Source organism: Ixodes scapularis, unplaced genomic scaffold, assembly GCF_016920785.2.
Source record: "Ixodes scapularis isolate PalLabHiFi unplaced genomic scaffold, ASM1692078v2 PGA_scaffold11__112_contigs__length_91849675, whole genome shotgun sequence".
NCBI lineage: Eukaryota > Metazoa > Arthropoda > Arachnida > Ixodida > Ixodidae > Ixodes > Ixodes scapularis.
The window spans coordinates 71,441,195-71,585,373 of record NW_024609837.1 but is presented as its reverse complement, the minus strand read 5'-3'; the positions used below and the strand labels follow the sequence as shown (position 1 = coordinate 71,585,373).

Here is a 144,179-nt window from a genome sequence, read left to right as displayed (position 1 = left end):
CAGCGCCGATGCTTATCGACGCTTAAGAGAAGGAAAGAGAAGGAAAGGCGCACGCTCGCCTGCCCGTCCTGCACGTCACCGCACGACGTCACTTGGCACGATATCACACCGCCGGCTTGTCGCTGGTCCTGCGCGTCACCGCACGACGTCACTTGGCACGATATCACAATTTGTTTCAAAACAAAATGCGACTTGGAGTTTTAAAAACTAGCTGCCGAAAAGACCAAATTCTAGGATTTTCTGTCTTTAACCGAAACTCTATGCGCTCGATCGAGAGTCTCAAGAACATTGTGTGATAGCTAAAGAAGTAAAAAGATGCGAGTCACGTGAGCTAACTTACGATCTCTACCTTCAGATTGTCCGAGTCAACGCAACACCTGCTCTAAGTTCTGGAGGTGATCCTCTGGTGTTTTTCCTGTTATCGAAGTGTCATCTAGATAACATATCACAACATTAAAACCTTTGAGCATGTTGTGCATTACCTTCTGAAAAATGGCAGGTTATGATGCTACCCCCAGCGCCAGACGTTTGACTGTGTTGAGTCCTCGGTGCGTGATTCAGCTCCCAACCCCCCCCCCCCCCTCCCTCCGGAAGAAAAAGAAAATGGCACAAATCTGCTCCAAGGTTTGCTCGTTAGCGCTAAACCTGAAAAAAAGTCAAGTTCCAGAATCGCCACAGCCACCCTTATGTGTCATGTTCAATTGGCGATGCGTACGAAATCCCACTAACATGTGGTATAAGCTATATGGGCCAAACTGGCCAATGTTTCAATGATCGCCTTCTGGAGCATGATTGTTCACTGAAATCAACGGTGGGCGGTCATCTTCCCGTACAAAGCAATTCCTGCTCGTGTTCATCAATCCTGAAAGGCACAAAAATATTTTGACAATATGGAGACAACAGGACTCGCGAAATCTTGGAAACTCATTACATTAATAACTTGGTGGACTGCTACATTAGCAACCCATCAGCAAAACTATGCTGGTTACTTAAAAAATGCATTGGATTACAATCACAAATTACCGAGCCTCAAATGAAATGGATTACCATTACAAATTACTTTCGCTGAAAAGTAACGAATTACTTCACTTGTTACGTTTCAAATTACTTTCACGTTACTTTTTTTCCGTACACTTATCCAAAAAAGAACAATAGAATTGTTTTTCTGATATTCTTCAAAATGTTTTGCAACACTACCTTTCATTTCTCATGGGCCCGCATTATGGTAGTCCTTGTAAAACTAAAATATTGTATTTAAGAGAAACAGTGTAGGTGCACTCTATTCACCTGTAAGTTGACAAGGCACTCAATGCTGCAACCACACCCGCCATCCCGTTAGCTTACGGCCTCCGAAAATGATCCCTAGAATTCTGCAGACAAAGCTAGCGGGGCGTATGCTCAGTAGCAACGTCTACCTCCGCTACGAGATATGGAGCCAAAGATGCAATCTACGACATTTTTCTATTGACTCGGGTGTTTCGCTCGTTACTCACAAGAAAAGAAAAATCTTGGTTCTAACGTTGCAATGTATAGCAAATGCAAAATGCAGGTGCCCCAGCTTACCTTGATGTGTTCCCGTAGATTATAGTTTGTTGTTCTTGCTGATGATAATCTGTGATCTTATGGCAAGCAAAGTAGGCACTGAAACTCTAGGTTTCCGTTCTCCTTAATGCTCTAAATTTCGAACATCCCAGTAACATATGGCCATGGAGACGGCGAACACTCCATGAACGAATCTTCCACCAGTCAGAGAAAAAGTTGCGGTTACGGGTTATCGATCATTCATCGTTTCTCACTTTCATACCAATAATCGTGGAGGCCAGGGAAGGGGAGGGCAGAGAGAGCGAGAGACGTGGTGGCCATCGGTCTCACAAAACGATAGAGGATCACACCAATCTCACGTGTTCTCTCTCTTTCTCCTTGTCAGCACTCCTTAGAAGTCCTAACCCCCACCCCTTTATGTTGACATTTGACTGTCCAGTGAGGAGTGGACTCGACTACCATGTCCAGTGAAAAGAAACAAAAAAAAAGTATCGTCCGTACCTTTTATTTTCAGCTTTACAGCCGTGCCTCAAAAGCATGCTAGAATACAGTAGCGCACGTTAAAGACAAAGAGATCTCGACTCCCTCGCGCGAGGCTACATCGTCTCTTACGCGAGTTGTGAACCCGCGAATCGAAAGGGTACGGACTCGCGTTTGATTTCTGTGCGGGTGGCGGGTGACGTCGAAGAAGGTGGAAAGGATGAAACGGTGTAAAATACAGAAGCAAATAAATACGAAGATCTTTCTCCTCCCCGGTAGAAGAAGGCCAACACTATGGGATGCGACAGAGACCCCACTTTGCGTTGCCTTACTTGATCTTTGTCTTTCGTATATTTGTACAGGACTTGCCCTTTTTCTGGATTTTATAGTTACCGGTCATACCAAAAATTATTTCTTGTTTTCGGCTATTCTCCCCTTCCTAATGTTTTCTATTTTATTGAACTTGCTCTCTTTATGCTTCTGAATATTCTGCTCGTATTGCTTTAGTTACTGTATTATCCTCATATTGTTTTTTAAAGTAACAATTAATTACAGTAATTTGCTACCAATACTTTGTATTGAAATTACATCCCAAATTACTTTAAAAAAAGTAACGCGGCAATTGCAAAATTACTTAAAAAAGTAACGAATAACAAGTAATTCGTTACTTTTAAGGGATTACTTTTTAAGTCTGCCCATCAGTGACACTGCTTCATACAAAAACCTCGTTTTTAGATATGACTATGGGGCAAAGAAATTGTAGTTAAATGGTGTTGTATCGCGTGTACCACTGTTGTGACCGAGGGGTTCCCGAGGCAGCCTCAGACAGGGCCAGGCGAAGACAGGGATCGCAAACTGACTCCAGGCAGGAACATCAGCAGGTGACGGGAGGGTCTCTCACGATTAACTCTCTTTAATTACATATGTACAGAAGTTACTACATCGTCGGAGAGCACTGAATGGACAGCGAATAGGTCCTTATATAATAATATCGGTGTTCTGGAGCTGCCGTGCCATTGGTTGGTTCGTGCCGAATTCCAAAGTTGGCCACGACGTCAGCCTCCTCCTCTCGGCCCCTATGTTCGGTCGTTGTTCTTCTCCGAATTGAGGGCGGCTAGGAAGGTCTCGCGTACGGTAGACTCAACAGACTGTTCATCTGTTCAGGGTCAGATCCTGTCTGGCGTTCTCGTAGAGTGCAGACGCCTCCGTGGAATGCAGACGCCGTAGACAGAACAAACCGACGGCAACGTTCTCGGGGAAGGCATACGCAAGGCAGGCGCCGTAGACAAAGTACACCGACGGGAACGTCGGTTCTGATGCCCTTGAGCGGAGACCCAAGAGAAACGATTCTCCAGTTTCGGTCGAACGTGCGAAAAGGGTTCGGATCGCACGCCAGCCGTCTCGACGTTCGCTTGGTCGTCGTCCGCACCGGAATGCAAGGTCGATCGCAACAACACCTCCGCCGCCGCATGAGGTCATCAGGAGGGCAGCAGTCCCACACTGCTGCGCTGACTCCATGAGTGCCTTGCTTTCTTGGGGAAGGGTTCAGTGCTCGTCACCTGCCTTGCGACGTAGGCGAGGGCCGGGTCCAAAATCTCTGGAGTGGGGAATCTCAACTCGGGTCACAAGAGGAAGGCATTGGCGAGACAAACATAGCAAATCACGATCCCAGCACCGACAAGCGCCTCGCTTTCGTCCCCCGATCCGCCAGACCAAACAAAATTAAAGACAACCCTCCACCTACATATGATCTCTCTCACTCGACACTCAAGCTCAGGCTGTCAGCAAGCTCTTTAAAGTAAAACATGCCTTAAACGAGGCCAACACAAACAAGTTACGGTAGCGTGCTTTGAAATAAAAACACAATCACAAAATCAAAATAATAATTTCCAAGGATTGGAAACAACCAAAACTTTACAAACCTGTACCATCCGATCATAGAGCTCGTTCACGTCTTAGAAGCCCCGGCTTAGGCCATCAGCGTTCCCATTTAGCTTCCCCTTTTTGTACTTCACCTCAAACGCGTGCTGCTGCAGAGCGAGACTCCAGCGGAGGAGGCGGCCGTTTTTGTGGGACCTATTTTGCAACCAAGAAAGAGGACAGTGGTCCGTTTCCACGGTAAATTTAGTCCCGGCCAGGTACCAAGACAGCTTCTGTACGGCCCAGAAAAGGCAGGCGCACTCTTTCTCTGAGGTGCTGTACGCCTCCTCGCGAACAGTCAGCTTTCGGCTAATGTAGAGAATGGGTCGCTCGTTTCCCTGCTCGTCTACCTGAGACAAAACTGCACCAATTCCCCTCTCACTCGCGTCACACTGCACGACAAACGGCTGGTCACAATCAGGGGCCTTTAGCACCGGCGTTTGAACTAACGCACTTTTTAAGGCCTGAAAGGCTCTTTCTTTCGCGTCGTCCCAGATTAGGTTTTGCGGCTCGTTCTTACGAAGAGCGTCGGTCAAAGGACTGGCTATGTCTGAAAAGTTATGGATATAGTGCTGGTAATAACCAGCTAGACCCAGAAATGCCCGAATGTCCCTCTTTGTCGTCGGTTGTCGGAACTCCACCACGGCCGCAACTTTGACTTCGGAAGGGCGCAGAAGTCCCTGGCCAATCACGTGCCCCAAGTAGTGAACCTCCGCCTTTCCAAGTTGACATTTTTCTGTTCTGACCGTGAGTCCGGCCTCTCCTAACCTTGTCAACACCCGTCGCAGCTGGTCGAGATGCTCTCCCCAAGTTCCTGAAAATACTGCAATATCGTCCCAATAAGGGAGGGCGAAGTCGCTCAGTCCAGCAAGGACACGATCCATGAGTCCCGAAAAACAGAAAGGAGCGTTCTTTAAGCCGAAGCTCAGAACGGTGGGGATAAATGTTCCCTGGGGTGAAATAAAGGCTGCATACCAACGAGCTCTTTCAGAAAGAGGCACTTGCCAATAGCCTCTTACCAGGTCGAGAGTAGAAATGAATCTCGCCCCACTCACTATTTCCACTCTTTCTTCAATATTTGGAATGGGGTAAGTCTGATCACGCGTAATAGCGTTCAATTTCCGGTAATCTACACAAGGTCGGGGGTCTTTACCTGGTACCTCCACGAGTATGAGAGGGGAGGTGTAATCGCTTTCGCCTCTCGATGACTCCGATTTCGATCATTCGCTCAATTACGAGGTTCATGATTTCCCTTTGTCGCGGAGAGACCCGGTACGGCCTTGCATGAATAGGCTGATCGCATGTCAGCTCGATGTCGTGCGTGGTTAGGGTTGTCCTCCCTGGTCTATCGGAGAAAACGTCCTGGAACTCTCCAATCAGTCCCTCCAGCTCCGAAACCTGCCAGGATTCCAGGTCCTCTGTTCCTTTGGTTTTCTTTAGCAGCTGCTCGGCCGTCAGATTGGTGTCAGCACCCAGAGAGGGAATTTTTGGAGGAATCTCCTCGGGTGCGTTCAGTGTTAGATTCACAACCAGGGTGTCGAACCGGAACTGAACCGAACCGAAAACCGGAACCGAACCGTTATTTTGAGCCGAACCGGAACTGAACCGAACCGAAATCTTTGCCGCCATCTTGGAACTGAACCGGAACTGAACCGGAAAAAAATATAACGGTAACCGGTTCAAAACGGTTCACGGTATTTTTTTTTGTTAGTATTACAAATTTGATATTTGGGAATAAAAATTGGCACATGCATTCCTCTACGTATTGATCAAATCGTCATATACAGAATTGCAATGTATAAAATCCTGGGTTTTTGCGGCGCTTTCTTATTGGCACTATGAGCCATGTGTCACGTCGTCACGTGACTTCATGATGTCAAGACATGCTGTCGAGTAATGCCACATCACGTGAACCCGTGACGTCACGTGACTCACCGCGTTAAGTCAATTCAAATTGAGGACGTCGCTAGATCTATTAACATTGTTGATACCGTGACGTCACATGACATCAGAACTTCGCACTGAGAGTCACGTGACACCATTATGTACCCGGTTGTCATGATCCCGAGTCGAATTCTCTGGTTCATGACAACCAGAATCGCCAAACATTCGGGTAACGGCTCGTGTTCAACTCAAAGATCATAATCGGCCCGAGTCCCACTAGAGCTAGAAACAGAAACAAACGACAGCGACAACCTCAGACACATGCAGCATGCTCGCGGTGGTACCTTTATACGGCTTTGAGTTGTTCGGTGCTCGCGAAGTTAGCACGTGTGTTTACAAGCCTGCAAATGGTACGCTCGTGTGCATGATGCTCGTGTTTGAGCATAGCCTTACTTTATTCTACAAAGGCTGTCAAATTGCCAAAGACTCTGGTTTAAGGCTTTCCGCTGTCGTTTGTTTCTGTTCGTCGCTTTAGTGGGGCTCGGGCATTATAGCCCAACTAAAACTATGTCTGAAGATCAGCCCATGCTCTATGCTTTGCCAACCCTGCGTATGACTATGATGAACACTGACGGTGTATATATTAGCATCAAATCACGTGGCTGATAGTTCTAATTGCGAGTTGAGGAGGGAAATCTGTTTCATTTCATTCTTTTGACTGCGTCTCCCATTTCGCGGAGAGGAAAACTAATGGATGTTTTTGCGAGTTATCAACGTCAAGGATTACATCTTAGCGGTATCTACTGAACTTAAGGTGAAAAACAATGCTGTACAACCCATTTTACATGTATACACACCATTGAGGCTCTTAAACATGTTTTCGTTGTTGCTGAACTGCCTCAGAAAGTTGTCCCGAGAATGGAAGTGTTGAAAGGCATAAATGTGACATATTAGTCCGACGTTACATAAAACTCTTAGTGTGTACGGGAGGGATACCTGAAAAGAAAGATCCTAGTGGCCTCAGGGGGATAGCCGAACTAAGTCTCACAGGAGTGTCGTTCTCATGTTCTCCAAGATTCGACCGCCCTGTATTTTGTTTAAACTTCACAGTTTGGTGCAAAGTAAAAGCAAGGAAGTATTACTGTTAGCAAGTGACACAAATATAATTGTCGAATGAACACCACTCAATACGGAGCAGGCAATCCCTGAGGAGAAAAAGTATCTTGAAGAGCAACTAAAAAAGAAAAAGGAGTTTTAAAGCATACTGTGTCGTAAAGGTTCCTCTGCCCCGCATTTTCGGCGCAGACCAGAAAGCGTGGCCTGGAAGCGATAGTGACAGATGGGTAGTTGGTACAACTTTTATTTGTAAAACCACTCCTGCCAGAAAGGACGTTTTCGTCGCGCCAGATACTCCCGCCGTGCCTAACGGCGATGCACCAACAAGAAAAATGTGTGCCTCTCAAATACATAGCTTGCACTCAGCGCGAACCTTTTGCAGCGTGCATTTCGCCCCACTGGATTTGATTTTCTCAGCAAGAACAACTCGCAAGGACCACCAGCATTTAGTGCGATTACGTCACGTGCAAACCATGTTAAACACTTCAGCTTTCTGGTGAAGTGCGACGTCCGCAACACTAGCAGTAAACGTCCAAGGTGTAAAGTTGTGTAGTATTTATAGCAGTCTCGCGATGATATACGGCAGCCTAATGAAATGTTGGAGCACATGACTGATAAAGAACAGAGTCATGAAGTAAGGTCTCAAAACAAGTGCACGTAAAACCTACGATAACATTAGCCTCCCGAGGCAGTATCTTGCGACGTTTCGAGTTGAGGTAAGCTGATGCCCAAAAGCGATTTATATTAGGATTCTATGAATCTTCATTTGCCCTGCGCGCAATTTATGTTTAATTAGGAATGTCATTTTATGCATTTCTATGCATCTCTTTTTGCAGTAAAGCGTTGTGTAAGAAATTATTTAGAAAAATTACCTGTCATCTCCTTATTTCTGCACATTTCGTGCATTTGCTTTTTGATATATCATGTGACCACAGTCTTTTTTGGCATACCCTGCAACCCAGTATTTTCAGGGCCGGCCTTAGAGCAGCAAGCGCCCTGGGCAAACTGCAGCCGTGGCGCCCCCCCTCCGCCCCCCCCCCCCCCCCCCCCACTATTTTCGCACCCAACACCACGTTGTTTGCAAACATGCCACAGTGACCCAGCGCGAATGGTCGCGATTTTGTCTTTGTCAGTCGAAAACCACATCCTAAAAACGAACGACGTTCGCAAGCATTGAGAGTTTGTCGGCACCGGGTTCAAAGGTTCAAGAATCAATTATTTCTTAGAATAACCAAACTTCAGCTGTGGGTCTCTCATAGGAAGCTAACGTCTGATGGACAGAGAAAACAAAAGCACAAGTTAACCGTGTCAAATACACTAGAAGGCAACCTTCCAAGCCTTCAACATCGCAAATTGGTCTGCGTCTTGCGTCATATCCATGCTAGGCGCTATCCTGTTTTCAATGGACAAAATTGACAGTGACGATATGCTGCCATCTGCCAGGGCTGATCTTAGGTATGCTTTAATTAGCTTTAATTTTGAGAAACTACTCTCAGCGGTGGCCACTGACACTGGCAAAGTGAGGAGGATCCTCAGTGACATCCACGTAAACAGGAATTTGTCACATAGATTGTTGTCCAGAATGAACTGGAGGACGTCCTGGCGAGCCCTGCATCCAGTGGGCAGCAGGCTGCATAGTTAGATCAGCTCCTCGCAGACATCTGTACCGTGGATGCCTGCACTTTCTATGTGTTTCAGACTCTCAGTGGATGGTCAAGGCCTTTCCAAAGTTTAAGAAGTCATGCTTTATCGGGAAGTCGGGTGAGGCCGTAAAGGAACCCCCAGAAGCTCACGTGCTGCTCCATCTGCGTGAAGCGTTCTTCAATCGAAATCTTACGGTGTCAATCATCTCGTAGAAGAACTTTCGCTTGAATTTTGTCTCGATATCATTAACCTCGTCTTGGCACTCATTACAGAATTGACGCTTTTTCCGCCGCAGTTGGGGGGCCGGTTTCATCACAATGTCAACACCCATGTTCTAGGGAAGACCGTTCGCAGTTTCCAGTTGAAGTTTCGTACCCGACATCGCGATAATTGTCGATGTAATCGCTGCATGCTTCCATCAGCTGGGCGGTTGCTACGACGTCCTTTGTTTTGCATTGCATGTTCTTGCTTACAACATTAACTTGAAAAAATAAATGTCGTACCATACAACAATGTAAACGAGAAACTTAAGGTCCGTGAGCTGCACTGCAAGAGTTCGTTCTTCATGTCGGACGCAACGGTCTGCCTGCTGTGATTCGGCCATTCTTGCGCAACATTATAAATTTAGTTGTTTTTAGCGGTTTTCAGGATTCTTGCGGCGGGTTTCTGAATATTGAGTTGGCAACACTGGTCGGCATTGCGAGTCCAGAGTCGACGCTGGTCGCTCACACACACACAAAAAAGAAAGAGCTGCGGATCCAAAAGTTCTTTACACATATTATTTTCAGTCGGTTTGAAGCCTCTGGGCACAGAGACTCACCGGATGCCCAGGGGGCATTAATTCGTTTAGCTTATTGCTAGAGACTCCAGATCGAGCGTTACCCAAAGGGCAGCTCGAATTCCGGGAGGAATCGGATTCCTTTTACCCCCGGTCAGACCTCCTGAGCGAAGGCATTCTTCGGCTCAGAATAACTTGGCAAAGGGCGAAGCCTACATTTCCTGCCAGTCAATCAGGGACTCTGACCGAAGCACGTAATAACTAAGAGCAAAAATCTGTCCCAATAGTATTTTGGCCCGTGACTCGCTCCGACACACTGATTTGCTCGCCGATGAGTTTGGCGCCACCGTTTGGTAACTTGCGCTAAGAGTGCGGCATGCTGGCTCCATCACTTTTTGCGAGTAGGTTTTAGTCCGCTCGTAATTCGAGAGCTGTGCGGAGGTGATCGCTTGCCTAGTCGTTCATGATTCATTCCATGGCGCTTTGAATCTCACGGAGGAGAGGTTCTTTATAGTGAAACATCCGCAGGTGGCTGAGAGTTGATGGATGTAAGTTTTAACAAGAACGTAGTCGTTGGTTTTGCGGCCGAAATGCCAAACGGCGAGCGACACCAACTTCTTCTACAGGGGAAAGGGGGGGGGGGGGGGGGGGCGCCCTTCGCGATGCGGTCGTTTTTTTGTTTTTTATTGTATCCCCTCGGAGGTTTGAGCCCTGCATGACCAGGCGGCCCTTTCGGCGCCCCCCTATGAATGGCGCCCTGTGCGGCTGCACAGGTCGCCCACCCAAAGGCCGGCCCTGAGTATTTTACACTGCAAAACAGCTAACAAAAACACGTTCCCGAAGACTCAACAGCTGGCGCATTTTCGAGTATCGTCCTTCCGTGTCGGCCTCGGGCGGTTATGGGAACTTCATAAAGTCAGATTTATCGATGATAATAAAAATATGCTTAATTCCTGTCTGAAGATTTGGCAGCATAAATAGAAGATCCTCATCTCAAAGATATATAAGTAAATGCACCTTCAAATTATCTGAAAGATGTTCTGCCAATATTTTTCGGCGCTTTTATTCTCTATAGACACGTTATAGGTGATTTGGGAAAGCTTTAATTAATTTTCTTCATTTTGAAGCTAGTTTAAATAACTATGTGTTCCTCAAGCATATATAACTTCTAAAATATATAGAAGTTTATTATCGCGTTTTTTATGTGGTGAACAGAACTTTTACGTGTCTGTGGGTCGGACCAAAACAAAATACACTGGGACGAATTGTGGAACTATGACGATTACACACGCAAACTGTCAGAAAGTGTCCAATTAAGTAGCTTCCCAATCGAGTAGAGCATGAAATACCACTTTGTTCTTTTTAACAAAAAACATCAATTAGCGAGGGTGATGCTTATTTGCAAATTAAATTCACCGGCACCTTGTCAAGAACAAACCTCAACATCCTGGCTCTGCCAGTTTATCCAATATAAGAAAATGTTCTCATGGGTAAGCACTGTTTTAGGCCAAATTATATCTCAGTACGAAGGTGCTCATAGATTAGAGTGAACAATTTCAGTCGGGTGGTTATCATTTGAGCCCGTTCTCGTTTCGCCCTTCTCAATTGGCCCTTCTCAAAACAACCATTCTCAAAAAGATCTTCTCTCATGGACCTGTCGCATTTGGCCCTTTCCCGTTTCGTCCTTCACATTTCAACCCTCCTCATTTGAGTCCGTTCTCGTTTCGCCCTTCTTACTTGGCCCTTCTTGAAACAACCATTCTCAAAGAGATCTTCTCGTTTGGGCCCATCGCATTTGGCCCTTTCCCGTGTCCTCTTTCGCATTCCAACTCTCCTTATTTGGGCCCGTTCTCGCTTTGCCCCTGTCACCTGGCCCTTTTCAAAACAGCCATTCTCAAAAATATCTCGCTTTGACCCGTACGCACTTGACTCTTTTCATAGCAAAATCATTTTTAGGGTAATATTAATAAATACATCGATACATTTTGTGCGTGTGTGTGTGTGTGTGCCACGCTACAGGCATACTTTCTCTGCTAAGGATTTTAGCAGTACGTCGAGGTCGTCGTGAAAAGTTAATAGCTGACAATAAATCAGACCAACTATTTATCACAGCCAGATCATACTCCGAAATGTCACGTTGTTTGAGGTCTCTCGACTTGGGACAATGCCACCACTTCTATAATTATGTGGTTCTCAAATGAGGGTCTGCGAAGGCATCCTGGGGGTCCGCAAAGCCCTGTCTCAACAGTCAAGCACGACAATATTAGTTGTCTTTCTTCACGTTGAGAAGAAACGTTCCAATTTTCGGGTGGGTACTCTCGTGTGTATGTCAATGGGATAAGTCTACTTCACACTAGCAATTAGTTATATCCATTTATTAAATCATTATCATGATAGCCTATACCTTTCTATTCCCCACACCCCGAACGGGGTCCTTCATCATCTCCGCCTTTCTACAAGGGGTCCGCGAAACATCAATGGTTGAGAACCATGTATGCTATTTCTGTTCAAACAAAGTTTCCAAATTAAATGTTCATCACTTTTTTTTTTCTTGTTTGTTTAGAGGAAGGAAAGCAGGCGTCATTGTACGATTCTCAGTGCGTACCTCTACGCATAACATATATCTGATGGTATGTTGGGGGCCCAAGCAAGGTAAGGGCTCATCAACAAAACCGCGAAGGCATAACGACGTTAAAAGCATGCCAAACTAGTGCCATTCGGTCGTAGCGCGAATGGGCGAAATGAGAATGGATCCAGTTGCGAAAAATACAATTTGGATCTTATGAGAAGGTTCAAACAAGGCCGACCAAATGAGAATGGGACGAAATGTGCAAGGTTCAAATGCGAATGGGACGTTTTGAGATACATCCTTTCAGTCACTCCTTTTTGCATGATTCGTCGCCCGCATCACGGTGCTGAGAGCAAACAATGCTGGTTAGAAAAACAAGCATTGCGATTGTCGCTCAGTGTTTCTATGAAATATAGACTGGAAGGGCTTGTCCTGTGACTTTCGTGACATTTTGAAAATTATATTGCTTTAAACTCAGTCGTCTCGTCATCATATATATACTGTGAAACGTATTCCGTAAAACACATTTCATGATATATACGGCGACGAGGTGCCCATTTCATGATTTTATTCACTGTAATTAATTCCTTAGTTCAAAGGCAAAACCACGATTCAACCTCTAATACTGCGATGCAAAGTTGTACCAATCACGGGCATTTAGGCAACCTACTTCACTTCGTAGGTATGTGACTCTGGCAAACGAGGGGATTTTGAGTCGTATAAACACGACGTTTTGTATGTTAATGTAGATTTTCTTTTCTTGTTGTGTAGAAATAAATAACATAATTTTATAATTTTGGTACCTGAAAATAAAACTGGATTGAACAAACGATAGAAAAAAGCTATATACTGTAAACGACTTATTTTTCGTGGGCTCAATATTTCGCGATTTACGTCAAAGCTGAAGTTTTGGAATAATTCGAGGGTTGAAATTTTCTCCACGCGGTGGAATCTCAATATAAATTCCAATGTGTTTACATTTTACCGAAATTGTTTGCGGGCCCCATTTTTCGTGAATTGTAGGCGATTCGCGAAATTCTCAAAAATAAGGTCCTCGTAAAAATCAGGTCTAAATAGTGCCTATTGACAGAACAACGAGAAAAATATATTCTCAATTTAGCGGTTCAAACCGGTTCGAACCGGTTCGAACCGGTTTGAACCGTTATTTTTTGCGCCCCGGAACTGAACCGGAACTGAACCGAAATCCATGAACCCGAACCCGAACCGAACCGATAAAAATATCGGTTCGACACTCTGTTCACAACAGCTTCCCGTTCCCTGTACGGTTCCATGAGGTTGCAGTGATACACCTTCACAGCCCGTCTCTTACCCTCTAACTTCACCACATAGTTCAAATCTGATAGTTTCTGCACGGCGACCGCTGGGCCCTCCCACTGAACGTCGAGTTTGTTTTTCTTTGAAGTTGTCAATAACATGACTCTGTCATTAGACATGAGGAAGAAACACAGAAAGGGGGGACGGACAACGAAGACTTCCAACTAGCGACAACATTTATTGACCCGAAGTTTGCATATATGATATATGCAAACTTCGGGTCAATAAATGTTGTCGCTAGTTGGAAGTCTTCGTTGTCCGTCCCCCCTTTCTGTGTTTCTTCCTCATGTCTAATTACAGTTACCAACACGCTCGTTTTATACTTAATGACTCTGTCGTTCACCTGAAATGATCTCGGCTTGGAGGACATATCGTAATATGTTTTTAGTTCTCCTGTGCCCTCTTCATAGCTTTACCGACAACGGTCTTTACCTCACTTAGTCGCTGCAAGAGATCCAAAACGTACTGTACGACGGTTGGGTCTTCGCTCTGGTCTTCTAGTGATTCGCGTAGGAGTCGCAGAGGAGACCGCAGCGTTCGTCCGTACACAAGCTCCGCAGGACTGAAGCCAGTGGACTCGTGAGGAGCCGAACGGAGCGCGAACATAGTAGCCGGAATACATGCTTCCCAGTCCCTTTGGTGCTCAAAACACAAAGCTCTCAACACTCTCTTCAGCACCCCGTGCATCCTTTCTACACTGTTAGATTGTGGATGGCAAATTGAGCTGTGAATCAATTTGATTCCGCACTTTTCCAAAAACGTCGTAGTTAGAGCGCTTCTGAAGACGCTTCCATTATCGCACTGAATCTCGAGGGGATATCCGACGCGGGAAAAAATGGAAAGGAGCGCGTCGACTACGCTCGTGGAGTTCAACTCCTTGAGAGGGATGGCCTCGGGGAACTTCGTAGCCGGGCATACCGCTGTCAAGATGTAGCGATATCCCGACTGCGTGGCGGGAAGCGGGCCGACGACGTCGATTACTAGCCTCCGAAACGGCTCTGTGATGATGGGGACCAAGCGCATCGGAGCCTTGTGCTTGTCGGATGACTTCCCTACGCGCTGGCAGACATCACACGATCGCACGAACTCTTCAACATCCTTCCAGCATCCGGGCCAGTAGTATTCTTGCATCAGCCTTGCCTTGGTCTTTCGAATTCCCAAATGCCCTGACCAACAGTTCCCGTGAGCCAGCCAGAGAAGATCCTTTCTATATCTAAGCGGAATGACCAACTGGTCAAAGTCCCGGCCCTTCCTGTCTCGGTATGTTCGGCATAGTAGACCTGACCTTGTGTAAATGAAATATTCTTGCGTGCCACCCCTTCCTTGTAACCGTCCGGCAATGCCTTAAGCGTGGCATCACTTTTTTGCTCTGCGATCAGTGTAGGTCGATCGAGGGCGCAGAGCGTGTCCAGACTTGGAGATAATGGCGAAAGAAAACCCTGCCCTTTTTCTTGGTCCTCTAGAATCTGCTGCTGGTCTGGTGGGGCACTCCTCGCGGCATCCTCCGACCGCAAGCCCTCTTGATTTGCCGCGTCTGCAGGTCCTCCGTTGACCGGCTCTTCGCGCGCCGCGGACCGACCCTCCTCCCCGTTAGGTTCGTATCTTAACCTCGATGAGAGCTTTCTCGCTTGGGACCGCGTCAGTGCCATTACTGTCTCCTCCGCGAAACTCTTTACTTGCTCGCGAAGCAGCAGCGCGGACTTGTTTGAGAACAAGTACGGATAGTGTTGAGGCCAGTTCTTCGAAACTGCCGCCTCAGTGATGAGTTTGCCAAAAGGCCCCTCGATACAGATTTTCGCAATGGGAAGGCAGACGCTGTGTTCCTCTACGACTTGCCTTATCCAGGCACACTCGCCGGTGTAGTCACCCGACTCGACGTAAGACGGGTGCACTACATTCATTGTAGCTGCCGAGTCGCGAAGCACCATGCAAGCTTTGCCGTTCACTAGCATTTCTTTCGTGTACGGGGCCAGTAAAGCGCTGTTGTCGGCGCCCTCTGCAACCTACGAGAACACAACCTTCTCGGGGCAGTTGGCCACGATGTGCCCTTGCTTCTGACACCTGAAACACCGAACTGGCCTCTTCGCTTCGAAGGCTCGCGCGTTATTTCCAGGCATTTCCTCCTTTACTTTACCGACTGCTCCCCCTTCCTTCTGCGACTCTTTAACATCTGGAACATTTCTCATGTTTCCCCTCCTAAGAAATCCTTTTCCCGAGTCCGCCTTTAACGACTGAAACTCTTTTTGGCCATCTCGCCATGAGCGCGTTTGTCCCGATTTGTCTTTGTCTAGACCCCTGCGCATAGAGTACTCCTCCGCGAGATCTGCCACCTTCTGGAGGTTCATCTCTGGGTCCCTATCTTGGACCCAGAACCTGACATTCTCCGGAATACCTCGTAACAACTGCTCTACCGCAAGGCACTCGATCACCTTATCGTGATCCCCGTACACTTCTGAGCTCTTCAACCATTCTACCAGGTTAGCCTTTAGGGTGTACGCAAAATCGGGAAAGGACTCCGTTCCCTTCTTAGTCGCCGTGCGGAACCGCTGTCGGAACACCTCTGTCGAAAGACGGTACTTCTTAAGAAGTGCGGCCTTCGAGCTTTCGTAGCTCTCGGCCTCCTCTCCGCTTAACCTTGCAACCGCGTCGGCCGCCTCACAGGGCAACAGCGTCAACAAATACTGAGGCCAGTCTTCGCGTGCGAAACCTACTCGCTCGCAGCTTCTCCCGAAGTTGACCAGGAAAAGACCAATGTCTTCTCCTAGTTTGTACGGCTGCATTAAGTCCTTAATCTTGACTCTCTCCGCTAGCCGCACACCCGATCCAGGACTTGAACGCTCAGCCTCAATTTTCGCTATCTCCAGCCTTTTGAGTTCTAATTCATGAGCCCGCTTCTCGCATTCTCGCTCGCGTTCGCGTTCCTCCTTCGCTTTTTCGTCCCGCTCCTGCTTTTCAGCCTTCGCTCTTTCGTCCCGCTCCCGAATCAGCTCCCAAGCCTCCTGAAGCTCTACGTCGGACACTTCCTTTTCGCGAAGTAGCTTCATGATCGGCTTTCTTCGCCTTGCCTGCCCCACGCTTATGCCAAGCTCCTCGCATACCGCCACCAACTCAGGAATGCGTAGCTTACTGACTTCCATGATCCCGAGTGTCGCAATCTCCCGCCCCTATCTAACTCAGTCAGCTTGAACTTCGCTTTTTCTGAGCCGAAAGGGCAGCCTTCCACTCGCGTACCTAACACTGAGCAAAAGGTCTGGCATATCAAGGGAAAATTGCAAAGCACTCACCCGTACCAGGAACCATGAGTGGGCACGTCATCCCACCGCTGCCACCAGTTGTTGTGACCGAGGGGTTTCCGAGGCAGCCTCAGACAGGGCCAGGCGAAGACAGGGATCGCAAACTGACTCCAGGCAGGAACATCAGCAGGTGACGGGAGGGTCTCTCACGATTAACTCTCTTGAATTACATATATACAGAAGTTACTACATCGTCGGAGAGCACCGAATGGACAGCGAATAGGTCCTTATATAATAACATCGGTGTTCTGGAGCTGCCGTGCCATTGGTTCGTTCGTGCCGAATTCCAAAGTTGGCCACGACGTCAGCCTCCTCCTCTCGGCCCCTATGTTCGATCGTTGTTCTTCTCCGAATTGAGGGCGGCTAGGAGGGTCTCGCGTACGGTAGACTCAACAGACTGTTCATCTGTTCAGGGTCGGATCCTGTCTGGCGTTCTCGTAGAGTGCAGACGCCTCCGTGGAATGCAGACGCCGTAGACAGAACAAACCGACGGCAACGTTCTCGGGGAAGGCATACGCAAGGCAGGCGCCGTAGACAAAGCACACCGACGGGAACGTCGGTTCTGATGCCCTTGAGCGGAGACCCAAGAGAAACGCTTCTCCAGTTTTGGTCGAACGTGCGAAAAGGGTTCGGATCGCACGCCAACCGTCTCGACGTTCGCTTGGTCGTCGTCCGGACCGGATGCAAGGTCGATCGCAACACCACGCACTGCGAGCACTGCGTGACTTTCAGCACGTCGTCTTCATCGTCCTCTTGTGTACAAAATCAGTTGCGTGTCCGCGCTTGTGTGCTCTGCATGATCCTTCTCTATGTCGTTGTCTTTTTGTGAGCTATTCTGTTCACTATGTCACCCTCGTGACCACCACTTTATGGTGGTACGGTCAAAGCGCACACGGTTTTCTTGTTTGTTTCTTTCCTCATTCCTCATTTTTGAGAAAGATTCTATTCTAACAAGCCACTGCAACTCTTGTTATAAAAGAGGCGTCGTTCTCGAAAGTTTTGACATGGCTTTGAAGTAACTGTGGCGCCCTCATTTCGGGTAGTACAAGCTCACCTGAATGGGCCTCGCACTACTTATGGCACCCTTGTCAAATTTCATCTCTTTGTGTAGAGCTGAAGAACGAAAAAAAGGCCTTTCGCCGTCCGAAATTGGCTAGACTCAATGCCTCAAGAGAATCGAAAGTACCAGATTCATGGCACCTTCGCTAGGGTACGTGCTCCGCACCAGAGCAGGTAAGCTTCTACATGTGTGGCACTAACAGGCACCTTTTTGCAGCGCCGCCTAGGCAAAGCAGGATGGCTATATGCCGGGTCGTTAAAGAAAATTACGCGCGACTTCTTGACTATTTTAAATGAACTATGCGAACCGGAAAGCTTGAACTGCGTGTGAATTTTACATTAACGGAGGCGATAGGGCGTAAAAGTGTCGGAACATGACGTTACCTGGTCAAAAGATAAAATAAAAAGCAAAATGTCTCCGTGAGGCAACGTGCACCATAGGGGTTATTCACTAGACGCTATATTTGAGGGCGATATTTAGAGCGCATGCTCAGAACGAGCTCACATTACTACCCAGGCAGCACACCATTGATGGACCCCTGTCGGCCCAATGTTGGCAAAAAATGGTTGCAATATTGGTTTGACGTTGGCATTTTCGAAAACGCCACTTGATCCAATGGTGTTACAACAATGGTGCCAATGTTGGACCACTGGTTTGCCAACGTTCTAGCCCCCGTTGGACCAACGTGGTTTGCGCTTTTTGTATCCAATATTGGCATAGAGGTTTCACCGTTGGCTGAATTAACATTGGCATCCAGCGCCTTACACACTGGCTCTTCCAACATTGGCTTAAATATTGGCTATTTAAATATTGGCATCCAGTCTAATACACAGGCTAATTTTGCGTCCATTGTCTATGCCATTATTGGATGCCATTTTTCAGCCCGTGTTCTAACCAGCGTCATAAAAACAGTGTAGAGAACCAAGCAATTCCCTTGCCCTTTTTCCTCAAGCACTGTTTTCTTTCTTACACTAAAATCTAATAAATGCAGCAATTTTACCATATTTGGACACTTTAGAAATCATTAAACATGCAAATGAATTGTTCATGACGTTTGAAAGTTCATAATTTATTTAAATCGAATAAAAATATTTAAAACATTGTGCAACCAGGAAAGCCTGGGCACACTCGGCGGCAGGGTCGGCGGCAGGCTCGTTAGTGGACAAACCAGAGGGCTGGGCGAAGGGCTGGGCAAAGGGATTCCACGCAGGGGCCTGGCCACAGGATTCTGAAAGAGACACAAGTGGGGGTTTGGATTCGGGTGAAGGGTTTCAGAGGCTCTCAGTTCTCTCTTACGCTTGTCAATAATGAATATCAAAATAAAACATAGCTTCATTATTAATCGCCGCCCTTTAATCAACTATTTGATTAATCGGCTCAGTTGCTCTTCACGTATAAAATTTCGGAAAGGCCTACCGACTTTTTTATGTTTACTTTTCCATATTATAAAGTTTCTTTTCCAGTAAATTATGTTTCGTTTTTTTTTTTTGTATGTAAAAGACTTAGTACAGCCTTCTAAAATAAATAAATCCGCAGGTAAGACACCTGAGCCGGCTTGCTGTAATCAGCGTCTCAGCTGAGACTGGGTGAAACAAAGCACTGTAAAGGCTGGGACGCGCGAGCTTCTTGAGTCGATGTTTGAGTCCCGTTCAGCTCGTACGCTGGCTTTGACAGTGCTTTCTTTCGCCCAATCTCAGCTGAGACGCTGTTTCTAGCAAGACGGCAAAAGCGTTTACAATTGTTTTGTTCGTCCGACTTGTCCTTACTCAGAGCTCGATCGATCTAGATTAAAATATATATAGTGATTTTAAAAATTAATCATATAGTAGGAAGGTTATTTCATAAATTGCTTACCTCTACTGTTGCAACATCATGGCGTCCCTCAACCTTTCATCTAGCTTTAGTAAGTCTTAAGAATTACAATCTCGCCATTTAAGTTCACACTGATGTTTCTACGTTTACTTGAAAAAAATTTTTTTTTTTAAAGATTTGCGGTTTTTGCGGCACGGAAATATGTAGTTAGAAATGTACCCAGATTGCCTCCATAATATTTACAATTTATAAATCCAACCGCTGTCCTCCCTCTTCAGCTCACCAGTGTCAAACACACTACTAAATTAACAGTTCAATAAATACCCCGTTATACGTAAGAACATGACAGTTCAACAGAACTCGAGGCTTGCATCAATCAAGAATGTAAAGTAAATCACGCACATAAAATAGCTTATCGTGTAAAGACGATTACTGGCAATTACACTCGCAGAGCGCGGTGACATAACTGACACTCCAATCGCACCCAACAAGCCGAACCTTGACAAAAAGAGACTATTCAACGCTCTGTGGTATTCGGCTTTGGACGCCGTATTGGAGCGCAGCTCTTGAGGAGGAGTAGGGAAGGGTACTGAGGGGGGGTCACGGGATCTCGGGGCGAGGGGGGTCACGTGACCTCGAGGGGAGGGGTTCACGTGACCCCTCTCAGGGTCACGTGACCTCGGAGTGGTCACGTGACCTTGGGGGGTCACGTGACCTCGATGGGGGTCACGTGACTTTGGGTGTCACGTGACCTTGTGGGCCACGTAACCCTAGGGGAGGGGTCACGTGACCTCTGGGGGGTCACGTGACCTTGGGGTGACCTTGGGAGTCACGTGACATTGGTGTGACCTTGGGGGTCACGTGACCTTGTGGTGATCTTGGGGATCACGTGACCTTGGGATGACCTGGGGGGTCACGTGACCTTGGGGTGACCTTGGTTACGCCGACGCCGACGGCGACGGCGACGCCGCTCAAGCCGGGAACGGGCCCCTAAGAGCTGCGCTCTAAAATGGCTTCGAACACAGAAATAACCAATCAGAACGTCTCTCACGGTCTGTTGAAATGAAAAGCACTTACAAATAGCGCTGTAAACGGCCTTACGGGCCGATCGCTGTGGATTACACGTTAAACCCGTCGCAGATTCCTGGCACAGAGTTCGACACGGTTCAAACTCATCGGATAGTGACAAAACGTACATTGCGTAGCAAGAATACGTATCCCCAATGGTCAGGAGGACCTCTCCTTGTCCCTCGTATGGAAGAGAAGGCGGTCCGTGGTGCCTTCGGTCCGTCGAAGCTAGTGGTCACATGTATTCCCACAACAGAGGAAGATTACTGGTGCGTAGGCGCTGCCGAAAGGATATCCATGTTCTTGGCGATCCGCATGTTGAAGATTGCACTTGGCCTTAATACGAAAGGCGCTGCTGGTGATCGGAACTCTAGAACCACCGTTCTTGCCGGTCCCAGTATAGGGTAGCGTGGATCCCGGAGATGCAAAACCGCTTCGCCCAATAAAAACAGTCTGCTAAGCAATCAAACGCGCTCAGACAAGTTAAAAACGGACACCTCGGTGTCCTGATATCCGCATGATTATCTTGCCATTCTTGTTCGTAGGAGAAAATAGCTATTTCTGCCACAAAAAAAGAAACATGCATAAATTGCGAAGCGTATCTGCCCACTTGCAGTTTGCGGATGCGCGTGTTGGAAATTGAGGAGACCGCCCCCACCCCCACCGTCTTCCAGTCGCTAACTTATCGTGTGGCCTTGGTGCACGCGACCCCACTTTTTGTGTGCGTGGGTGTGCGTGTGTGCGTGTTTCGCGGGCTAGACTCCATCGCCCCTAAGGTGAGAGTGTAGAGGAAGCTAAGAAGCTCGGTGAACCAATCGCAGGTCTATCTTTCATCACGTTATCATGCCCTAGCCCGTAATCACGCGCAGAGAGCGGTGCAGTTGATGACTGGTCCGGCCGGCGCGTAGCTCCACCTGAACTGTCAGCTTAATAATGCACAGTGTCCTCCTCCCTCAAAGACACCAAATCTTCTTCGCTCACAAAGGAGAGATTTGGAGAGATTAGTGACGGCGTCGGGAAAACGGAAGGGGAACTGTTCTCCCAATACCCTTTCTCGCCCTTTCTGAAGCCGTTCCGAGGCCGTCGGCGCGACCCTCCCTTGCTCACTTCTCTCTCTCGAATTTTTTCGTTTGTCTCTGCTGGTATTTGCTATCCGGGTTTCCAAGAAACAATGCAATAGAGATTGCTTAGACATAATAACTCTACACCAAGAGGACGAAAAAGGACTGACAGACACGAAGCTCCGAATCAGCTCGGGGCCTAATGTCAAAATTAAAAAGAGACAATGATAAATCAAATGCGGAAAAAAGGGGCTAAGTCTAAATCAAGACCAACATTGTCGTCTGCTATCAGTGTCTTCTGGCACCAGTAGTGCCTTAAAGTCATAGAGCCGTCATTGTATAACCACATCTCAGAATAGTGTCTTGTTCGAGTCAATAACAAAAAAGTTCTTCACCTCACACGAGGTGCAGTCCACGAGCGCGTAGTTAGGGCACGAAGCTTTTCTCTTAAGATCATAGAGTCAACATAATAATCTATTATGTTGGCTATATAACGCAAACATCGTGTTTTTTTCCCAGTTGGCAGTTTTGATAAGCCCATATCGTTGGCGACTCCTTAATATGCACGGTGAAGGAGCCAAACATCACCATTAAGGTCTCTACCTTGTTATTTTCTTGTTTACTGTTCTGAAAAGCACCTGAATCGCGCTTTGACAAAATAACATAAAATTGACAAGCGCTCGAGCAATTTCAACTTGTTGAGGTAAAATGAACACGCCTAAACCAGCCTATTCCAACATGCCTCAACTATTAAGCCAATGGTATTGTCAGACTAACACACACTGACCATTATATGTCACCGTGTTCTTGAAATGACGATGAGCCAATGGTACTAAAAAAACAGTAACTATTATAAGCTCGTGTTTATCCAACATTGGCAAGCCAATGCTACAGACAAGCCAACAGTGTCCATTTTATGCCAGTCCCCATCAAATATTGGTATGTCAATGGCACGGTCAGGCTAACGTCGACCATTTTATTCCAGTGTGCATCTAATGTTAGTGAGCCAAGGGTACTCAAAGGTCAACATTGTCCGGTCTACGCCAGTATTCATCCAATATTCGCAAGCCAATGGAACTAACAGGCCAAGATTGCCCATTTTATACCAGTGTTCATCCAATATTCGCAAGCCAATGGAACTGACAGGCCAACATTGTCCGGTTTACTCCAGTATTCATCCAATATTCGCAAGCCATTGGAGTTGACAGGCCAAGATTGCCCATTTTATTCCAGTGTTCATTCAATATTCGCAAGCCACTGGAACTGACAGGCGAACAATGTCCAGTTTACGCCAGTATTCATCCAATATTCGCCAGCCAATGAAGTTGAAAGGCCAAGATTACCCATTTTATGCCAGTGTTCATCTAATATTCGCAAGCCAATGGAACTGACAGGCCAACATTGTCCGGTTTACGCCAGTATTCAACTAATATTCGCAAGCCAATGGAGTTGACAGGCCAAGATTGTCCATTTTATGCCAATGTGCTTCCAATATTGGTTGATCATTCGAGAAACTGGGCCACCGCTGAAGATTCTATATAATGGCTTAGACAATAGTGGGAGCAGATTGGCTAAAGTGGACCATCATTGAACCTTTTGTTTTTCAATGTTCTTCCAATAATGGCCCAACGCCTTGTCCTGTGTGGGAAGTGTCCAGCTCAAAAGTGATTCTAAACGGAGCAAGTTTGAAGACACTATGTTTTACGTCGTACAACCCACATTATTATTTAGAATGAAGAACTTGGCGCGACTATTTTTTGCGCACAATGTGCACAAATAAATAAATAAATATACATAACTATGTATATATCTAGTTTGTATCAATATATTTAAAATTATTTGTACATTTTCAGGTTCGCGTTTTTAAACTTCAAAAATTTTCTCGACCGAGTTACACGCAAAAGACACCACGGACAGCACATCGTCCGACTTTCAACACACTATGAATCGCCGACGCTTGCAGACAGAAGGTTGCGATGCTGCGCGAACGGTTTCTGAAAGATGCTCCGTGGGGTATACGCCGGGCGCAACGGCTTCGCGGCCGTTCGAAGGGCAAAGGATTCGCGACGACAAAGTAGCGTCTTGTAACTTTAGTAAGCTAACGGGGCTCGAGAGTCCCACGCTCACATTTCCGCAGAACGAGCGCGGCCGGCCAGATCGAGGCGCAGTATGCTCTCGCGTCACGATTGCTACGTCGTTGCTATGCCTACACTGATGAGATGTGCACTGGCAGTTGAAGCAGCCCTCTCGAGACTTCATTCGAGTCCAATAGACGACTTTATAGCGCCATAGACTCTCGTAAAACTGAAAGAAGTCATTTCGGTTGCGGCGTAAGCGGCGGCTTTATGTTTGTTGACACCTGTGTCGACCATGACGAAATATGCACAGAAACATTAAATATAAAAAATGCACCACGCAGAAAGACTTACAAACATGGCAGGGGCACGGAAAAAGTAGAAGGCGTTAACGCTACGTAATGCATATACATACAAACTACACTGGAAATGACAAAAATAATTAAACCTAAAAACGGAATTAAGTTGTCAACGCCGAGGCAAGGCAATGCGAAGGGAGAGCAGCCGGCAAAAAAACCTGCAATAGTCATATAGACAGGTAAGGATGTATTTGTGATCGCGGTTAGAAAGCACCGGCGACGTACGCCACATGAAGTTGGCTAAATAAAATTCTCGCCCCCAGCGAGCGCATGAATGACTCTTTTCCACTTTCCTACCTCTGCAATGCAAAATGAGGGTCGCGGGTCTATATCCTAGCCGACACAAATATCGATAAGCCATTGGCTATGGCAGTACAATATTGACCAGCCTATACCAAGACATCACCAATATTGGAAAACTCTTGGCTTTGACAGTTTAACATTAACCAGCTTAGGCCAGCGTATATTCAGTATTGAAAAGCCATTGGCTCTGACAGTCCAATATTGTACAGGTTATTCCGGCGTAAATCCAATATCGGAAAGCTATTGGCTTTGACAGTCCAATATTGGACAGCTTATGCTGGCGTATAGCCAATATCAGAAAGCCAGTGGCTTCGACAGTCCAATATTGGACAACTTATGCCGGCGTATATCCAATATTTGAAAGCTATTGGCTTCGACAGGCCAATGTTGACCAGCCTATGCCAACGTATCAGCAATATTGGAAAAACCATTGGCTTTGATAGTCCATTATTGTCCAATGTGGTTCCAATATTGGGAAACTAATGGCTCAGTTGGGCCATTGTTGGGCCATTATTTGCCACATCAAGTCCAATGTTGGCCCAATACTGTGGGCTGCCTGGGTCGCGCTCAAAGTCGAATATGCAAAATCAAAGCACATCTTCCGTGTATTGGCGCATCTGCGTGACATTCGCACTGTTTACTAGGAAGCGATGGCGCCTAGGCCAGAACGGGGCAGCAAAGTTCGTGTTTGAAAAGGAAGTATCACTGAACTTTTCCTCTAGAAGTGTTATTCTGCGGCAACAAATGTTGCCCATCATTTGTAGATAATGGATAATTAAAAATACAAAAAACACTAGATGGCTTGCCCTCTGCTACCAGAAAGAACAAAAGAGATGCAAGGGGAAGCGAAACCATGCTTCGGAAAACAAGTTTTTTACCCTGTACAGTTCGACTTTGAGTGCCACTTGATAGCATTTTCTTTACGATAACATTTGATTCTTGCATTACTTTACTGTCATTCATGCAACGCCTTTCCGACTGGTGCGTTCATCGCGTCGTAAAAACTGGTCCCTCAATATTTGGCTGACGAAGGCCTGAGGAAAATCATGTTGTCACCGTCCGCCATCCTAGTGTTGTCACAGCACTAGTGATGGATGTGTCAGAAGCCCGCCCCGCTGTAGGTGTCGCTATACCTTCAGAGGCAACGGAAGCTTCAACAGTCAGGTGTTGCGACTCCGTGACCACAGCGACACTCGCGTTTGCTCGTATTTTGTCCCGGAACATCTAGACCCAACCGCAAGGATCGCCAAATCTGACATCAGTACAGGTAGGCTTCGGGGACATCGCTTGTTGCAGCAGTTGGGCCGCTTGTAAAGTATAGGCGGGATAGAGCGGTGAGCACATCAGCCTAAAACGAGTTCCAGGCGTCAAATGAATGCTGAAATCAGTAATGAAATATATCTCTCAACGTTCGTAGATGGGAGAAAATATGGCCAAGGATTTCTGCTATCGGGAATCACGCGTTTGTGATTTGAACGGATCACTATATTTTTTATTTCAAACGGCGGATACATGAGAACGGCCAGAAAGCGGTCATCGGAAAATCATGTACGTCTCAAGAGATCCGACGACTCCAGCGCAACAAAGCGTGAATTTCAGTCAGTTGTTTCGACATATTAAAGTGAAAGCATAGCGCAGGAGAAAGAAGACAAGAAGAGGTACATATTTAAGCTCACTTGGGTATAACAGGCGGACGGTAGGTTCTCCATCCTCCCGACGCACATGCACTTCGAAACACCGCGAAGTCTGAAAGTAGACGTTCGTTACACTCCCTAGGCGTGGTGCTTGCAAGTGCACGTGCTACTAGGTGCTGGGAGGATGAAAAAAAAACAGGACCCATGTGTTATATAGAAGTGTGATTAAAGGTGTACACAGACACAGCTGTTACACTTTTAAAAAGAGGGGGTGTAGTACTTACTCCCCTTACAAACTTTTTTACTCAATTTCATTTGAAAGTTTATGGAGTCTACTCATTATATCTTTTCGAGTCTCAATAGAAATGCAAATGAGTTTTCTAACGAATCCGTAAGGAGTTTACGAAAACTATCGGCCACCGCGTTCCAATGAAAGTTTCGACGTGCTACCGCATAAAGTTTCTAATGTATTTCATATGAATATATTTTTAAAGTCTATTGACACCGCTTCGAGTCTGTGTTGAAAAACAATTGATTTTTTGTAACGAGTCCCTAAGGAGTATACAAAAACTATTGGCCACCACGTTTCAATTAAGGTTTTGCCGTGCCACCTCATAAGAATTTCTAATACATTTCATTTGAAAGTCTAGATACACTGCTTTGAGTCTCTGTTGAAAATCAAATGTTTTTTTCTACCGCGTTATACTTGAGGCTTTGACGTGCCATCTCATTCGGTATATTCCGACGAGTCGGAACATATCTAATGCGATGGCCCATCAACACCTGAATTGCAACGCAGTAGGTAAAAAACATTTGATTTTCAACAGAGACTCAAAGCAGTGTATCTAGACTTTCAAATGAAATGTATTAGAAATTATACTCCTAGTAAGGAAAGACGGCAATAGGTTGCATGACATGTGGTCCGGTTGTAACCGCTGTTTTGAGGGAAGGGGAAAGTGAGTGCAAGTGTCACTTATATGTATGCCTATATACGCATGCAGGGTTCAGAAAATGCTTGCATAAAACTGCGAGAAGGAGTAATAACTGGTTAATTAAAAATGCCAAATTCGAGTATACGGTACACTGCCTTCGTATCCATGGGGGATCTTGTACTGCCTTCGTGTCCATGGGAGACCTTGTACTGCCTTTGTGTCCATGGGAGACCTTGTACTGGTAACCTATAAAGAAAAAAGATACACACCCTTACAAAAATGAACAATGAGTTTCAATTGAGCTTCCAATATGTTTTTATAGAGTCAAATGAAACTCATAAGAAACTCATCATTAAATGAGTTTTATCATTACCCACTCCATATCTATTCTTTTCAATTTACTCATTACAAATTCAAGTGAGGTTTATCGTTACCCAATCAATAGCAATTCTTATGAGTTTACTCATTACACATTGAAATGAGTGTTATAAAAAAAAAATCAATAAATCTACTCCCTACTGCATTGCACCCGAAACAAATAGCGCGTCCGTGCTAGTTCTGATATACAGATTTATTTCCTGTGCTTAAAATAATAACTGTATTCACCCTCTTTTACTCCTAAAGGCTTATTCACACGATGTATCTCTTCAACGCGCCAGTCTAGCGAAAGCAAGATTTTGCGAAATCGGCCTGTTTACACGTGCAGTTTGACGCGCGAAACCTGTGACGTAATGACTCACGAGAATTTCGCCAAACCTTGTCATCTGCCCCGGGGATACCAAGCGTTTCGCATCAAAATGATATGAAGTACGCACAGTGTGAAGAGACAGCCTGTTTTATTAATGCCACTCAATGAATTTCGTCAGATTCGGCTCACTGGGTTTACTAGTCCTGTCAAACCCGCGAAAAACCGCGAGATGATCTCGAAGCATTTCGGATATTTTTACACCGCTGATAAAGAACGTTATCCCCAGTCATCATGTTTATATACGGTGCTTGCACCCGCCGCGACTGTTGACGAATCTGCACCGCGTCCCCAATCCGTACTGTAGGCGCCGTTCACACACCTGCAACCGAGTAGGACCAAGACTTTGTCGCCCGTACGCACCGCTTTTCCGCTTGTCGCTCGCCATGTTTGTTTGTTTTCTTTCGGCTTCGGCTCGGATAAGGGATCGGCCGAAAATCAGACTCCTCCAAAAGCTCGCTCCTCCTCGAAGCTCAGACGTCATAGCGAAGTCGAGCGGCCATTGGCAGCGTCCGCGTTTCTCCTTCGGTGATTGACGGACGTCGGTGAGGTTTCAGCGAAAAATTGCTGCAGAAGCGAGAAACACGCGCCACTTTTTTGGGGGGCGCGCCACATTTTCGGTCGAGTTCAGACGGGGAATCTGTTTCCCGAAACCTAGTTTTGCGACACAAGATTCGCCAACACGATGCATCATGTGAACGGACCTATTTACGGCGCCCCTCTACCGCGATTTGGTCAGTTTCGGTTTCAGTATTGTAACTTTTACTGGTTTCGGTTTCATATTTTAAGGATCGCGTCTTCGACGCCCCATCGGTAGCAACACCAGTTCACTGTTTTTTTTTCTATTTCCGCCATGGTTTCGTCAGTTTTGTGACCGTTGGGTGTGTCGCGGTATGGAAATGCATTTAGACATGGAAATGTGCTAATTTAATCAAGTTTATCTATCTGTGAAGTTTTCTCTTGTGATGATTATGTTCAAGAAGAGCGCGGAAGACCGACGACGCGACAGAACGAGCAACTCAACGCAGTTGGTAAGCATACTTCTTCGTTTGCATTGTACGCGTTGAACGAGAAGTGAACATTAGGCAGTCTTAGAGTAATCTCGTGGCTGCTGTGCATGCGCAGACCCAAAACAAGCTTCGGACTCGAGCTTTGGGGCCCGTTATTTCTCGATAATTAGCGTGGGTACCGCAAAAGGCGGCGCCCACGACATCTCCGTTGATCGCGTCTTCGATGCCGTCGCCCGCTCGGGAACTGCGTGAGTCGCACTCGGCGCCTGCGGTCGAAATGGTTGAAGCGTTTTCAAAACGCCACGGATCGCTGGATTCACAGCTCAGACCTATCGAAGCGCAACGCTATCGAGGCGCGTGTACTTGCGATCGTGGCAGACATGTAAGCATGCCTGGGTAGTGGATCGTCTGGGCTTCATAAGTACAACCAAAGTCCTTCAATGCTCTGGTACAACAGAGCAGCTTGGCAGTGACAAAAACAAAACATGCGGCATTGAGTATAAAACAACTATAAAGATGTTACTCTGGACAAAAAGCTTGTTTAATTTTCAAGATTAAACGTTCTAACTTCCAAATAAAAGCTGTGGAGACATCTTGGTGGCGTTTTAAGCCCGAGATGCTTGCGTTTTGGGGGGTCCCCGGCAGAGAAACGCTATTCTAAAACTCTTCGCCGCAATCCTTGCTATTTTGCCGACCGTAACGCGCGGTAAAGTAGCGCCCGATATTCTAAAACTCCCTATTTTCTCGGCACACGTTTTCTCGTTAAGCTAGAATTTGTTTTTTTCTTTTTTTAACTAGTTGGGTTTGCTCTATTCGTCCTAATGTTTGGATCTATGTCTAGCGTTATGAAAAGTTGCCACTCATTCTGTGTATGGTCCAAGAAATTGTAGTTAATGTCAACAGAGTACGTATTGAATTCCTAATGCTACTTTCAGTTTGTTGCTTTAGAAAATGTCTTATTGGTCTAGCAGTGTACTGATGTCGTTCAACTATAGATTGATTACATTGATAATACTTCATTACATTTCAGAAGTTAGACTTCCTTGGAATTCGCTTCATGCAGAGCCAATATTCCTTTTCAGTCAAAATGGTTGAAGAGGATATCCATCTTTTGTTTTGAAGTTATGGAAGTGGACTGGATTGTACTGTTAGGACAAACTTCGGTGCCCTGGCTTTCTAGAATTTAACTGGGTTTACATTTGTCGGTTAGATTAATAAAGCAGTTGTTCCCTTCGCCTTTTTTTTCTCATTCATTTTGCAATTGTGATGTGATAAAGCCGAGGGCCGCAGGTGTTCCCAAATGAAGCAGCAGCAGTGTGTTCCCAGCTTCCGTCACTTCGATTCATTTCAAGGCATGCCACGAAATGAATGCCTTTATCCATGCACAGTTGGAATTGGGACTGACTTCAAAATGCAGTTTGACACAGCGTTTAAGTGGTATGGGACGCGTGTTGAATGACCCATGCGGTTGTCACAGGTTCGTGGTTGGTCAACCCGAAACGCTCCAAGTCCCACTTCCTTCTTGTCTTCCTCTTCCCATTGGTTTGAAGCTCGGCCGGCATTATACTCTGTTTCATACTTAGCGTGCCACGCTGTCAAAGCTACTGGCGCGAGTGCTTGGCTTCATCTACGGTTTTGCTTGCGCGAGAAGGCGTGCAACTGATCAACGAGATCAAGCCCCACGCTCGCGCCAGTAGCTTTGACACCGTTGCACCCTAAGTATGAAAGGGAGTATAGACTCATCCGAGCTCATGCCTTTGGCGCTCAGGTAAACATGTGCGAGAATCGCAATTGACCCTCCCCCAAACACCCTTAAACAGAACAAGACGACAAAAAAGACAAAATTTGTGACAGCGGTGTTCGAGAGAAACTGCAGACGTTTAATTACTCTGCCTGAAGCTTTCCAAACATTTCAGTGTGGTTGCAGCTGTGAGGGTGAGGTGGATCCAATATGAAAACTGGACCCTGAAGCGACGCCTTCAGGATGCCGAAAATAATTATGGTAAGTAAGAAATTATCCCACTAGTATCCTTCCTAAATATTTGGGCCGGGTGTCGATTAAAAAATTTTAACCCAGTTAATTTGTCACAAATTTTCAGGCATAATATCTTGAAAAGAATGAAACTGCAGATGTTCAAAACTGGCTGAGGTAAAGCAGCCTTGCAGTGCACCAAGGTTTACACTGAACATACTTTTGTGCATTGTCCACGAGGTGTAGCTCTTGCATTGAAGTTTTATGAGTTAGTTTCTTCAATGTTTGAACTTTCAGCGTGCCAGCTCTGTAGTATGCAATTGTTTTTCTTTATAGCGCAAGCAATATCTTAATCCTGGCGGCAGGAAGTTTCGGCTAGCAGTTGACATGGTTGGACAACGGTGTGCATGCTGGCTTTCTCTGAAGCAGCCAATGAAGCGAAATAACAGCATGTGCGGATTGTCCATGCATTTAATTTTTTGTTTGTTGTTTGTTTCAGACTACATGTGCTCCCAGTACAAGGGGGTGGCCCTCCAGGCACTGACGGCCAGCATGTCGTCTCTGCTGTGCTGTCGAGGGAAATTTAAAGGGTAAATATTACGGCTGCAGTTTTTTATATTCTGTCCCTGCTACACTTCCTGCGAATTTCTGTGCATACTTGGTCTTTTTGTTTTCATGGTACTGTAAACTTTTGTTATAGTCCGTCGCAACTATAGAATAGCACAAGCCCCTCCCACAATTCCCTTTGCTCGCCATGATTGGCGGTGTCCTCTTGGCTCTCCCCCTCTCTAGTGTTTGCTTATTAAAAAGAGTGAAGGGCTTTGTGGGAGGGGCTTTGCTATTCTAGGGTGGCAACAGAGTATAGCATGACCTCATTTAATCTAATCATTTCGAAGAGTCCTAGCGGGCACCCATGCATTCTTATGGGAAGGACTCTGCGTCATATTTTGGACCGAGAAAATGACCCCACAAACGGGAAAGCGCGGGCCTTCTGCTACAAAATTAGCTGAACCAAACTTTGTTTTCAGAATCAGACCGGAAAGAGTCGACTCCTGTCTTATAAACGGCGAGTAACAGAAATCCTGTGCTAGTCTCGTTACGTTGGGAAGCTAATGCTATGACCCCCATCTTGATTTCTTTAATGCTTGTTATGGCTGTTTTCACATCTGGTATTTTCACTGTTCTTTGGCCAAAAGTGAGTGGCAGGTCACCATAGGTTTCCAGAAGAAAGCGGTCGCATATGCAGAAATTTCTAGCAAGTTCGTAGCGCAGTGGCGCTTCGTCGCAACCGAGGAAAAACTATGGTATTGTTGGTGCAAAACATTAAGCCTCACAGCACCAACTTAATCGTGGATATACTGCACCATATGGCGTTTATTTGAGCTCTACTCCACACAAAATATTACAGGGGCACTTAGGTATCCCTTTGTGGATTGAATGCGAAAGCATTGCCATTCCTAACGACACTTCCTTTTTTTTTCCTCTATTGTTAGGAATGGCAGTGCTTTCGCATTCAATCCACGTAGGGATACCTAAGTGCCCCTCTAATCTTTGTTTTACATTACATCATACGGCGTCACACAACATGGTACGTCATGTCGTCACGTGGAGTGTGAGGTCATCGAACCGAGGACATATTTTTATGACCATCTTTCGGGCACATCAACTCCGATGCCGTCAAACATGATGAAAAAACAGCCTCAGATAAACAGGGACGAAGAACGGGTAAAGACATGCCGTCTTTTGCTGTAATGGGACAAGCTTCTTTTTGAGGGGAGAGTAATGTCGCATCCCGAAGCGGCTGAGATAGCACAGCACCTAGCATGCCCGGCTCTGACACAGCAGCACTGGGTTCAAATCTCAGCCGTGGAAGCGCATTTTATTCTTTCTTTTATTCCTCTTTTGACGTTTGGTACAACTCGGATTTTCCGCTCCATGGACATATAATGCTTTCGCATTAAAAAGGCACATCCAGTCAGGAATGTGCCTTTTCGTGTGGTAGAGTCGCACAGCTGCTCACCACTTTGAAAATCACTACTGAAGTACGAGAGGGCGCTAGTGATCACCAAATCAGGTTCACGCCATTCATAGGTGAAGGATACTTTTGAATGCACTGTAGATTTGTGTGGCATTTTCTTTCGTTGATTCATTGGCGCATCTCGCCGTTGATCGCAGTCCTGCACCTCGTTAGCGCTAACGGGCAGGATGGACAGCTCGGCAGACTCGTCGGCTGAATCTTCCTTGTGTAGTTTAGCATTGTCCTTAGGCTGCTTCAAGTAGGGATGCATGTGAACAGTGCGCAAAACACATGCCTCTTGCCCACGCTTCTATATTCATTGCTGGTCGCGGCGAAATAGCCAAGTGATGTGTGGCCATGTTTGCCCTAAAAAGTTTGTGAGACTCTTTGGATAATGTCGTAATATTTCGTTGTAAATCACACAAACGTTGCGACAATTTTGTTTTGTTAATAAGGATTTCTTCTCGGGTTTTGTCATTCGCAATTTTTTATCGTAAGTTTGCTTTTTGAATTCGGCCTCTGATGTCTCGATCCTCCCAATAATTCAAACTTAGTGTGGCAAATCCAGACCTCCGTTTTGGTGTGGGCGAAAAATTTTTAAGGATACTATTCTCCCATTGATGTGCCCGAAAAATGGTCATAAAAAATATGTCCTCGGTTCGATGACATCGCACTTTAGGTGACGCCATATGACGTAACGTAAAAAAAATATTAGAGGGACACTTAGGTATCCCTACCTGCATTGAATGCGAAAGAATTGCCATTCCTAACAATAGAGGGAAAAAAAAAGGAAGTGTCGTTAGGAATGGCAATGCTTTCGCATTCAATCCACAAAGGGATACCTAAGTGCCCCTGTAATATTTTGTGTGGGGTAGAGCTCAAATAAACGCCGTATGGTGGAGTATTTCCAAAATTAAGTTGCTGCTAGTCGTGAGGCTTAATGTTTTGCACCAACAATACCGTAGAGTTTTTCCTCGGTTGCGACGAAGCGCCACTGCGCTACGAACTTGCTAGAAATTTCTGCATATGCGACCGCTTTCTTCTGGAAACCTATGGCGACCTGCCACTCACTTTTGGCCAAAGAACAGTGAAAATACCAGATGTGAAAACAGCCATAACAAGCATTAAAGAAATCAAGATGGGGGTCATAGCATTAGCTTCCCAACGTGGCGAGACTAGCACAGGATTTCTGTTACTCGCCGTTTATAAGACAGGAGTCGACTTTTTCCGGTCTGATCTTGAAAACAAAGTTTGGTCCGGTTAATTTTGTAGCAGAAGGCCCATGCTTTCCCGTTCGTGGGGTAATTTTCTCGGTTCAAAATATGATGCAGAGTCCTTCCCATAAAAATGCATAGGTGCCCGCTAGGACTCTTCGAAATGATTAAATTAACTGAGGTCGCGCTATACTATGTTGCAACTCTAGAATAGCAGAAGCCCCTCCCACAAAGCCCTTCAAACACCAGAGAGGAGGAGAGCCGAGAGGACAACGCCAATCATGGCGAGCAAAGGAAATTGTGGGAGGGCTTGTGCTATTCTATAGTTGCAACGGATTATAACAAAACTTTACAGTACCATGAAAACAGAAATACCAAGCATGCAGAGAAATTTGCAGGAAGTGTAGCAGGGACAGAATTGAGAAAACTGCAGCTGCAATATTTGCCCTTTAAATTTCCCTCGACAGCACAGCAGAGACGACGTGCTGGTCGTCAGCGCCTGGAGGGCGGCGCTCTTGTACGGGGAGCACAATTAGTCTGAAACAAACAAGAAACAAAAAATAAAATGCACGGACAATCCGCACATGCCGTTATTTCGCTTCATTGGCCGCTTCAGAGAAAGCAAGCATGCATACCGTTGTCGAACCGTGTCAATGGCTAGACGAAACTTCCTGCCGCCAGGATTAAGATATTGCTTGCGCTATAAAACAATTAATTACACACTACCCAGCTGGCATGCTGAAAGTTCAAACATTGAAGAATCTAACTCATAAAACTTAAATGTGAGAGCTACACCTTGTGGGAGCTACACAAAAGAATGTTCAGTCTAAACCTTGGTGCACTGCAAGGCTGCTTTACGTCAGCCAGTTTGGGACTTCTGCAGTTTCATTCTTTTCAAGATATTATGCCTGAAAATTAATGTGACAAATTTACTTGGTTAAAATTTTTTTAATCGACACCCGGCCCAAATATTTAGGAAGTATACTAGTGGGTTAATTTCTGACTTACCATAATTATTTTCGGCATCCTGAAGGCGTCGCTTCACGATCCAGTTTTTATATTGGATCCGCCTCACCCTGACAGCTGCAGCCACACGGAAATGGTTGTAAGGTTTGAGGCAGGGTAATTAAAAGTCGACAGTTTCTCTCGAACACCTCTGTCACAAATTTTGTCTTTTTTGTCCTTTTGTTCTATCTAAGGGTGGTTTGGGGGGAGGGGGGGAGTTCAATTGCAATCCTCGCACATATATACCTGAGCGCCAAAGGTGTGAGCTCGGATGAGACTCTACTTCCTTTCATACTTAGAGTGCAACGCTGTCAAAACTACTGGCGCGAGCGTGGGGCTTGATCTCGTTGATCAGTTGCACGCCTTCTCGCGCAAGCAAAACCGTAGATGAAGCCACGCACTCACGCCAGTAGCTTTGACAGCGTTGCACGCTAAGTATGAAACAGAGTATAATGCCGGCCGAGCTTCAAACCAATGGGAAGAGGAAGACAAGAAGGAAGTGGGACTTGGAGCGTTTCGGGTTGACCAACCACGAACCTGTGACAACCGCATAGGTCATTCAACACACGTCCCATACCGCCTAAACACTGTGTCGAACTGCATTTTGAAGTCAGTTCCAATTCCAACAGTGTATGAATAGGGGCATTTAATTCGTGGCATGCCTTGAAATGAATCAAAGTGACGCAAGCTGGGAACACACTGCTGTGCTTCATTTGGGAATAACTGCGGCCCTCGGCTTGATCACATCACAATTGCAAAATGAAAGAGAGAGAGAGAAAAAAAAAAAAGAAGAGGCGAAAGTAACAACTGCTTTATCAGAAATTCTAACCGACAAATGTAAACCCAGTTCAATTCTAGAAAGCCAGGGGACCGAAAATTGTCCTAACAGTACAATCCAGTCCACTTCCATAACTTCAAAACAAAAGATGGATATCCTTTTCAACCATTTTGACTGAAAAGGAATATTGGCTCTGCATGAACCGAATTCCAAGCAAGTCTAACTTCTGAAATGTAATGAAGTATTATCAATGTAATCAATTTATAGTTGAAAGACAGTAGTACACTGCTAGACCAATAAGACATTTTCTAAAGCAACGGTCTGAAAGTAGCATTAGGAATTCAATACGTCCTCTGTTGACATAAGGTACACTTTCTCGGACCATACACAGAATGAGTGGCAACTTTTCATTGCGCTACACATAGATCCAAACATTAGGACAGATAAAGCAAACCCAACTAGTTAAAAAAAAAGAAAAAAAAAAAACATTCTAGCTTAACGAGAAAACGTGTGCCGAGAAAATAGAGAGCTTTAGAATATCAGGCGCTACTTTACCGCGCGTTACGGACGGCAAAATCGCGAGGATTGCGGCGAAGAGTTTTAGAATAGCGTTTCTCTGCCGGGGACCCCCCAAAACGCAAGCATCTCGCGCTTAAAACGCCGCCAAGATGTCGCGACAGCTTTTATTTGAAAGTTAGAACGTTTTATCTTGAACATTAAACAAGCTTTTTGTCCAGAGTAACATTTTTATAGTTGTTTTATACTCAATGCCGCATGTTTTGTTTTTGTCGCTGCCAAGCTGCTCTGTTGTACTTACGAAACCCAGACGACCCACTACCCAGGCATGCTTACATGTCTGCCGCGATCGTAAGTACACGCGCCTCGATAGCTTTGCGCCTCGATAGCTTTGAGTTTTCAATACGCTTCGACCATACCGACCGCGGTCGCCGAGTTCGACTCACGCAGTTCCCGAGCGGCCCGGCGACGGCGTCGAAGACGCGATCAACAGAGATGTCGTGGGCGCCGCCTTTTGCGGTACCCACGCTATTATCGAGAAATAATGGGCCCCAAAGCTCGAGTCCGAAGCTTGTTTTGGGTCTGCGCATGCACAGGAGCCACGAGATTATTCTAAAGCTCCATAATGTTCACTTCTGGTTCAACGCGTACAATGCAAACAAAGAAGTATGCTTACCAACTGCGTTGAGTTGCACGTTCTGTCGCGTCGTCGGCCTTCCTTGCTCTTCTTGAACATAATCATCACAAGCGAAAACTTCACAGATAGATAAACTTAATTAAATTAGCACATTTCCATGTCTAAAGGCATTTCCATCCCGCGACAAACCTAACGGTCGCAAAACTGGCGAAACCATGCCGGAAAAAGAAAAAAAAAACAGTGAACTGGTGTCGCTACCGATGGGCGTCGAAGACGCGATCCTTAAAATATGAAACCGAAACCAGTAAAAGTTACAATACTGAAACTGAAACTGACCAAATCGCGGTGTAGGGACGCCGTAAATAGGTATGTTCACATTATGCATCTTGTTGGCGAATCTTGTGTCGCGAAACTAGGTTTCAGGAAACAGATTCCTCGTCTGAACGCGACCGAAAAAGTGGCGCGCCTCCGAAAAAAGTGGCGCGTGTTTCTCGCTTCTGGAGCAATTTTTCGCTGAAAAATCACTGACGCCCGTCAATCACCCGAAGGAGAAACGCGGACGCTGCCAATGGCCGCTCGATTTCGCTATGACGTCTGACCTTCGAGGAGGAGCGAGCTTTTGGAGAAGTCTGATTTTTGGCCTTTTTGGCCGATTTCGTATCCGAGCCGAAGCCGAAAGAAAACAAACAAACATGGCGAGCGACATAAGGAGCGACAAGCCCCTATGCATCCTTGCCCCTATGCGACAAGCGGAGAAGCGGTGCGTACGGGGGACGAGTCTTGGTCCTACTCGGTTGCAGGTGTGTGAACGGCGCCTTGAGTACGGATTGGGGACGCGGTGCAGATTCGTCAACAGTCGCGGCGGGTGCAAGCACCATATATAAACATGGTGACTGGGGATAACGTTCTTTATTAGCGGTGCAAAAATGTCCGAAATCCTTCGAGATCATCTCGAGGTTTTTCCCGGGTTTGGCAGAAGTAGTAAACCCGTTGAGCCGAATCTGACGAAATTCATTGAGTGGCATTAATAAAACAGGCTGTCTCTTCACGCTGTGCGTACTTCATATCATTATGATGCGAAAAGCTTGGTATTCCCGGGGCAGATGACAAGGTTTGGCGAAATTCTCGTGAGTCAATACGTCACAGGTTTCGCGCGTCAAACTCCACGTGTGAACAGGCCGATTTTGCGAAATCTTGGTTTCGCTAAACTGTGGCGCGTTGAAGACATACATCGTGTGAATAAGCCTTTAAAAGTAAAAGAGGGTGAATACAGTTATTATTTTAAAGGGACACTGACAGGGTATTTATGCTCGCCGAGGTTTTTAGTTGTACGTGACATATGAGAGCTCAACTACCCAGAACAGAATTTGCGACTCGAAATTCGGTTTCTTTCCGCCCGAAAACCGCCGATCAAGAACTGGCCGGTTCGAGTCTCGCTCACTCTCTTTTTCCGCGGTCACGGGCCGTTTTCTAAGGTATCGATGCGACCACCAAATTTAATCAAAGTCGTGGGTCACGAAAGGCACACACTCAATATTAAAAATAGAAAAAAATATGAAACCCATTTTTTGTGGCTTCTAAAAAGCTCTAAATACGTTGATTGAAAAAAAAAAGTTCCACAGACAACCGGAAGCATTCCGTGCGTTCGTCGTTTCGCGTATCGTGGGACTCGCGGAGACGGCGATGGTAGCGGACGACGGGCGTGGGACCTCTTTTTCAGAACTGTCGTTCGCGGTACAGTCGAATTCTGTCTACCGTTAAAAGAGAAATTTGGAACTGATCAAAAGAATTGGTATTCATCCCGTACGACATGCCCGGCCACCAAGCCGATTTGCACGAAGACGTCGCCGAGCCGTCGCTCCGTTCTCGTGGCCGAAGACATCGCTCGCGCAAACGTCAAGCACGACGTGTCTACTTCGAGTTGAATATGCACGCGTACGATTTCTTTACTAAGTGCGAATGCCCCCAAAGCGTGGTGCTTCCCAACTTCAACCCGGGAACCTTTTTTTTTTTTTTTTTTTCTTTTTAAACCTTTTCCGATGTTGACATATCTTTTTCTTTTTTTTTTTACAATCATCACTGAAGAAACAAAAAAAAATAACAAACAAATGTGGACGATACTTCGCTGAATTAAATGGTATGGGATTTACGTTTTGGTACCTGCGAACTCAATGTAATCACTTTCCACAAAATGCAAGGAGCATATATGTCATGTAGCGTCCGCTTTCCGAGGTGCCCGTATATGTTCTACAGGAATTGCAGCCAGCCATTGGGCCCGATCCCGTTGATCTTTCGAAAACTCTGTCGCACAATGCCACTTCTTCTCGGATGGAGGACATGTGAGCCAGCTCTTCACGCAACATCTTAGGTGTATAATGAAAAAACAGTTAATGAAAAAACAGTAAGGGCGCAGGCGAGCTGATGTAAGTTAACCATTTTTTACCACCTGAGACTGGGTGGAAGAAACACGACGACGTTTTGAGACGTCGTCGTGTTTCTTCCACCCAGTCTCAGGTGGTAAAAAATGGTAATCTTGGGTGTATTCTTTTCGGAGCCGATCATGGAAATTCACCACGGGCACTCACTACTCATCTCCAACTCCTCAATGTATAAAACAACTCATCTTGGAGTACAGAACAACGAGCGGAACAAACATAACTGCAAAAGAATCGCACGACGAGCAGTTCCCGCACGCCGCATGTCGTGTCGTCTGCTATGGAGAGGAGAAAACAAAAACAAAAAAACGCACGGTCGGGTGTAGCCACGTGACTTCCGCCACTCACTCTCTTCTCTCCACTTCTCCGACCTCCGTCGGGTTTCGGTTTCGGTTTCGAGCAGTTGCGTCTTTTGACTTTATTAAAAAAAATACGCCACTCTGTTGCAAAATATTAATTGGGTAGTCCTCCGACACCATAATGAAGCGCCTGGCAAAAAAAAAAAAATTTTTTTTGAGGGTGTCAGTGTTCCTTAACTAGCACCGACGCGCTATTTGCTTCGGGTGCAATGCAGTAGGGAGTAGAATTAATGATTTTTTTTATAACACTCATTTCAATGTGTAATGAGTAAACTCAAAAGAATTGATATTGATTGGGTAACGATAAACCTCACTTGAATTTGTAATGAGTAAACTCAAAAGAATTGATATTGATTGGGTAACGATAAACCTCACTTGAATTTGTAATGAATAAATTGAAAAGAATAGATATGGAGTGGGTAATGATAAAATTCATTTAAAGATGAGTTTCTTATGAGTTTCACTTGACTCTATAAAAACAGATTAGAAGCCCAATTGAAACTCATTGTTCATTTTTGTAAGGGAAAGCCGACCCGCATGTGAGCGATTTAGCGTGCGACGAGACGAGCGACGGCGACAACGACGAGAGTCAGCGACGAAGAGTTCTCACTGTCGCCTGTTGCATCGCTCGGTTTTTTTGGGTTTCTAGAAAACGTCGCGCATCGTCTTGGTCGCTTGCTCCCGTCGCTTCCATGCGGTGTGCCTCGTCGCGCGACTGCCCGAGTGACAGCGAAGCGGGTCACCGTCGCGTGTCTCGTTGCTCGCCGAATCGCTTGCATGCCGTTTATACTTAATATCAAGGCGCCAATGCTTCAGTGCTTTGTTGCTTGGAAATTAATTGAGCATCAACCGCATGTAAGCGATTTGGCGAGCGACCAGATAGGCGACGGCGACCCGCTTTGCTGTCGCTCAGTCAGTCGAGCGACGAGGCAAACCGCATAGAAGCGACGGAGCAAGCGACCAAGACGGTGAACGGCGTTTTCTAGAAATCCCAAAACCGAGCAATGCGACGGGCGACAGTGAGAAATCTCCGTTGCTCGTTTAGTCGCCCGCTAAATCGCTTACATGCGGGTCGGCTTTACAGAAACGAGTGCGCACATGTAGCGAGAAGCACGACTGTGATAGTCGTACTGCGTCAGTTGCAATTTACATATGTCGCAATAGTGTTGATTGCCCTTTATTAACGACTACAACGTAAAAATTTGATGAACTTACATGGTAATTGAAGCCTCATAATCTTGTATAGTCGACCCATTCGCTGCCCGATTCCATTCCATAAATAAGAAAATACGAGAGCTATGTCGAAATATAAATATCAAATGATTAAGTGAAAATCCTTAATATAGAAAAGACCTATAGAAAATACAAGATTTCAACTCGGAACGTAAAAAAAAAACAGGAAAACGAGGCTCCGGTAGTGGCCTGTGCAGCACACTACGGGGAGCAACGGCGAGAAACTGAAGGTCAGCAATGGCGGCCCGGAAGATGGATGGATGGATGAATACAGCTGAGCCATTTGGATCGGGCGGCACCTTACGCCACCTAGCCATTTTTTTTTACCATTTAAGCTTAGAATATTTAGAATATTTGAATATTTAGAATATTTGAAATCTATATTCACTCCGCAGTGCAAAGAAAGTGAGGCTATGAAACCCCCTTGCCATCAGTGAATAAGAAAATACCTAGTTTTCTCTCGATTTCTGCCACCATTCACTTAGTCTTTGCTTGGTAATCTCTACAGTCTTGAAATCCACTCTCCCTTCGCTGTCTCTAAAACCCAATGACTTTATTAAATCTATGTTGTCTTCGGTAGGCATAGGCAGAAGCCCTTTACAGTAGAGTATCAAGTGCTCAGCCGTCTCGTCCTCCTCTCCACAAGCAGTGCACACTGTGTCCATTTCCTGGTACTTCACTCTGTATGTTCTGGTTCGCAGAACACCCGTCCTCACCTCAAACAGCAATGAGCTTCCCCTAGAATTGTCATAAATGCTTTCTTTGGCAATAACTGTTTTGTTTAATCTATAGCTTTCAGAGCCGTCTTTGCCTGCATTCCCTCTAGCCACCGATCTCTTTCTGTGGCCTTAACTTTCTTCTTAACTGAGACTTGCTCTTCCGTATCTTCGCTATAGCCCAAAAACTTCCCTCTTAATTTCCTAGTGCGCTGTCTCCACTTTGTGTCTACACTCTTCATGTATAAATAGCTGAAAACCTTTCCTGCCCATTGCTCCCCATCCATTTGCCTCAACCTATCCTCAAATTCTATCTTGCTCACCGCTTCCCTGCTCTCAAATGACGCCCATCCCATGTCTCCATGTACTCCCTGGTTTGGCGTTTTGCAATGTGCCCCCAAAGCCAGTCTACCTACTCCGCGCTGTTTTATTTCTAGTCTCGCATGCACTTCGGATTTCATGCATAGCACTGCGTTTCCAAAAGTCAATCCAAGCACCATGACCCCTTTCCAAATCTCTCTCACCACCTCATACCTGTTGTAATTCCAAAGTGCTCTATTTTTCATTACAGCTGCATTTCTGTTGCCCTTACCTATTATATACTTTTCATGGTCTCTGAGATATTCTGCACCATCACATATCCATACTCCTAGATACTTGTATTTACTAGCTCTCTCAACTGTAATATTCTGTATCTTCAGCCTCTCAACTTCATCCTCGTTAAAAATCATGACTGCTGATTTTTGACTACTGAATTCTAAACCTAATTCCTCTCCTTCCCTACCACAGATGCTCATTAATTCCTGCAACTCTGTCCTGTTGTTAGCCATTAGTACGATATCATCCGCATACATCAATCCCGGTAAGGATTGCTGAATATTTTGGCCTAGCTTACTGCAAGAAAGGTCGAATCCAAGCCCACTCTTCTCTAGTCTATCCTCCAATCCTCTCAGATACAACATAAACAGCAAAGGCGATGAAGGGTACCCCTGCCTAAGGCCTCGTCTTATCTCTATTTTCCTTGTCGCCTTTCCTTCCCATGTTATAATCACCTTGTTATCTTTGTAAACGTTCCTTAATAGTGCTGTTAGTCCTTCATCTAGGTTTAAGCTCTCCATTATGTCCCACAGGTTCCTTTGGTTCACATTGTCATAGGCACCCTTGATATCGAGAAATGCCAGCCAGAGCTGTCTGTTTTCTTTTTGCGCTATTTCTATACACTGTGTTAGAGAAAATAAATTATCATCCAACCTTCTTTGTTTCCGAAACCCGTTCTGAAACTCGCCCAGTATGCCCTCGCAATCTACCCATTCCTCCAGTCTGTTCTTTATAATCTGCATTACCAACCTGCAAATAACCGGTGTCACGCTTATGGGACGATAATTCCTAATATCAGACTTATATCCCTCTCCCTTATATATCATACTCATCCTACTAAGCCCCATTCATCTGGAATATTTCCTTTTGTTATAATGGTACTCACTACCTCCCTTAGTTTTGCCTTAGATTTAGGACCCAAATTCTTCACCAGCTTGATAGGGATACCATCTGTGCCTGTTGACGTGCCACTAGGGTCTCTTCGTTCCGCCTTTTCCCATTCTCTTTGTCCAAAATCCGCGATGTCACAAACTGGACTGCTACTTCCTTCGGTTCTCCTATCTTCCACATGTACCCGTTCCCGAAATTTCTCCTCCATCACTGCTCCTATATATTGTATCGCATCATCTCCCTCTAATTGATCTCCCTGATGCGAGATTATGAACCTCTGTCTAGCTTGCGTCGTTTCACCGAGTGAGTTCAAGTGCTCCCAAAACTTCTTGGCAGCGTTTTTATCTTTCTTACTTACATTACTCATCCATTCCTCACCCTTTCTCTGAATTTTCGCATTGATCAAACTGGATGCCTCTCGGCGACATGTTATAAAATTGTCCCATTTTCTTTTTACTTCCGTTTCGGACTCCCCACTACGCTTGGAATACCTGTGTTCTCTAGAGGCTTCCTGACGTTTTTGTATCGCTTGCTTCACTTCTTTGTCCCATCAGGTTTTTTATCTATGTCCTTGCTTCCCCATTCTTTACCCTAAACTTTGTCTAGTTCTAGAGCAAAAAGCCTAGTTAGGCTCTCATAGGTCCAACCTGTATACCGTTGCCCTGAAACTGCTGCCTCTATTCTTTCAATAACTATTTCCAACTTTTTGTCGCTGCAGAAAGTTTTTTTTTTTGAATTATGTTGTCTAGTTTCAGCATTTACTTCTCTGTCAAAATTCAGCTTAATACGTTTGTGATCACTACCAAGACTTTTGGAACCTTCTTCATCTATTTTTATTACTTGTAACTTACCATATATATTGTGTGACATGGGTACGTAATCTATAGTTGAATGCAGATTGCCAGTTTCCCAAGTCATGTGCGCGTCAAACTTCTGACCGGTATTACATAAAACTAAGTCATGTTTTTCCACCAGTTCTAGTAATATGCTTCCAGTTGAGTCCGTATACCCATCCAGACCCTCAATATGGGCATTCATGTCTCCCATAATAATCATTTCGGATCCTTCCCCTAGTTCATTAATGTCTCTTGATATGCAATCAATCATTTTTCTGTTTTCCTCTTTAGCACCTGTCCCCTCCATAAGTAAACAACTCCAAGAACTGTTGATTCCCCAGCAACTTTTCCTTTCAGCCACAAATGTTCGGCGCACTCCTTTCTGCTCCTTTGAAAGTTCATATTCTTCTTAATAAATGCTCCAATTCCACCTCCCTTCCTCGTTCCCTCCATTCTGTTGCATTCTTCCCACACATAGTCAGGGTTGCAAGGTGGCTGCTCCATGTCTCTGAGATATGTTTCCACAAACCCATACACCATTAAATCCTCCTTTCTTAGTTGCTCCTCTACCTCTTCCCATTTTAACCTATTTCTACCACCCTGCATGTTAATATATCCAATGTCTGATTGTGCTGTTTTTTTTATACCTGTTCTTACGTTTTCTCCTCTTTTTAACCCTGGGTGCCTCTCCTGACTTTGTTGGGTTTTCAGTTACTTCAGTGCCCCCAGGGCCCTCGGTCCCCCCAAAAAAGCAGTCGCCGTGCGGCCCATCCTATCCCCCACCCTGTAACCCGTGGCCTCACTGTAGTGAATGCCATCTGCAAAAGGGCGGGAGCCAGCCTCGTACACTTCTCTGTTTACTTGCATTACGTCGTACCGAAGCTGTCGACTCATACCCTTAATTACTCCGTTGGCTTCGACAGCCCTCCTCTCCGTAACCCGGACTGCCCCCGAACTTCTGGAATCGTGCACACAGCCACATGCACATTCTCAGACACGTCCCTCAGCTTACGTATTCCCACGCTTAGCTGCTTTCCGAGGTTCTGGCTCCTACCCTTGAGCACATCATTAAGCCCCGCATGAACTATTACTAGGTTCCTTCCCTCCCGGTTATCCCACACCCCCTCACGTGCTGCGCCACCATACACTCCCCTGGCTGGACCTCTACGGTTACCCTCTGGTCTCCCTTCACCCTGTTATGTACACCCCTTCTAACTCGTGCTACGTTAGAGCTCCCCACTACCAGTACCCTAGATCCCCCTGGTGCCTGCACGGATTTGTCCTGCGACTTATCTCCTGTCACCTGGCTGCCCGACGCCTGCTGCTCGAAGGCGCCATTGAGCTGAGTGTCACTCAGCTCTCCAGCGTCGTCGAGCCCGCCAGCCAACAGGCCGGACTCCCGACCACCAAAGACCCCAGCCTGCAGACTGGTGGTTCGTCCCGCTAGAACTGACACTTCCTCCTTTCTTCCCTCGGTACTCTCACTCGCTCGAATTACCACTTTCAGGCGCTCTACCCTATTGTCACACTCCCTCTTACGCTCCTCTAAACCCGCCTTCCATACTTCCCCCAGCTCTTCCGCCTACTTTTCGAGGCCGACCCGCTGCTCCCTCTCATGATTAAGCTGCCTAGTCAGCTCCTCTACCTGGGCCTCGAGACCCACCCGCTTCTCTCCTTCTGCCTTAAGCTGGGCCTCAATCTCCCGAACTCTACCCTCCCATTCCCGAGTTACCTGCTGAAGCTTCACACAAAGCCGACACTCGAAACTCATCCCCGCCGCCTCCTCCAGGCTCCCCAAACCCGTCTCCTCTAGGTAACACCACCTCCCAAACCCCTCGCACTGCACCAACCCGTCCCCACCCTTGTCATGCCGACCCAAATCTAGACCCATGTCTAGACCGGGAACAAACCGTCCCTTCCCGCCAAAAATTCAAACAGAGCCTACTTTGCGAAACTAACGTTAACTGCTGCTGTTCAAACCTAATACTGCTACCGCATAGTCACTTCCAATCAACTCTCAAAAAAAGAAAGAGAAAAGAAGAAAAACTGGCACTTAGCTTCGGATGCTCGAGGAGAACCAGGAAATACGTCCGCTCACCGCAACTGCCGCCGTAAATCGTGCCGCGTGGAAGGACGAAACTGGAACTGTCTTGCTGCCTAATTTGGCTAATTCTTCATTCTAAAGCGCGCGAAGGGCGCGCCGACTGGTGGCAGCTCGAGTAACTGACTCGCTGAAAGCGTCTATAGCACTCGTGCGCCTTCGGTCAATCCGTCTCGATCAGCCGCGATCGGTCGAGCGGTCGAGCTGAGGGCACCCTCTGGCTTTGACCAGTATGATCGGGAAAAGACATCAATTCACTTCGTTTAAATGCATTTTCTTTAAAACGTCGCGGGCGAATACAGGGGACAACATATATAAATAAACCACTCACGGGCACATCGGCACACACGTTTGTGGAGAGACCCCAGGGAATATATACACTCGCGAGATTTCTCCAAATGATCGCGAGCACATCCACGGCCAAGCGTTCGGGAGCACAAGATTTCACCACCAACGAAATCACACCACCACCTGTCAACAATGTCAAACCTCGGAGGGGCGCATCCCCGGTGCGGCGTCTGCTTTCGATGCGATTTGCGCTGCTTTCCCCCGGTGCTGCTCTTTCGTAAAACTTTCGCCGGGTCTTCAAAGATGGAGCTACCGTTCACGTCGGGTTTCAAGAATCTGCTTCGTCGAACAACTTCAGTCAAGCACGGAATATCACCCACGCAACGAGGTAGAGGGCCTTAGAGCGATAAACCGGGGTTCCGGTCTGCACTCGAAAGTGACCCCCATAAGGAGGCTGCCATTCTACGCAAATTTGACCACACGTCACATGACCAAACCAAATACGTGACGTCACAGGAAAGATGGCAGCGCCCATGCAGCGGCTGGCCCCAGCTGGGCCGGAGCTTGTCGGATGCTTTGTTGGTTGTCGTTCGTCTCGGCGAGTTGATTTCAGACACGGAAGCCGTCATATGAGGCCGGTCGAAAGCGAGTTCAGAGTTCAGCGTGGTGTTTGACGTAGGTATAACGTGAAAATACGGAGAAACGGTGTGCATTTCGCTGGTGACCGACCGGGATATTGCCACGGAAGAGACAATCTGACCTACGTTGCTCGGACCTCGGATTGGTTCGGATACCGCTAGGATAAAATTTAAGGCGACGTTTCTGTGCTCTCGTTGACCATCGGAATCTTCGAGGTTTGCAGTGAAGCGTGTGCAATATATTTGGATACACAGTTTAGCGACGGAAATTGCGTGAGTCGTGCTTGGCGGTGTGCAATCGTGGTGCAGCTTCGATCAAATGACCGAGGGCTCACTTCGGTTGTGCGGCGCACCGGAAGGCTGCCTTGAAGCTGGTAGTTCCCGTGCCGTGCTGAATGATACTGTGCTGCTTACAAATTGTTCCGGCGTAGAAGTGCACTTTCACGGAGCACAGGTGTGCGGCGCACCGAAGAGCTGCCTTCAAGCTGGTAGTTCCCGTGCCATGCTTTAGGTGATGCTGTGCTGCTTCCGAAATTGTTCCGGCGTAGACGTGCACTTTCACGGAGCACAGGTGTTGCAGCTGGCGTTGATCCCGCTGGTCTGTCGCACGTTTCGTCAATACAAACGTTTCATCCACACTCGTTACGCGAATTGCAAGCTGTCCAGACATTTCACCGAGCGTGTTACGTACCCAGCTCACGCCGCTTTGTGGCAACAGTCTGCAGTGGCTCATTACCAGAAAAGTGGTCCCACATCCATTTCAGTTCAGTTCGTCCACGGCAGTCGCCAAACCCTGAAGGAGAGGATTTATTCAGACAGAATGCCACTAAAGCAATGCAGCTTCTTCAGTGGTCAGGATAGATTCTCTTCTGCTAGTTTTGTTATACTGTCACGGATTCTTGTTCCAGTCCTATCTTCTATCAATATTCACTATTCTGGGACACTGCAGGTCATGCTCAGCTGTAATCGTATGTTCAGGTGGAGGTGCTGGGCACTTTACCCGTAGCCCTTCACTCTGTGTGAACCCGGCGGCTCTTCAGCCGAGTTACCCGATAATGGGACACGGCTGGCGGACTATTCTGCGTCTTATACCCCTGTCGAGCCGTAGGCAAAGTCCTGACCCGAGCCTGGCAGAACAACCGCAAGACGACCGAGTACCACAAGGAGCAACCTCGGAAATACACCACGAAGCACCTGAAATCCGAGCCAGTTGCTGCTACGAGGAAAAACCACCGGAATTCGGTCTCCTGTCAGAAAATCCGAAGCTGACTAAGCCAACAATGACAAACCTGTAGCAGCAAACCGTGTCCCCTCCCACCATTGTTTGCATGCCCGTCGCAAATCACACTCCGACGCTTTTTCACGCAAGCTGTATGAAGACGTCGAGGACTGGATTGAACAATATGACAGTGTCGCCCGCCACAATGGGTGGACAGACAACCAGCTCCTGCAGAACCTATACTTCTCGTGGAAGCAACTGCCGGCGCTGGTCTGAGAACCATGGATCCTCCTTAACGTCATGGGAAGTTTGCAAGATCAAGCTGAAGCGCGCATCCGTCAGCCAACATCAACAAAAGAGAGCCGCATTCTTGATTCTGTCCAGGACACTGCCCCAATGAGAGCACCACCGCACTCGTGGAGGATGTTTTGCGCTTGATCGAGCGCCCACGCCCACGCCGACCTTGATGCTACAGAAGACAAGAACCTAAGAATCCCATGCGCCTCACGTGAGGGACAACACCTTCGGCAGCCTTGTCCGCAACCCCCCAACAACAGTCGAAGTGTTCATATCACTGAGGCTTCCTACATGAAATGTGCACTGCATGCCCGAGCCTGCCACTATGAACAACTTCCCGGCGTCTCGACACTCGAGGTGTCCAGCTACTACTTCGACGCCAGCCTCCCAGGCATCCACGACATCACCCATGACGTTGTCTGGGAGGAGATCAGGAAGCTACTTCCTGCCATCAGTTGCCCGGCTTTTATTTTGATTGCCGAGATTGTTTCGGAACAAGTTTGACAGGTATTTCAACCGAGACTTCTGCTAGCGAAGCGGCATCTGACAAACCAAGGGCAACTTACGCCACAATGGCACGACGACCGCCACCGGCTGCCCCTTAGTATTCAATACCAATTCAATGAGACACTCTAACGCCGAAGCATTCCCGACATCGTGTGTAGGACTGTGCTCAACAAAGTACACCGAGGAAAACGTAGGTGATCCGAATGTGCGACCGAAAACCACTTGGCTACCACTGCATGAAGCCGACCATGTCTACCAAAGCAGCCCGTACCAATGAATTGGTCGGCGAGGGTTCGTGCCAAACGACCCTCAATTATGTCTCGAGGAGCGACCACGGGAGATTAAGGATTACCTTCGGCGACCTTTGTCCCTGACGCCGAAGGTGCTGAATCGAAGATTTTGAATCCCTGATTACCCCAAAGCTCCTCATGTCCATCACCTCAACAAGAGGTAAGCACGACAAAGCAGGTGAGCGGCGATGCAGTGACAGTGGATTTGGTGTCGGTTGTCGTCCAAGGACAATACCTAAAAATTTGCTGACACCAATTTTCTGTGTCCACTCCACGAAGCTCACAATTTCCAACTTTGAGGGAGAATGCCCCTGAGTGACTTGAAGGAATAGAATGGTTGGTTGCTCTCAAAAGTGAACTGCAAGCATCACCAGACTTGGATAGCAAACAAAAATTGTTGCCAGCTTTCAAGTCAACGGTACAGCAAAAGGCACAGCCACGTAAGCAATACATGCCCGAGCTTGCTACATTGATGCCGAAAACTACCAGGAAAATTTTCGGATTAGAAGCCAGCCCTGCAGCTTCAGTGCACATGACGTATGATTACAAGACAGCATCAGTTGGTCAAAGTTGCCACTCGACCAAACTGAACACCGACGTGCCAGGAGCGTCATCCGACAACAAGGTCCACAGGTACTACGACTGAACGCCCGACACGAGACTGTCGCAGAAAGAACTCGTTATGGAACCATTTACTAAGAATCAATAATTATGTAATCAAGTGGAAATAAACATATTTGATACACTAACCAGATAAACATATTTCCGCTTGCCTTCATGCCTTGAGAGTCTACACACCAAGAATTGTGTCCATTGCACGCTCTGGACCTTACAAGGACACTCGCTTCTCTGACCCTTCAATATTAATTAAGGGGTCATACCAGACTGGCTGACTTCTTGCAAGGGGCTGCACTCGTTCAACCTTTCCTGAACATGTGGTGCATCCGAAAACCAACTCCAGTGATGTGAAAATGTTATTTATTAATTTATTCCTTCCAGGGGCCTTCGTAGGCATTGCAGAGAGGATACTTATAACTATACACATGATAATAGCATTAAAGCACACTGCTGTAACTTGTTAATTGGAAAAACAAACACACCTCTGAGCATATAGTTTAATAGTATGTGTTGATGCATTGTTATATAGCATGACACTTCCTATATGTATGACAGAATAGACCCTTTGCAGAACCTTATCAAGCAACACAACCGTCACCATTTTTTTCGGCGCAAAGCACACGAATGGGCCCAAGTTCACGTCGAACGCCAATGCAGCATTCGAGTCCAATAGGTGCTGAGCCGAATTCACAGCGATGGCGGACATAACATTCTTGTCGAACAAACGCCCAAAGTATGAAAGCCTGGGGTAATTACAGTAGTAGCTACTGTAATTTGTTTCATCAGAATTTGGCAGACGGCAAAGGCTACGGTCTCGGTGAGTCAATACACACATTGGAGAGAGGCACATGACAGCATATCACCAGAGTGCTCGTCTGCACAGATTTGTCACACACCTTCGCTCCGTCTCTCTGATTGGCTCGAGGGGGCTGTGGCGGTTGGCCTTTTCCAAGTTACGGTGAAGTATAGACAGCCCACACTTTTAAAAAGAGTCTATTGAAGAGACCGAAAGGAATGGTAGTCAACATTTTTCAACAAGACTGCTCTCCAGGCAAGGGATGAACACAAATATGAATCATCTTATCCAGGTAATTAGAACAATTAAATAATTGACCGACTAATACAATGCACTCTTGATGGAAAAGAGTATAGCTGCAATAAATCCTACAAAACAGAAAAAAATGCGCAGTTAATCTATGCATGCACCAAAACAGTTGTTCTTACAGCAAGTCGAATAGCTTTGAAGCAGGTGCCTGCAACGATTCATTCTTCCCCATACTCAATAAAACGCCAACCTCGTAGCTGAAAATAAGGGTGCACTTCGCACTCACACACACACACACAAAAAAAAAAGGAAGAAAAGCGATCGAATGTAGAATCGTGGATTAGCACAAAAGGTTAAAATCGCAGGAGCTTCCTCGCTAAAAGTTGCTATGGTTGTTCGGTGACGGAGGGCTGAAACAACTTCCCTTGGGCCCTAACGCGGCGTATACATTTCGCGTAGATTTTCAGATATTTCAACGTTCAAACAAAGCTAAGAGAATGCGAACATTTCATGTTAAAAGCACTCAAAGTTCTATCGATCCTCGGACACATCCCGGAATCCAAGCACCGGTACGGCGATGCAGAGCTGATGCTCTCTCACAGGCGTTAATATCCAGATGATCCAGAGCGATCTTGCGCAAAAACGGTATAAAGTCTCATTCCTTCATATTTTCACATTATACCTGCGTCAGCGAGCACGAAGAAGCCGAAGTCGTCGGAAAGCAGCTGCACATCACGGCTACCGCGCACCGAACAAACTCGCATCCGCCAGCTCTGGGCGCTGCCATCTTACCTGTGACGTCACGGCTCTTGGGAGGTCACGTGACGAGTGGTCACATTTGCGTAAAATATGGCGGCAACCGGGGGGGTGCCACTTCCGAACTCCCGGTTTATCACTCTAAGCCCCTCTACCTCGTTGCACCCACGGTACAGTGTACTAGATCCACGGCTATTCTTATGGCAGCCTGCCGCCATTGCACTGTCCGCCATATTACTATGATGGCTGGAGATAATATAACTCTACCAAAAAGTTGGCGGACCGCGGCGGCATTCCCGTTCATAGGCGGAGCTGGTCAAACGCGATCCAGCAAAAGGACATACAGATCAGTGGCACTGACGCAGCAGTTAAAAAATGCAAGAGTAAAAAAAGCTTGAATTAATAATATGAGTAGGAAGAATGTAAATCACGTTGGGGGGTGGTTGATCAAGTAAAACACCGTAATTATATTTAAACAAATATACGCTAAAATTCAACATAAACTAAGAACTTCCATCCCCCGTAAAGGAATATATCAAATAATAAAACAAGTTTACACACAGGAAATTAGTGCAAATTATTAGTGGAGAACTGAAAAAGGGGGCTTAGCGGGCAGGAGTCGACGTTTCGGCAGTGCTACTCTCACCGTTTTACTTGTTCACCTACTTCGTGCTTTACTTTCTTCCTGTTCGTATTATCAAATAAACTTTTTTCCCATCTTTTAACTGCGGCGTCTGTGCACTCTCCCTCGTACCCGTATGACCTCGGCACCGTTTTGTATTTGACCTTTATTTTTAAAAGTTGGTTTCCCGATATGCCCCGAAGGTTCCCCCAGACAAAGAAATGCTAGTCAACAGCTTGGAAAAGTTTTGGTATGAGTCCTTTTTGTTTCGTCAGAACACGTTTTGTGAAAACAACTTTTGTTGACACCTTTTTATCGACACATATTTCGTCAATACTGTGGCGTTTCGTGGACATACGCTCCTGCGACGTTTCATCAACAACATATATAATTTTAGAAACTGCAACTCAATGAAGCTTGTTTACATAAATATCGCCCCTCCTCACCTTCCCCTCTCTCCATCCGTAATCAGGGAAGACGAAAGAAAATGCTAAGGAAAACAGGAAGTCTCTGTTCGGCTAAATGGATGTAACGAAGGTAGCAAGCCTTTCGACGCAACAAACTGTGGATGAAACTTCACAATATCGACAAAACTATCTGTCAATAAAACGCCGGACCAAATAGGATGCGTTATCTGCGGCCACAACATCTCTTGTACCGGAAGTAAAGGTCTTCCTCCGGTTCCGACCCATTTGTGCCTGCCATTTTTCATTTTGCCTGAGGAAACGTTTTTTCCATCTGCAACCTTGGTCAGACGCTTATGGTGAATTGTGCTTGCAAATTTGGAGCGTGCCAAAAGTGCCCCTTTTGGAGCGCGCATCTTTCGCTCGCAGATACGGCTGAATTTGGTCATCCGCTCGTAGATTTGTGCAGGCGTCAGCCCCTTGGAGCGCTTCCAACCACGCCGAAGTGGCTTCACAGAAATCAACGGAGCTTGCCGGAGTTTGGCAGAATCACGGTAGTTGATTCTTCACTCGGTGGGATGTATCACTGGGTCGCGGTTAACACGGGCCCTAGTGATGCACATCGCAGTCCACCACTGTTGCAGAGCTGCCACTCCGGAATAATATGCTTCGCTGGGTTTCGAAAGACCCGCTCATTCAGGAATAATATGCGAAGGGTGGCGCGAGGGGGAGGACTTTCGCGGTCTCTTGGGGCACGAGGCTCGTGGGCCCCCATTGTAGGTGTATTCGCACGAGCGATCTTTATCCCCGGAGAAAGCCGAGTACGTCTAAGAGCTGAGAGAAGGAAACGGCACTAGAAGGAGGAGGCAGTGCAGAAAATCCAAGCGAGCATTCGCACGACGTTGTCGCATGTAGTTGAGTCGCCGGAGTTTTTCTTTTCGCAAACCTGCTGGCGACTTTCGGGGGCTCGTCGAACAAAAAGGCAGAAAAAATAAAGAAAAGTCACCCCACACTTCAAAGCTATTCATCATTATCCCTCCCCAAAGGCAGGGGGACAAGAGAGGGGGCCCGGTTGCTCCGGCGGATACCGACGGAACGGCGGATATTCTGTAGACCTGTCGCAGATTCTCCTCGGGTCCCCGCGAGCACACCGCGAGCTCGGCGGATCAGCGAACATCCGTGACGCGGAGCACGTGACCTCAAAACTTGATGACGTTTACTCTTCTCCTCGGGAAGAAACTCCGTCGTGCGGAGTTTCTTCCCGAGGAGACTCCGCACGACGGAGAACCATTAAGCTCGTGTAGGCTACTTACTGTTAAATTTGTCACCAAAACGTTCGACGTTCGGGGTGCCTTTTCAGGATCGGATAGAAATCGGGAGGCCAAACATTCTTCAGAGAGTTTAATCGGCCGCCGCCAGGGCCTGTCAGAAACCGCTAATAATGCGGCGATGCAGGCGAGTTGGTTATGCATGTTGAAAGTAGTGAAAGCGCAAAATAAAGACGAATACGAAGACGGAGAGGCACTCCCGGAAAAGAAAAAGGCGAAGATAAGCGGCCATGCACAGTGAAGCACGTAAACAAATACGTGATATGTGCGGTGGGCGTGATCTATAAAATTTCATTGGGTTGCGGCAAGGTTTACATAGGACAGACCGGAAGGTGCTCGAATGAACGGTTGTGTGAACATGCTTTATCACTGCGTTCAACCAACAGGAGCCCATTTACACATACATTGCAGAGATTGCCGCTGCATTCCCAACTTTCAAGGCACTACAATCGTTGGGAGAGGTAACGAAAAGGTGGCGAGAAAGGTACTGGGAGGCTTACATGATAAAGAAGGAATGTCCTGATAAGTGTATCAGTCAGCCCTCACTTTTCCTTCGCAAAAAGGAAGTGAACTTTATTGACACGTGTGGTGGCCGAGTCATTGATGACTAGTCACATTTGTAGTATTTGTGGCTTTTGCTGGTTTTATTTTGCTGTTTCTATTTTTTCCAATAAAAAATTCAGTTGATAGTCAGCGCTCGTCCTGTTTGCCTCTCCGTCTTCGTATTTGTGTTTATTGTGCGCTTTCACTACTTTCAACAGAAACTGCAAGTGCCGTGTCGGCGTTAAGTATGAGGCACACTGTATATCCTTGCTGTTAAGGAATATTCCTCAAGGACAGAAAACGCAAACATAGGCATATAAAAAAAAGCCGACGGCCGTCAGCGTGCTTGTTCCGAGTTGTCGAAATCAGGGGGAGCCCAGAGGCGAAGCCGCGACCAGAGCATACCGACTCTGCGGCACCGGTCGCCGTGACGTCAATCGCCCAAAGCAGCCTAGAGCCCTAAAAGCCGCTGGAATTTTTTTTTTTTTTGTGTTTGTGCACTTTTGAAACGCAGCATGTGGCCCTTTTTTCGAGTACTTTAGACCGTTTTTCGTTCTTCCTTCTCTTCAACTCAGCAGGTGCATGCTGCCGTCATGATGTCACCGTACGTGCCGGCTGCTCGACTTCACATGTGGGTACCGTACTTTGGTACTGTTTCTGGGTGCCAGTATGACAGCTTATATTTTGTAAAAGGGTGTATGCAATAAAAAGTCAAGACCACAAAACAAAATTAAGCATATATTTGTTTTGCCGTTCACGTTTCTGCGAAACGGATTTTCATGAACTTTTTTAAGATACAAATTCCGTCCAGTTTAATACACTTTTTTTTTGACTGAAAGGTGCGGACTTTACTTTTTCATAACCCGTTTGAAGCGTTTCGGAGTCGGCGTATTGAATTCATCACTGAACCGGAACCAAACCGGAATGAAATGCGAAGCCACTCAACCCCAACGTGAACCGAACCGAAATAATAACCGGTTGGACTTCCTGGTCCTGGGCCATCTTTAGGATCCATTTCTCTAAGCGTAAGGCGTGGATGCTCCTTCTTGCCTGTTGGATGGCTCATGGTTGTGACCGATAATGCTTCCAAGCCTTCTACTCCACGCCTCACACCAGTGTGTCAAAATGCATTCCGTTTTCTTTTTTTATTTTATTTTTTTGTAACAGAATTAAAAATAAAAATGCAACCCTTCAATCTAGAATGAAATTATTTATGCTTGGGGGGAAAGTTGCGTTTATAAATCCCATTTCAAAGTGGGTTTCGATGAAAACGTATATATATATATATATATATATATATATATATATATATATATATATATATATATATATATATATATATATATATATATATATATATATTGCCGCGCGCAGGGTCACGGACTTCTAGAACTTTCTCGTTTATTCTTGCTCCGGACATAACTTCTGTCGTTTATCCCTGCTTATGTTGTTCTAGAAAGTGCGTGTTCATTCTCGCCGCGAGCGCGCTACGCTCGAACCTTCTCCGCCGAATCTTCGAGATAGTGACTCACTCTAGATAAGACGCCGCTCGCGACCTTGTCGAGTCAGTCTCGCCTCTGCGCTCGATCCTGCGGTTTCGCCGATATCGACGCCCGCGACGCTCTGCTGTTTTCTTTTGTACCCTTTTATTTTTGGCACAAGTTCGCCGCATTAAACGTTTATTTCTTCTTGTTCATTTTCTGTTTTCTTTTGGTCACCACCCGTGACAATATATATATATATTCTTTTTTTTGTTGGACTGTTTTATTTTACTTGCCGCTTGGAACCATTTTTTTTTCGGTGTGGTTTTTCCGGGGCCGTTTATTCCGTGGAAATTTTAGTGGGTACATTTATCTCGCTAACCACTACACAGCCCTGGCAAAGAAACGCATTGATCCGATTGTTCTCACGTAGCGTGTCTTGGAAAGTTTTATGTGCCCTAAATTGAAAAGGCGGAACGACTGTGAAACGCTTAGCGACCACGAAAAGTGTTTGCTATTCCATCCAACCTCGTTAAGGAAGGCATAAGAAGGAGCGGACACGACAGCGCAACCTTTCCTGAAAAATCGACTCTCGGATATTCATGGTCTTGAGACCCGCTAAGCACTTCCGCCATCGGTCACACTCGCGAGGCTGTCTTCACTCCTTGAGCCACCAGACAAACACCAGACTACAGGGGGTCTTTGTCGCAAGATCATCTGTACCTCTTTCGCCCAGCTACGCCGAGATGTGAGGGCAAGACTCGGCGGAAGGCAGACGTGGACAACAGTGCCCCCAGAACATTCCACTGACAAAAAAGGCGAGTATGGCCGTGTTTAAAAAAAAAAAATATATGAATGCTTCTTTAAGATGTGATTTTGTCACTTGGGTTTTTTCAGTGACCCAGTTGCACAAGAGACAAGTCTCCTGGAGCCTTCAGAGTGCCCTAGAAGATAGCCGTCGCTTTAGAGGCGTAGCTTTTAAGCTTAGCTTACATGGTTAGCTTCGTGATACCGCTCAGCGACTGAGTACAGAGGATTAGGTTAGATACTTCAAGTTCAATGTCAAGTTTAATTACTCTCAAGAACATGTGAATGATGTATTACATGATAAGTTCAAATAGTTAATGAATTATCTTAGTGTACAATAAATGTTTGGATAGCAGCACAATGTAGGTAGTTAACAGTAAACATGGAAAACACGAGAGACATGGGAACACAAGTGGTCACATTTCCAAAAAATATTTTGCCCTTTAAAGAAAATAGAAGTGCGTCCTTAACAGTTACGATGTTATTAGGATGTGAGTTCCAGTCTTTGATGCAGAGTGAAAACGGAGAATATTTATGTCGATTAGTCCGTAATTCTGATAGTTCAATTTTGAGTACACGGTCGCACCGTTGACACCTGTATAAGGAGAATAACCGTATATAGAGTTTAGGTATGGAAGGTTGTAGTACATATTATAAAGAAGCACTACCGAGGTAGTTTTTTCGTGCTGACAAAGGCGAAATATTAGATTCTGACTTGAGTTGTGAAACACTCGCCACGGGGGAGTATTTGGGATGGAAGAATCGGGCCGATTAATTTTGTCTGACTAGTTTTGGTGAGGGATCCATATGATGCTTCCACATTCTAATCGTGAGCTGTCGAGAATTTGATATGTAATGAGTGTAGTTTAGTAAGAAGCTTGGAAAAAACAACAAGAACAAAAACACAACCTCGAGTTTGTGCTGCATATTTTAGAACGGTTTCGATATGCAAAATCTACGTTAGGGCTTCGGTAATTGTTATTCCTAAATTATTTTAAGAAGGCACCTGTACTATGCTGGTTGAGTTCAGTGTATAGTTTGCTCTGTAAAATTTAGTTTTATGATTACTCGTGATCATCTTTGCTTTAGAGCGCAGCTCTTAGGTGCCCGTTCAAGGCTTGAGCGGCGTCGCCGTCGCCGTTACTGTCGGTGTAACTGCGCGTTGCATTATGTTAAGCTCCTATAATTATGTCGCAGATGACGTGACGTGTGACCTCCCCCTATTACGTCACACGGCGCCTATTTTTAGAGGAAATACTTTCCTATAAATTTAGCGGAAAAAATTCCTTGCTATATTTAGCGGGGTAATTTTCTCGCAAAATTTAGCGGAACATTACCTCGCTAAATTTAGCGGAAAAATGTCCCCGCTAAATTCAGCGGAAAAAATTCCCGCTAAATTTTGCGGAAACATTTTTCCGCTAAATTTAGCAGAAGAATGCCCTGCTAAATTTAGCGGAAACATCTCCCTGCTAAATCTAGCGCGAAACGTCTCCACTAAATTTAGAGGAAAGACTTCCCCGCTGAATCTACCAGAAAAAAATTCCTTACAAAATTTAGTGGAACACTCCTCCCAGCTAAATTTAGCAGGAGAATGTTCACGGTAAATTTGGCGGAAAAAATTTACATTAAATTTAGCGAACAAATTCCCGGCTAAGTTTAGCGAAACTAATTGCACCATAAATTTAGCAGAAAAGTTTTTAGCTGAGAAAATTTCCCGCTAAATTTAGCCAAGAAATTGAGTGAAAATGTCCCGCAAAATGGGAGGGGAGCTGAAGAAGAGGACGGGCCTAACCTTCCGTCCGTACCCTCCCCTTCTCCTCCTCAAGACCTTGATAAGGTTCCTCGCTTCAGCGAGAAGCCTTATCAAGGTCGAAATTGAAAGAGAGGCATATCGTCAAAATTCATAACAGGGCGGCAAATGACGCAGTAATCCGCAAACAGGCGAATATATGAAGTAACAGAACATTGTAGATCGTTTACGTACAGTGCTAATCACACTTGTCTATAACGCGCGAGCGTGCGGCTTTCCCCGGGGAGCGCAGGACTGGTGGCATTCGCGGAAACTAAGCTAGTCACGTGGCGCAACATAGAACGGCCCGCTCGATGTGTCTCCTGCCCACTCTATCAGCTTGATAAGCGATAAAAGTAAAGTGCTTTATGATATATTTTTGTTTTTTGATGACGACATCGTCGATACGCCTTCATGCTTTAGCTTTTTTATTGTTCGAGCAATGATGTATGTAAAAAGCGTGCAAGCAGCCTTCCGCGTTCGTCGCCAGCTGATAGAGTGGGCAGGACGACACCCCTCGAGCGGGCCGTTCCATGTTGCGCCACGTGACTAGCTTAGTTTCCGCGAATGCCACCAGTCCTGCGCTCGCCGGGGAAAGCCGCACGCTCGAGCGTTATGGACAAGTGTGATTACCACTGTACGTTAGAAAGAGTAAGGGATCTAGAACACTTTCCTGTGGTACCCCTGATTGAACTGGAAGAGGTGACCAGTTAAATTCGTTAATATGTGCAGATTGCTCACGGTTCAAGAGAAATGAGGCAATCCATAATATTACTTTTTCATCAATATTAAGCGGCGAGAGTTTCTGAAGTAAACGCTGGTGAGGAGCCCTATCACAAGCCTTGGCCAAGTCTATAGAAATGACATGAGTAGAAGTTGACACGTTGAAATTTTTCGTGGAGGTAAGAACCGAAGCCGAAAAGTTGAAATTCGCAGGAGTGGTGTTTGCAGAAACGAGGTAATTAATTACTTGAGAGTAGATTAGGTGCTTCATAAGTTTACAAGCTATGCTGGTGATTGATATGGGCTTGTAGTGTGAATCAAGATTATGGCTACCAGATCTAAAGATTGGAATAATGTTAGCAATTTTTCAATCATGTGGAATGTCTGATTTTATTATCGAAGACTGAAACAAGCGTGCCAGGATTACCGTAATGGTATTTTTGGTGATGATCAAAAAGCCGGATGAAACGCCGACACTGCCTGGGGCTGAGTTATGACGTAAACGGTCAATAGCTTTGGGAACCCCGGAGGGATTAAAGTTGTATTGTTGTATTCGCGCAGCTAGAGATTGAAGGGAGAGGAAATGTTTTGTGTGTAAACTGAACAAAAATACTCATTCAAAATAAATTATGCTTTATCACCGGCTAGCTCCCTCCCACCATCGTAAGATAGTTTTGGTAACTTCGATGAACTTTTGGGTGCTGTAGTTTGCCAATCAGTTTTGGGATTATCTCTTAATATATTCAAAATATCGCGTTAAAAAAAAAACTTGCCTTAAATTACTTCACCTCGCTTTTATATACCTTGGCACATTAAATATAATAATTCTATAACTCAGGTGAATGCATGACCTTGTACGTGAATACTGCTTTTTAAAATTATCCTGTTGAATTTAACGGAAGTGTCAAAATTACCGAGAAAATCAGTTTCAAATGTGTGAAAGTCTGACAAAATTTTCTGTGAAGCTGCCTTATGATAGTTGTGGCAGCTTTTTTTTTTATCCTCATCCTTCGTGGCGATACAGCAATTCACACAAAAAAAGTTTTATGATCACAACGCGGTTCCAGTGTACTGCATGAAACGATACAAGTAGAATCGCTTACAAAGAAAAGATAAAGAATAGCATTGGATCGTGTTGGGTCAGACACAAACTGAGAAAGATCTGACAATTCTATTACAACTAGATATTTCCTGCAATTAGTGACATCGCGGCGGGAAGAGCCAGTGGAGCAGTCGGTGCAGTTGGTACCTGGATAATTGAAGTCACCGCCAATTATTGTAGGACTATTAGGATGACGACCCTTAAGGAAATCTACACATTCTACAAACATATCAGCCGAACCACTTGTAACGCACGGTGGTCGATAGTATACAGCTAGGATCAATGAGGAATACTCCAGTTGTACTATAACCCAAAGCACCTCTAGGCTACTTATAAAATCTATAATTTCTCAGTAAATTATGTTTTTGACTGCTCTCATCACACTGTCACCTTTGCAGTGGCATCTGTCTTTACAATAAATTGCGAGTCGATGAAGTGAAATTGGATCATAGCGCAGGCAGCTTTGACTTGGTCTGTGATTAGAATGTACAAAACAAAAAAGGGTAGACAGTTGGTCCAGTTGGTGCTAAATTATTGAATACGTTAAGACAACGCATAAAAACGAGCACAATAAATAATTCTAATCCTTGTTTATTTTATTTTCCTCTTTTGCCCGCTTTTTTAGCGAATTTTTACCAAAACGGTCAATGTTAACTGTCTAATTTTAATAAGAACAATCCCTGTACTTCTAATTCTACATTGACTAGCATAGGGTGATTGAAGATAGAGTGAGTAGGCAGGCGAGTTGGTTGATGATGCACATTTTTGAACAAGCGGAGACGGGACGGACGAAAAAGGGGACAACACAAAACAACGTTTTGTGTGTTGTCCCATTTTTCTTCCGTCGTTTTAGGTTTTTCAAAAATAGTATAGACCTTTCCAGCGACAGTCTCGAACGACGCGATTTACAGCGCGCGTCCCTGGTTTTGAGAGGGCACGTCAGTGTTGCCTGACTACGCTGGGCTGTGGGTATCCTCGTCAATAGGCTGTGGCAGCCTGCGTAGGCGCACTTCCGGACGCTGGTGGCGGCAAAATTGCCTCGTTTATTTTCGTTTTGTGCTCTATGGTGAAGTTAACTTCTCGGAGTTTTTAGAAAGCATTGCACAATTTTCGGGACCAAAAACAAACAAACAAAAGCTATTTTCGGCGAGTTTGTGCGCCGCGAAACAAATTCAACTGAAATGTCTATTCAATTTTATATTGATCGTTTTTAATGGCACTATACACTCAGCCGTGTCAATCTACAAAGGTCTTAACTGCCCAGTATATTTGACCACACCACAGGATAGCTGACACGCGTGAGTATTCCCCCGCTCACAACATGAAATTCAATAAGCCTCATCAATCGAACAACATATTTTGTACGTACCCGACAGTCCGCGTTATCCAAACAGGATTTGAGAAAGGTTTCAAATAATACAGCATATCTAATATACAGTGTCGACGATAGTCACGTCAAAACAATCGAACGGAATCCGGCTTGTCTTGGCGTACGTTTTGAAGAGTGATGCTTTTTTACACAACACTAAAGCAAATGAAGGCACATGTAAATTCAGTCCACATACCGCGGACCCTATTAGCTACTCCTCGCCAAGACCGGGAACATAGCCGCGGAGGCTTTTTTGGAGATTATCGCAACGAAAATAATCTTCGAAGAACGTCGAAAGGCCCGCGTCACAGGCTGCTTGACGTTCGCTTTCTTCGTTCGTTTCCTGCGAAAGAGGAGCAGGCTGCGAGCCCTGGTGATTTCTGGTTCTCATGGTGGAAGATGACACAAACACGCAAGCATCCTGAACAGGCAAATAAAGCAAAAACTTCCAAGGAAAGCCGGCGAAATTCAAATGCAGAATGCAGGTGGGGAGCCGCGCTGACCGGGTTTCTTCAGCTCAGGCGGGTGGCAGACATGTTTGGCTGATAGGGGTCACTCGAGTCGCAAAATGGCGATGGCCAGAGAGCTCTTTTTGCAAATGTCTATAGGGTGATTGAAATAACAAGGCTCTACATAAAATATTCCGTAAAACTTGGCGCCTGCACGTAGCAATCTGCACTTTTCGTCAAAGGTGTATTTCACGGGTCCGTTTTGTCTTGTAAAATTACAAGGTGTAGCCTTCTCTTTCTGTAAAAAGATAGGGCCAAAAAACCTGCCATGGTCAACGGCAGACGGCGGCGGGGACGACCGAGTCGATTGGCGTGGCGCGTTCGGGGCACATATTGATAGATTGCGCTACTTCTTATCGAGACTGCTCACGACGACCGTGGCCTATTAAAATGGACGTAATTTTTTTGTAAAGTACATTTGGTTTAAACATAAATGTCAATAATAAAAACTAAACTAAAATAAAAAACAAACACGGTTGCATAACGACGGCGCTTTTGCTGCCGATGGATCTTGTGTGCGTGTCGTCTGCTTTCTTTCGCTGGTCGGCTACACCTCCCAACGCTGCTCCCGACGCCATCCATCGATTCGTGCGCCAATAACGCCAAGTCACCCGAGTCGGTCATCTGCGTTGAAGTCCGTCGTTGACTCTGGTTAATCTTTTCGGTTTTTACAGTAAAGTAGCTACGCTTTATTACTTTACAAGATAAAACCGACCTGTGAACTACGCCTTTGACGCAAAGTTAAGATTGCTACGTGCAGGTGCCGATTTCTACGGCCCATTTTAGACCGAGCCTGGATGTGTCAGAGACTCTTTATATGAGTTTATCCAAGCGAGTGAAAGTTTTAGTATGTGACCACATATTAACATTCTCCTATCTTTGCTTTGAAGGTAATGTTCGTTTCAACTTATGATAAACTAGAGCGGACGTTACGAGTCATCCCAGTCAATAGATCGCTGAATACAAATCACGTGACGGCACGCTCCACGCCTGGCTGTTCTCCTCCCGAAGGTCACCGGACACTGACACGGCTTTGGGTTGGCTTCGAAACTTTGTAGCATCCTCATCAGTCTACCGAATTGTGAAACAGAGTATTTAGTGAAGATTTTCGGCCTCTGCCAGTCCCAGTGTAGATCCAGCAAATGAACTAGGCTTTAGAGTGACGACTTTCAGCTATCTTGGAGCCTAAATTTACTGCTACTACTTTCCTGAAACTTAATCTCAAATCGAAGGGAACTTTTTTTCCGCTTTCGCGAAACGTTAAAGTAGGTTGCGAATGAGGAAGACGATGTCGCCTTAGCTTCTTGACACCACATCGAAAACTCACAAAGTCGCATTTTCGAATCTGAACATTTGACAATGGAGGCTTAGCCTAAAGGGACGCAGAAAATTGTTACACCGGTGTAAGGAACGAATAAACAAGCATGAACCGTTAAAATAATGTGTCACTTTTTTATGACATCGTTGAAAAGCATACAAGAGGAAACAGGAGGACGTCATAGGAAGAAGCGAAAGGGAAGAGGGAAAATAACTGTGTGAGCAGCTCTTGAGAGAAGGAACGTCTACAAGAAGCCCCGGGCAAGTTTACTGTGGGAGGCCCAGTATCTTCGCACAGTCCATAATAACACCCCGACACGCAGATACCAGAAACGTGAGGGAGATGTGACACCTGTCCTCAACGAATATAAAAAAAAACTGGTCAACATTGGATATCAGCAAGCTGAAAAAGTGACGTGATAGTGCCCGATATGCCTTCAACGTGGTTTCACACATTATTGGAAACATCTGAACTAGTAACTTGAGTTACGCCTGTCAATACTTCTTTTGTGAACTTTTTGAACCTTGACGTTAAATGCATTAATATGGGGTAGTACAATTCCATGAGAATTGCTAGTGTATACGAGTACCGTTTGCTATGTTCTTATTTAAATAATAATTGGGTTGTGTGTGTGTTTATACAGCCTAGAACTTGGTCTGCCTCACAGGGGCGACGAGTCTCCCAGCTGTAGATGAGCAATTTAGCCAGTGCGGTACAGCCGCTAGCCTGGGGTCTTTAACGTGCACCATGCAGTAGTGATACGCGACCGCACGCCGGTACGATGCTCATCCAGATCGAAACGGGCAGGGGTGGGGCTCGAACCCAGGATCCCTGGGTTCTGCAGCGCGAGGTTTCGCTTCACGTGCTTCGAGCTGGTGTGTGCTAAACCACTCGGCCACCGATCCCCCTATGTTCTTATTCATTTTCAACTGAAGAATTTATTTCTTTTTTTTTTGTCTAATTTATCCCACCTGACAAAACGCGAATATTCTATCCGTATCCGACGGAGAGAGTTCTGGAATATGTCCTATCTTTGTACCCATTGCGCACTGCACTCAGTTGCTCCTAGCCTGCTTAGATTACTTAAGGTTTATTATAAACCTCATTGACATTCACCGTTTAACAAACAAAAAATGTACTCGCATTTCTTGTTGAGACAAATTATATTGTGTAGTCTTTTTTTTATTACCATGCCCTGTAAGTTCAGGGGCACCAGACCCAGTCAAGCTACTTTGTGGAAGCTTTTTTTTTTCTGGTGCCCTCAGCACAATAGTGCTGAGATGAACAACTTCAAGTTCAAGTTCAAGTTACCGACTGCTTGACGGTGTGCATTGAATGCTGAGGAAGCTCAAGTCACCACAAACAATGAGACAGCGCGAAATACTTTTGTTCTTTTGCTGCCTGCTTGACTTGATAATCGCACAACATGTGACATCAACGGATTGAGAATCGCAGGGTTGATGGTGAACTTGAACTTAAACTTTTTTTTTCAGCGCTATTGTGCTGAGGGCACCAGACAAAAATCTTCGACAAGGTGGACATGGTGAAAAATCTTCGACAAGGTGGTGCAAAACACTATACAATACAATCTGTCAGAACGAAACATGGGCGTACATATTTTTTTAAACAGTGTATATCAATGCGGTTTATAATAAACTTGTTAACTTTATTATAGTGCGTAATTGGTACGAAAACGAGACACATTCCAGATTTTTGTGCGTCGGATATAGGTGGAAGAGTCATGCTTTATCAGTCTGGACACATTGGTAAGGTTAATTTGCCGTTTTCTTAATATCTATTCTTAATTACAAGATAATAACTACCGTGCTACGAAAAGTGTAAAACGTAGGTATTTAAAAGAAATTTCTTTAGCTCAGGTAACTAAAAAAAAACGCGTTTAGGAGACGGGGCGGGTGCCCTAGTGATATTTGCCATTTTTCTGGAATGCATTTTTTTCATTTCTTTTCATACCTTTTTAACAAATAGTGTTTTAGTTTTTGAGTGTCGAATTTGTATGAGGTTTTTATCGTAAACCCAAGAATTACATCGTACAGGTAATGCATTTCTGATGCCGTTAATGGCTATGTAGAGAGACACGTGTTCTTGCGTCCCATCACTTACCGTTTCCGATGCTACAGTTACGGTTAGTTTGGCCAGTTGGCTGAATATTGTTCAAAACAAAAAAAAAAAGAAAAGAAAAGAAATGACGCTTCACCTATGTACATCTTATACTTGTATCTGTCATGAGTGTTGGTACTGTTTCCTTATAAGCGCATTTGATTTTTTCTGAATTTTTTTTCCAGGACCTGCCACCTGCATTTTGCAAAAAGATCTACGAATACTGAAGGGTAAAACCCAACAAGAGGCAAAGTTTAAATAACTTCATTGAGTGAAACAACTCTTTCATCGAAAGGCTTGGATAAAGGCAAAACATGTGCCTCGATAGCTTATATTTTGTATACCAAAGTGCTACTGAATTTCCGAGGCAAAAGCAACACTAACAATCTAACAACCATTGCCGAGGATAACACAAAGGACAGCACGACCAACCAGTGAAGTGGACATCGATATTCTTCCCTGTGAAACGAGCTCCTGCATCGCTTTCCAAGAAACTGAGCTGCGGTTGGATGAGGTGTCTTCAAGTGTCATATGAAAGACCGCTCATATCCTGACACGTTTTTGTCACGTTGGTGCTGATTTTCAGACAGGACAGTAAACGGCGCTATGGGACCTGAGTGACGAAAAACGCGTTGGAAATACACTCTGCATCAAGAGGTGCTTTTCTCAGAAGCGCTTTCCATACAATACAGGACATAGATCTAAAGGCATTGGGGTGTACGCATGGACATTATAAGTAGAAATCTTGACTTCTGCCTTAAGCTCTTTCTATAGATGTGCAGAACAAACATTTTATAAAACCATACTGGCTAAATATATTTTAATCGTTGCTTGTTCGCCGCTCCCCCCATCTCCCTCCGCCCACCCCCTATCCGTCCTCCCCCCCCTGCCAAAGTTTGGGCTACCAGGGATATATGAACTGTGCGTGAATCCGCGTAGGCGGCTAGATCACATCAGATAATCGAACCCTTAGTCACGACACCTACGAAATTTAGCCAATGCCTTTGGCTTTGCGTCCAAAGTTCGAGAACTCAAAACCGTGACACCGCGCCAAGGTATTCTCGTCCTCATCTTTGTTTTTATTGGTTTTCTGAACGTCATTAGGCTATCATATGACATCAGTTCAGATGATTTTTCCGTGATTTTACCGTAAAGTGCACCTTTACTGACATTATGATATCTTCTTTGTTCATACATGTTATGATGATGCTCGCTCATGCCCTCACATTCACGTGCGCTGGCGAATGCACTTTTTGGAAGAAAATCGTTGAAAATCCAGGATTCCGTCGCCACGTCTTGGCCACAGCAAGAATGGCTCGTCTGGATATTGGACTCCCACCCGAGTTTGGGTCTGAAGAAACCCATTTCCTAACTAACTTCCTGAAAGAAGCCCCGATCTCTGTCAGAATATTCAGCGAGAGACATGGCTTCTGCACTAAGCGCGGTTGCGAACGCGTGCGAAACGACCGCAGCGCTGTGCTCCTTATGTATTGCAGAACAACCGTCTGGACAGTGCATCGCCTTAGCCTTGCCAACCCCTACGTCATTTACTTGCACGCCATTTCTGCCAACGTGAGCGACGACGATAAACCGCCCGATGAACGTATTGTGGGAGGTAGTGGTGTTTACATCTTTACGGTTCGTGGTCGTTGGGTCGTGGTTATCGAGAATGACCAGGCACGTATATTGACCCATGAAGACGGGTCTCCAGATGGAGCTGCAACTGCTCTGATTAAAGACTTGCCGCTCAAAGGACGGCACATTAGAGTGTTGTGTCTATATCCGTATTTCTGCAAATCCCCTTTGTTCGCAGCGCTCCCGGAAATATTTGTCGAAGCGAACGCATCATTCGAAGCCGTCCCAGTAAAAACTGACGTGGATTTAAAATCTGGCTTCATAGAAGTTTTCAACGAATCAACAACAATGTTACATTTTCATAGTTTCTTTACCGTCAACCTTTTGTTCCCGGCGACCACCGTTCCTTGCCATTATGACCGCTTAAACTTCTACCACTACGTCAAAGGACTGGTGCCCATGGCGAAAGAAGCGGTGCTCTTGTTGCCTTTTGAAATGCATGTTTGGGTGGCCTTCTTGATTTCTTTTGTTCTGTGCGTTCTATGTAGTTTCCTTGTCACTATGTTTGAAAACCAAAGACCCATACAAATCCAAACACTGACAGTCCTCTTAGGCGCATCGTTGCTGCGTCAGAGTTTCTCTATACCTAGGGCGTCGTCCCGTAGTCAATCCTTCAGGATAATTTTCGGCGTATGGTCTCTGACGGCGATGGTAATGTCAACAGCGTTTCAGGCTGTTCTGGTCTCCCTCTTATGGAAGGTTCCCCTTGATGGCGTGCTCCCAGACGTCGCTTTCGTTGCGTATCAAGATAGACATGATTTTAGGGTGTGCCTACTAACGTTCCCGCTTGATCAAATAGTGAAAGATTTGCCAAAGGTAAACGAGCCCTTCAAATCCCGCAGGGGCGGAGATATGACCTTGAGGTACTGCCTTGATCGTTCAGATAGAATTCAGTACGAAAACGAGGCAAAAACTGTGTTCTTGATCTTCGGTTCCGGCTTTCCTAGACCGGAAAAACTGAAGAAGGAACTTGTTATTAGAGGATACGTATTCTTGGCGAAGGACTTTCTCCCTGTTGTAAGCGGTCCAGAGCTAAGGACCGCCTCACCGCACCGAAGAGCCATGACTAAACTTTTGAAGGCAGCCTTAGAGTCGGGCGTGTTTGAACACGCTGCTCGTGTTGCGCGGTTGAAGGGTAGCGACTACCGCGGGCCCCCGCCTGATACCAATGCCTTGGGTTACGCAGCGATGAAGCTCAGCGACCTCCGTCCTTGCTTTGTTGTCTTACTCATAGGAACCACTTTCAGTTCCTTTGTGTTCACACTCACGGTTGTGATCTACCGGATTCAGCTGGGAATGACTAGATTAACTCCTGAATGACGTAAAACGTGAGCTTGAGGATCTCTGTACCTTATGTTATCCAGAAGCAAATAGAACAACGCCGTACAATCAGAGGTGCATGTAGAATAGAGTTACCGCTATTTCATCTTATCTAATGGTTCTGACGGCTTATAAGTAACTATCATCTATACTTTTATTTCTCTCTGCGGAAGAGCACCAGATACTCTTGGTATTTTTAAAGCGAACTGCAGACACTGTCATTATCTCGGATGTCTTGGGAGGGTGGTTTTATTTGAAATGGTTTAAACCTATCTGGGGAGGGGGGTTTACTTTAGAATAAATGTTTTAACGCAGAATGTGGCTATGGACCTAATTTTATAGAGACGTCTAGAGCTGGAGTGTGGGGGAATAGTGTTACACTATGGCGAGAGCACAAAAAAGGATGCATAGACCGTAGCGGGCAATGCGTACCCTTCCAAAGCATAGATAATGAATAACTACGCATAACAATTTATACATGCTAAAAACTAGGAACAAGCAATCGAGACCAAAGTGTCACCAAGAAGATTAGCGGGAATCGAACACCGGTTCACGCAATTCGCAGTGGCCATCTTTGCCAGGCGCCACAAGCAGAACATGATGAAGAGCGCAAGCAACTGGACCAAGTATGACTTGCCACCAACAGTCTATTGGGGTGACACGCGACTGTCTGTGTCCAGTGATACTTATTCTAGCATACTGAGAGTTCGTGACAGTTCGCTGAAAGTCATACTTAGTCCATCATACTTAGACTAACATAGTTATACTTGAATCCTAGTGCAGCCAATGGAACACTTTTGAAAATATTACCTCAGCCCCGCTGTGTTTTTAGACCCTCTAATCCCATCAAACACCTCATCCTTTCACACTCCTTCAACCCTCCAAACCCTTCAGCCCTTTAAAGCCCTTCAGTACTTCAGACCCTTCGGTCTTCTAGACTCCCTCAGCCCTTTAACCGTTTAGACTAAAAATGACTGTGAACAATAAACAAAAATCGCAGTTTAAGACGTCATTGGAAGTTTATTTCAAATATTGCGTTTTACATGCAAGTTACATCTTAAAAAGACGATAAGAACTAATATGTAATCAAAGCCGGACGCAATTAGCTGTAGACAAGAGTGATCAAAACAAATAGAGAGAACCACGTTTTTTCTCTCAAAATATATCTATCGACACAATGCCGGTGAGTAAAGTCCTGAGATGTCAGGTAGTTCAACTAATAAAACAAAACAGGGGCACCACACGCACACATACACTTTGAGTTGCACGTTTAGCGAAAACCACGAACACGAAACCAACGTCGGCCGCCGTTGAGAAATTCTGAGCACGGTCACGGTGTCGTCCGTGGTGCCGTCGCGGTGGTGTACCCGGCGTCTTCTTGCTCGATGGATGAGCTTTTAAAGGTGGACGGACGAAGAGGCGAAGAATTCGGACGAAGAACTCGTCGAGGGCTAATTTTTCAAATCCGTTTTCTTTGGAGCAAGTTAGGAGTGGGGGGGTATACTCGATGGGCACATGAAGGCTCCCTGGGCAGAACCGAAGTCTTTCCGTGTACGTATTCTGGCTATTTCTCGAGCAGTTCTGCCAATTTTGACGCGCAAGTTTGCCGGCAATGTCGTCTACAAAAAAACAAAACAAAAAACAACAACAACAACAACAACGATTTAGTCGGACGGGATAGTGTTGTCGTTAGCTGTAAAAAAAAAACAGAAAGCGTGTGCGGCAACAGTGTGCTCAGCCCATGCTGTACGGCAGCAGCATTGAGGCTGTGGCATGTTTCTGCGTTTCCCCTCGATCGAGGCCTTCGTCGGAAATAATCAGTGAATTTAATTCAAAACGACTTCTTGCCTGCAAGCTGCAGCCGCGTGCTTTCTGGGCATTTTAATCACGGCGAATGAACCGCGCAGAATCGGTGCCCATGGTACACCTTGAATACGCTCGACATTAAAGTCACCTTATCTTACCGGTTCTATCAATGCATGTGTAATCGGCGTATCTCCCTTTTTTTTTTGGGGGGGGGGGGACGTTTTACGCTTAGGTGGTAATTACGAAACGACGAGTACTTCGGAACCTTACCAGACCGCCGCAAACTAGACAGTTCATAACTTGAACTTATGGATTTCTTTTTCCCAATAACGGTTCCGCTTTCGCTGGTCCTACAAAAAGACCAGACAACGGGGCCAACATCGACGCTAAGATATCACCTTTAACGACCCAATCTCTTCAAGTATGCCCCCATCCTTTACAGCCTAGCGCCGAAAAATGAAAGGGTCAAAGAGATTCGAAATTATTTGCGCAGAGAGAGGTGAAGAACGCGTTCGAAGTTGCTGTATACGTGCTGTTTGTCGCTGTGCTGTTTTGACGCCGCGCTGTTTTGGCACGTGCTCTTTTGTTGCTATGCCGTTTTGAAGCTGTGCTGTTTTGACGCAAGCTGTTTTGACCATGCTGTTTTGTCGCGTGCTGTTTTGTCGTGTGCTGTTTTGTCGTGTGCTGTTCTGTCACGTTCCCGTGAAATCCTGGGGCCATTACTGTCTTTGACATAGATTTATGGTATTGTTTTTGTTGTTGCCCAAAGTGTGAGCATCCGTTTATTCAATGATGGCTGTGCGTTGTTTGAAGAAGCAACGTGTCCAAGGGATCAATTGCACTGAATTTGAGTTTAAAGTTTACACAGGATCGGTGCGATCATTGCAAGATGAGCCTGAATCTTGAGAAAGCTATTTTTAGAATCACAAACAACAACAATACTTTTCCTTTCAGTGGAAAATAGCGGATTATAACGTTTCTGAGGTAGATTATTATAAGTATCCTGGACTGACATTAAACAAACATCTGAGCTGGTCTAAACATGTAGACAACATAACATCTGCTGTTCTTAGGACGCTTGAATTGATTAAGCACAAACTACAGAATACGTCCTCTAATGTAAAATGACTGGCGTACAACTCACTTGCAAGACCTAAACTTGAATACGCCAACATTGTATGAAACCAATTTGCCAAAAAAGATATGTATAAAGAAAAAAAAAAGAACGAATGAGGTCAAAGGTGGGCAGTCAGATATATCTGCAATGAATCTAAACGATCCGACTCTCGATCCCTCCTCACTAATGCTGATAAGCGAAATTGACTTGTTACATTAAAAAAGGAAAAAAGAGCCAGGCTCAAGTGCTTGGTTTTCTTGCAAATGATAGGATTTCTATTTACCGCCACTCATATCTCCAACCCGTCACTACGAGACAGACCAGATCAGCCACCCTTACTGACTGCTTTCTTTGCTCGCACCAATCGCTTTAATTTTCTTTTTCACAAAACAATCATTGATTAGAGTTATCTTGCCACTGCGTTAGCCGTTTCCTCCCAGTTCATGACTGCACAGGTACTCACTGCTACATTACCTTCTGCTGCTCGTAGCGTTTATGTTCTGTATAAACGTTTTTTATTTGTGTTTTCTGTCGAAGGTACTGCTGGTATATTGCCGTGTACTGAGTGTGATTTACTCTCTCGCATCCACTTCTGGGCCAACGCCTCAGTAACAAGTTTGGGAGGGGGGGGGGGGGTGCAGTCGACTGCATGCTTGACACGGTTGACGAGGTGGAATGCTCTCACACCGTTGACAGATTTCGCTAGTACTACAATGCTGTAGCCGAAAAGTGGAGTCGTTCTGTGCAACGAAATATTGCGGATGACCTGAAATACACCAAAGAGTGATTTTGATATCGAGTGCGGATCGTTAACCCGAAAGTGAAAGCAGAACTGCCTCGAACGTTCAATACGCATGAGCATTTGTTTGCTCTCGTCGCGCAACACGGGCATGACCTTACCCAGTTAGAAACAGACTTGTGTTCTTATCAGGCCTACGATGTGATGGAAATCGTTTAACCGCAAGTGTTCTAAAGAATGCATGCAAAAGAGTGGCCCATCATTTCACGCTGTGCGTAGTATATGAACCATGTTGAATTAACCTGAGACTGGGGTGGAGAAGAAACATCAAAACGTAGAAGGGACAGAAAATATACAGGACGACGTCTCAAACTCAGCTAACTCATTTATTTAGTCCACCTCCTTATATAGTCTCAATCTCAAGGTCATCTCCACCAACACAAAAGGACGAAGTTATGCAGATCAAGCGCCACAGCCTTCATCACACCATGCAATAACGTTGACAACGTATACCGGTCGACGCGATAAGGCAAGATCCATCCACACTCAAACTTGAACAACTTTTGTTGAAGTTTGAGGGTGGATGGATGTTGCCTTAAGGGTGGATGGATGTTGGCTTATCGTGTCGACCTGTTAACGTTGTCAACGTTATTGCATGGTGTGATGAAGGCTGTGGCGCTTGATCTGTATAACTTCGTCCTTTTGTGTTGGTGGAGATGACCTTTAGATTAAGACTATATAAGGAGGTGGACTAAATAATTGTGTTAGCTGAGTTTGAGACGTCGTCCTGTCTATTTTCTGTCCCTTCTACGTTTTGATGTTTCTTCTCTACCCTAGTCTCAGGTTACTTCAACATGGTTAATATTCACCAGCTCGCCTGCACCCTTACGATTTTTTCTACGATTTTTTGTAGTATACGAACTGGGATTTCCCATATCCACTGCGAATGTGGAAAGAGCATCGGCCATGTTTCCGGTCTGGTTGCACAAGTAGAGAGGCACATGTTTATTTATTTTGTTTATTCGCTCTCACCCAAAAACTGAAACTAAAACTGTCAGTTGAAAAGAGCGTTCGTGAGTTAATGCAACATAGGAAAATATGTCGATATTTACTACGAGAACTTCTAAAATGTCACAAGAGCCACTGCAAATGGTGAAAATATTGACTACGTAATAAAAGTGCATCTGTAGCTATCTAGTATTTCTGTACTTCAACATTATCTTTATAACGGGTGAATGTCACGACGATATTCTGAAAAACTGAATGCCTTTTACAATAAATTATCAATAAACAAACACTAAAATAAGTTTGAATTTTGCGTGCCATAAAGAAACGACCCGAAAAACCACGAATTAACAAAAAAATATGAAGTCCGGAACACCCTCGGAATTTGTCCAGAAATAAACTCCGAAAACGCATAACCCTACCTATCATTTATTAAATCCATTATAGAACCTTGAAGGTAGAAGTCTCTGCCATTTTTTTTATTGTTGTTGCTTCAAATATATTATAGAGAAGATACCTCCTTAATTTAATCTTTTTAATGCAGTGCTAAAGATAAAATGTCAAGGTGAGGAGCCGAATGAATATAATAGAAACACTTTATTTCGAAGACTTCTCATGCCATGAGAGCTTGCAAAGTTGCCAGCTTCTTGAGAAAATAGGACACATTAATTTGACCACAGTATTACTGCCGCAAAGGCCGAAGCGCGCAATACATATTATTTTGGTTTGTCTATGCAGCTTGTTGAGTTTGAAAACACCTTTATAGATGTAGGTTTATAGGTTCTGGTTAACTAAAATATATATCTAAAATATTCTAAACCTACTTTATCATATTGAACTTTATTTTCAAAAAAAACTTCGTCAACACTAATTCGTCTTGTGTACATCTGTTTTCGCAAGAGCCAACTCGATTTTGGCATCGCTTAATTTGCTGTTCTAAACTTTTCTGTAGGTACATCACTTTTAGTTTTTATCAATTGCTGGATAGTTTTTTGTCAATTTTAATAAATTGTTCGTTTCCGGTACCTGCACACCGGAGACAGAAACTCTTGAGGTAAAATATAAAATGCGTAAATTATAATTTTAGTGCGTTTTCACGTCTGTCAAAGCTCATTGCTTGTAATTTTTATGTGACCAGGTACTCACTTTCTATTAAAACATGAGCAGATCAATCGCTCGCAATATTTATGGCGCATTTGAAAACCAATTTATGAAGCACCTTTCGCTTCGGATGTTTTTTTTCTGAGAGGTTAGTTTGCTCGTGACTCTTTAGAGTAAGATTCACAGGTCAACTTTTATGATTGTTTATGACTAAGATAACACCTCTAAGACATAAACTAGTCGCTCTGCCTCTTTTCGCGCAGAGTTTATTGTGCGTGATATGCAGATTGAATCTGTCTTTTTTACGTACACTGTTATATTTGATTTCAGAATTCAGCGGCATTTTCATGCTCGCTCTTAGCATACGATTGTTTGCTCATCGTGTTGCTTACACACGAGATTTAAGTTAGTACACCACAATAACTTTTAGAGCATGAAATGCTTTTTTTTTTTTTGTTTTAACCCTGCTTCTAATCCCAAAAGTCTTTGTGCTTGTCCGTGCATTTTCTACTAAATTTAAAGGGAACATTGATATCATGAGGCTTATACACGAATTCAGTTTCTCAGTTACATTTAGGGAGAAAATTGATGGCACGTGTACGTGCCATCAATTGGTGTACGTGACCTGTACTATACACCAATGCAGTTTCCACGCTAAATTTGGCGGAGAAGTGGGGTCACGTGACGCTCTCTGCCGTAACGTGACGTAACACATTGAGAAAATTGATGGCACGTGACCTATACGTTAACTTAGTTTCCCCAGATATACTTAGCGGGAAATTTCACGTCTCTTGGCCAAAACATCTATTCAGTCTGCCCCTAAATTCTGCAGGAAATGGAAGTCATCTTAACTATACACCAATTCAGTTAGCCGCTAAATCTAGCGGGAAAATTCACGTCACGTGACACACCGATTCCCTCGGCAATAGACCATATGCAAAAAGAACCGCTATCTAGATTTATTGCACTCATGATCAATATCAAACTTCCGCTATATTGGAGGGTTCCCGTACCGATAGCTTCGCCCGCGAAACAATGGTCTCGGAAAAGCGGGAGCGGTGGAAGTGAAATCTGATCATCTGCTGCAAGTCCGGTGTGAACCCTTCCCGGTATGAACCCTTCATCGAAGACCCAGAAGGTCTTCGATGAAGTCCGTTCACGGACCTGGACGGCCCAGTTCACTGCTTCAGTGACGAGTCTTGCGACCTCGCCGCTGACATTTCCGTTTCTGAAATTTCATGGCCGTCTTTCTTTTTTTTTTTTGAACCGAAACTGAAGAGCAACCCGTCGGGTGCACAAATAAATTGTCCTAGTGTCATGAAAACCGACTTAAATGCAGATGCCGCTCACCCACAACTTGAAGACGTGAAGAAACAACAGTATGGCGGCCCCTTATGGCTGGATGATGATAGCTGGCAAGCTTTTTGCACATGGTCTATTTCCTGTAATGCATTTCATCATCATAGGACTTGGAAAGTAAAGGTCGCTGCCAACTATTTATTTACACTGTTTCCGACAGCTGTTTCTCAAAAAATCTGTCGGAACAAAAGTGTGCAAATGATGCTTTTACACTTGCGGATTTACGGGGGGATTAGCGTTGCCGGCGAACGGTTTCTGGAGCCGGGGGGCGAAACCCCCTCATCGCTGGCTGAAAATCTACTTCAGTCCGAGACCCATATCCAGATTTTCCCCCAGCAACGAGTGGATTTCAACACCGGGCACCAAAATCTTCTCACCGCCGGCGCGGATCCGGCCGCGAATCCGCAAAAATAAGCTCACCATGACTGCACTATTCACGATACTAACTGATTCCTTAACTCAAGATGTTGATCGGGTAACTTAATCTTAATCGCATACCGTGGTTTGATTTATTCACGTTACCAATTCCTTATATGTCTGCGAAGGGTCCGAAACACAATCGACCGTTGTCAATCTGCTATTAACACACTCAAACGTGGTCATCAAGAGTCATAATAATTGTTTGTTGTTTATAACATCCTTCACACGTTTGAAGACGTTGTATTACACAAGCAGAGAGATTCCGTCTATCAGGAATATAGCAGAAGTCATAATTTTTTACTTATTTTGCCTTCATCACGGTGTGCCGGGTTACCAGAGAAAGGACTCCCATGTTGCCTAAATTTGTTTTCCGATCATGCTTCTTTGTACATATATATTATGTGCATATCTAGATTTTTATTACACTTCTTGCAATTGTAGTTTGCACTGGAAGAATAAAAAAACACTGATATGAACGAAGAACAAAAATGCACTGTTTTTTCAACGAGCAACGACACATATGTATGATGCCCATCGCACTACGAACACCCGTTTGTTCACAAAGGAATTGGAGGAATATTAAATACTAGAAAAATATACCAAAAAAGATAAAGATAAAATTGCTAAATTTATCTCCCTGAAAATGAAGAACCAAATTAAAGGATGCCTTTTTTTGGGATAACTCTGTCGCAAGGAATTCTAGCTCGTTTTTTCAATATCCGCTAAGAAGGCTCTGAAACATGGTCTGAAGCATTCTCCATCTTAAATGCTTTAATAATTTCCCGCCCATACTTGTCCTTCTGTGAGCCACGCACTGTAGTGTTTGAATAGCTAGGGGTGCGATTATAATAGGTGCGGGCGTGCACAACAATTGAATGGTAAGAGTCAGAGGACACCCTGCTGACTTTTAAAAACGGTTCCCTAAGGTGAATGTTCAGGCATCGTCCTGTGTGGCCGATGTATTGGCAGCCGCAGAAAATTTAACATATTTCTTGAAGTGCTTGATCGTGCATTCTGGTAGACGACTATCATTACTCACTCTTTGCCACATTTGTTTTAACGTCATCCTCATGTGAACACCACTTCCGGGTCCAACCAAGCAGCGAAACTCTTCAGGCGGTAGGCGGTGATAAGCACTTACCGAATGAAGGCCGGACGTGTGTTGTTAGATGAAAGACGTTTGGAGGCTGTGATGAGACGCTGAAGGGTAGTACGGAGGAGGTACGATGGGCACCCGACTTGGAGCAGTCGGTCATGGTGACGTTTGACGCTTGCTGATGAGAGGTGGGGACAGGGTTTTGAACGAGAAGAGGCGAACCGGGATCGGATATTCCCAAACATCAACGACTCAGAGTGGCTGCTGCAGAAAAGGAGAACCGGTTTCTTGCATCGTTGTTGGAAACTGCAGCACAGATCTTGAGTTTGAAGATGAAGTCTTAGATCCAGATATTTTAGTCCCACAACTTTTGGCTTTTTGCTAGTAAACTCAAAACCCGACGAGAGTCCTTGTCCTTGTGCGAGGCTCACACGAGAAGAAGTATGGGCGAAACATTATTGACGCATTTAAGATCAAGAATGCTACACTATTATAGAGCCCTTGTTGTCGTTATCTACAAAAGAGCTAGAATTCCTCGCCCCAGAGTTATCGCAGAAAAAGCATACTTTGATTCGCTTTGTCTTTTTCAGAGAGTTAAATTTAGCAATCTATAATGTTTATATTATCTTCGCTTTTCTTGACTTCATCTGTGACCAAATCGGTGTGCCTAGTGCGATGGTCGTCACATAAATGTCTGTCTGTGGTTGGAATGACTTTCCTTAAAGTGTGACAGGCGTTGCTGCACATGATTGTTTCGCTAGAGCGATAGACGCTTGTGTAGATAAGTAAACATCCACGAAGGAATCGACATTTGTGTATAGTTTAGTATGCGACATTTTGTACTCTATATATTTACAATGTCTCTCCGGCAACTGTACATGCAGCCATGCCTTGGCCCGCAGGAGTGGGCCGCAAGCACTCCTGAAATAAAGAAATAAATAGATACAAATGTGTCGTTATTAATTGTAAGAATTGTGGATTTCTGTCAGTTGTCAATATCAGTGTTTTCCATTCTTTCTGCATGAACATAGCTTACCCAAAGCGATCTGGTACGTGTACTTAATTTTCAATTTTATTCCGAATTCCTTCCAAGGCCTGTGTACAGCCAGGGTACTTGCACACCCAAATACTCTAAAAAAACAACAACAACAACAACAACAACAACAACAGATGGTTATTTATTAAATCCGTCTGTCTTCAAGTGTTTCATAGATTCGAGTAATTAACGCCTCCATTGAGAATTTAAAAAAAAATGCCAATATCCAGAAGCACTAAACAGTCTAGAAAATGTTCTAATCGAGATTTTTATGGTGCCTCCGGGCTTGGCTCGTTGAGGAGCTTCCGCACTTAGTTTTCCCGGTGACTCAGGGGAGACACGCTTTCTCGGCGGGGTCGTGACACTGGGGACGCTGAACGTCGTGGCGATGGGGAGCGGGCTTCACGGCGAGGAGACGACACTGGGGAGGGCGAGCGTCGGAGGTACTCCTCGATGTCGCGAGGGCGTTCGCCGTACCTTGGGCGTGGATCGTTCGGGTGGAACCCACGCAGGCCCATTTGCTGGTAAAGACAACGACGGTAGATATGGTCGGCCTCCCCGAAGTGGTAGCAGATGGGTCGTCAATCCGCTGTCCTCCACACGTCGGTTTTTTCTTGGCGCCGGCTGTTCTCGGCAGTCGCACTCACGTACTTCGTCGTTGAATCGGGGGTACGCCTGCGTTGGTGGGTCTCGTCGTGGCGCCACCGGGTAATGTTGAGCAGTTGGCGGCGGTCGTCGGGCCACCGCGGCGTAGGTCACTTTCGGTTCATCGGCTGCGGCCACGCTGGCAGGAGTCTCCGGTTGAATTGCCCGCTGAACTTCTTTGCGTACCACTTCGGCTATCGACAGCGAAGCCGGCTGGTTGGCAGCAGGCAGCAACTTCCTGAGCTCTTCCCCGACGATGTCGCGGACAATTGCACGAAGAGTGTCAGCGCTGATGCCGCCCTCGTCGAATCGGGAAGACGTCAGCGTCGAAGCAGCAGGCGTGCCGGCGAGTCGGTTGTAGTGGGTGGCTCGGATTGACAGGGCCCGCTCGATTTTAGATGCCTCGGCGACAAATTCATCGACAGTAGTTGGTGGGTTGCGAACAAGGCCACCGAAGATGTCACTCCTCACTCCTCTCATCAGGACGCGCAGCTTCTTCTCCTCGGTCGACTGAGGGTCGGCGCGGCTGCTCAGGCGGAGGACGTCTTCAACGAAGCTGGTGACCGTTTCGTTGGGCCCTTGAGTTCGTACTTGAAGGAGGTCTTCCGCTCGCTGTCGTCGTGTCTGGTTCGTGAATGTCTCCTTCAGGCCAGCGATACAGGTGTCCCACGACGTAAGGGACGCCTCGTGGTTCTCGAACCACTGCCTCGCGGTACCCTCCAAGGAGAAGTAGAGGTTTTGGAGGCGCAGCTCAGTGGTCCATCCATTATGGCGTGCTACACGTTCGTAGTGCAGAAGTCAGTCCACTACGTCTTCGTGGGTCTCGCCATGAAAGGTCGTCGGGGTTCGCTGGGCAAGAGGCAGGTAGACGACGGCGGCGGCGGTCGGGGACTGCGATTGCTGGTCCTCCATCGTCGGCCTGGTTGGCTGCCTGGTCCTGGGTGGCAGAAGTCCGTATTCCGGGTGTAGACCTTGGGTGCGGCGACTGGTCCGAATTTCAGGTTCCGCGTTGAGTGGTCTTCTCACAGGGCTTGGAATCGGGCATGCACTGCGGGCCCTGGGAGGGGAACGCTGCACGGGCATGCGGTACCCCGCACCTCCACCAAAATGTCACGGGTGGTGACCAAAAAACAATAAATAAACAGGAAGAAATAAACGTTTAATGTGGCGAACTTGTGCCAAAAATAAAAGGGTACAAAAGATAATAACAGAGCGTCGCGGGCGTCGAAGTCGGCGTAACACCAGAGTCGACCACTGGGGCGAGACTGACTCCGCTCGCCTTGCGGAATCCCTTATGTACTCTCGTGGGTTTCTGGATCGTTCGACTTAGAAGGTTCGGCGCGTAGAACATTCTGACTTCGAACAAGCCCAACATGATTCTCGAATTTACCAGAACATCACTTTACAGAGTCAACAAAAATGTGCCTCCGTGGCCAGGAATCGAACCCTGGCTTTCAGCGTGGAAAGCACGCGCGATAACCATTACACCACGAGCGCGCTCGAGGCAATATGTTGACGTTTCTGTGAGAATGACGGTGTTTCCTAGTTGCAATCTTGACTTTTAGCCGCGAGAACGAACGCAAGCGTCGCTGCGGTCGCCGCGCCCAATTGGCCGCTTGCGCGGGCCCCTCGCTTCCCAACCCCGGTTTCCTGGTTTGGCCGTTGTGTCATAGAGTAATATAGTAACCGTAAAGAGAGGACACAGGAGCCGATTCGCGGCCCAGATAGTGCGTTTCATACCCTCTGCTACGTGGCGCTTTTCTAAAATTTGGTTAGGGTGAAGACATCCATTGTTGTCCGGAATGTGCCAGCGCGTGACGCTCTCGCGAACTCGGTGCGTGACTTGGGCGTTAAGATGGCGTCTATGCATCAGCCAAAGCTACGCGCTCGAGCTGAGTGACACCGGATTGCGCGCACTTCAAAATGCATAAAAAAACGATTGGGGGGAAAAATGGCTGAGGTGTCACCACTCAAGCAAAAGCGCGCGTGTGTATGAAGGCACTCTAATTTGGTTAAAATTAATTGATACTCTTTCTGTGAAAAGTATTTATTTTTTAAATGGCAATGCTTTAAAATTGTTTAAAGTACTTAAAACGACTAAATAGATTAAATCAAATACGTCACAAAAACCACGTGATGAATGGCGCCTGCCATGGCCTGCCTGCCTGCACGCCGTCGCCTCTGCATCATTCTGCATGGCCTCTGCTCGTCCCTCCGTCGTTCGTCTGTGGCGTGCGTGCCGTCCATCTGTGCTTTCTGCTTCATCATGTTCGGTCGACTTTGCATCAATCAAGGTGACGCATGACCGCCCGCGTGCTCGCATGCTCGGCGTGAATTCGTGGAGCCGATCGGTTCAAGCTTCTCGCGCTGTTGTTTCTGCCGTGCTGTCTGGCTGCACTTGAACGTGTGTGCATGTTGATTTTCGATGAGATTGTTTTAAAAAAAGAATTTAATTAACGACCCTGCAAACGACATTGTCCATGGGTTTACAGATGACGGTATTGAACGAACCTCTAACATTGCAGATAGAGCCTTGGTTGTTATGCTGTCTGAAATTTCCAGGAGGTGCGTTTGCACACACTGTTGTGCACACTCCAACAACGTCTTCTGTTTAACGCAGTCTTTTCATTTCTCTCATTCGGGAGCTTAAAGGGGCGGTGCAATAATATTCAATTGGAATGTTTTTCACTTTACACGAGCTTACTGGCACTAGTGGGACTCAAGGATACTCGCACGCAACGCCACTGAAAAAGAAACTCCTCTGTTGCACTGTATTTTCGAGGACAAAACCCAGTGTTTTTATTCGATCTCTCCTTCGAAAAACCTGATGACATAGCTGGACGATAGCAGTACCGCCCAGTGACGATATTTGAATACGGCTCATAGATTGGACCCGAGCATGGCGTGGACACTCGAGTTGGGCTCGTGATAATCGATAGCTTGAGAAACATTCGGGTAGTGTCCTGTGTCAAATCGCTGCAATGACGACAACAGCCGAACCATAACAATGTCTGGAACTCAGCGCGTGTCCCGTGCCTTGCCAACCCCAGCGCATGACTATGATGAACATTGGCGGCATATAATCGGCTCCAGATCACGGGGCCGCTTGTTTTGGCTGCGAGTTGAGGGGGTGAACTCTGCTCCTTTTTCTTTATTTTCTTCTGCGACTTCGATTTCGTGTGGTGAAAACGAACGGGTATATTTTACAAATCATTAACGTCAGGGATTCGTTCTAAGCGGTATTTGCGCAAAAAACAAATATCAGTGCATCGCCCCTTTAAGACTGTTGGCTTCACAGTAAAGGCTGTGGTCTGTGGTTAGGGGGCTTCAAACGTAAGCTTGGTGTGTGTGGTGATAAGCCATTTTTTTAAGTTGACAACGAACACGTTTACTTTGTCTTTGATGTTCCGCACCTTCCCAAAACAACCAAGACCAATCATCGAAGCCCACAAACTTTGCATCGGAAATGAGGTCATGGTCTTCTATTGTTGAACTTCATTGTTCTATCCATGAGATTAGCTTGCAATTGACTCCAAAACTTACTGAGAGGCACATTTATTCAAAAACTTTTCTGTAACATGGAAGAAAATTGTGCCCCACAGGTACTGAGTGCCTCAATCTTTCTTGTAATCATATCTCTTGTTTATGCAAAGGAACTTCCTGAGGCAGCCATGGCTACCGCCTATTTCTGTGATAGGATGTGCATACTTTTTGATTGTCTAAATAGCTAAAAAATTCAAGAAGACAGGACAGAAGTTGCGTCATGCCATTCTGAAGGGAGAATCTCAAATACTTGGTTTTTCTCCACCAGTAACTCGGATGGATTTCAGCATGGCAGTTCCAAAGTAGAAGGCAGCCATAAGCCATCATTGGGTGGCAAGTTACTATAAAAAGTGTCCTCATGCTCTGGGATGAGCTTTCAAGCAGCCATGACTTTAAGTTCTTACTTACATGACGCCTGCAGCAAGACACTCTTGAGAACATTTTTGGAGCTATATACGATAAATGCTGGGCTGCAACACAAACCCAAATGTGCATCAGTTCACCTCAGGACTAAAACACCTCTGGATAAAGAAACTGTTCAAACTGTCGGACAATGAAAACGTAGAAGATGACAAGGCTGACCTCTCAAAGGAGTTGCAAATATCTTCGCACCATGAAAGTTTAAATTCAGACATTGTGGAATGTCTTCCAATTGATAACTTCCCGCTACTATAGGATATTTCTGAGCTGGCATCAGACATCAGGTCTTACATAATTGATGACTCGTCCACGTTTTTATTACGTTTGGGGCTATTTGATAAAGCTTTTGCTTGAACAGACAACTTACAGCTGCGGCTGTTCTCAGCTGCTATCGGATGAGTCTAATAACTTGACCAGGCCTCACCAGTACTGTCTTGTTCCTAAAGCATACCACGTGCCTGGGAAATTCTTCGGGAACTTAGTAGTACCATCACAGGCTGCCTTTCATTTCATTCAATAACTAGAAAATCACTTTGTTCCCATAATAGAGAGTGTGACACATGTTCGAGGAGTGTGTGCCGCCTTGTATAGCATACTTTGAGGTCTGGGTGGTTTTCGCCTTTGCCCAGAGGAGTACCACAAAGGGTTTTTAAAATTGTTTTGCAGAATACGCTCGTGTTGACATGTTTGATTTCTTAACCGGAATTCGGACAAAGTTCGGTTGCACTCTTCAGTGGCTAGTAAGAACGAGACAGGTTTAACTGTTAATAGCGTATTAACAGAGGCGGTTGCCAAACCAAAAACAAAAAGTGATTAAGTGGGCGGTGCAGCTTGCTCTCCAAATATTTGTTTCCCCTTTTTCCAGCGAATGTGTATCACGGCTCCCTAACAAAAATATTTGTCCACTTTCTAATAAAATTCGATAGAAAATAGTGTATAGAGGCTAACAATATCTGAAAGAAAATGTATCCACTTTTGTATCCACTGTCCACAGTTTTTTCGCCGCTTTTTTCTGAAGCCATATTTCTTTTCTGAACAATTTCGGGGAATATTTAGGGACGTTGAATCTTGTCAGATTTCGAATAGAGTTCTCATTGTTTGGTAATGGCTCGCCCGCAGTGAGTTTGAGGCTACGCAAATTGGTGTTTTTTTATATTTGCCGGAAATCGGGAATTTGTACTATCCGGCGTGTGCTTCGCGCTGTTATTATACTGTTATGGCTGGTTACGATAGCGATGTCTTATTTATTTTTGCACTTACTTCCCGTATCCGAGTCGGCGTGAAAGTGAATGTATCATACAGCATGTTCTCCGTGGAAGGGTTTTGGTAACTTGGTTCCGCTAAGAATCTATTACGAAGTGTACGAATGCCGAAGTCCTTCATATTCATTTATTTTTGTGAGTATCGATCTCTTTCGTATAAAACATACAGAGCTTCTGAAGTAAATCATGTCTACATGAATGTGGTCCAATAAAATGTATTCGAACCACTTACTGTTATTGACCCCAAAATGCTCCACCAGCCAGGAGTCAATGCGGTGATTGTGTAACTTCAATGCTTTACAATATAAAAAGAACAAAAAATATATATACTTCTGCTGTGTGAAGTGAGTTGAAATATTGTTTGACACATTTTGCACGGACTCCATCGTAAAAAATAAAGCAAAGGTGTGTCAGTATTAAAAAAAAAAAAAAGAAAAAGAAAAACAGCGGCTTTGGGAGTTAAGGTGCTCCCGAGAGATGAGCGAGGCGGGGAGGAAGGAGAGAGAGAAGGGTATTAGAGAACGGGAGCAAAAACGCCCAAACCGAAACCGAAACTAACTTGACCGGAAACGGAATCAGATTATACTTAATACCGCTTGCTAGGAGCGCTACCTGTCACTGGTCTATCTGGGCCGCTGGGGCCTATGGCGGTGTCCGCTCTTTACCTTGTGTATATTACTCTATGGTTGTGTGCCGGCGGCACTTCCAGGAGCAGGGTCTCGTTCACCCGGTGTACAAGACGCTCGGTTAGGACGATACCGACGTGTTTCCGTACCTTTTATAAGCGTGTTCTTCGCTTTTACCTCCGCTATGACCCTTAGGGTCATAGCAGAGAGGGTAAAAAGAGAAAAAAAAAGCCCCCTCTCCCTCTCACCCGCATCTCCTCTGCTCCACCCAGTGAGCTGTACCTAGTATCCGGCTGGCGTACAAACCCTGTTTAAAATCGCGTCATTTTGGAAATTTCAAGCGCAGATTCGCAGATTTCGGTATGCCAGTTATCGTGTAATACTATGCTAGGTAAAAATATTAACAGGGTCCAATTGCGATGTTACCTGCGTGCAAATAAAAAAAAAGGGAAAAACTGTGTCAGATTGGCCAGTCTCCGGCGAAAAGTAAATGCGGTTGCTGTACCTTTTTTACTTAACAAAGTTTGTACTGGTGTAGGCCTTTAGTGACCATGAGTGGAAGTCTGAAATAATAAATAAAAACGTGCTCTCCTGCCGCAATACACGCAGTAGTTAAGGGTAGTACTGCCGGCTGACTCAATTGCTATTTAAGTAACGGAAAAGATATGCTAGTTGATCATTTACCGAAATAGAACAACAGAGAGCTCTAGGCTGATTTTGGAGTAGCCATAACTATTCTAAGAACGCGAACCACTTCACAATGGCAGCCACGAGCGAGAGTTCGATGTTCCGTACAGCCCGCCGGTGCAGCCAAAAGACGGAGGATGGCAACCTCCCGGTTTGTCGTCTGCTAGCGGAGTCGGGTGCGTGCCCTCTCTCTCGCCGAACCCGCTGAATCTCCCGGATGTATGGAGAGGGCGCTGCTGTCAAACAAAATGGTTCCGGCCAGAGAGCGCTAAATGGAATGGTCTATATTTGGGTTACAAATCCTGAAAGCTGTCGGCGAAGGCTATTCCGCCGATTAACCTTTTTCACGATCCACACGTCACAAGGCAATCGTGCGGGGGTCGGTAAATCGGCGGCGGAAGTGTTTTAGACGCTAGAGTTCTGTCCCTTGCATGTTCAGGATTTAAGAAAATATTACAGCCGCTTTGCAGACATCTCAAATGGCATTTATATCAAAGGCCTTTGGGTGGTCGGCAAATTAGCTGGCGACGCCGACTGCGCGTGCCACTCTGCATGCGCTGGTTCGCGGATGCTTTAAAGGCCCTGGGTCTGAAGGCCTTTGAAGTGCTCGTGGTATAGGGTTGTGTTCCATAAAAATGGCTCCTTTGTTAAATAATTACATAATTCGTACACGTATGCAGATATGCTTTATTCTTTAGAATATTCACGGTTACTGGAAATTAGTTTGTATGGTAGCAGAAAAAACGGCCGAAAGGGCCCTAGTTGCCTGCATGAGGTGTATTAAACTACCAAAAATATACGCAACAACGCTACCGTAATTTGGAATGTATGTACTTTTTCCTGTCATTCTTCCTTTATTCCAGCGTTGTGTATTCGGAAAATACGCCATTTAGTTTGAATTGTCATTTCCAATAAAAAGAGACACAGCTGCAGGTGCCCAAAAGCTTCCTCAGCCTAAAAACTTCGCACAGCTGGACTCTGACAACAGAGGAAAACAGGAGGAACAGCAAGCATTCGAACGGCTGTCCAGTTGTAGATGCTGCACTAATAGCCGAGAATGTGAAACATGCAAAGGGTAACAGTTTGCATAAGAAAAGCTTCTGGTATTTTCGCTTCAAGACAATTTGCTTTGAATGAAATCTAAACATTAGAGTATAAGGGACTAATAACGGGCTAGACACCTTCGATTACGTTTGTTGTGCATTACTTGAGGGTTGATATAAGCAAGTCCTCAGACACCATCAGTGGAGTCCATTGGAATACTACTCGAATCCACGAAAGGTCAAATGGCGAGCAACGTACATAAATAAATGTTCATTGTTTCTCTACTTTGCCCCTGTACTTGGGTTGTCTCACTTGTTATTCTCTCTATCTAGCCCAGACAATATTTAACATGTTGCTCGAACAGCAAGCAGCTTTTCTGCTTCAACATTAAAAAAATGGTATACATAACCTGCTAATTTATTCACACCATCAACAGCATTCATTGTGTTAGATGTAAATCTATAATGATGCTCCCGCAATTGTGGCCATATTTCTTCATTTTCATATACCAGGTGCGATTCTTGCGTTGCGGATCTTGTTAAGCTTAAGTGATAATATCGAAGCTTAATACTTAAGCTTAGCAACGAATCTTGAATTAAAGAGGGCGAACATGATCTGTCACCCTTTCAATCCTTCCGCAAGGTTGTTGACGCCGTGTGAACAAGAAGGGGACAGGCTTAGCATCTCTAAACATCTTGATACGCATTTAAACCCCAAATTATTTTCTGCTGCTATGATTCAGTGTATTAAAGACAAAAGGCATCCATGGCGAATTAGGTATTTTATTTTTTCTGAAGGAATTACAGCCCAACTTTGTGCTGTAATTTAGCAGGAAATTATTCTTACATCGCACGAATGATCTATTTTTACAGTTTTCTTGTTTATTATAGAAAACCACCTTATCGCGTAATGCCTCGTGATCGTTTTAGAGCGCAGCTCTTAGGCGTCCGTTTCCGGCATGAGCGACGTCGGCGAAACCCCCCCCCCCCCCCCCCTTTTTTATTTTTTTTTGCAACGATCGGGGGTCACCAGTGTGCTTTCCTGAATCGCTGTCATACTGATGAAAACCCGTCTCGGGTCAAAACGTCTAAGTGAAGGATTTAATTTTTTGAAGTGGCCCTTTATTCTATACAAACTCTCGGCAGCCAAGCCCCGAACTTCGTACTATATATATAACGGGCATGGTGGCGGGCGGCCGAAGGCGTGGGTATATAACTGAGAAGTAAAAACCCTTTGCTGTTTTCACTAGGGGTTTCTTATTCTTAGTTATGTATATATATATATATATTCCGTGCGGGAACTATCAAAATTAGAGAGTTCCGCGCCAGGACGAGCATGTACGCCAACTCTTTTTTTGTTAAAACGATACCAGAGTGGAATGGGCTGTCGGAGCTGCAAGTGTGCTGTGAAAAAGAAAGATGTGTTTTTTTCAGCATTGTAATCCCCCTGCTGTAACACCCTCGGGCGCTGCGGGGTAATCTCTGAACAAAAAAACAAAAAAAAAAAAAGGCGGCGCTTTGAAAAACGCGCGTAGCGCCGCTAGCGGAGGTTTCTGGCGTTTGACAGTGAGGTGCATTCAGCAACTTGCGCCGCCATTTCGCATGCGAAGCTGTGGCGGCAGAAGCGCGCAAGGACGGAATTTTTGCTTTTGGGCCGATACGTTGAGGGTGACGTTGCATGAGAGCTGAGGCAGACCTAAGAAGGGAATCTAGTTGTTCTCCGCTTCATATATTGAGTTTGAGTCGTTAATAGGGATCATTTCTCTAGTTGCGGTCGAAAAAGGGGTTGGACTGATTTTCCCAAAAGCAAGATTGCCGCCACTATAACTGGTCTCAGCGGAAAATTTGTTTGGCTCGTCGCTGTAAACGTAGGACTACTGGGACGATGATATTTAGAGGCGAGTGAAATGTTCATTAAAGGAAAGTGTGTTCACTACTGTCTCAGTAGGAATTTTTTTTTTGCACTCGTCGCTTCAACAGTGGGACTGCTTGCACGATGATATTTGCAGGCGAGTGAGATGTTCCCAAAGTTTGTGCACTAAGGTTGCCAAGTTTCATTAGGACAGCAGGTGTGAAAGTTGTGTTTCTAACGAATAAAGGAATAAAACTGTACGGCATATCAAATATTAGACCCAAAACGTTGTGTTATAACCGGGCTGTGCGAAGTGCAGATTTAGTCACACAGGTTCTTGAACATGACCGTAACTTGACACAACACTTATTATACAAAAAATAGGTGGAATAGGGAAACCTGGTGGATATTTGGCTTGGGCGGCGTAACTGAATTGGAACTGGTTTTGACCGTGAAAGGGCTGTAAAGAGAATACCACTCGCCGTGGGAGTTGGATACTTTACAGGTAGAAAAGGACCAGTAGACTGTACTTCCGATAGAAACAACTTTACGAAAAGTGGTTAAAAATCCGAGAAAACAAAGATGTCGGCCAACACACGGTTTGGCCGTCAAAGGCCTTTGCGGTCAGGTGTTGACCCGCATGGTTGTGCGAGGTGCCGATTTTCGGCACACGGGTACTTGGACATGACCGTAACGTGACACAACACTTATTATACTAAAAGAGGTAACACAACGAAACCAGGTAGAAATTTAGTTTGGGTGCCGTAACTGCATGGGAACCGGTTTTGACCGTCAAAGGCTGTCAAGAGACTACCACTCGTCTTGAGAGGTGCACACTTTACAGGTATACGAAGGGACCAGTGGACGGCACATTCAATTCAAACTTTACAATAGGTGGCTCCAAAGCCGAGAAAACAAATTGTCGTCTACAGGACTCGGGGTATCGGCATTTCCACATCCAAAAATTAGCTGATCAAAAAAAAAAAAAAAAAACAACACTACATAAACTTTTATAAGGGAGGAATGTAGGAACGCCGCTGTTTCATTTTTCATTGCTGGAACTGAAATAGGAACTTGTTACATTTTTACAGGAACGGTAAAAGGACCGGCGTTCTTTTTTTGTCCAGTGAGTTAATTTTTACAATATTTCTTAGAGGAAAATTCTAAAAGTATAAAAAACAATACCTCTACAAAGAGCACAATCTCGTTCACGTTTTGGTTACTTATCTCAGGTTTATTTTGCGTGGTCGTCGCTTGGTAGTAGTCGGGTACAGGAGACCTAGTGGAAATTTTTTTTTTATTGCGCAAGGCTACGGTGCAAAAGCCAAAACCTTTAGTTAAATGAAATGACAAAGAAAAAAGGAACGTTTCAAACTCAGCTACTTTCCTTGCTTCCAGGAATCCTCATACACCCAGAAATGTAAAGCCGACTACAGCCATCACTGAAGTTCCACAAAGAGACCTACAGTTACAACCAAAGAACAGTTTACAGACGTTGAACGCACCCTTTAGCCCCGAAGTTTGGTCACTTAAAATAGACATAAAACTTAATTTTTGTTATTTCTCCCTTTGTCCCCCACCTTCAAAATGAACAACGAATGCCTGGAGCTGAGCCTGTTGGTATGAAGTGCTTCTGCACCTTGTCAAACCAACAACGAATCCACTTCCCAAAGACTTGAAGTTTTCAAGACTGCCCAGGCAGCACACCAATGTCGGTCCGACATTGGCCTAACATAGGCAAAGATCGGCCTCAATATTGGACAATATTGGAAGCGCTACCCTTTCCAACGTTGGCCCAATGATTGGTGCCAATGTTGGGCCACTGTTCAGCCATCGTTCCAGCCAATGTCGGCCCCATCATTGGTGCCAATGTTGGTCCATTGCTAAACCATGGTTCCAGCCAAGGTGGTCCCACATTGGCAAAGGCCGGCGTAATATTGGACAACACTGGAAGCGCGACCCGATGCAATGTTGGCCGTCATGCTGATTTTTGGCCATCGTTGCACTCGCCCAGCTCTTTGCAAGTGCATTCGCCAAGTTGTTTGCAAAAAGGAAGGTAAACAGACACAAGGGATTGTTTTAAAATCTCCTAAAGGTTTATTACACACAGCTTATTCTGTAGACAAGCACAAACTCAGCAATTTGTAATAGGTGAAGAGGTACTATTCAACTGTGATAAAACTAAGAATATTGGAAAGCAAACAACAACCGGGGTAATTCTTGGGTAGTGTCCAGTCTCCCGGCAGCTGGAAGAGTTTTTTCCCCAAAATACTACCGCTAGTCGCCCCTCACGAGGGGTGTCCAAACAGGACACTACAAAACGCACGACTCCGACAAATCGTGAAAATTGAAGCGGACGCTCCTATAGAAGCGCCCGCTTCAATTTTCACGATTTGTCGGAGTCGCGCGTTTTGTAGTGTCCTGTTTGGACACCCCTATAGGCGGTGCAATCAGTTCATCGAACGACATTTCATAGACAGATCGTTTCATTAACACGCGATGTTTTATAAAAAAAAAAAACTCAAAATACGTTTTTTCCCCTCTTTTTTTTTTGCAATGAACCGCTTCAGACTTAGCATGAAGCGGCGTGAAAGGGTGGGCTGGTTCGATGAGCACGCGCCTCAGGAATACACGTGCGTTAAAATGCCCCTACAGCGTGCAATTCGCGTAACGCATGTCGAGGAAATGTTGCGCCTCAGGAATACACGCGCGACGAAATGCCCCTACAGAGCGCAATTCGCGTAAAGCATGTCGATGAAACGTAAATGTCGACGAAAAGGTGGCCACGAAACGTGTTTTTGCGAAACGCAGGGAGAATAAAAAATCGGTATTCTACCTGCAGTTGTAACATTATTTCAGACAGATAATGGCAGGCGACTGTCGGTAAGATTGCGGGAAAATTACTCTCGCGGCTGCCAGGAGATAGGCCCTGCCCAATTCTATAGGTTATCCGGAAGATTACCCATACAACAACGGACAATGATCACCAAGTAGGTTGCAGCGCACTTACTTTGAAAATACCGGACTTGAAAGATGTAATCCGACATATATGTCAACAAGGGCACTGCAGAAAAACCACTCAAACACAAAAACCAGAAGGAAGTGATCCGTGAAGATTCAACACGATGTAGCACACGCTGCCATTTGCCGAACCCACACTAAACGATTCACAAGAATGTCTTGGGCTTCTTTGAAGAAATCGACACGGGTAGGACTTTTCGAACGAGATACCATTTAGCACGGAAGCGAAATCCACAGCGGGCCCGCACCCCGCAGGCCGCATCACACGCGAAGCTAGGTCCGGTCTTCGCGACGCAGGCATTCAGTTTGTCAACGGCTAATGCGTCACCCGTCAAACCACGTGACCACGCTTCTGCCGTTACCCGCGCACAGAGAGCGGATTCAAGCGATAAAACGTGTACGATTCATTGGTCCGGCGAGTACGCAACGGAGGCTATGGCAACGTCTACCGCGCCTTCAGCTTAGGGAGAGAGAAAAAAAGAGAGAAGGAGTAGAAAGCAAGCAGGCCAGAACGGGGGTGGGGTGCGCTTACAAAGGCTAATCTTCAGGGGCATCTCAACAATGAACGCAGCGAGAGAATTTGTCACTTCTACCCAAGGTCGATAGTGCAGTAGATGTTATGCGTGACCTTGGGCTTAAGGCAGGTTCCGTGCTCTGCCTTATCACCAGCTTCGAGACTGTGGTCAAGTGACCCTAACCGGAGACACGATTGGCCTTCAACACGCATAACGTCTACCCTGCTGTCAATACAGATTTAACAGGACAGCTCTTTGAGGGTCAGCTTTTGAACTTCTAAAGAAGCTCTCCAGCCCAAAAGTGGTTCTAACGGGGCAGGTTTGAAGACAGTATGTTTTACGTCGTATGACCCACATTATAATTTAGAATAAAGAACTAAGCGCGACCATTTTTTTCGCGCGATGTACACAAATATATCTATAAATGCATAAATTTATTTTTATCAATAGATTTAAAACTGTTTGTACACTGTTAGGTTCGCGTTTTTAAACTGAAAATTTTTTCACGAAAGAGTTACACATAAAAGACACCCCGAACAGCACATCGTCCGAATTGCAACACAGGATGAATCGCCGACGCTCGCCGACAGAAGGTTGCGATGCTACGCGAACGGTTTCTGAAAGATGCTGGGTAGGGTACTCCAAGCGCAACGGCTTCGCGATTGTTCGAAGGGCAAATGATTCCCGACAACAAAGTAGCGTCTAGCAGCTTCAGTAAGCTAACGGGGCTCGAGAGTCCCACGCTCACATTTCCGCAGAGCGAGCGCGGCCGGCCAGATCGAGGCGCAGTGTGCTCTCGCGTCGCGATTGCTACGTCGTTGCTCTGCCTACACTGATGACATGTGCACTGGCAGTCGAAGCAACCCTCTCGAGACTTCACTCGAGTTTAATATATGACTTTATAGCGCGATATACTCTCGTAAAACTGAGAGTCACTTCGGTTGCGGCGTAAGCGGCGGCTTTATGTTTGTTGACACCTGCGTCGACAATGACTAAATATGCACAGAAACATTAAATATAAAAAATAGAGCTCGCAGAAAGAAATACAAACATGGCAGGGGCACGCACAAAGAGAAGACGTTAACGCAACGCATACATACGAAATACATTGGGAAAGACAAAAATACTTTAATCTAAAAAAACGGAATTAAGTTGTCAACGCCGAGGTGAGGCAATGCGAATGGAGAGCAGCCGGCAAAAAAACTGCAATAGTCCTATAGGCAGCTAAGGACGTATTTGTAATCGCGGTTATAAAGCGCCGGCGACGTACGCCCCATGAATTGTTGGCTAAATAAAATTCTCGCCCGTTCTAGCTCATAAATGACTCTTTTCCAATTTCCTACCTGTGCAATAAAAAAGAGGGTCGCGGGTGTCGCTAGGCGACACCCGCGACCCTCTTTTTTATTGCACGGGGGATATTTGTGTCGCTAGGCGACACAAATATCGATAAGCCATTGGCTATGGCAGTACATTATTGACCAGCCTATACCAAGACATCACCAATATTGGAAAACTCTTGGCTTTGACAGTTTAATATTAACCAGCTTAAGCCAACGTATATTCAATATCGGAAAACCATTGGCTCTGACAGTCCAATATTGTACAGGTTATGCCGGGGTATATCCAATATAGGAAAGCTATTGGGTTTAACAGTCCAATATTGGACAGCTTATGCCGGCGTATAGCCAGTATCAGAAAGCCAGTGGCTCCGACAGTCCAATATTGGACAACTTATGCCGGCATATATCCAATATTGGAAAGCTATTGGCTTTGACAGTCCAATGTTGAACAGCCTATGCCAACGTATCACCAATATTGGAAAACCATTGGCTTTGATAGTACAATAGTGTCCAGTGTGTTTCCAATATTGGGAAACATATGGCTCAGTTGGGCCATTGTTGGGCCATTCTTTGCCACATCAAATCCAATGTTGGCCCAATACTCTGTGCTGCCTGGGTGACCTTCCAAATGCCCTACCCTGTTCTTCACTTCCTCGTTCTGCGAAAAGCAAAATCGAGAAGCAACTGTTCTTAAGTTCGAACAAAGAACTTTGTTAGATTGAAACGTGTGAGTTTGTTGTAAAACGCCAGTTCAATGTGAAGTAACAGTACATTTGGCTCGTCTGAATTGCCCACCACAAACATAGATATGGTTAAAAGCTGATATTTTTGAAGGTGAATACATCATGAAGTGAAACTCTGCTTCCAATTGTTTCCTTCTCCTAGTGCCCTTCTGTCACGGCATTCAAATTCGCATGTTTTTGTTGGCTGTTGTTTAGTCTATTGCCAATTTAAGATTATATCTGTTTTGCCGCCCCTTCATTGTCGTCACAGACGATCGCTCTCTCTGCTGGTTATAAACTTTAAAACAGCGTGCCAATCGTCTATGGGCTCTTCGTATTTCAGAATAAGACATTACAATTTTACATAAATCAAGTAAGCTTCACCAAGATGCAGATTGTTCATCCTGATGTCCACTCAATATTTAATACCCACAAGATCGACTTCGCCGTTCTTTACATTTCGGACCTCCTCAATATCGCTAGTGAACAGCGCCAGGATCCAGCTCTCGGAACAGTCATCTTCACCTTATACGCTGAGCCCAATAACCGTTTTTGGGGGCTCTACGAATTACGTGAAGAGATTATGTATACCGACAGAATTTCCGCCATGATAAACGTCCTTGGGTCCTCGACATTCCTCGTAGCCTGGAGACGTGTATACTGACAGAAATTCACGACGTCCCTTCATCTGGACATATGAGGACTCTGCGCACAAACACACGATAGGAGCTGACATTTTACTGGCCTGGCTTGTATCCGACGGTAAAAAAATACATCCAGTGATATGACATTTGTCAACGGAAAAACAAAAACCTCCACACTACCCGCAGGACTATTTCATTCTTTACGTCCTCCATAAAATGAATTTGACCGTGTTGGAGTAAATCTACCAGGCCCATTTCTATACTTATCTCACGGTAACTGCTGAATTCTGGTCGCCGTTGTCGGCGCAACTTGCTACGCCGAAACAAGCTCTTCTTTGACTGCCCACGAAGTCATCCAGTCACCCTTCTTAGCAAATTATTCTAAGACATGGCGCATCCGTCAACCTTTTACTAACCGTGGACAACCGTTCATCCCGGGGGGATTTAAGAAATGTTTATATGACAGTTCATATGCTGACGCTCACCGACATGCTTTCAATGTATGTCCCAACCAGTAATCGAGAATGGGGCGCATCTCTGCCCACATTACGTTCGCCTAGAATTCGCGTGGTCATTACACCACCGGATACTCACACTTCTAGCTTATTTTCCGCCGTGAGGAATCACTTACACTCTACTCATTCTTTCCTGGTGATCCAGCCGCTACGTTGACAGAGGCGTCTGCAGCCGTCCCTCGCGCTCAAGCTGCATGCTGACTAGACCGGTTCCGCAAGCGTGTCATAAGCTGGTAATGAATATTCCTCTTATAAGCGCAAATTAGAAGAGCTAGCTAGTGCAAACGATATCACAACCTTATTCGACTAAATAAAAGCATGAAGAAAAACTATAAACACGCCAAACAGAGAAACACGATATTTATTCACATATATTTTTCGTATACAGTTATATGATAATAAATTTACTCAAGTTTCAATACCAATTTTTCAGGGCGAGGACAGATTAAACTTCACTGCATTCATAAAAAAAGGTTCAGTGTGAAACGTGAAATATGTACGCAAAGTGCACGAACAAACACTGAATGCACTCTAAGTCAGAGTGTTGATGAAATGTCGGCATTTATGAGCTCTATAGTTAACACGCGTGTTTCACAAAATCACCCAAATGAAGTTTCTGCGTATATAGTACATAGGTGCTAGTGTTGCGCAAATTCTCAGCATTTCACCTGGCGGCAAGTGACAGGCTGTGAATACACTTTTCTGACACTAGGATTCTAACCATCCGGAGCTTTCCAACTTGAATATAAAAAAACGGCTCGGAACTAACTGTGAAAAAGTTGTGCACGAAAACATCTAGTGAAGAAAACATGTACCTCTTTTCAGATGTGTTTAACGCTCATTTCTTGATTACATTTCTTTAATGGTAATAGGCTTTCGATTTTATTGAGGAACACTTTGTTAACTTCATCCACAAGAGCTCGACCAAAAAAAGTAGCATACGGAAGCAAGAACAATTCCTCTTCGAAAACACAAATTATGGGTGACACTCGAGGTATAAGTAACGGTTGTTTTTTATGAAGTATAGAAACCGATTAAACCTCAGAGCTTGTTATGATAAAAACTTTTTTTTATTGTGCTGTTCAGCACGTTTTTAAACTTTGTCAAATAAGTTCTACAATAAGTTATCTTCCTTTTGTTTTCTTTTTATAATATATCGGTTTCGCAGTCAATGTCTCAGTCCGCAGTGTAATCTAATTGAACATCAACTTTGACTGGTAAACAATATAACGTTGATAGTACACAGTAATTGAACATCCTGTTTTAATTTAAAATGAAGAGGAAAAAGCGTGAATTGACGTGAGTACCTAAAAATTTGAGCTTTAAAAAAAAGGGAAGCTTGACACCTTATGCTAATTCAATACAAGTTTTGGATAAAATTAGAGACAGGAATTTTGTCTTCAAATAGTGTCCGTCCCACGATCGGTAAATACTTGTGCCGAGCGAATCAAGGTTCAGGTCTTTTATAGGCTGATAATTCATGTTCCGCGATATATTGCGAACATCTAAGATAAATGATAAGAATTGTGAACTTATTTTGGAACTATGACGTAAATGCACATCACCTATAAGTACACTATTAAAGTATAAATATATATGTGAACTTTAAAGTTAAAAAAAAAAAACATATCCACTACTTATTTTAAAATGCTGAAGAGCTTTTCGAATTTTTATAATATGTTCAAAAAATAATTGTCAACTGGCTCATATTTTTGACATTTTCCTTTAGTTTCTTTTATGAACGCGATGACGATCTTTCTTCTTAAGGCGCATGAATCGTGTCAGATATTTTGAACGTTGTTTGGGAATAATCCTCACGTCATCCGAGGAATTTAGGCATCTGGCACGAGATAGAATTGCCTCACCAATAAACACAAGAAGTCAGAAGAACATACCAACGAACCAAGCGAGAAAAAACGGTCTCAGATCACCCAAGGTTACAACCAGCTTTTGGCTGTGATCCAAACTACTCTCGAGAAAGAATCTGCTCTTGTACTCGGCAAGGGCAGCATACCTTTCGTATAGGCCCGCCTCAATCGCCCGACTCAATGTTGCAGTCAAATCCTTTCGGTAGACCGATGATGGCCTCATTTCTGGTCCTGCGGGGTACGAGAACGCGATGCCTTCTGTCTCAGCGTAGCCTCTTCCGAGAAGCTCTCGCCTCAAAGACTCGCTGGGACCTGTTCGCGAGTTGTAGGTAAAAAACGTATCCCTTCCGTCTGCGGAAATTTTAATCGAGCGACGAATACGTAAAGTCAAGCTCAAACTTTGGTAGCATTTAGATCCGTGCTTTATTGGGCCATTCCTTTTGAAAGTCAAAAGCGGCCCATATGCACCTAGGATGCCCGGATCTTCAAGGAAGCAAAGACGTTGCCCTGTTCGGGCAAGATGCTCAAATGACACGAACTGAGTAGGTTTTCCATCGAGCGGAAGGTCGTTCAGAAGTGAAGTGAGACGACCTTTGAATGCTGTCGACATCACGACAAACATTAATGCCATTGTGCCGTACAACATTCGGGAAGGAAACGTGTTCAATAGGCGACTGTGGAGCTGAGTGCTCTGCTGAAAGAAGGCCGCCACCATGGGGATTACGAAGACTAGAGTATCAACATTAGCCTTCAGCATAACCTTCGCGATAAGGCCATACGTCAAGACGAGTAACAAACAAGACGCGATAAGTCCCAACCACACCTCGTTTAAAAATGGCAAGATAAAGATTTTCTCCTTGGAAACCCGATCCCGCTTGCGAACATAAAATGAAAAACCGACCGATACGTGATGATGAAGTGCGTGAAATAGGTCGTCCGTGTCCCTGTCTGCCCGATTGTTTAAACTATTTATATATGAGCTGGACCACTGCTCATCAGTGTAATAGTCACGGTCAACTCTAACCGAAGCGTTGCGGTGCGTCAACAGCTTTAATGTGACGTTGAAGCTTGGGTGCTGGCAGGCGTAAATGCTTGCAGATACCAGGTGTATGAAGCTCCCAGTTAGCGTCCTTTGCCGTTCTAACAATAAACCACTCATAAGCGCCTGGTGTTCGATTCGTTTTCTTTCAAACTCGCTAGTCAAAAAGAGACTGCCGTTCTCGAAGCTCATTACATATCTTCCACTTGCTCTAGGGTACGGTGGTAGAAATGGTACTCTAAGGACATTCCGAAGAGCTTCCCAGGGATATTTTACGTATTCATCGACGACGAAAGCAGACATGAAGTAATCTGTTTGAAAGCTATGAGCTATTTGACGAATATCACATTTCCTGCAGATAAAGTAAACTATTTGAAAAAATGACATCCTTAATCTGTAGCAGATATTGTTTCTGCATTGACCGACGTGCATCATGGCGTCAGTCCACAATGTGACCGGTTTCGCGCGGGAGTGCAGAAAAGCCTTGAACACCGCAGTGTTTTCCTTGAGGCACTCTGTAGGAACAAAGAGGTCCATGAAGCCGTTGTCCGACTCAAATGAGAGGAGGAAATCATTGCGTATATCTTCGACGGTCTTCAGCACACTGTCTTGAGACTTCACACTGTCCGAAAAGCCCGGTTCCTCCAAGACAAGAAACAGGAACATTGTTGCTTGCAATAATGAAAACATTTCTGGCAGTCCGTGGGTCATATAAGTAAACCAGGGTCACTATTGTAACTTTCGTAACTCTGCAGTAACGGAGATTTGTTTATCACATTGACTTTCCGAGGATTGTTCTTGAGGTTAGTCTTTGCATCAAAGTAGCGCACTGGTAAATTGCACCAAAATCCTACGTGTATGTCTTCTCTATTAGAACAGCGGCGTTTATACGCGCTGGGAGTAGTTTCGTTAAAAGCCTTCAGTTTACCGCTGTGTCAGTGTTTGCCGGCGTTCTCGTCGGGGGTTTTAATGTAATTGTAGCAATATACCGAAAGCGTGAAGCTATCCCACTAGTAAAATTACTCTCGCCACCTTTTTGTGGATAGACTCATTGGGCCGCACATACAACCGTGCCAGTTTGAATATTTTAAATTGGACTTGAACTTATGCGGTATGTTCTATGGCCTGCACGAAACAAGTTAAAATTTTTATAGCTTAAAGCTAGAAGGGAGATGATATCTAAATATTTTTAGTACACATATGATGTCTGAAACAAGTTTACAGGGAAGTAGCGCTCCCTTTTTTTATTTCTGGTGGGGATAGTATCAGCTGATGGGGCAGAGTTAAACGCATGGTGCCTGACAGTGCCTTTGCTATATTGTTTATATTAAAATCGGCTTTTTATTAATCGATACTTTTGTTATTCAGGCAAAACTCTTTTTTTCGGAAGCGTCGATGTTGTTTTTTAACCTGCTATGTAATGTTTTTTTGTTTTTTTTTCACTGTGAAGTATGTTTCTGATAATATACAAAAGACCACTTAACACGGTTGCTGCGCAAGTATCTTCAGCCTCACCCCCGAATTCGCAGATGTTATTTCATCTGAAGCCGAACTTCGACTTGCTCGAATCTGCCTCAACCGGAAGTTTCACTTGAAAACACCCAACCTGGCTTTGACGTTTGATAAACGCTCCCGTAAACTTCCTTCTTCAAGACTGCGTTAAAGCGGATGCCGTTTTGCGGCCTTGGCACTTTTGGTCGACGGCTTCGTTTTGATGGCTGGCCGTCTGATGATGACCGACCCCTCTTATTTTTATTTGCAGAGAGAAGGGCCATCGCCACTATTGCCCTGAAGCCCTTCAGGGGCATTGTCTGCGACGCTCCATGCAACTGGGCATCCCGCCGGGAAAGCAACCATGCATTGTTGGCGCAAATGTCAAGTAGCTGGCCTAACTGTTTTAGGTAATAGCGTCTCGACTCTAGAGGTGTTCGGTACAACTCCACCAGCATATCGGCAAGGTCTACGCCGTCCATGTGTGAGTTATACTCCAGAATCACTCGGGGCGCTGGAACAGCCATCTTCGTTTCGTCTTTCACATACCTCTTCACATTTCCAAGAGGCTCTAGAGCTGTCGATGTGGACGCAATATGTTCAGGCTTCATATCCAACCATTTCACAGCAGTGATCCCACTGTCCCTGTCTGACCGAAAGTCATATGATCCTCACCCTTCATTTTTTATGGTCTTGTCGTCCTTTGGAGTGCAGTTCCGCAGCCTCTGAGGTCGAATGATCCCAAGGGCTCGTATCTCTTTTTTTTTTTTGCTTCATTACCTCAGCAGCTCCAGGCTACAAAAGAAGTTGTCAAAGTAGACCACACTTTGTTCTGGTGACTCTGGGGTTTTACATAAAGCAATAACAACTTTTGCTCCTAGTCCGAGGTCCTCCTCTTCTTCCGTGAATGTGGTGGCAAAAATGTATCCTACACAGCATATTGCAAAATATCATTTACCATCCCTGAAACGCCAGCACGGACGAAAAGCTTAAAACCCTACTTGTGGGGTTTAATTCTTATGTATTGGCGCAGCTTACCAGCGCGGGTTCCTTTGTAGGGTTTCATCGTTTCATCGATCGACTGCTGATGCTCTTGCTCAATGCTGGAGCAGTTCTTTTGTATTCTGTTCAGCACTGGTCGGATTGTGGCGTATTTGTCGGATGCATCTTCTTCTGACACGAAATGAATCAAGCGCCTGAGTTTCTCGAATCTGTTGAGGGGCATGGTGTCCGCTATCATGGGATAGCGAAACTCCTCACTCCAATAGTCTGAAAATGCAGGTATGGTTACTACACCCATGAGAAGTAAGATGCCGAGAAACTGCTCAAGCTCTTCATGAGTTGTACCAATAGGAGCTCCTAGTTGCCGTACAGAGTAGAGATTTGTTTCAGATGTGATTATTCTGATGAGGTCATCATCAAAAGTTTTTGAGGTATGTAAGGGGGAATGCCAACGCATCTGGTTCCTCGAAGTCGTCTGGAATCTTGGTCAAGTTGTCGAGGTGCTCTTCCATTCATTGGAAAGAGTGATGGCTTTCCCTTCTTCACCCTTGAGCAGGACGTCAGTCGCGCGCTCACATCATCAGTTACCTCGCTACAGGAATCGCTGTTATCAGGAATTGAAGTAACGGTGTTGAGTACACTCGTCTTCCCAACAACTGGTGGGATGTAGTCTGGGTCATTATCAGAGTCGGAAAAGCTGTCGTCTGATGAACCCGATGTCGGACAAAGTCCCACTTGCAGGAACCAAAGCAACATTTTCCTTCGGCCTTCTTCCGTAGAACCGTGATGCATTGAACTGCATGTCAGTAGTCGTCGTAGCCTTCAGAAGCAGAAGACGTACGTAAATGTTATTGATTCCGTTAGAAAGCCGATCGTAAATATTATTAATCGCGTTAGAAAAGTGAATGTTTCCCCCAAAAAGCACGCCCAGTATGACGGCCGCTGACGAGTCCCCAAACAGACGCTGTATTCCACGAAATACGTAGGAAAACGCTTGCACGTCAGACCCATCCAAGGGTGGCTATTCACGTCCAAGACACTACAAATCAGTTCTATGCCGCATTGCCTGTACAAAAAGTGCATAAACCGGGAAGAAATAAATTTGTACACCACCTTCAGAGACAAATTCGTACTGACCTGACAACCGCCAGCGTTCAGGTCGGCCATGATGGCACTTGTGCTCTCTCAGAGCCCCCTGGTGAACGAGATATACTAACCAGGGAATTGGTTTTGGTTTCGGTTGGCTGCTTGGCTTTTGTACCTACGGGATACACTGTCCAGCAGCGGGAAACTTTATTGTCAGGGATCTACAGTGTATCCCGCTAGATACACTGTTATGTGATTATGTCACAACATCACGCCGTGCTCCGAAGAAATCGTTGTTATGGCCCTTTTTTATGGACAATCGCATGGAGGCTGAAGGCCAGGTTAAAGGTTCTTTTTTTTTTTGAAAAAAAAGAGAAACATTTTATATAAGCATCCCGACTGTCAATATGTAGTCATAAAGACTGTCTCTACTGTCTCAATGCCATATTATGATAATTAAAGCTAGCAATTAAGCATTATACCTGGTTCTGATTTTGTAGTAGACGACACAATTCATTTGCGGGCCTAGCGGTCATCTCTGACGAAGCACGCGACTGCGTTGAATAACGTTGGTGCAGAAGGGACGAGACTACTATTTCCGGAGACAACACTTTAGGGCATTTCAGAAGCGAGGAGGACGCATGCACAGCTTTCATCGATGCCAAAGGTCCTCGCGGACATGGATACCTACACAAAGAGGCTTTGCAATATCGGAGAAAATCGAAAACATTGTGGGACCGAATCACGTATAACAAGTCACAGTGGCAACTTGATCCCTATCAGCGTCACGCCAGCATGCATTGCAAGGTACTAAGACAACACAGTGCTTTGAAACAAGGGTTCATGACTGAGAGAAATAAATTTGCTTGATGTTTTCACCCAGTTTTTTCACTATTTGTGGTTTCAATGCAAACTAGAAAATAAAGAGTACTTCTCATTGCGACGTCTACAAGCGGGTAACACACTCATCTATCGTGAGCTTCCGAACATAATTTAGGCTATCGAAACTATCACCTTAAGTCCGAGCGCATCAGGCGCTACGAGACGAGAGGGAAAATCAAGCTGCGACAGGGGTGCAACGTCACGAAGTACATCGCAAGGTGATCCAATCAGGTGCAGAAAATGCACAGTGTCATTGCGCTTTTGCTGCTGCTTGATTGGCCGCGTCTTCTCGTAGCGTCTCCTGCGCTCGCAATTCAGGTGAAACGGAGTATAGACCACTAATAGTTGCCCCTCAGCCTCCATCGCGATGCAGGTGAGTCTGCAGGATGAAAAGCAGGCGCATTTCTCCACAATGCAACGGCATATTTTTAGCTGGTAATGCTTACGTGTGATGATTTTCGTCAGACAGTATACGGTATCGCACGCGAATACAATTTGTATTTAAAAGCCTAATTAGCTTTCCCAACACTGACGTGTTCTCAGTCAATAGGAGACGAAAATTGTATCATCATGCGGCAAACGATTAAACCTGGTGCAGACGGCCACTTCTGACATACCACTTGTGCCAGTCGTGAGCTGAATCTCGAGAGTATCAGATGACCTAAGTTGCGTTCGGAAGTATTTCAGACACAGGCGATTCTCCAGAAAACTTCTGTCAAGATTAGCATGCCATACAATTGTTCTATCTTTCCAGACGTCTAAATCCAACATTTCATCTTTGAACGAATGTTCCTTCGCAGCAAAATCCTATAGACCTTTGCTAATATAGCCAAGCACCCAAAAGCATGCTGGGTTTGAATGTACATAAACTGCGCGTTGTCGCGTCTACCGCGGTAACTTGTTAAAAGCAAATTTTTGAAACAAATTTCGACCAGCACGTACGTACGTCTAAATCTTATTTTAGTTTTTTTTTTTTTTTTTTTGAATATTTCATGCAGACAACGCGAGTTCGTAGATTGCTCGTGCATACATTCCCAGCAGTCTCCTTGGTGCGTGGGTAAATGTTACCCTAGCAATGGTTTGTTTGGGACACCGATGTCGCGGTGTCAATACGCTGCGATAAACCGACGAATTTCGCACGGCGGCGACTGCTTAGCGCGTTTACTCGCCTGGAGATTGAACCGTGTCGCCACCGTGCGGCTGTAAGGCGGAACATGCGAAAACGGGGATACCACCGTGTGTCGTCTGCTACGGGCGAAAGTTAAGAAGCATGAATCTAGACTGTCTTCGGGAATTTACCTTGCTTGTTCGTTAATGGATGTCTTTCGCCTAGAATGAGATTTTTTTGTGGTATTTGTATTGAGTATTTTAGTTTTATCGGTATTTGTATTCTAGTATTTTGTGCACCACAGTGGAGACTAAACGTTGTTTATGAGCACAGAAAATAAAGATTTATTATATTATTATTAATATTATTATTATTATTATACAGACGACGCAAGCGCGTTTGCGGCTGAGCTGAGCCCTCCATTGAAATGCTTGTTGTTTTTGTGGCCGTTTATTTCTACTAAAGATTAGGTTGTATCGTTTCAGATTTTGGGAATTCAGCAAAGCGATTATTATTAAGTCGGATGCTTCCATAATTTTAGTGTTGCGGTTTGTAAACAAGCGCTGGTCCGACATATTTTTGTTATCTCGCAAAAACCATAGCTTTCATAAAACATTCAATGTTAAATGGAGCTGTGGCTTAAATAGAAAAAAATAGCTCTAGTGATCGCTCCCCTTTAATTGACTCATCAATTGATAAATATGTTAGTTTATTTTTCACCGGTCATATTGCAGAAAGTCGTTAAAACGACATATTTTAAACTATGTTTACAACGTCATAAATAGCGTATTGCATTCTCATTTTAAACTTCACGTTCTGACGCCTACAGAAATATAAACACGGGATGCCTGTCAAGGAAGCCAAGCCAAGCAAAAGACACAAGACACTGGACTGTCGAGAAAGCCAAGCCGAGCTAAAGCCACAGGCTCGGAGATCCAGCCATGGCGTATCCAGCGTAGCATCATCGAATCAATAAACATCGTTTTCTGACAATGCCCTTTAAAGTGAAATAAATATTTTAGTTATTATTTAAACACGTATAATCCCACTCGATGACGTTCACAAGTATGTTGAGTTGGTTTCCCGTTAAGCCTGTGCCATAAAAGAAATAAATACGTCAGAAATATTACAGCAGGATTTTTTTTTTTTTTTGTTTTGTTTTGTTTTTCCCGACTTTCGACAGCACGAGATTCAGAGTAAACGGAACAAATAAATATCGCAAACAAAGCATCATTCGTATGATGGGAAGGTTAATCGATGAACCGCCCAGTCCCAATATGCGTTAGGTGAGGACGGAAATTGATCGGAAAGTTTCGTGAGAGCAGCCCTCATCAGTAAAAGAGTATCGCAGCTGCCGATGCTATCTTTGTCGTGGCGCGGATACTTTTTAGAGTTTCAGAGTCTACTATGTTTAGATATAAGAATATGTAGCCAGACACTTATAATATTTGCCTCCTGACATCCGCAGCCCTCAATGAGAAAATTAAAGTGGGTGAATCATTACTACCAAGTAAAGCATCTAATAACACGCACGTTACTGCTTTGCTCGGTTACTCTCGTTAGTTCCACTCGTGGCAGATATATTAGAATCGTTTCTTTTAATTGTCTCAGTTGTCCTGTAAATGAACAGTTTTCGGATTGTAACTAGCAGAGTCACGCTCTCCTTATCGCAACGCAGTAAAAATGTTCCATCTCTGAAGAACGTACCTCTATTATACCACAGGAAAGGAAAATATTGGCTGCAGCAGAACTCACTCGTACGTTAATTTCTTTTACAACAGTAACTTCTCTTCAGGCATAACCTTTATATTACTGCAAAGGCTAAAAGTCAGGAAAAACAAAAATGCATAAAACCTGCTATTTTACAGCCCACAGTGCCAGTATTATGTTATCCGGATTGGATTTTATTGTTTTGTTGAAAGCCCACCGCGGTGAACCGATACATATAATTTAAAAGACACAAATATTTAACATAAACACCGCAGTTCACCCAGAGACAGGCATTCGTCGTGGTAATCCATGCATAGAGCTGACGATGCATCCCCAGAAGCGATTGATTAAATTTAGACCATACGCTGGTGACACGAGTCGAACTTCATTGAAGCATGAAGCACCGAACAGTACTGCGCCATTTTTGGCTAAAATTGTTTTGCTACCGATAATATGCGATAAAATTAACGCGAGAAACAACTCCACCTCGCGCACGACCGAGAAGAGCCCATGGGGCGGCCAAACTTCTATCCCCGATTGATGATGAGGACTGCGCGACACTAGCGCCACCTCTAGGTCGATCTTGATGCTGTCTGGAGGATCTTGAGGAATATCTGGCCGAACATGTGAGAAACGTAATTGCAAAAATAAATCAATTAAAGGGGAAAGTGTGGCACCTTGCCAGGCACTCGTACAACAAGTATTTGGTGGGCACGATATTGTGGAAAACACTCGCGTCCCGAACGTTACCTGCGCCAACGACGCGCTCATATGAAGCGTGGCCGGCATAATACGCTTGGACCGACACCCGTACGAGCTGGGAGGTGGCTTCTGGGAAGAAGCAGCTGCACGGCTAAAGCAGCAGTGACGGGCGAAATGGACTGGTCCACGTACCAAACCAGGGAGGCCAGGCCCAAACTACAATAAAAGGGAATGCTGAAATCCCTTCCGCCTGAGAGCTACGCGCGGAGGATTTATTATCCCATTAGATACAACGGAACGAGGAAAAATTGGGTAAAGAAGCTAAAAGCCGCAGATTCCAAATTCATGGGGGTAAGGCCAGGCAAAAGGAGACCACCAAAAGGGACCGTGCCAGAACGAATCGAGAAGAAGTGACACGGGCCGGAACCCAGCAGTGGCAGAGAGCGACCCAGACGAAACAGAGCCTCGAGCTCCACCGAAAGAACAAGAGTGAGCCAGCCCCATATCGGCGGTACAAGGGGGACAGAGCCAGCGCCCTACTTTTTCAGGCACGAACGGGCTGCCTCTTTACCCAGAGCCGGAGGTGCGATCTCTACAGAAACGACCCATCCTGTCGACTTTGCTGACAAGAATAAGAGACAGTGGAGCATGTCGTCAGTCGACGAAAACGCCTCGAACACACCAGGAGAAACTCCCCAAGCTGCGGCTTGGGACGTGCCAGGGGACTCACGGACGCAGACGACACCGGAGCGCAGAAGGTAAAGGGACACACGGAGCGCCGCCTAGTGATGTTGGAGAGACTTTGCCGCAATACGAAACCCCTCGACGGCCGTGGATTTCGGAAGTGAACCTTTTATTTTATTAAAAACCAGAGGTACTCTTAAAAAGTACCCGACCAGATCAAAAAGTGGCTTGGTCCACCTGACTTACTTATTTTCCCATAGCTGTTGCGGAGGTAACAGTAGTAAGGCTCTTGCACGAACCGCTCATTCCCCCCCCCCCTCCCCCACACACACACACTATTCTTCTCTTACAACGCATACACCCACACGAACGCGTGCAGAGCGAATGTGCCGACGAACGAAGTAGGTTGGTTGTTGGCGCGTATGCGCTCCATGAAGTCCTTTCCATACTTATCAACCCAGCAGTAATACATGAAAGTAACGCGTCCCCGATTTGCTGATGCCGCTTCAAAAGTAAATTTGCTTCGAGTTGTTAACCCATTTCGATACGGACCCGAAACCAGCAGTTCGTGTTACAGCGCGAGGATCTATGAAACAACTCACCAGCAACCTCGAACCTTTCGGGAAAGTTGTGACTTCCGAAGCACGTTTAAAGTGCCTTTTTACGAGCAAGCCGCTTTCGAAAATACGCGGCTGTCGAACGAGGTTTCAAGTGGCGCTTCTTTTGACGAGCCTTGGCCATCAATGACTCCGAAGCTATTTGCTCCACTGGAGCTGAAATTAGGGTGGTTTGGGTTTCTTTTTATTTTGTTTGTTTTGCTTAGAACGAGCGGCGCAATTGCACACACCTCGACACTTTTGACCAAATCACGATATCTCTACTCGTCGTCGAAAGCTCAACGCCCGAATACGCCGGGGCACTACCGAGCACGAGAGGCACAATTCTTTCCACCCTCCTTCAACTACGTCTGACAGGCGTAGCGTAGCTTTGATTTAGCCAGCTCGAACGCACTCTTAGAAAAAAGGGTATCGATAGTCCTCCCTACAAGGAGGAACGGTCTTGTAACCTTTGTTCCTTTAGAAAGGGAGAAACTTTCGTCTCTGAAGCAAAGGAGCAAACAGTTCCTCCGTCGCCTGCATCTCATTATGGCGGCCCTGAATCGAGCAAATCGAGCTCAGTGACGCTTAACGAGGGCGCTACGTCTCTTGTACGGGACGAGAGGAGCAAAAATAAAAGCGTACCACGAGCTTTCCGCGAGCTGTGTTTATTTCCGATACCAGATTCTCCCCGCAGGTACAGAAACCTCTGTTTCGAAGGCAGTTACTCAGTCTTCTCGTTGTCAGCACTGCTATGTTAAACGGAGACAACCGATACCCAGTTACTTTCTCGCCCTATACGTCTTACCTTCGCTGTTCCTAGAGTCACGATTCCTTTGTCAACCGCACATCACGAAGGAATGGAAAACTAATCCGCGAAAGCAAAGGCCATTCTCTTTTCTTGAAGTTCTTCTTGAAGCCGCTGTTGATCGCGTAGCATGAAGGAAGATTAAATCGGTTGTCACCAGATAGCAGGTTCAAGCAGAGTAATTAAATTGCAAGTAGCTAGGCTAGGTGGCGCTAGGTACCGCCCAATTCATGTTCTACAAAAATGTTCTTTTCTCAGGCCACCATTAGGCATCGACATCCTCTCCGGCCTCTGCTACACACACATGTAGGCACATTACGCATACTACAAGCATCAGGTGAACATACATTAAGCGCATACACATACATGGCACATACAAACATCAATACAACGGCACAGTAATAGTATATTCGGCTGGTCACTTTCGAGCGCTCCAATCATCTGAGTCGGAGCTACCAGATCCCGGAGCGCCTCCGCATCGGAGCGAGAGAATCGGCGCGCCCAGCCGAACGCTCCTCAGCTCTTCCGAGCGGCAAACCGAGCGGATAGAGGGTGGCCTGCGCCACTAAAGGACGGCGCGAACCGCCCTCTTGCGGAACTTTTGCTTCTCGGATTCAAAGGGTTCAGCAGTATTCAGTCATCCATCCATCAGTCAATCCTTAAAAAATGGCAGCCGTCAACGCGGACGCTGATAAGGTCATCGCAAGCCAGCCGTGTCAAGCGAAGTTCCTGCGAAACTATCACAAAAGGCAACATTACAGCTTGAAAACTCTCGTACTTTTGTTCTTACCGCTTTGTCCGAGTAGGTTCGCACTATAGAAACATAGGCCTTGACCTTGGGCACCGAACAAGGTGCGTCAAACAACTCAGCAAACTTCGCTTCGTAAACACGGCCTCGTCGTCGTCGTCGTCCAAGGTGCTCGTGTTGTCACTGTCTGCTAGCTTCGCCAGCAGCACTGACGGTGCCACCCCTAACATGAAACGTCTTCGTTTCAACGACATTTTACCTCAATTCGGGGAGCACAACACAACGGTGACGGCGTCGAGACTGACGGCTGTTTTTCGCAGACCTTTTTCTACGCAGTAGCTGCGTTCTCGCCGTCCGCTTCCGACACAAAAGCAAAATGGCGGAATGGCTGGAGTCACGTGACCGGTCGGCATCCAGATCTCTCGCGCGCTCCCACTTCAAAGTCAGAGCGCCTCAAACCGCTCCGATTTGGAGGACGGCGAGAGTCGGAGCTTCGAGAGCGCTCCGAAAGATCCTGCCGAATATACATGGAGCGCCTGGCATCGACCAGCGAATGCACACCGGCTTTTCAGAGCGCTCCAAGAGGCTGAAAAGCGACCAGCCGAATATACCATAACTCGAGCACTGCACCCGAGCTCTGCGTTTCCGTCTTTTATACTGGTTGTTTTAAACGCACGGAATTTCTGGGTGACTCCCTAAGCAATAAAAAATATTCCCAGCATGTTGATTTCTTTCCAGCAATGTCATACCTCTGAGAGTATTTTAAATGGCTCAGGAGACGAATCTCTTATTGAAGAAGTAAACGCTCGATCATGCCGTAATTATTTGAAAGAGAATAAATCAAGCCGCTCCAACGCTGTTCGAAGCCATTAGATTGTTTCTCCGTACGGCACGTCGTAGCCTGCATTTCTATTGTAGTGTTTGTTTTCTATTTGGCTGCAAATGCCGTCTTGATTTAATCTCTGTAGAGCGGATATTCACTCAGCTGGAAGTGATGCTTCACGGGCAGAGACATCGCTTTTCGATCAACCTGAATGCAGTGAAAGCCGCGACCTGCGGCAGGTGTTAAGTGTACTGAGCTACGCTGTGGCGAGCTCGAATACTTCTAGCTCTCATCCCAGCGCGCCACTTAGAGGGCAGTTTCTCGAGGAACAGTAGTATATTTAAACAGCAAAATAGGGGTAACTTTTTTTTTCGATTTTACCTACTATACTTTTTTAATGCTAAAACTCCACACTGTAAATATACGTACTTTCAGTCACAATTTTGTACTGTTCAGCCCTTTCCCCAGAGCGCAATGGCTCTCGGCGAGGAGACAACCGACAGTCACATTGGTCACTGTACGATAGGAGCTAACTGTTCAGACCAGCGTTCCAACATGACTATCCGCAAGTCGATCGATTGCACGTGCCTATTCCTTCAAGTGCTCCTAAACTTTTTAATGTAAAGCGGAATGTCAACCTGCGACACCCCGCCCCTTCTGATCACGGCCCGACCAGCGGCATGGATGCTCGACTGTTTACGTCATCTCATCTTGTTACACCACTGATAGGCGAACACGCGGTCACATCGGCTATAATTCCAGTCTTCTGTACACAACCAACAACACTGCCATCACGATGTTGCTGCTGTGTTGCTGACACGCAGAAATTCAGAACCACGTTGAACGCCGGTTGGCCCTCGGCAACGGAAAACAGAGCCGAACTCAGCACGGAAGGCACCCAGGGAGCAGGCAACAAAACCTGCCTGTCTTGGACGCAGTTCCTGCGATTTCCATGACGTCGAAAACGTCGACGCAGTTCCGCGCGGTTCCCCTACTGTAGCCCGGCGTGGGCAAGGAGGTTACAAGTACCAGGAGAGGGCACGTTGAAATATTGGTGAAGCCTAGTCATAAAAAGTTTAAATGATTTTGTTGCCAACGTGACCGTAGATCTCTGGCTATTTGTGACTGTGACATGTCACGTGTGAGATGGATGGTTGATTCTAGAAGGATTCCTTACAGGCTTGCGCGAGCTCCGTCCGGTAGGTTTTATCAGATCCAAGGCTAGACGAAGGCTAGCTACGGTCACGTGATGTGGTCACGTTGGCCTGATAAGTGAGGAGAGTAAGGAGGAAAATGAAAAAGAGACCAGGCGGTCAAGGGAGCATGGCTTGTGGAGGCTACGCGGCTGACGTCATGGCCGCTCCTACCATTCTATCCTCCTTGGGCGTGGGTCCAGCAATCAGGAGATGGCCCGGCCGTCTTACCCAGTGTACGTAGCGCTGCTCGCACTGCTCCGGAACCTCGCTGTTTCTAGCGGCTTCGTTTGCTCGTTCGATAAAATTAGTGATAAAAACGTCAATGCAACCGAAACGTTCTGCACGTTTGGACTAGAAGACGGAGTTACAGGTGGCCTTCGCTACCGCTGAAGCTCAATCAACTCAACAACATTTATTAAAACAACGTACGCGACATGCTAGAAAAACAAAACCGAAAGAAGATGAGTCGGGAGAGCAAAAGCTTTCTCCCGTCTGCCTAAAGAAGGAGAAAAACGTTTCGTTCCTTCCTGTCTCTCGTGTCCGCTTGAGGGCGCGTTAGTAGAAAGGAGGAAGACGCGCCGTTGCTACCTTTTCTCTCCATTTTTTCTTAGAGTTCACTAACTACTACGACGGGCATTTGACGAAGCAATGTTGTGCTTCCACGCGCGCTCCCGTGCTCGATTAACACGAAACTCCACGAAACTGTCACATGTATACACAAGTTTCCACCGCCACGTGAGGTAGGGCCAAATAACGTTTGACAGGGAGGCCAAATAAAGCAAGATGCTGTGATTTTTCTTGGCGTCGAATGGTCTCGAGGCAGTGGGCACACATCGATCTACCTTACGTCCTGTTTTTGACATATTTTTTCGATTTTCCTCTGAGAAAAACTTAAATAGACGCACGCGCTCAATCTTGCTCATTTAAACCTTCGCAAAAACCTGATCACATGGAAATCATTTCGGCCGCAAGAAGTTCTTCGATAATTAAGATGTGCAAACCCGAGACTGACGCGGAACAATTTGAAATTTTAAAGTTGAAAGCACCAGTTCGACTACACCCTAACTGTTCTTGCATTGCTTTGATAGGCGTAGCACGACGAACGTTATGCTGTTCCAAAATGAACTTTACTCCTGTCAATGGAAACTAAGCGGAGGCATTTGGCGAGATCCGACAGCGTAAAAACAATGCGCGAACAATCGTTTTTGCTAGCGGGGCCCGTACTCAACTTTGAGAGGTATCAGTAGCAAACAAAGCAAACTGAGCGACCGGCAGAGCTAGCAGACGACAACTGGTGCCTATTGTACAGTTTACACAAAGGAACAAGCGTGACTTAGCTTTGGAAAAAGCAAAGAAAAGGCGGTTATCTACGTCTGAACTAGGTTTTGAAGAGTCAACACATGTGTTTGTAAATGAGCATTTATACCCTACATTGAAAAGACTGCTTGGAATGATCCAAACACAAAAAAGCAAGAGTGTCAATGGGCGCGTTCAGGAGCGCCTCCCTTGCCTACAAATGGAGTGGCTCGAGTCAGAACTCTTTAGATTTTCTCGCCGTAAATCGTCACCAGTCAGGAAATGAGGTCATCTTTAGCTCCTGTGACTCTACGTGCACCGTCTCCGGACTCGGTGCTTCGGAGCTTGACTCCGCCGCTCCGGAGGTACGTGCGACGGAAGTGACTTTGGGCCGTCCAGTGGAAGGAGTCAATGACTCTTTGACTCCGGGGCCGCTACTGAACGCGCCCAATGGCGCTTCGTTTGGATCTAAAATTGCAAGATAATGGCACGAAAATTGGTGGGCACTTTGATTGTCTCAATACGCATGAAGAGGATGTTGACCAGGTTTGTTAGCCTATTATAAAGCCGGTACTTTTTTTTTCTTTTTTTCTTTTCTGATGCACTACCACGAATTATACACGTCAACACACTGGCAAAGTTTGAAGGCTTTAGTTTCTCTAGATACGGAGAAAAATATTCTTTAACCCAGAGCGTTATTGAGCAATGTGCCGTGTTTGCGATTTGTTTTCTCAAAATAACTACCCTAATACTCGGTGATTATTACTTTTTGTCAATCCTTGCTATGTCTAATTTGTCAATAAATATTTCTAGACTCGTAGCCTGAACATTTTTTGGGGGGAAGCCGCCCGAACTGTCAGCATCGCACACGTGACTGAGAGGGTGCTTACAAAATTATTAGCAAAGACAAAAAAATGTTTCCGAAAACATTAATTGGTTTTATTCTTATGGGGATTAATCCAGCAAAATGTTTTCTTTTCTTTTTTTTTCAAAACTAAAAATGGTTACCAGAAATGGGTGTTCGATCTTATCTGAAAACGCGCAGTGGGTCGACCTCACTGAGGTCTACCCACTATGCTTCCTATCAAAGCCAATCAGAAGTCGTCGTCGTCCTGACGTCACCTCAGTCCCTGCGCAAGAAGAAGATGACTTGTTCTCCGCGTTGGTTGTGCTTCCGAGCACCGGTTAATGAGAGCTGCTCTTTTCTGGTGGGAGCTGGTTCACTTGGTCTTTTGGGGTTGATGGGTCTTGTTCCGGCGTGGGGAAGTGCTTTGCCCTATACAAAGAGCTTCTCCTGTAAATACATCTTTCAACTGTAGTTTGAGACGTCATTTTGTGTCGCCTTTTTTTTCCTGGGTTTTTTCTCGTCTCGGTTTTTTTTTTGTGAGTGTCGCTTTGCTAACAAGCAAAAAAAAAAGGATGCAATTAAAAAAAAACTGCAGAACTTCCTTTTTTTTAATTTAATCGCAACAGCATGGTCACCTAACAATTCTACATGATTTAGCAAGCAGCAAAAAACAAACACCACAGAATTTAGCAATGGTAAGAACGAGTGCAACCAAGCCCTGCATTTGCCGTTTCTCCGGTTAGATACCCTCTGTCGTCGCACAGCAACGGGCCTCTCCAGTTACTCCGATCTCGGAAACCACGTGAACTTGAGTTGCTGGGACGATGAAAAACACAGCCAAACCTGCACGGTGTTAAACACGCTCTTATGAGGGGGCTGCGGGAGGGAGAACTATGGAATTGGAAAAGCGGGAGTCTGCCTTTGGGAAATACTGTTCCGTAAGTCCACACCCTCAGCAAGTCGTCAACGCAAGTTGCATGTGGCCCACAACTGAGTACTGCTTTTTCGGGAGTTACACTTACACCCTGAAAATTATCTGCGAAGCGTGTTTTATTATGACTGAAGGGAATAAAAAAATCCCGAATTATCATTGAATGAAGAAAATGCAGGCTTCTTGAGAAGAAATCTCTAACATGAGCAATACTTTCTGGCTGAACTAAGCTGAATGCGGTTTCATTTATTGGGAACTGCACCTAATGTCGTTTCCTTCTCTTGTATGTACAGCGCAGACTTGTACCGTACGCAATAGAAGTAATCAAATTACTTGTAATCGATTACTTTTTAGAGTAATTTTTTCATCAGTTGAATACTTTTATTAGGCAGTAATCCCAAGAGTAATCTGATTACTTTTTGAAGTAATAAAATTACTTGTAACCGTTACAATTTGTCCACGGGACCCCCCCAGCCCCCGGCATACGCCTTATTTTTATGAAATAAATAAAATAAAATTTGCTTTTTTTTATTTTTCGAACGGAAAAAAGAAGGATTTTTGCGGAGCTGCAGGAAACGAGGTCAATCTCTTTCTATGTACAGTTTCTGCGGAATGTCCGCTTTTTTTGTTTTTTTTTTTTCGAGCTGGGACTGGGAGTGGGAAGCCCCAGGAAAGCCACAGCGCGTGACAACGGCCATTCAGGGCGAAGTTTGAGGAGGCAGAATGTAGCTTTGTGAGTCCTTCGTTCAAACTAGCCCCTTCACGCACACACACTCAGAAATAAAAAAAGTAAAAAAAAAATCCTGCTTAGGGTACCTACTCGCAGCCCGTAGGAGAACTAGAACCCAAGAATGCCTAAAGCGGATGCAAGATATAACAAAAGCAGTTGAAATATTTCCCCATTTCCCCCATGTGGTCTTTGTGACAGGCAATGTTTCCAGTTGAGAAGTGGTCGGGGCGATCTCTTCCGCTAATGGAGACTACACATGATCCGTTTCAAATCCTGGAGCTGCTGCTCTTTTGTATAACATGCGAGCTCATCCACATGTGAATAATAAGGTTAGCGACGCAAACTTTGAGCGACAACCCTTGCTCAAGCTTAACAAGATCTAGAACCTCCTCCGCCCCCCCCCCCCCCACACACACACACACTGGCGAACGCCCAAATCATTAAACGTCTTCAAATGAATTCTAGGGTTGTGTCCGCATTGTGAAGGTGCAACGACCACGAAGAGGGAGCCAGTTTTTCTTTTTCAATACTTGTGCAAATATGAAATATAGGTTGGAAGTAGTTCATTGTTATGAGCGCTAAAGATGTGTCTTCACACAGTAAAGTAATCGGAAAAGTAACGATTACTTTTTTAAGTAATGTCCAATTACTTTTGCCGACGAGTAATCAAGTAATCTAAGCGAATACTTTTTAGCCAAGGGTAATAGTAATTGTAATCGATTACCTTTTTTTAGTAACGTGTACAAGACTGTGTACGGGGATGTTTTGCAACTGTTCGGGTCGCGCTCATGTTCCCTGGAAGTTGGGGAATTTCACGCCCGTGTCCTATTTGCATCAACCCCAAAAACGTCGGCGTTCATCTAAAAAAAAAAAAAACCACCTATGAGGTTGAGCGCACTGAGAGTGCACAGCTGGTAGTCCCGTGTGCCTTTTTTGATCTCGCACACTTTTCCTAAAACTTAAAGGTTTAGGCAAACTAAGACTACATTGATAGTTACAAAAAAGATGGGATATTTATCAACACTTTCTACAACGTTTCTATTAGAGGCCTTCCACACAAATTAAGCTGTAAATAGTTAACATTAGCCAGTTTGGATTATAGCAAATATATACTGACTTACTCAATAGGACTCTTAAGAATCCGGGGCTGATTTGACTCGCGGAGCGTGCACTAGCGTTTTAAGGTCTTGGCACAAGTTAGCTAAAGAAACCACTTTACTACAAAATGGTTATATCTAGAACCCTTCGTTTTTTGGGCTAAACCCGATATTTTTATGCATTCACTTTTGGAACGTGTGCTTCGAAAATAAGATTCAACCGGATTTCTCCGTGAATTCGGAACAAAAACTCCTTTATTTTTTGTCTGTGTTTTAAAAAATGCGTCGCTGATTAACTAATCCTGTTAAAAGTGCTCGTGACAAAAACAATGCGAAAATATTAGAGTGACACTTTCCGGAATTTGTTATTAAGGCAATTGTTATGAGAGAGTGCTACACCAATCTACCAAATGCCTCGTTGGGGTTGATTTGCGCTACTGACGAAGCATTTAGGTTGAGAATATATTAGCTCAGATAAGATATATTTGAAGACTGTCAGAGATCTGCTATCGGGACATAAATGCTGCGCACGCAGGCTTTTTTGTGGAAGGCGGGGGAGAGGGGGGAAGAGAACTATCGGTTTTATACAGGACCAAGATTGAAATGCTATTACACAAAATGGACACGTTTTTACAGAAGCACAATACCACACTCAAGTAAGTTAAACATTTCTGGCAGAAATGCCTGAGATAAAGGAACTAAATTCATCCCGACTTCTAGCTATTAGGACATGTTCTGGGAGCTTGTTCTATTGCAGTGTCGTACACGTTCCTCAAAAAGAGGAACGGAAGCTCGTTCCTCGTTCCTCTTGATTTTTGGAACGCGTTCCCGTTACAAGTTTCATCTGCGAGGAAGGAACTCGTTCCCGTTACAGTTTAAAAAAATAGAACGTGTCGTTACATATACGTTACATTTGTATTTTGCTAATTAAAATATTTATTTAGATGAAACCAACACTTTTCTATCTCTCCCATTAAATAGCAACATACGAATTCGAATGCCGTGATGGAAGGACGCTAGAAGAAGAAAACAAGCGGAAGCAAGGCTTCATTTGTTGATATATTCACTTTTAAAAACTCTCAGCGTTTTGCCATAGTCACGTTTGCGGTGGACAATTCAGATGAGCCAAATATACTGTTACCCCCGATTGCAGAAGCGTTTTACAACAACTTCACACGTTTCAATCTAACAAAGTCCCGTGTTCGAACTTAACAACAGTTGCTTCTCGATGCTGCTGTCTGCAAGACGAGCATTGGAGAAGAAGGTAGGGCTTTTTGAAGGTCAGTCTTGAAAACTACCAGTCCTTTTTCGTGAATGTTGGACTCGTTGTTCAGTTCGAAGGTGGGTGAAGAGCACAGAGAAGGAAGGTTAATTTCTGTGCATCTGGCTAATGTTTTGCATACAAGGGTGCGTTTGATGTATAGTAACCTCTTCTTTTGGTGTTACTGGTTTCTTTGTAGAAGTTCAGTGATGGCTGCAGTGGGCTTTAGATTTATGAGTGCATGAGAATTCGTGAAAGCAAGGAAAGTGGCTGAGTTCAAGACGTCCCTTTTTTCTGTTTTCCTTCGGCCAAATGTTCTGACTTCTTTGCCGCAGTCTCGGGCACTGAAAAAAATAATCTATGGTTACAAGCTCTCCTGCACCCTGCTGTTGCCAAGCGAGGACCCCACAAAATAAACCCTAAGTAACAAAAAAACGGAACAAGACCCTCCTCTTCGTTAATATAATGTTGTTATACTTTTTTTTTCAAAATTCCCCTCATGCAAATAAAATAAAAATGACCACACCGGACGAAGAAAAAGGAACGCCGATCCTTTTTTCCGTTCCTGTAAAAATCTAACGAGTTCCCATTCCAGTTCCAGCGATGCAAAATGGAACTGCGGTGTTCCTTCGTTCCTCCTAAGAGGAACGCGTTCCAGGAACGCCGTTCCTTGGAACGCCGTTCCGTACAACACTGCTCTATTGTCACGATGTTTGCAAGAATATTTAATACTTAGAACAATCCTTAGAAATCTTTGGTTCCTCCACATGTGTGCTTATTGTGAGTGTTATGTGACATGCTCTCATTTGTCTACTGTTGTTCATTTACAAGAACGATGTTTCTTATTATGTTGTAAAAATATTAAGACGTTTCTTCTGCTATCTTGTGTTATGCAGGGCCAGATTCGCCCTACCAGAAAGAGGTGACCCAGAGTCTAGCCATATCTAACAAGAGTAGATAAAACGTAACGCACGCCGTTGCACCTGTTCCGAGTTTGAAGCTAGATGTTTAGTATGCGGGTCCCAGACTTCGCACGCGTATTCTATAAGTGGTGTTAAAATTTTGTATGCAGTAACCTTTGTTTCTGACGAAGCAAGTTCAAGAAAGCTTTTAACGTAACCCAGATTATGATTAGCTCTTGCGACAATGGTATTAACGTTCTGGGTCCAACTTAGATATAAAATTGAAGTAAAACCCCAATGTACTACTCTGATATTCCACTCAGTGTTTTCCCTGCAGCCTTTACACCTAATGTAGAGGCTGTCGTTTGTGAGTAATCGTCATACGCACTATCTAGTCTAGGCTTATTAACATTTCTCACTTAACACAGCATTTCTTGGCTTTAAACAAATATATGTTTAGCATAATTTCATCATTTGGAAATTGAACTGCCGCAAAAATTGTGGCTGTAACGACAGAGTCTTGAATAAGACAATTAACAAAATTCAAGAACCGCGAAGAATGCAAAACTGAACCATGCGATACTCCAGAATTTACGTCACATTCGTCTAAACTTACTCATTCAATACTGACATACTGCCGACGATTAATTAGGAAGGCCTTAATCCCTCCAACAAATTTATAATCTTCTAAGATAAAATAAATTTAATACGAGACTTCTACGGTTAATCTTGGCCGAATGTTTTTTTAAACACAAGAAAGTAGCATATCTTATAGTCCCTTAGGATCCACTATCTCAGAAAAGTGATGTAAGGTTTAAACTAGCTCCGCGACCGTTGAGAGCCTTTCACGGGACCCGTGTTAGTACCGGCTGAGACCGCTATTTGATGATGGAAACTGCCGGGCATGTTTAGATACGATATTTCTGGAATCTTTGCACGATGTTGATGCTAATGCGTGGGAGCTATAATGGCACGCTCACTTAGCGTCTTCACTTTTCAGTACTGGTATTGCGGAGTTTTAGATAACCGATTATGCAAATTAAATACGGAAACAATGGGCCGTCCGGTACGAATCGCTCATGCGAGAGTCTTCTGCGATGGCGCATGCGTAGTTCGTGCGGACGGCATATCGTATCGGAAGGGCAAAAACGGTTCCCCAAAACTCCCTATTATTTTGCTGAGCTTTCAGTCATATGGTCCTATACCGGCCAAAGTGACTATAGGGCGCTGTACGTCGAATTGAAGTTTTGGGGTGTAATATATGGGACAAAGGGTGTAGCAGTACACCCCTTTACACCCTCTTTTCTTGAGAGCGTACGATGCAGATGATTATGCATGTCAACAAAACATTCTTGGAAAATAAAATGGCCAAGTTTTAAGCCTTTTATCTGCCAATTAATTATTTCATCGTGTAAATAAAGCATGCCATGCCGTAAACCCGATCAATAGAATTTATGGTCAATTATAGTCACATACAATATAAACCGAGATATTAGAATTCAATGCATGATAGTATCTAGAAAAACTCGATTTTCTCCCATTAGCTTCGAAAATGAAAACAGAATCTGCGCCCCCCTTTAAAAAAAATAGAATCCTAAAATGAAGGGTTTTACTTAAACAGCTGCCCCTTCGACTAAACAAAAGGGCCGTTTTGTTTTACTTTGTATGTTCGATATTTTACCGTAAAGTCGAAGAGCAAAGTCACGTCCGCAAAAACCGCGTTAAACTTTTTTTTTTCTATTACAAACGCGCACTTTATGGTAACACAAGGCAATAATTAGCATAAAAAGCAACATCGACGTTAGTAGAGGTACAAAGTAGCTCGGTCTATGTATAACAAAATATTGATTTATCAATAAAAAAACACTTGATATACAAAACGCGCAGTGCCCAATAAGTATGGTCCAACCTTCGATTCAACTACTCAGCCTATTTAGATAAAACGTTTCTTCGATCTCTTGTGCAGTAGAAATGTTATCTCGTTTGGTACAAGTAACGGGACAGCATACGTATCTTTACATTCACTTTGAAAGTCTGGGCCGCTACAATTATTTACATGCTCTTAAATCCATTCAACGTCTGATAGCAAGACAACATCTCAACGTTTAGCATTACCATATTGCTGGAAACTACTGCGAATCCAGTGGGACAGAAGGGGAGGAAACCCAGCATACTTAGCTGCAACGATAGATTGATGGGCTTCAAAGCACTTACTGCCAGGGCGCATAAACTCTGTCGTTCGGATTACTACGTATATAAACCGAGACTTGCAGTTCCGCATATCAGTGATTTATTTCGAAGCAAAGACTCTCCGCAGAAAATGTTGTCTCAAAGTATCTGAGAAAAACAAGCACGTGAGTTTCTTCAGAGCGGCGAAGGTAATAGTGGCCTTGGGTTACAAAATGGAACTCTAACGGACAGTCAGACATGTCGTCATTTCTACAAAGAATAATCTTTCTGCTTGTGATTTTGGAGGAACCGACGTCTTCGGACAGTTTTAAGTTGGAAGACACTGGGAGGGTCCTGAAGACTATGCAAGACATATACAACGAGTTCCTGAACCATTTTGAATTGAGAAATTACTTCATGGACATATTTGTGCCCACAGAGTGCCTCAACGACAACACTGCGCTGTTCAAGGCTTTCCTGAACTCCCGAGCGAAACCGGTCACACTGTGGACTGACGGCATAATGCACTCAAGACATGGCAAGACAAGATATTCTACATCATTAGAAAGTCGTTTTTTTCAAATGATGTACTTCATATGCGGCAACTACGATGTTGTTCCTCTAGTGCTTAGCCTTGGAACAGAATACTTCATGAATATTTTCGTCGTAGCTGAAAATGCAAATCACGGTTCGGAAGATTATCGAAAGGCGTTTTCATTACCATTTGAGCCACCGTACCCTAGAGCTAGTGGTACATACGTGATAAATTACGACAACGGCAGTCTTTTCATAACTAGTGAGTTTGAAAGAAAACTAATCGAACGTCAATCTCTCACGAGGGGTCTGGTAGAACGACAGCGGTCGTTGAACGGAAGCATGATACAACTCACTTGTGCAAGTACTTATGCCTGCCAGCACACAAGCTTCAACGTTACATTACAACTCTTGATGAACCGCAATGCTTCGGCTTATGTTGACCCTTCAATTAACAATCGTAAGTCGTTTTCGAGCACAGATATAAATAGTTTAGTTAATCCTGCAGATAGAGACAACGAAGGCTTTTCTGGCGCGCTTCATTATTTCGGATCGACCGGTTTTTCATTTTATGTTCTCAGACGTCGTCCAGTCCTCAAGGAAACAATATTTTTCTTGCCTTTTTTATGGGAGGTTTGGGTTGGACTTCTTGCGTCTTGCTTGTTACTCGTCTTGACGTATGGCCTGATTGAAAAGCTTACACTGAAGCCGAATGTGAATATTTTAGTCTTTCTATTTCCCATGGTGGCGGCATTCTTTCAGCAAAGCACTCAACTCCACACAATACTCTTAAACTCGTCTCCGTACCGACTGTTGTACGGCGTAATGACATTAATGTTTGTCGTGATGTCGACAGCATTCAAAGGTCGTCTCACTTCGCTTCTCAACAACCTTCCTCTTGAGGGAGAAGCCAGTCAGTTTGTGTCGTTTGAGCGTCTTGTTCAAACGGGACACCGACTCTGCTTCCTTGAAAGTCGGGGCCTCATTCTTCAATTAGGTCGCTAAAGATCTTCAAGAAAAATAGCCCAATCAGGGGAGGAAAGAAATGCTACCAAACTTCAAACTTGGCTTTAGGCAGTTCTCGCTCAATCAAAATTTCCGCAGATGGAAAGGACACCTTTTTTATCTACAACTCCCGAACAGGTCGCAGCGGGGTTTTAAGACGAGAACTTCTCAGAAGAGGCTACATTGAAAGGAAAGGCACCGTGTTCTCGTACCCCGTAGGAGCAGAAATAAGGCCATCGTCTGTATACCGAAACGCCTTCGGTGCAACAGTGAGTCAAGCGATTGAGGCGGGCCTATACCAAAGATATGCGTCCCTTGCCGAGTACAAGAGCAGATATTTTAACGAGGCTAGCTTGGAGCACGCCGAGAAACTGGTTCTGAACTTCGGCGATCTGAGACCGTTTTTTCTTGCTTGGTTTTTGGGCATGTCCTTCTCAATTCTTGAGTTCATTGGTGAAGCGATTTTATCTCGTGTTGGATGCCGAAAGAGCTCGTATCCCGCGAAGGTGATTCCCAAACGACCTTCACAAAACTTGACGCGAACCACGCGTCTTACCAAATTAAATCCTCGTCGCGTTCTTAAAAGAAACTGAACAAATTATTCTAAAAAGTTTGAACCAGATTGGGTTTATACTTTGTACAAATCATGGCAGTTCAATGTTCACAACATTTGAAAATAAAGAGTAGTTTTTTAATAATTTTTTATGGATGGTTTGAGAACTTTAAAACTTAATTTTGTACACTTATTTGTAACTCATGATTTTAAGGTTATTTGTATATGTATCATCTGTCGATGATACTAATACAAATATATACATATACATATAATGATGAACACAAATTATCTGTGTAAATCCTTGAACGACGATTTGCTTGGTACAAATATTTACCGATGGTGCGAGGTTCCTCTCTACAATATTTGTGCGCCAATTTTATTCCTTTTCTATTCAAAGCGTATATAGATTTAAGTTATACTCTCAACCTTGCTTTGTTTATCATTCAAAGCTGATGTTCAATGAATGAATACTGTAAAAAGTAAACTTTTATATTCAAAGCTGATTTTCAATAAATGTATGCTGCCAAACCTCCTTTTTCAGTTAAAAGCCGATATTTCGTTAGAGTACGTTGTCAAAGTACCTTTTTTCATTCTTTTTTTTAAATTAAAGTGATGTGTAATTACAGTGTTCTGCAAGCGGGTTTCCTTGTTTTCTTCTCAAAGTTGATATTTGGTTTTAGTATGCTGAGTACTGTGTCACTGACGGACAACGGGATATCTCAGGAAACAGAAGAGAAAGAACTGATTGTAAAATGTATGTACCCAACAAAGTTTAAAGGCGTACTCTGCCTCCCAATTCACAGAATGCTGAGATCCCAAGAAGACCTGAGGTCCAATCGGTTAATATACTCCATGGTAAATTATTGTTATCTCTACTTAGGAATTAAACATAAGCTATTGTCGAAGGAAAATTGTTCACGCTGCGGCACCGTAATTTTTTTTTTTTTTGAGAATGTGTCACAATTGATGAAGCTTTACTACTTGATGACCTATTCGTGATTTTAAAAACGTAAAAAGACGACGGATGTTAAAGGCTGCTGCTGTTTCCAGGTTTTATGGCGCAAGAGCTACGACGGCCATACTGCGCTCAACTAGGTAAGCTAAAATGAACTAGAAATGATGTACCAAGGAAGTACTTGCGCTATAGTTTGTGTAAAATCGCTATATTTCCTAGAAAAGCTAGGACACGGTCAAATGGTATTAGAGGTAGCTCCAATAGGAATAGAATAGGATGAAAAGGGATACAGTACTTGAAAAGTCCAGGAAGGAACAACTTGTGTTGTGGAAGAAGACCAGGAGAAAGAAAAATATGTAGAACAGAAAAAGTGTTTTCGCAGTGGCCGCGCACCGGTGGTTCCTCACCAACAAGCAGGTATCGATGGGTGAGGAAGATGTGGCCGATCCTCAACCGGCACAGAAGAACCTCACGGAAGCGGCTCTGGTTATAGGAGTTTTCCCAGGTACCGATGCCTGGCTTGATGATATGAAGTTTATTGTTATCGGCCAAATCCCACTCGGACTGCCACAGTGTTAGAAGTGCAAGCCATATGGGCCTTGTTGGGTCTTGGTATGGTATGCATGCGTGTGATGGTAAGAGGTTACATGAGGAGGCGGCCAGGCTATCTGCAGCCTCATCACTCTAAGAAAAAGCGAGCACCCCCCCTGATCATCGTGCGTTTTGACGGCTGTAACTACCCCACAGGCTTACTTAACTACCCACTGGGCTCGAGCCATTGAGAGTTAGCACCCTGTTAGAAGGTGACAAACATGGGGTAGTCACGTTTTTTAAACTCTTGAATTGAATATTCATGTGCATGCAGTCGTTCAATAGTAAAAGTCACTTCAAGAACCTCAAAAAATACTTAAAACTTGTTTTCTTTGTGCGTTGGTTATCATTTATTCAAATTTGAACCGGTCGAAACAAGCGTGTGGCTCAGTTCGCCTAAACTGGCAGAAAAGAAACAAGTACAGGCAACCTTGGTAGGCACCTAATAAAACCCAAGGCAGATAAAAAGTATCGCGGTTGTCCTTTTTGGTTCCGTCGCGGGTTTTACCATGTACAACAGTAAACAGCTGGCCGCTGGCGTCGTGCTCGAGAAATTTAACCAAATCTCTACAACAGCACAGAAAGCTACGCACAGGCGTGAGTTGACTTGAAAGTTCGCCGTCCGAGATACTCTTGTCGTCTTTTATTGTGCGGTTCAGTAAGGAGCATGCTCTCAATAAAGGTGTGATCGGTCAGTTCTGCGTGCAGTTCAGTTGCAAATGGCCTCCTCGGCTCCGCCCGTTCCGCCGAACTTGCGCTCCTGTCGTACCCAATTTTTTTGCTTGCAAGTGCAGTGAAGTATGAAGCATTGCACACCACGGCTCAGGCCGGACAGGACGAACCTACACAGATATCTTGGATCATGTCCGTGTATTTCACTTTTTCTCTGTCTCGGGATACATGATTCGCCTTCACTAGCTCATTTGGCACATTTCATCGAGCATACTCGATACAAAAAAACGCTTCAAACAAGTGTGTGTCATCCAAGGCGGAGTACTTTGAAAGGGACTAGGATTTCAGTCCTTCCGGCACGCGTTCCTTTTACCTACATAAAAGATTACAAGTAAATTTCCAAAAATAATGCATTGGCAAACATGTACGGGCTTTTTGTATTAGATTTTTTTTTTTTAGGAAAAGTACTGTTGGAGACGACAGCAGGTGCAGCGCAGAGAACTATGTTCTCGGCGTTCTTTGATGCTCAACCGCTCATTCACACTGGAAGCGGATCCGTATTCGCAAAGCGGTTGTGAGCGCGGTTGTGTAAAGATCCAGTCCAATTGCACGCGCACTTGATGTAATGGAGTGCGCGTGCAACTGTATTGGATATTTATGCAACCGCTTTGCAAACGCGGATCCGCTTCCAGTGTGAATGAGCGGTAAGGCCGGTTCAGACACTTGCGTTTGAATGAGTTTGACAGCAATGCGTCGAGAACCGAAAGCGACTCACCGGCACGTCTGTGCTTCGTATGAAGCGTGGAACCCAATTCAAGGAATCATCTTGGCACGCAATGTAAGCAGCAGGGATGCCCTGGTTTCTCGCTGCCGCAACGCAGTCAGACGCAGTCAAATGCAACTGTCTGAACCAGGCTTTACATAATTTAGCATGCGTATTTTGCGTTCGTTGCAGGTGAAGGTACGGGGCCGAAAGCGGCAATTCTGCACTGTCCTCTTGGCGCGAGCGCGAGCGCATAGAACGCATAGTTGAAAGACACGCGCTTGAGCAAAAACAATTGTAGCGAAAAGAAGAAAACTGAAACAACGCTTCGGGGAAGACCGGCGGACGGGCTTGACTAGAATCATCTGCGCGTGCTCAGTGTACTCAACGTGTACTCAACCGCCACTAAAGTCAGTCGGATATGTAAAAAGAAAAAAGAAAATGCAACAGCGTGTTCAGAAAGTTGTGATTGCAGAAATTGGTTTCGATAATTAATACAATTAATTAAACAGGTTTCTGTATACTTAAAGTGTAGGCTAGCGAGAAAACGAAACTGATGAAATCGTGACGTGTAGCGACTATTCAAATTTATTCATAACCTGCAGTTCACTTTTGCAATGCACATTGCAAATTGCACATTAGAGATCCGAGCGCTTTCCTAAGGACAGTAGAGGAAAATAATATATACGCGTAAACCTTGCACAGTCTTTTCGTATTAATGCAAAATATGACAGTGGTCACCATCCTAATCGGTCACAGAAAATACAGCAGTATAGAGAGTGGTGGTGTCGACTGGACGTGTGTATAGGAATGTAGAGTGTCAATATTTCATGAGGTGGTTGTGCTGTGTCTGAACGCGTTCCGGTGTAGAATGCTATGGTGCCTGTATGTCGCGTATGTGTGAAGTGTGTTGTGGAAGATGTACATACCTGCATGTCTGGCGAGGCGCTGAACACAAAAACTGCTACTTTTTTTTTTCTAGTTTGAGCGTTGTCCGTTAGGTGGAGCGTGGCGCCGCCCGATTCAAGGAGTCGCGCGTTTAGGTGTCTACTTATTTGAGTGGAAAACCTGGAGGTGTTCCATGGCTCTACGGAGCAGCCCCAAAGGGTTCGGTTCTCGGCCTCTCGTACCAGTGGGATCAGTCTCATAGCCAGTTGAATGGGTGTTCCGTGCGGTGAATAGCGCCAAGTGCGCGCACAGACGCGGTGAGGATTACCAGGGTCCTGAAAGTGGATAACGAATGCTAACAGGTGAGCAGGAGCATTGAACAATCGGAACCGACGCCGCTTAAATCGGTGATGCTTCGCCTCGCCCCTGTCGACCGAAAACGCAGAATCCCTGGCGGCAAGCACAGCAAGGGGACGCTCTGTTCAATAAAGACATCATTCCATTTGTCGCTATACGATTCCTTTCTTGAATATTTTCTGGCCGCGAAGTAAATGCAGCCGGCCGCGAAGCAGTCGCAGACAAACCCCCTCGAATGCTCCCCCCCCCCCCCCCCCGCCCCCTTTCACATCGTCGCCTCTACTCGTAATAGGTGCGGTGCAAGTGGTTCGAGGCGCGTTTTGGAGTGCTTCAGTGCGCACGGAAGGCCGCGAACGGGCACACGCACTTGAGAATCGTATTTTAGCAAAAAAAAAGTCCAGCTCGCTAGGCCTTACTCGTATTGCTCCACTGTCGCTTGCCAGCCGCCATGTTGCTTTTGGGGGTGCTCACTGTGACAACCTGTTGATTGCGTGCCGTGTGACTACCCATGCGGTTGTTAGTATAACGAAAGGGGGGTAGCGATATCTGTGACGGCTTCTGACTACCCCAAAGATAGTACCCTACAACTACCCTTTTGTTGAAAGTGATTGCCTGCAATGCCCACATGGCTCGGCAGTAAAAACGCTAGCGACATTTTTAGCCGAGTCACATGCGTAAACAAGTATAAATAAACAGCTGGGCCTACAGACGTTGAGGACTTGGCTCCATCAGTGTAAAATTGATGATAATTCTTGTATTTTTCTTGCAGAGCAAGAAATTCCTGCTGTAACTTGAGTGGGGAGACATTATATTTATTAGATTTTGTGAAGTACCAATTACAAGCTATAGGCTTGATATCCCATGGGGGAGCTTGACATGGACTTTCTAGGAGGTGGACATTTTCACGAGGCACGCCAAGGGAGAGACGGAGGTTCTCAAAACAAAGACTCATAGGTCGAACAACAGTTGGCTTATGGTCAAAGGTACGGCAAAATCTAGACTCTCGGATATAAGTGTGAGCTGGATGACCAGAATCCGATAAAACTTTGTAAACACACACTAGACTAAGGAGCTGCCGCCTTTTCTCGAGTGAGATTTCAATAGAGTCGAAATACAAGCTTAGGTTAGGGGATGCTCGAAAAGCACCACTTGCTAGACGCAACCCAAGATGGTCCACTGGTTCAAGCATCTTCAATGCAGACGGCCTAGCAAATCCATACACAGTAGCACCGTAATCAAGACGTGATCGTACGAGAGAGGAATAGAGACACAGCAGACACCTTTTATCGGATTCCTAAGACTTGCGAGAAAGAAATTTTAGGATATTTATAGACTGCATACACTTTTGCTTCAGCCACTTGAGGTGAAGTACAAAGCTAAGTTTACGGTAGAAAATCACTCCCAGGAACTTATTCTCTGGTCTTACTGTAATGCTATTTCTATTCAAACTGGGAGTCGGATCTGACCCAAGCCCACGACGCAGAGAAAAGGGGACACATAGTTTTTCCGGGAGAGAACTTAAAACCATTTTTATTTCCCCAATTAATCTTTTTATTTAGGGCTAGCTGCAGCTCTCTTTCACAGCTAGACATATTACAAGATGCCACAGAAATCTGAATATCATCCACATATATTGTGAGTACGACACGGGAGAAGGTATGACCTGACAGAGAGTTATTTTTTACGGCGAAGAGAGTGACACTCAGGACTCCACCCTGAGGAACACCGTTTTCCTGAACGTACGAATCCGATAATGTAGTCCCTAGCCGGACACGGAAAGTGCGTCCACAGAGGAAGTTCTTCATGCAATGAAGCATTCGGCCACGTACTCCATACATCATACATAAAAAGGTCGAGCAGGGTGCCATGTTTCCAAGTGGTATCATAAGCCTTTTCTAAGTCAAAAGAGACGGATACACAATGCTGCTTATTCACAAATGCCTCACGTACAGTTGTCTCCAGTTCAACTAAATGGTCGGTTGTGGAGCGTCCAGGTCGACAGCCGCACTGATTTATATCTAAAATATTGTGTTGTTCGAGGAAATAAACAACCCGTTTATTAACTTAACCTTTCAAAAGCTTTCCCCAAGCAAATTCTTATTGCTATTGGCCTGTAACTGGAAGGAAAGAAAGAATCTTTTTCAGGCTTCAGCAGCGGAATAAAACATGCCCGCTTCCATTCGGAAGAGAAGTGATGATCGTTCCACAGACGATTGAAATAAGCGAGAAGGGTAGCCAGTGATTCCTTTGCGAAGTGTGGGATCATCTCCTAATGTACTTGGTCAGGACCAGGGGACGAGTCTTTCCGGACATTAAGAGCCATTTGGAGCTCGACCATCGTAAACGGTTGATTGTAGGGTGCAGAGGCTTCTCCTGCCAAGCTGACTTTCGTGCTTTCTGCATCTGTCTTAAACTTCAAAAACGCTGAAGAGTAATGGGGGGAGTTGGAAATGGCTGCAAAATGTTCACCCAACACATTAGGCTGGTCGCGCAACGAATCCACTGAAGGAAAACGAGGAACTGTAAAGCAGCGGTATTTGCCTTCGACTTTGTGAAGTCGTTCCCGCGCTTCCTTCGCTAGGACGTAGCTGCTCGTAGAGGCCAGATAACCTTTCCAAGACTTCCTCTTTGCCTGCTTCCTGGTTGAACAAGCGTGAGCTTTATTTCTATGAAACTCTATCAAATTTATAGACGTTGGATATCTACAAAATATACCCCTAGCCATATCCTGTTTTTCTTAGTGGTGAAGCAATCTTTATTCCACCGTGGCTTACATTTTTTTTGCAATATCACATGAAGTCTGAGGGATGGAGCGAAAGGCCGCATTTAGGATCTGATCTGTAATGTAAGTCGTGGCTTCATCATGTGATGATGGCGAGAACATGCAAGGTTTGAGCTCCGAGTTTGGCTTAAAAAGGCCCCAGTCTGCCTTTTCCAGTTTCCAACGTAGACTGCGTTTCATGAGGCTTGGAATGGAAACCTGACTCTCCAAAACGACTGGAAAGTGGTCGCTCCCAAAGGGGCTATTTAAAACTTTCCAAGTAAATATAGAAAACACTGAGGGAGATGAAATTGAAAGGTCAATATATTTAAATGAACTAGAAAAGGTTGGCTTTTTCGTATTCATAAGGCACAGCCTAGAAGATAATAAAGACCGCTCAATTACCCAACCACGCGAGTCCTGACGGGCACTACCCCACAAGGGGTGGTGAGCATTAAAATTTCCTAACGGTAAAAATAGATGAGGGATCTGTGTAACCAGCCGTTGAAGATCATATAGATGCAGTGAAGTGTTTGGTTGAATATGAATAGAAACGACAGTAATAAGGCAGTCCAAAAGAAAACGTACAGCCACAGCTTCAAGAGGCGTAGCAAGAGGAATCTGAGAGCAGGCGACTTCATTCTGCACAACCACAGCTACTCCACCAGCTGAATTAGATGCAGGGCGATCTTTTTTAAAAACCTGATGGCGGAGCAACACAGACTTATGATGATCAATGAGGTGCGTCTCTTGTAAAGAGAGAGCAATAGGACGTAAATCGTCCATAAAAAAATTAACATCATCAATATTACGTAAAAGACCGCGGCAGTTCCACTGCATGAAATGAAATTTAGCCGTGCCTTTAAAAAATTAATGAAAAAATTAAACTAAAATGCTGCTAAACCTGTAAAGCTAGAAGGGAATACATGATAAGTAACAAATATGCCGCTCATGGCACCAATAGATCAGAAACACAACTTTGGGGAGATTACGGATTTTTTGTTCTTCTGTTTACTTTCTGGAGTCTGCCATCTCATGTCGTTTTGGTCAGACCCATAAATGGTGACTTCCGTGCCCTCATCCATTGCCTCTACTTCTTGAGGCGAGGCCTTTGGTGCTGGTTTGGGAGGCTCGGAGGATGGGGCGCCATGCCCCGTCCACGACCAGCCCCAGTCGAATGGGCGGAGGAGGTGCTGGGTGAGGAATCGCCCGAGTGCACCCGTTCCTGCCCCTTAGGTACTGCAGGAGCGGCACGAGAGCCATGCCACTCCCTCGATGATGCTCTCTCCAGGGAGTGTGGGCAAGAGTGTCGACCCCTCTGCCTGGAAGGAGATCGCGGAGGAGGGACGGTTGCCGTAGACGCCGGCCCATCCTGAGCTTGGGAAGCAGCCTGCGTCACACTTGTACGTAACTTAAATACTCTACTCAAGTTACTGTATCTTAAATACTTTTGTAAGCAACTTGGTATCTTGCAAATACTTTCGAACGTCAGTATATACTACCCTAACTTAAATACTTTTTTCAAATAACTTGTAATCATTTTAGAGTTACTTTTATGTTACTTTCTTTTTTTTATTTTCTTTAGAGGCGGGAAGCTTGGAAAATATTGAACTCCAGTTATTTTGGATAGGCGCCCGGCCATTTCAGATACATTTCGTGCCAGGTAATGCAGTGCACTTCCATGCTTCCGCTGAAAGAGGTGACATCGAGACGCAGGTGTCGAAGCCTCAAGCGGAGCGGGCATGTGCCGTGTCTTCTAACTGGGCAAAACGTCAGAGCACTATTTCTTACAATTTTTTTATTGCCAAGCCCAAGAGCAACAGATATCCCAAAGCAGAAGGGCATGCGGGCGAAAGCATAAGATGTGTACAAGGCTACAAGCCAGAGGGAGGGCACTTGTGTCGGAGGGAGGGTGGGTTTTACAAGTGTCTGGTACGAGTCGACAGTAAACTGGAGTTTATATTTCTATGTTATGGAGTGAAAGCATATAAAAGAAAGCCTTCTTCAGAAATGCTTTTGCATCTGCACACAGTCGCACACACCGAACGTTCGTTTCACTAGGCTCTCTTCGCACACAAGGCTTGTAAGACGCGACTACACGGCTTTAATCCGGCGGCCCATCGCTCCCGGTGTAGGCAGAATTAGCAAGTTTTAGTAGACCGTGTTTCCCCCTGCGCTAACCCTCCGCTACGAAGAAACCGCCACTGCGCCTGCGTGCTGATGGCCTTGGCTGTAGAGTTGCGGGTAGCGGAAAGGCTTAGCGGAGGGGGAAACACGGTCTACTAAAACTCCCCATTGTCTTCAGTAGCACGAATGACCGCCGGTGCCCATTACGGTGGCGCCCGCTCACCCCTGGCCTGGACTCCCCGACCCCCTACTGCACGGCACCGCCAGTGCACTGACGGGGAAAGCAGAAATGAACACCTGGCACAAGGGGAGCTTCGGAAGCGAGTCTCTGTGTAGAAACTCAATCCGCAGGCGAACGGGCATCGCGCTGCCCTCATCTATGTCCTCGCCATAGCAAGGGTATAAGAGATAAAACATTTTTATTTTTATTTCATTCGTAGTTACTTGGGATTTTCTAGGAGCTTGAGTGGCAGCCAAAGTCTAGCTAAGAGATTTCCAGCAGATTCCATAGTAGCTGGGAGGTTGAATTTTTCTGAGTTCGGTTGTGCTTGACAATGACTTGCAGAGAAAATTGTAACTTGAGAGTATCTTGAAAGTAACGAGTTACGTTTTTGAGTATTTTGTACTTTACTCAATTACTTTACAAATTTGAGTATTTAGTACTCTATTCAGTTACTATTTTTCATGGTACATACTCAGTAACTTAAATACTTTTAGTGAGTATCGTGTACAAGCCTGAACTGCCTACCTTCTACGTGAGAGGTTTCAGGCAGTTTTCCCGCAGTAGCGCGAGTGTTTGCGCTCTGGCTGGGAAGGTCAGCAGACCCACCAGACTAGATTGCATTCCCTTGAAGCTGAAATTTCAGCTAGGGCGTGGGGTACTGCTGTGGCTTCCCATAGTCCAGAAAGGACACCTGGGTTGCCACTGCCACCTTCAGTGGTGCAGGCCCCCCTGCACCACCTCCGCATAGCCACCCTTGCACAATAACGCAAAGGGACGGCTCGCTTCCGGGTAGGAGAAGTTTTCTTTGACTTTGAAGGTAAGCCCTTCTTTCTCTTCTTTCCATGTCTTGCAAGATCGAGAAGAGGCTGGGTGTGGATCACTACAGTTCACACAATGTGATTCGTTTGAGCAAGAGTCTGCACAATGGTCATTTTTCCGACATTTGGCACAAGTGGACTTACGACGGCAGTTCTGAGAGCTGCGGCCAAACCTCTGGCAGTTGAGACATCTCCGACGGTTAGGCACATGGGGCCGAACCCTGCAATGCAGGTACCCAGCTTATACCGCGTCGGGAAGTGTGGTAGAGTGCAAAGTTAAAACTATGTGCTTGGTTTTACGTCCCTGGCCATCACGGCGCAGGGAGATGCGCCTTGGAGCGAAAACTCCTTTATCAGAAAGGCCCTCAACTATTTCAGTGTCAGTGGTCTCAAGAAGGTCATCCTTGGAGATAACTCCTTGGATGGAGTTCAAGGTGCAGTGAAGTGTGACTGTTCTTCATGATCAGCTACAGAACTCAAGGCAAGAACAGCAGCACTCTGCTCGCTTGATTCAATTTCGACGAGTAGGTCACCCGATGGCATATTGTTGAGTTTTAATTCCTTGCCGATAACATTTTCGAGTGTTTTTGCGACAAAAAACTGGGGATAATTTCGACAGCTGTGTCTCATTCTCAGAGTGATGTACCAAGAACTTGGGATATCTGGCAGATGTAGGTGGTGTATTTTTTGTGGCTTGGACTTCGGTGCGGACCCTTTTCAGGGGCCGATTGAGGGAGGTTTCTGCGCGAGAACCTATAACATGGGAAGGAAGGTTCAGTGCCCGAGTGCACCGCAAACCACGGAGCCCAAGAAGCGGGTAAATAATGTGCCATACAAGATGGGCTTGGCTGACACAATTACTGTACTAGTGCTGCCCTGGCACTATACCCTAGTGTGGTTGCAGGGACAGGACCTGTTTCCACTCAAGGTTGGCCCTTGCTGCCCAAGAAGGTGAAAAAGGAAGGGACTGGAGACGAAAAGAGAAAGAGGTGGAAGAAAGGTGAAAGAGGAAAGAAGAGTGTAGAAGAGGCGACTGACTGAATCATCCTGGTCGGGCCAAGCTGGGGACACCCGTCAACGAGAAGCAGGGGCCGAAGTGGTGTATTGCCTCGCCCGGGGGGGCCCCAAAGGGTCCAAATATACCCGGGTTCAGCTCAACCACCAGAGTCCCCCTTTTCCCGGAGACGGGTTAAGCCACCCACAGCCAGATGTTGGTGGGCGAACCCACATGGCTCAGAGTTCGTAGTGACGCCACTCACCAAGCACCTACTAAAGTAGGTGCCGCCTGCGTGCGGGTATGGTGGCCCACGCGGCTGGGGTCCTTGGTGACGCTACTCACCGAGCACCTAGCATCTAAAGTGCAGGCGCCTCCTCCAGGGCTCGGGGTCCGTGGAGACGCCACTCTCCAAACACCCGCTTTCACAGGAGCCCCCTGCGGGGCGGATGTTAAAGGCATCAAAATGAGATACATATTCTCTTCACTAGAGTGTTATCTGTAAAAAGGCTTTTTCACCCAAATCCCACCTATTCTTGTTTTTTTTTTGTACTCAAGTTGGAAGGATACAAACAGTCTGAAGAACTGTTTGTAGCCAAGTGTCTGAAAAAAAATTTGATTACCTGTCACTAGCCGTCATGTGAGACGCCTTCTGCAACAATAGTATTACGTTTTGCACATTTGTACCATAGATGCAGAAACTGATTTTAAGGCAGTTTGCGTAATCGTGTTAATTGTGAAGTTCATGAATTAAAATCGAAAATTCAACACCTTCACCAAGAAAGCATTCCGCATTTGTAAGTGTAGCTTGCAGTTTTATTTCACGTTTGATATGAAGGCATTATTTTTGCGTAATGTATACAAGTATAATGTATCTTAGCTCTGTGCTAAAGTGGTCAGGGAGCTTGAGTGATTCCCATAATTTTACCTATGAAATATAAGAATAGCTGTAAAATGACGAGTGTGTTAATAAATGTCGTGTTTTCTCGGTTGGCCACATTTGTTCTGGTTTTGTTTCATGAATTTATTCACTCACATAAAATTTGAATTCTCTTCATTTTAACTAGCGCTGCTGGTCTTCGACATCAAGAGGGATCTTTTCACCAGCTTATATCATGTTTGCCTCCTGCTCCGAATCCGTCAAAACATATTTAACCGCCCTTGTGTGCACTACTGTGATTTTGATTGGCGATTTCAAAATGTAGCATGAATCAGCCTTTCGTATAATTCTATCAAAAAGGGACCCAGAAAACTTCACTGCACAATAAACTTCCAAACAACTATATTTGTTTTTGGAAGGTGTTTCACATCCACTGCACCTTTTGAAAGCGATATATTTTTTAATAATAGGTGCAATGTCTTTAATACACGCATTGAGCACTTGAAAGAGGTGTTGTTATGCCCTTTGGCGACTTCGAGAAGGTGTTCCAGCTATATTTTACCTTTTACAAAAACGAAGGGGTTTCCAGCTGAAAACACCTTTTTTTTAGTTTGCCGGAATATTACTTTACTGAAATAACAGACCGGTGTCATACTGGGCTCTGAGTATCACGCGTTTTTGGGAACGTTGGGGGACGTGGGGTGGTGAGGTAATCCAAACAGAAAAAAAGGAGGGTTGAGCACAAAATTCGAGGTGAATGCCATTTCGCATAGTTTTGGTTTGGAATTCTAAATTACGGAGACACATTATTGCTATCAGTATCAACAACAAGGCATGTCGGTCCAACGGACGGTTGGAAGTATATCGCTTGTCAGTTAGGTAAGTTGTTTCTTACATTTCAGGATTTTGGAGCAAGTATATGACTTGGAAATGTCAATAAGTGACTAATCGGGACTGCCGTTCTATGAACGTCACTTTTGTAACTGAATCCATAGTAGAATGTTGACTATAAGCATATTTGTTTCCGAGGCTGCCGAAAACCGGAACTGCCAATAGTATGCTAGCAATTAATATAGTTATATATAAACTTCAATTTGCAAATGGGATGCCTTCATTCGCCATATTTTCGTCAGTGATTCCCCTAGTCGTCAGTAAGAACTTTTCCACGATTCAGTAACGAAGGTTTACTGTTCCAGCCTAAAATATTCGAATCAGAAAGAACTGGCGTTTAACTACCTGTTGCAGATATACAACATCAAGTTCTTGGGACAGTCGGTCTTCGTGTGCCGCGTCCCGAGCCACTCGGGGAATTACTCACCGCGTAAAGTATAAGAGGCACGAGTCTATCGATTATGGCGGATGTATCTCGGCATAAACCCCCGCTACTACTTTTGGACCCAGCCACACCAAAGCCTCTTCGTATGCTGTTGAATTTATAAAAATATAATCGTCCCATCAACGTAGTAATGCCTCGTAGGCGCTGCGAGGTAACATAAATAAATAAATAAATAAATAAATAAATAAATAATCTGCGTCACAAAGAAATAAAAAAAGAGCGAAGATTTTGAATGATGGCTGATTCAGCCTCAGCATGCGAATGCATAGGTATGAATGGTGTTGAATACAAGAAACGTGCCACATTTTCTATTGTAAATTTAGAACAATAGTTTAGACCTTTTGGACCAGATAAAGGCAAGCTGTGTAACTTTGGCATCTGTTCCAAACCACCAGAGCTACACTTCGGTGGAGGCGGAGGCTTTGGCAATGAAAAGTTCTTTTTTTTTTTTTTATTGAGGTGGAAAAAGTCAAACATTTTTTAGAGACACCCGACACATATATGTTTGGAGTTCATTTGTGCTAACGTTCAAGTTCTAAATGGTGCCATACTCACAAAAAACAGGTCGTCCACATCTGAGTACGAAAACTTTTCTCAAGTGACTTAGATAACTGATATTGTATCTGAAAACAGGCATGTTGTCCATAGTGGAACAACTCCTCGCAGTTACAATACAAAACCACTCATCTATCTTAAAATGAAACCTGCTGGGGCATTAGCTTACGGATTATGTTTCTTTACTAATTTTCTGAATCTCATATATTGAGAAAGTCCTTATTGCAGTGTGTAACGTATCTTATCGGCATGATAAGGGGGACGGGCGCATGCCCAGTTTTCGGTGCGAACTCGATAAAATGCCACTGCACCGGCCGTGGGAGCGCTTTTTGCTTGAGACGTGATTGAAATAAAGTCGCCTGCCAGAACGAAGGTGTCGTCACTCCGGCCATCCCGGCCGAAACGTTCCAGCTGGTGGCAGCGGTGGGATGAGCGGCGCCGGGGGCCTGCGGCTTTGGTCGGTGAGTGCTGGTCGTTTTCCGAGTTTTCGAGTGTAACTTTGTAAGATTTTGACCGGATTCCGGAAAAGCAAAATACCGCACGGCTTCATTTTTGTTTGTTTCTCAAGCAAAGGTGCCATGGACTTCGATAAGATTACGAAGCCTCGATTACTAAACCTAGCGGAAGAGCTGGGTGTAACGGTAATGAAATCCACGAGAAAAGCTCAAGTTATAAAAGCTTATTATTATTAAAGACTTGAGCGTGTTGGTGATCTACATTGACTTAAAACGAAAGAAACACACAAACGAAAGAAACACACAGGGGGGAGGGGGATGAGGGGAAATGTAAGACACACAGGGAGACCGTTGCGGGGACGAACACAGCGGGCGGTCGGGAGTCTGGTCCACGGCGTGGACTGGTCTGTGTCGCCTCTCTCGTGGATGACACCTCGCGTTGCTTCGTGCCGTCGGGGGCGCGGCGGAGAGCGGGGGAAGGGGGGAGGGGGTCATCGGAATTCCTTGGGGAAGGCGCAAGACGGACCAGAGCACCAGAGGGTCAAGCGAGAACAGAAGGCGAGAAAAAGTAAGTACAGAGGGCGGCTTTCCGGGATTGTTTTTGTTTGCCACTGTTTTTTTAAACCTTCAAGTTCTAGTGCCACGTGGGCTGGGGGGCTCCCCACCCTCGCAGGAAGCTAATCTCTGTCTCTGAGAGGGAAAGAGAAGGGCTGGAAAGGTTTGTTGTCGCCGACTTGATGCTTACGGATTCTATTATTTCTCTTACGAATCGAGATCGGTGTCCCCCTATGATTTTTGTTTGGGTAAAACGGGGTGTGCAAGAGGAACATTTTTTTTGCGTGGACAACAACCGGATGCACGGAATCCTCGGGCGGGCTCGTCATCTCCCTCGCGTGTTCACGGAGACGGTTGTTTATACATCTGGCCGTTTGACCGATGTACTCCGCTCCGCACCAAAGAGGGATCCCTTACACTTTTTCTCGCGCGCAGGGGCGGAAGCACAGGGCGTGTTTTCTAGTGCAGGAGGGCGGAGGTTCGGGATTGTTGACGCGCTTGCACATTCCACCCAATTTGAATTTGCAGGCGCCACTCCGCCTGGGCCACATGGAAGTGGCACAGGAGCTGGATGGCCTCGGGCCAGGTCGTTCGCAGGGCCGCCTTCTCGGCGGAAGCGTTGTCTGTCATAAACGCCTGAGGAGGCTGCAGGTACCACATTAAAGATGACTATGACTATTAGCATGTGCACCAATGTAACATTGGCATGCTGCAATTTTCAGCTTCTCCAAGGCCGTGTTCCAAAATTTACTTGATCCTGCTCCAAGTAAGGGTATTCTAAAACTTTCCCATGTCCACTGTTTTTTAATTTTTGTTGTCACGTGACAAGACTTGCTGAAGTAACTCTGATTCATTAGGGCAAGGTTGGGAACACAGCCCAAATTGCATCTCTACGAGATATCTTTCTGCCGCTAGAGTTGTGTGCCCAATAACTCCTAGTGAAATGACCTCTCAGACCTTCCCGGCAGTTCTGAAGAGGGAATAGTGAAATGGTTTTATGTGGATCGGGCTCTCACCTTAAGTAGTCAAGTCAGCACATGCAAACATTTATTGTAAGACCTTGCTGATGCAGCAAATACCCAACTGATATTTTCAACTATTTTAAAGTGTGTATGACATTCAGCACTCCACAAATGAAACATATGAATTTGCTCATATTTATAACCAAGTAAATTAGAATATTAAGCAATCTGCTCACTGAAACAAGTGCAAATATGCATTGATTGAACAGGAGATGAATCAAAGTGCAATGATCCTGCAACTTAGTGTGGGAACTGTATTGCATTCGCCACTTTGTCTAGTTACGAGCATTGTCTGTCTCAATGTTACTTGCATACAGCTTACTTACATGCGCTCCTCCAAAGCAGACCGGATAGGCATCCTTCAGTAGCTGGAAGGCACGAATGTAGCTCTCGGTTGTCTGGCAGCTGTGCAGTAGCACTGCAAGGGGGATGGCACCAGCCTTGGTGGCAGCTAGGAGCACGGTGGTGGTACTCTGAGTGCCGTCAGTCGGCGAGGTGGAGTCGAGGAAGACGATCTCGCTGGCCGCAGCCAGCTGCTGAGTGCGGAGCATCATCTTGGTGACGACCAAGACAGCCCAGCAAGACCCGTCTTCCGACTGCGTGGTCCTGACGTCGACACCTGCAAAAGGTTACCAGCAGCCTTCCTAACATTGTTGATCACCTGAACTAGAAGCTGATGTCCTCGGGTCCTTGGGTGGATACATGACACTCAAGTACCTCGGGGAAGCACAGAACGCCGGTCACGTCCAGATCACTATGCTTGTAGGGAAGATGAGCCACGGGCAAGTGGGGGTCTCTGCATCCTGAGGTGTGGGAGTTTCACATGCCTCCAGACCATTATCGCTAATTCCTTTTGTGTGCCAGCACCTCTCAAAATCTGTAACCACTATAACCCCTTCTTCTTACCGCTATAGAATTTGTTCTCTGGCAATTTAGGTGCTACACAGCCCATATTTGTTCACTATTGTGCATGATAACACAGTTGAAATAAAGGTACACTTTTCAAAGTGGTTGGTTCATGGCTTTTCGTATGAGCTTATGATTCTTGCTTGAAATACAGGAAACTTGACAAACTCGTCCATTTCTTTTTGGTATCTCAGTCAAAAAATTCGTTGGAGACACTGAACATTGCTTACGTGTGAAAATGTGAAAGCATGGCACACGCACTAGGCACAGCTTTAGTCAGCTGGAACCATGGAGCCGTCGTGCTTGGGTAAGCGTGCTTGTCTCGCACCCCGGAGGCCCGGGTTGGATTCCACCCAGACCAAAATGTACGAAATTTTCTTTTCAAAGCCATTCATTTAGTTCGTTAAAGTGCCGTTTTTCACTGTTGCAGACAAAATTCACGCGCTGTTTTACTCAGCCATTGAGAACTTAGGTGCTGCTTATCGCTGCTACGGACAACGATAATGCCGGCAACGCAGTCAGATGACGCCAGTTCGTTCTATAGTACAGTTAATGCTTTCGCATTAATACGGCTCGGTTGTGTTCATGTGCAGTCTTTTGAGGGAGAATCATTATACAATCAAATATGTTGACAAAAGATGTATTATAAACCAAAAAAAATGGCAAGCTCAGCCAAAGCAGACTGCAGCTATAGTCGGTGCTCAATAGAAGTGCCATTACTGTAGGTGTTTTTTGTCTTCTGCCAGGCTTTAGTTGTGTGTGCACCAAGGTGTTACCAAGGGCAGAAAGCTCGCCTTGGAGGTTGTGGGCACCCCTCATAGCGGAACGGCTAGGTACCGATCAGGTTGCAAGGACATGAATCGTTGTCGGCTGTCCCCCACCAGGGGTAAAGTATGAACGGCCACAGTAACAGCGCTCCGTCAGGCATGAAAGGCACGCGAATGTTTGTGTGGGGTACAGTTTGTGAGCATTGCACGACGGGGCCGGACAAACGAATTAGTATGCTTTGTTGTGCCACCTCACTGTCATACTCCTCGACAGGCAGCAGCAAGGAAACATAAGTTGGAGCATGCACTGCATTTTGAACATTTTACTGACCGTGCTAATAAGGGATTTATGCAACATATAAGTTGGTGACTCAAAAAGATCCCTATCTATTCAATGACAATCAAATGGAGGTGGTGAGTGACATACCGTGCTGTAGATACATCGCCGCCTTTTCACCGAGTTTCTTGATGGGGTCCACAGGTTCACCATAGTGCTCGACCCGCCAAGTTGAGTACCAATGGTACACTGTGCGTGCACTGGGGTTCTCAGCACCGCTGGCCAGGTGCTCCATGGTAGCAGTAGTAGCTGCCAGCTTTTCTCGGTGCAGGCACATCGCCTCTGCCGGGGTGAGCCCGTCCTGAAACCAAATCATCCTCAGGCTGAGTGGGATCTGGGACAGGTGCATTTTAATTTCCCTGGGCAACCTGAGTTTTGAGACGAGGGTTAACGTCTTGAATAAAACAGACTCTGCCCCGATGGGCAGATGAAAGGAGATTTTGCAAAACCAATTCGGGGATGAGGGAGAGATTAGCCTACCTTGAAGTACTCGTAAAAGAGTGCTCGGGTGTCCGCCGTGCTCTTCAGTAGCCGCAGTCCGTCGGCACAGTGAAGGTTGTGGTTGTGATCCTCCCTAAGCTTGATCACCGCTGCCAGCGGGACTGCCTTCTTTAGGAAGGCATCATTCTTCTTGGTGTTCTTGTTAATTTTTTTTTATTTTGATGTCCACGAAAGCTGGGCAGTTGGTGGCATGGTGACCAGCTGTCTTGTTAACACTGCTGTGCTGACAGCGCCACTTTTGGTGGAACACCATCCTGTTGAGAAATTATATTAAGTGTTTGAGGTTAATCCATAGCTTTATCAATGATGTGCTTAGTTTTGCCACATTAATTATGGGAAGGGTTAATTGCCAGAATTTTCATAGCTACCTGAATATTGTCTATAATAGCACAGATCAAAATTGGTTCTTCCCTTTCTTAGGGTGTGAAATGATTTCATTTCAATTCTATATTTTTCTTTAAACCGTGATGTTTGAACATTGTACACTGTACCATATTTTGTTAATATTCTGTACCAACCTTATCTGCTATAGCAAGTAGAATGAAATAAATAGTAAAAATTTTTTGGACGTGGGCTTTTTTTTTTATTGTTTAGAAGCACTGCGGAGGAGTTGTGGGGTTTGATATGTAAAGTGGAAACGAAGCAATTATTTCCTTGTAATAACCTGCAAATGGCCTAAAACAAATTTATGTTTCGAAATCGTGCATTTAAAATGTGAAAGATCAGCGTCAGTATCAAATGTTTTCAATGATTTTCTATGTACTTCGAAATTTAAGCGCAGTAAATATTCCGCTACAGTTTTGCTTCTATGCAAGTATGATAAATACACCGCAAACGACCTAATTTCAGTGTCGCAAGGTATGTGCCCGCGAAATATTCCTGCACCCACAATAGGAAATGTCGTGAGTAATATAGCATGTCAGCTAGGTTGAATGGCTCTAGGTCAATCATTCGATAATCGGATGTAAATACCGTTGCGGGTCGGGAATTCTCCAGTCGAAGATCCATGAAGTGTTGGTCGCTTTACCGTAGCTGGTGACCCATTCATATGCGTCCCCATCGCTTGTTAAATTTGCGCGAAGAATAGTTACGTTGTTTTCACAGCTTTCCAACTCGCACCGGAAAAGTTAGGCCATTCTTAATAAGAAGGACACGAACAAAAGAACGGCACATCTACCTATCAACCTGGATGACTGTTAGAGCATTGCTCCAGTTACAGCAACTGTGGTTACAGCCAGTGTGGTTACAGCCTCGTGCCTTGCTCCTGCACCCTCGAAATTGGAATTAAATGTGTAAATGCTAATACATAATTTTTTTATAGTTGTATTCCTTTGTTTTTTTATTTGAATCATGCCTTTGTGTTTTATTAACTTTCTCTATGGGCCTAGACCACGGCCTAGACTCAGTTGTCTGCTGCTGCCGTCTGCTACTTCTCTAGAGGGGGTATAGTCACTGCCAAGAAGAGCCTTAGCCTGCCGTCACGTGACTGCGAAGGCGGCTGTTCCCGACGGTGGCCAGCACAGACCATCAAATCAAGGCGCAGATGGCGCAAATTATAAGCACATATGTAATAACTCTATGATTATAAGTATCAACAGCATGAACAGAGCTTCAAAAGTACAAGAAAGCGATTTAAAACAGAAGAAAGGCACGTATTCGTCGGCAAAATTTACATATCTGTACTTTAAAAATTCGCAGGTGCAGGAAGCCTGAGCCAACGTTAGCCTGAGCCGCCTGACGCGTTAGTTACTTGTTCGGTTTGTTGTCATTGGTGTGTGAGGTGTAGTGGTTGTAGCTTGTAGTGCCGTAGGGTATTGAAGTTGTGCTGGAGCTGCAACCGACGATGACCTACCTCAGACACGTTCAGCGTGCACAAAAAAGGTATCTTTTGCACGCTGGAAATTACTCGGTGCTCGTCTAGTGAGCACAAGTGATTGGAAGCCTTCCAGAGGTGCCTTCGCGTGCCGCCTGTACGTACGCGTACGTGCTCGAGGTTGTTCAGTGTTGGCTTAAGTTTCCCTGCTATGACAAAGCTTCCCATATGGCCTGACCTTCGCCTGGGGTCTTCCCAATCCGCAATGGTATTTAAATCTGACTCCACTTCGTGTTTTCTTGGTACCTTCCATTAGTTCGCAGCATTCATCCCCAATCGTTCACTTTAGAAATAAGTCGTATTTGTTTTGCTGGGATACTGATTCGCAGTGTGCGTTTCAACAGTGTTTCGCGGGCACAAAATTTCGTGATCGGGGATGGTATGTATTTTTTACCATAAAATGATAAATTCGTGTAATCATATTTTTGTGATGCTTTTCAAATCTTCAATATATAGCCATTCACCATTCGCCCTCTATTGATCGACAAGGAACTCGTAGGTGCCATGTATAGGTAGGGTTGTTCGTTTTCGGGTAAAGCCCGATTTTACCCGATTTTACACCCCAAACATATTTCAGGAGAATCGGGTTAAACCCGATTTCTCCCCGAATTCCTAAACCACATGACCAACCTATTTATTTTTGCGCCGCACGGAGTTTGCGGTGCACACACGCTAGCTGCCCTACCTCGGGACAACAGTGACCGATAGTTCGTTTCGCAATCTGCGTGCAGCACTGTGGACGCTATGCGACTCTCAGCCAACCGCCCAACGAGGGTGCCTAACTCACCCTGACATTCTACGTGGAGGCCGGCTGAGGAAAAGCGACAATAGGCGTTGGGGCCTCAGAGGGACATTTCCGTCCCCCCGCTGTGCAGGTGGGACCGCCTCGGCACGCCACGTAGCTTCGGCCCTGCTGCACGCAGCTTGTGAAATGCACTATCAATCCCCCTTAGACTGCTGAGGTGTTGACGCACAGCAGAGTCTCTTGGGTAGCATCGCCATCTTGCTGGCGTCCAACCTTTCTCACGAACAACGCCTGAGCCGGTCAGTCACGTAAACAGATTGGGAAAACTTAACAGGTTTATTCCATAGCGAAATATCTGATCGAAGACGACTGTCCCTCGAATGGTCGGGGTTCTCATTGACACCTGAGGGAGAGGAGGACTCCGTAGGTGATGCTTCCATTGAAGCGACTGACGGCAATCATAGCTGGAAAACCCTGATGTCCTCTCGATTACCGGCTTGAAACAGACCCTTACGGAGCTCGTAAAACGCTCCAAAAGAGAAAAATACACTAATATATTCCTGAGCACCATTCTAAACTTAACCCGAAAAAACCCGTATTTTGGAATGTTTCCACAAAAACCCCGATTTCTCCCCGATTATCAGCTTGTAAAATAGCACCTGATTTTTACCCCCCGAATTTAAAAAAAAAAATGAAACCCGAAAACGAACAACCCTATGTATAGGCTACGGGTAGCATTGGCCCTTGTACGTCTTTCCTCCGTAATAGACATAAAATTGGCGCAACGTTTGTTAAGGCCATTTTGTGAATAAATCACGGAAGTGTTAAAAAAAAGCCTTTAAAATGCCACAAAACAACGA

The 144,179-nt window shown here is 45.2% G+C and overlaps 1 long non-coding RNA gene and 1 pseudogene across 1 annotated transcript; both read right to left on the bottom strand.

The window, feature by feature from the left end:
- Positions 1–18,674: 18,674 nt before the first annotated feature.
- Positions 18,675–27,077, bottom strand: LOC121835150. Its single transcript, XR_006077497.1, has 2 exons — positions 27,016–27,077; positions 18,675–18,849 (listed from the first exon to the last, which is right to left on the bottom strand). It is a non-coding gene; the product is annotated as an uncharacterized LOC121835150 (long non-coding RNA).
- Positions 27,078–76,574: 49,497 nt separating this feature from the next.
- On the bottom strand, positions 76,575–140,954 carry LOC115316361 (annotated as a pseudogene).
- Between the last annotated feature and the right edge of the window lie 3,225 nt (positions 140,955–144,179).